The sequence below is a fragment of the Somniosus microcephalus genome, chromosome 23, assembly GCF_052327205.1.
Source record: "Somniosus microcephalus isolate GS21.2 chromosome 23, FLI_Smic_1.0, whole genome shotgun sequence".
Classification (NCBI taxonomy): domain Eukaryota; kingdom Metazoa; phylum Chordata; class Chondrichthyes; order Squaliformes; family Somniosidae; genus Somniosus; species Somniosus microcephalus.
In genome coordinates, this window is record NC_141009.1 from 46,113,090 (window position 1) to 46,257,268 (window position 144,179).

Genomic DNA, 144,179 nt, shown 5'->3' on the forward strand with positions numbered 1-144,179 from the left:
CCCCTGGCTGGGGAGTCTAGAACCAGGGGTCACAGTCTCAGAATAAGGGGTCGGCCATTTAGGACTGAGATGAGGAGAAATTTCTTCACTCAGAGGGTGGTGAATCTTTGGAATTCTCTACCCAGAGGGCTGTGGAGGCTTAGTCATTGAGTATATTCAAGACAGAGATCGATAGATTTTTGAATATTAAGGGAATCATGGGATATGGGGATAGTGCAGGAAAGTGGAGTTGAGGTTAAAGCTCAGCCATGATCTTTTTGAATGGCAGAGCAGGCTCGAGGGGCCAAATGGCTGACTCCTGCTCCTATGTCTTATGTTCTTATTAGTCTGTGTGTTTTTTTATGAATTTGAGAAAGATTTTGGCTCACATTGGCTAGATGATTTGAGGTGCATTATTCTTTTTATATATCGACAGAATGAGATCAGAAATCTCATGGGTTTGTTTTATATACAGTCAGCCATTGTGGTTGGGTAAGTAATTTTTATAGATAGTGGCTATTGATTTGGAACACCAAATCAATTGTTATTTTCTGTAGCACAGCAGGAAGACATTTGTACAAGTTATATCTGGAGCTTTATTTTCAAGACGACAGCATCAATGATGGAGTTGGAAGTCACCTTGAGATGACATTTGCATGGCTGCTTCTTGCTTTGTACAATATCTTTATAAATTGTTCAGTCTCTCGTTCTCTCAGAAATAGATTAAAGGGGTCAGCAGCTTGCTAAGAGAGACCTTAAGGTGCATGCAGAAGATAGCGAAGAGAAAGAGAGATTACTTACTGCGGTATCTTTATTCTTTGAACTTCAATCTCTGCACAAAATACTGTCTGCCACAACACTTAGACCGAGAGGATGTGGATTTGGAAGATTTCATTCAGTATAAGGTATTAATCAAAGGTGAGCTTAAGAGACACAGACACTTATACGTGACACAACAAGCAGAAGACATATGAAGTTATATCTATGGATATAAGAATGAAACAAGTGAACTATTGGACATGTGTGCATGTTCCTCTCCGTTGTTCTTCATTTCTATTAGAGTGCAGTTACATTGCCTTTTGCCCATGAATGGGAGGCAGTTTCTGACATGCACCTGACTCCCAAGCACATTATAGGAAAGTGTTGTTTGACCCTTGCTAGGAGGCCATCTCATACCTATTTGATATGATGATATCGGCTGCAGTATTATGCCATCTTGGTGAAAAGCCACATTTCAAAACTATGCTGAAAGCTCTGGGAACTTTTCAAGCTTTGCATGGAATCTGTATAATGTTAGCAGAAAGAAGAAACACCAGCCGCCACTCTGCCCACGAACCACCCCCCCTCCCCGTACTGCCCCCCTCCCACTACCCCGCCTCCCCCCCCACCCCATAAGGCACCTGGTAAGTGAAGCTCTGCACGCGTTCTCAAATGCATTTGCACAGAGCTCCTTATCATTGACCTCAGATGAACCTGTATATATGGATAGTGGACAGTATAATTCCAGTCTCTCAGCTGTGTATCTCTGCACAGATACTGCTTCAATAGTTACAAACAGTTTCACCTAACAAATGTGTTCTCATATTTCTATATTGCTGTATCCTATTTGGCATTCCTGTGATGTGTGTGTTTGTATTTTCTATTGACTGAGCCATTGTATGCAGTTGAAACAGTGGAAGGACATGAAGGCTTTGGAGAGGGTACAGAAGAGATTTACCAGAATGGTTCCAGGTATGAGGGCCGTGGATAGACTGGAGAAGCTGGGGTTGCTCTCCTTAGAGCAGAGAAGGCTAAGAGGAGATTTGATAGAGGCGTTTAAAATCAGGAGCGGTTTAGATGGAGTAAATAAAGAGAAACTGTTTCCAATGGCTGAAGGGTCGATAACCAAAGGGCACAGATTAACGGTGATTGGCAAATGAACCAGAAGCAACATGAGGAAAATCTTGTTACATGACGAGTGGCTAGGACTTGGAATGCACTGTCTGACAGGGAGGTGTATACAGATTCAATAAAAGTCTTCAAAAGGGAACTGGATAAATACTTGAAGGAGAAAAAATTGCAGGGATATGGGGAAAGAGCGGGGGAGTGGGACTAACTGGATTGTTCTTCGAAAGAGGCAGCACAGACTCGATGGGCAGAATGGTCTCCTTCTGTGCTGCACTATTCTATGATTCTAAGGTTAAAGAGGTAGGTTTGCAAAAGACTTTCGAAGATGGATAGAGCGGCAGAAAACTGAAACGTGTTCTCATATTTCTATATTGCTATAACCTATTTGGCATTCCTGTGATGTGTGTGTTTATATTTTCTATTGACTGAGCCATTGTATGCAGTTGAAACAGTTAACACTCCCTACCGAAATATTGTTTGGAACATTTTATTCCAATATCCCACTCGACCTTATATACATAGGATCCTGTAAAATAATTCTAATTGGATATTTGTTTTGTGATTAGTGTAGTCAGAGGAATGTCCTGGGAATGTAATACCTTTCCACAGTGCACTCAGTGACGGTGTTGAACAATCTTAGACCAAGTGTATCTCTGGCCAAATAAATTTCATCAAAGACATTGCAATCAGACAATCCTTTCTGCCTGCAGTGGGTTTGAACCCAGGTCCCAGAGGAAGCAACAGTATTTTCAAACACTACAGTATAGAATCCTTTCCTGGTGGAGTTTTGCAGTGTTTGATGTGATCCTGCAGGACAATTTAATTTTCTTTTTGGTAAAAGGCCTGTGATTCCATAGGAAATATCTTATTGAAAAAGTATTCCTGGTGAAAACACCTATTATAACAATGACTGTATAACCCCTATAATGTAGCAAATTTCCCAAGGCAGGTAACAGAAGAGAAAACAGATGTCAAACAGCAGTAAGATAAGAATGGGGAACGTGACTTAAAGGAATGAAAGAACAGAGAGAGCTGGGGGGGTTTGTGCACAAATCTTTGAAGGTGGCAGGACAGGTTAATAAAGCGGCTAATAAAGCATATGGGAGCCTGGGCTTCATAAATAGAGACATAGGCTGGATTTTCTCAGTCCCGAGGAGGCAGGTATGGAGGCAGTACTGCCGGTAAAGTTGCAGAAAGTGGGGGCAGGTGGCCCAGGTAGTTAACAGGCAGAAAATAGGATTATCCCCATTTTTCGTTCTGATGTGCGGGCTTCCTGACCTGGGGGAACCCCGTCAGGGTGTAGGAGCCGAGTAGGAAGTCTGCGGGGGTTGGAGGAGTCTGAAAGTGCGCTGTAGAGGTGAGTGATGGGTGCAAGTGTGGAGTGGTATGTATGTGAGGTGAGTGTAAAGTGTTAGAAAATGTTAACTTACCTTTGTTTCTGCCTACAGCCAAATCAAATCAAATCAAATCAACTTTTATTGTCATTGTTAGTGCACAAGTGCAGTACAACGAAATGTAGGCTTGTGGCTCCCGAGAGTGTACATTTAGATTAAGACATTTAAACATTCAACATACATTTGGCTTGTAATACACTAACATAAACATAACCATAATAAAGTGCATTGGCAGATGTACAGGCTTTAGAGTTTATTTGTGAAGTTCAGTAGGATGACAGCCCTGGGAAAGAAGCTGTTCCTAAATCTGGTCGTACGGGTGCGAATGCATCTGTAGCTTCTCCCAGATGGCAGGAGGGTGAACAGACTGTGGCTGGGGTGGGTAGGGTCTTTGATGATGGACCGTGACCTCCGTAAACAGCTGCTGTGGAGATGGAGGCCCCGACATCTCCATTGTAGCGATCACAGACTGGCTGTTGGATCCTCTGATCCAACAGTCATCTGATTTCTACAAAGTAGAAAGGTTTGATGAGTCCTGAACAGAAGCACTCATCAAACTACACAGAATGTCAGTGTTTGACAGCTTCACAGAGCTCTCAAAATGATGACATTTCTTCTTTCAAAAATTCGTTGACGTGCTCTGTCACTGACTTCCCCCTAATTGGCCTGCTAAGCCCGCCAAGGTCAATCAGGGGAAGATCCCGCTGGTTGGCCAGAGGCTGATGGAGGTGGGACTGAAACCAGGCAAGCAACAGTCCCGCCTCCAACACATCTCCATTCATAAAATCCAGCCCATAGAGTACAAAAGCCAGGAAGCTAAACCTATATAAAACATTAGTTCGGCCCCAGCCAGAGTATTGTGTCCAATTCTGGGCACCACACTTTAGGAAGGACTTGAAGGCTTTGGAGAGGGTACAGACGAGATTTACCAGGATGGTTGCAGTGATGAGGAATGTGGACAGTCCGGAGAAGCTGGGCTTGTTCTCCTTAGAGCAGAGAAGACTAAGAAGAGATTTGATAGAGATGTTTAAAATCATGCAGGATTCAGATAGAGTAAAAAAAGGGAAACTGTTTCCAATGGCTGAAGGGTCCTTAACCAGAGGGCACAGATTAAAAGTGATTGGCAAAAGAACCTGAGGCAACATAAGGAAACATTTGTTTATGCAACATGTCGTTAGGATTTGGAATGCACTGTTCGATAGGGTGGGGGATATAGATTTAATAGTAGCCTTCAAAAGGGAACTGGCTAAATGCTTGAAGGAGAAAAACATTGCAAGGATATGTGGAAAGAGCGGCAGAGTGGGACTAAGTGGATTGCTCTTTGAAAGAACCGGCGCAGACTCGATGGGCTGAATGGCCTCCTTCTGTGCTGTACTATACTATGGGGGCGGTTTTGTTAATGGGGCGCGTTGGAGGCGGGACTGCTGCTTGTCAGGTTTTAGTCCCACCTCCATCGACTTGTGGCCAACCCACGCTATTTTCCCCTGATTGACCTTGTTAACCCTGCCCACCAGGCTTAGCAGGCCAATTAAAGGAAAGCGGCTTGCGGAGAACGTCAATGTATGACGTTTCACCTGTCAAAATACTTTGGCAGATGAATTGTCATCGTTTGACAGCTCTGTGAAGCTGTCAAACACTGACATTCTTTGCAGTTTGATGAGGTCTTGCATACAAGACCTCATCAACCTTCTTTCTTTTACAGAAATGAGATGGTTGTTGCATCTGAGAAGGCAACGGCCATCTCGCATCTGCAACACGGAGGTCCGAGACTCTCTGCATACAAACCGACTGAAGCCTGCAGGAAGAAACAAAGGGAAGTACACCTTTAACAATACTTTGCACTTACCTCAGATACTCACCTCTACACTCTTGCACCCATCACTTCCCTTCACACCACATTTTTGCACCCCCACAGACCCAGTACTCGCCTCACCTTGCTGGTGTGTTTTGCAGCCTTTGGGAAGCCCGCACTTGTGAGGGCAAAAACGGGATAATCCTATTTTTCTGCCTGTTAACTACCTGTTAATTGGCAGTTAATAGGCTTTAATCACTTCCTGCCTCCAAGGAGACGGGAGCCGGCACGGGACGGCTACCCGCCTCCTAGGAAGATGGCATGGAGGCTGGTTGGGTCCCCACCCCCAAATTCTGCCATTTTCCCAGCAGTCCCACCTCCATACCCACCTCCCCAGGGCTGGCAAAATCGCCCCCTATGATTCTATGGTTAAAGAGGTAAGTTTAGCAAAGGTTGCTGAAGGTGGACAGAGAGGTAGAAAGCTGAACAGATTTCAGGAGAGAGTAGCAGAGAGTGTGCCGAGATTGCTGAAGGCTCCAGCACTGAAATTGGAGCGAAGGGAGGGAGGGTTGCAAAGCTGGCCAGCAGCCATGGAGGGTCAGCACACAGGACGAGAGGCGTTTGCAGTAGTAGGGTGGAGAAAAACCATGGAAGGCTTTTCAAATGAAAATAGAATGGTACAGCACAGACGGAAGCCATTCAGCCCATCGTGCCTGTGCTGCCACATGATTTTGAATGCAATTTATTGGGCAACAGGGAGCTGGTAGTGGTCAATGAGATGGGGGTGATAGTGGAATAGGATTTGGATGGTAAAGGATTTGATTTAATTAGAGTTCATATCACATGGAGCTCATGAGTGAAAAGGTTGCTGAAGAAGCTGAGTTTGGAGGTGATAAAGTTCATGGATGAGAGTTTCAGCTGGAGTGAAGTGGCCCAAGGGTGAAAGTGGGCACTGTTGCGGAGGATTGGATATGAGCTTGAAGTTCTGCTGAAGGTTAAACAGGAAGAGAGTAAAACTGAAAGTTCTCTCTTTTTTCCATAGTTTTATTTTGTTGAATAAAAATCTGTTGAGCTAAAGTGAAAGCTGTCCTCCCTCATCAAGATTCAAAAGGAAGGACAAGAGACAGGCTCTCTGTGGAAACCTGGCAAGGTTGATTGATTTGGAAATTTATCAGCATTGTTCGAGGTGCAAACTGAATTGTTCACTGTCGGAGCAAGTACTCAGAACCCAGGTGACATGTGAGTCACGGCTCATTTGCTGAATACTTGCTGTGCCTTTAATCAGTGGTTGACAGCACTAACTTCAGCAGTCCTTAGACTGCATTAGAACTGGGATTCTCCTGCATTTTTTAGTTCCGGCAAAAGCATCCAAACCCCATGGGTGAACTGGAACTCACATCATCTCGTGAAGTGGTGCGCCGATAACAACCTGGCCCTCAACATCAAGAAAACCAAAGAAATCATTGTGGACTTCAGGAAGTCTAAAGGCGGAAGTCACACCCCCATCCACATCCATGGGGCTGTGGTGTAAAGGGTGGGCAGCTTTAAGTTCCTCGGAGTCCACATCACGGAAGACCTCTCCTGGTCCCTCAATACCTCCTCTCTGGTGAAGAAGGCCCAGCAGCGCCTATATTTCCTAAGGACGCCGAAGGGATATAACCTGTCACCCCTGATCCTCTCTAACTTTTACCGCTGCACAATAGAGAGCATCCTGACGAACTGTATCACAGTATGGTATGGCAGCTGTAGCTACTATGACCGGAAAGCCCTGCAGCGGGTAGTCAAAACTGCCCAACGCACTACCGGCACCAGGCTACCGACCATAGAGCACATATACCAGAAACGCTGTTTACGGAGGTCACGGACCATCATCAAAGACCCTACCCACCCCAGCCACAGTCTGTTCGCCCTCCTGCCATCTGGGAGACGCTACAGATGCATTCGCACCCGAACGACCAGATTTAGGAACAGCTTCTTTCCCAGGGCTGTCATCCTACAGAACTCCACAAATAAACTCTAAAGCCTGCACATCTGCCAATGCCCTTTATTATGTTTATGTTAATGTATTACAAGCCAAATGAATGTTGAATGTTTAAATGTCTTAACCTAAATGTACACTCTCGGGAGCCGCAAGCCTACATTTCGTTGTACTGCACTTGTACACTAACAATGACAATAAAGTTGATTATTATTATTATTATTATTATTATTATCCAGCGTTGCAACTTGAAAGTTTCTGAAATAGACAAATCCCCCACATGTTTCCTTCAAAGGATGGTTGTCTCTGTAAGAAAGACCATTCTGAAATAGGTGTCTTGTCCCCTTGCGAACTGATTCCAGTTCCAGTTTTTTCTAGTATTTTGCTTGTGTGTAATGCTTTAACTCTGAACATGGGAAAAAGGTGGACAGCAGAAGCCCAGCTGGTCCATCAAGTCAGTCCCATTTAGGAAACTGTACCCCCTACGCTCCCCATCCACCTGTAGTCAGGGAGAGGGCAAACAACAGATAAAGATACAACAGATAAAGATACACCCTAGGCCAATTCAGAATAAAAGAATTCTGGAAAATTCCTCTTTTTCCCTTTCCCTTTCCTTTTTAAAAGCGCCGACGCTTCCCATGGTACATTGCCACGGACACTGTGAATGGATAATTTCCACTTTCAACTAAAGTTTGAGGTAGCCGAATCCTAAAGACGCTTAATTGGGTCTAAAGGTTCAGACTATCTTTTTGATTAAGACACCTTGTTCTGTTAGTTCTTTGAGAACGGGACTGTTTTGAAATCTCTGGGACAATCTGGTCCAGCAGTACTGATAACCATCGGGTCAAGTCATCGCTGTTTTTGGCCAATCAGCTTTATTGATTGAATGTGACCAGAAGCCATTTGTTAGATCAATACAAGATTTATATTTTCCCTCATGATTCCAGAGAGAAGGGCTGTGGAATTTTGCTGTTGTGCAGTATGTGGGGCCGTTACCCTATTTAAGGCTGTATTATCGACCACTAATCTCCACCTCCCATCTGGTTTAGCAACACCTGAATTAGTTCTAGATGCCATTTTGATTAAGACACCTTGTTCTGTTAGTTCTTTGAGCATTGTTAGGAGATCTATTTTTCCTTTGTGGTCTTGAATAGGCCACTGTTTTTTAGATTTGTGCCAGCCAGCATCAAGTGGGTGGGGTTTGATGTCTATCTTCCCACATTGATTTGGATGGCATTGTAGATAAGGGCAGTACAGGAAACTTTCTGGTATCCGGCACGGACGGGACCGACCTGGTGCCGGTCCATCAACAATGCCGGATAACCGAATGCTATAGTTAAAACATACGGAGCTCAGAGCTCCGTCTAAAGCAACAAACCCTGTTGCTTAGCTTCAAAACAATTGGCACAACTTGCAAGCTTCTCTGTAGCTTAGCAACAGCTTCAGCTACACGCTTGCACAGCCACAAATGAGAAAAAAAGTTACTAAAAGTAAAAAAAGTTATCTGAACCGACTCCTGAATTTTGCCAGTGGATAGAGCGTTCCGGTTATTTAGTGGCCGGTTAATCGAAAGTTTCCTGTATCTATTAATGAGTTGCTCGAGGAGGTCTTTGACTCCCCCCTCTAGGCAAGTTCGATCAAGCTGTGTCCGAACATGTTTTTCCCTGTCATCCTGGTCTGTGGCTGCTTCTACGGGCCTGGTTGAGATTTTAAGGTAATGTTTCATGTCTGGTTGTCCTATAATGAGGGAACAGGCCAATTGTGGTATCAGTCCTACATCTAGGGTCACTGTGATTCCATATATGTTAATAGATATTTTGTAAAAATTAATTCTTTTGGTTTTGTCTTGTGTGAATCCCCCTAATGGTCTTTTACAAATTGAGCTCCCCAAATCTGTCCACTTAGTTTTTATAATTGCAGGATCTATTACAGTGTAATCAGCTCCCATATCCAACAGGCCTTCACTTGTGTGTTTGTGGGCAAGGTTGCCAAGGCATAGAGGAATTCAAGAGGCCCTGGCTGGGTGCCAGGCCTTCAATCCTGGGATTGTTCATCCTCAGGATCCTGAGTTTCATTTGCTGCTTTGTCTTTAATTATTTTAACTCATTTTTGTTCCTCCCTCTTGGGGGTATCATGTTTTCCAGATACCTTAGGGGGTTTGTCGGATCGTTTATTATCTTGATGATCCTCCTGTTGGGTGGGCGTTGGTTCTGCCGGGAATCTTTTTGATCCCAATTTTGGTTTGCTCGGTACCCTCCCATGGCTCTCTGATAGTTTTGGCCAGTGTAAAAGCTGTCCCCATAGGGAGTCCACTGTCCTTCGCTTTCCTTTCGAGGTCTAGCCCCTCGTCTATCCCATCTTTCCGGGGAGAAATTTTTCTCGTATTGTGGGCGAGTTGGGGGTGTAAACCTTTTGGAATACCCTCTTGGGGGTCCCGAGCCACAAGCTTGTGTCTGGGTGGGGTGGACTTGAGACTTGCATCTATACAGTCCTTGTTTCTGAGGACCAAAGGTACCTTCTCCGGTTTTTTTAACCCTAGTTTCTGACCTCATTATAGGTTTAGTTTGGGGTAGACCTAAGAGGTCATGATTTAATTAGATAATGTGATTGACATTAACCCATCTTTGTTGGTTATCTCGATAATTGTTTAGAACACCCTCACAGGCAAGTTTGAGGACTGTATTTTGGTATTGATTGGCCAGGCAATCATGAACAATATCCCAATTATCCTGTGTAAGTACTTTGCCTAACCTGTAGGCAGCTACCAGCCCTTTAGTTGTGGCTGTATTAGTGAGTATTTCCTTGATGGAACCCATTACATGCCCTCCCTGAGTTGCCGTGAGAACATAGGCATATATTTGAACACAGTTGTTACACTGGTTTAATGGGGGAATTAAGTCTGAACTTAGTATCATTTGTAGTAGTTGCCTCAGGTGTTGGGCATTCCAATCTTGGCAACAGGTTTCCATTTTATCAAGATTAGTTAGAATCCAGCAGGTTTTTTCCTGGCTGGTGTTTCCCGGTCTACCACACATTGTGTAGATAGAGCTCAGGTTTACTTCACCTAGGGGCACAATTTGTGGTTGCTGGGATTGGCTTACTGGACCATTAATCATTGCACCTCCAGCATTTAGATAAGATTGAGCAAGTGCCTGTCGGCATTGATTATAATGGATTCTGAGCTGTCTATAGTTTTCTTGAAGATTCTGGTCATTTATTTCATCATGAGCTTGCCACCTTAACCGGAATCCATTTTTAGCCCCATTAGAAAATAATTTTTTTGTTTTCAAAAATTTAAATAATTGTTTAAAATAGTTATTTCATGTAATTTATAGTTTATTTAAAAAATGTGATTAAAAAAAAAATTATTTGAAGATTTAGTGATGTTTTGGGGCTTATAGTATTTATAGGTTTGACAGCCCTTCCTATCAAACTTATGAATGAAGCATTCCTTGCTCTGATTGGCTCCCCATGGCCCACGTGATCCCAGGGGATGCATCGAACTAACTGCGCCCCTGGGATACGCTAGCACTGCGCGCCGGCAGTTGGAGCAGGCCCAGGATCGGAATTCCACGGGGGCCCACAGCTCAATGGCCGGTACGTAAGGTAAGTGCAGGTCGGGGGCTTGCACCTGCGGGAAGCCCTCGACCCGAATTTCTGGGCCAATATGTGAGACAATTCTAAAAATATATAGATTTATTAAAGAACCGACATTAGGTGTTTCAATCGCAACATTAACAGTTCCAAAAAGAGAAAGCTTACAATTCTTATTATCAGATCTTAACTTCGCTACATTTTTACAGTTCTCAGTCTTATTCAGAATATCCACCAAAATCAAATACAGTACCATTGATCCCCGAGACACAAAGAGTTGCAAACTTACAGAGCCTGCCTCTGAAGCCTAAGAATCGCTTTGCCCTTTTACAGCAAATCTATCATCCCATTTGAAAGTTCAATATTTACATCCTTTCTCAGTGGTATTTCCTTTGAAGTTTTCTGCTGATGTAAGCTAATTATCTCTAGTCATTTTTCTGCTGACTTCTGCAATTCTTACAGTCAGATCAGCTGGTTGCATTAAGAATTGTGTCTCAACCCTAGGTGGCTGAAGCTTATCATAAAAAATGGTGTAACAGCAGGTGCATCTAATTGATGTCATTTTTACCAAGGTCTTCTGTTTGTGTCTTTTTACGATGTTTAAATTAAAACACCTCAACCAGGGTGATCTATGCAATTCTTAGTTACCTCAACTGGTTGCAACACAGAATCATGCTTCCTGTGTTTCATTTGATGTCATTTTTACGAAGGCATATGTTAATTTTATGTGTTTCTTTCTGAAGTGTAATTTAGAACACCTTAACAGGGCGTACCATTGTGTTCTTTCCAAAGCTTCAGACTTCAGTCGCCTCCAACCTCCTGTTTCAATAAGGTTATTGATTCAGTGTCAACAACTTATCTTATCTCAATAGCCTGTATGTTGTTTACAGCTTTAGATTGTTGAGGCTCCCAGATTCCCGAACCCCGTTTGTCATGTTTTAATAAGGCTAGAATGATTTCATAGAATGGTGTATTTTTCTGAATATGACTTATTCCTTCAAAACTGTGCAGGGGGTGGTGGTATAATGCATTCCTGTCCTCAACTGATGCCCGCTTTCCATCTTTCCAGAAGGAGTCACTGGGAAGCAATCAAGAGCAGTTGAGAAGATTAATATCTTTTTCTACCATCCCTATCACAGGAGCGATAAAGCCAATCACAGTGCCTCGACTTCTGCCCTGCTTGAGATCAACTAACTCAGTACATCCTAGAGAACAAACCTGTCACGATCTGGTCCGTTCAGCTCAGTATCATGCCACAGGGTTTATTTACCCAGGGTAGCCACTGGAAGATAGGAAAGTGACCGTCATTTCATTCCCAAAAATGTATCGACCTCTGTCTTGAATATACTCAACGACTGAACAGCCACAGCTCTCTGGGGTAGAGAATTCCAAGAGGTACCCAAAAAGGTAGTTTGCTATGATACTATATTGAATAATCGCAATTCTTGAATTACTCTTTGCAGTTCTTCCTGCAGTGCACAATAATGGAAATATGTCAAGGCATCGCAATTCAAAATGTTTCTCGTGGAATTGCAAAACTAATTTGACAGGAAGGAGGACAGTCACTTTCAGTCCTTGCCTTTGTTTCTTTCAGCCGATTGCCACTCACAAAATGTTTTCTCGGGGTGTTTTCTATTCATCCTTGTCTGGTGTTACTGCTGTAACGTGATGGGTTCCTCATCATAAGAACATAAGAAGTAGGAGCAGGAGTAGGTTATTTGGCCCCTCAAGCCTGCTCCGCCATTCAATAAGATCATGGCTGATCTTCAACCTCAACTCCACCTTCCCGCACTATCCCCATATTCCTTAATTCCCTTATTTCCCAAAAATTTATCGACCTCTGTCTTGAATATACTCAACGACTGAGCATCCACAGCTCTCTGGGGTAGAGAATTCCAAAGATTCATATACTTTTGAGTGAAGAAATTGCCGTCCCCTTATTCTGTGACTGTGACCCCGTGTTCTAGGTTCCCCAGCCAGGGGAAACATTTTCCCAGCATTAACCCTGTCAAGCCCTTTAAGAATTTTATACATTTCAATTAGATCACCTCTCATTCTTCTAAACTCTAAGTAATATAGGCCTAGCCTACTCAATCTCTCCTCATAGGGCAATCCCCTCATCCCAGGAACCAGTCTAGTGAACCTTCGCTGCACTCCCTCGAAGGCAAGTATGTCTTTCCTTAGTACGATAGCAAAATACTGCAGATGCTGGAAACCCGAAATAACAACAGAAAATGCTGGAAAACATCCGTGGAGAGAAAGGGTTCACCTGAAACATTGACTCTATTTTCTCTCCATGGATGTTGCCTGGCCTGCTGAGTTTTTCCAGCATTTTCTGTTGTTATGTCTTTCCTTAGGTTGTGGCGACACGCCACCACTGGACACAATCCGCTCACGGCGGTACGGACAGTTTAAGCAGACGCCCCCAACCGGGGGCCCTTTCCTCCAGCAACTTGTTTCCCACAGGGACAGGCTGCCGGGAGCACTTCCTGTCTGGGGAGTATTTAAGTCAGGCGCGGGCTCTTCCAGTTCCTGTTTTGCCATGAGGCTGAAATAAAAAGCTGTTCTGTTTTACTAGCTCTGGTCTCGACTCCCACGTTTGTCGCGGTATCTCAACACTGGTGACCCCGACGCTCAGGACGAATCCTAAGCTAGCATGGCGGATACAAACGCAGTCACGGTTAAATTACCAGACTTTTGGAAAAACTTGGCCGAAGCCTGGTTCGTTCAAGCCGAGTCCAGATTCCAGCTGAAAGGCATCACAGGCGACACCACGAAGTATGACTACCTCGTCTCCTCGCTCACGTACGCTACCGTCCCCAAAGTTTGGGCAGTGCTGCAGGACCCACCACAGACTGGCAAGTATGAACATCTGAAGGCTGCGCTCCTTAAAAAATTTCAAACGTCCTCTTACCAGCGCCACTGCCAACTCCTTGACCTCCCCGGTCTTGGTGACGCTTCACCATCAGACCTGCTTTCCCACATGCTGTCCCTCGCGGACGACAAGCCCCCCGGCGCCCTCTTTCGCACGCTTTTCATTCGGCAGCTTCCCGCCAGCATCCGCCCGCTCATTGTGGAGTCCAGCTCCACGGACCTGAATGACATAGCAGGAAAGGCCGACCAGCTGCTCTCTGCACAGTCCGCGCGCGACGTCACGCCCAACCTCGTGGCAACGACCACGCGGTCTCCCCGGCCCACCAGGCCCGCCCGCCCTACCACTCCGGGCCACTGTTACTACCACACCCGTTTTGGCACTAAGGCCCAACGCTGCACGCCACCGTGTACCTTCAATTCCCCCCCTGCACCGGCCCCTGCGATGGCCGTGGGGCAAAAGGGGCCTCTACTGTACGTCACTGACGACAGAACCAACCGCCGATTTCTGTGCGACACAGGGGCCCAGCACAGCATCACCCCCGCCTCCGCCCTCGAAATCCAACACAGCACACGAGGTATCATGCTGGCCGCCGCCAATGGCTCGGACATCCGCACATATGGCACCCGCATGGTCACGCTCGACCTCGCGGGCCGCCGCTACCGCTGGGAGTTCCTCACCGCCGAGGTCCTCTGCCCACTCATCGGCGCCGACTTCCTACGCGCCCACGGCCTCCTTGTCAACATTCCGAGGCACCGCCTCATCGACGCCAACACTATGGCCGCCATCCCCGGAGCCTTTACCCCGGACCGTTCGGCCGGCCTGACGACCTACTGCCTCGCCAGGGCCGTGGACGACTACTCGGCACTCCTAGCCGAGTTTCCCGCCTTCACCAACCCGACCTTTTCGGCCAAAGCCGCCAAACACGGGGTGGAGCACTATATCTCCACCACCGGCCCTCCAGTTTCTGCCCACGCCCGCAGGCTCAACCCGGCCAAGCTGGAAATCGCGCGGGCCGAGTTCACCACCATGGAACAACTCGGTATCATCCGCCGCTCCAGCAGCCCCTGGGCCTCGCCCCTCCACATCGCCCCTAAGCCCGGCAGAGGCTGGCGCCCTTGTGGGGACTACCGCCGCCTTAACGACGCCACCACCCCCGACCGATACCCGGTGCCTCACATCCAGGACTTCTCGGCCCGACTGGCCGGACGAACCATCTTTTCCAAAGTCGACCTGGTGCGCGGTTACCACCAAGTCCCCGTACACCCCGCGGACATCCCCAAAACGGCCGTCATCACCCCATTCGGCCTGTTCGAGTTCCTGAGGATGCCCTTCGGCCTCAAGAATGCAGCCCAGGCTTTCCAGCGCCTTATGGACTCGGTCCTGCGGGACCTGAACTTCCTATTCGTCTATCTAGATGACATTCTCGTGGCCAGCTCCTCCAAACAGGAACACCTCGAACACCTTCGCGTCCTGTTCGGGCGCCTAGCCCAACACGGGCTCATCCTCAGCCCGGCGAAGTGCCAATTCGGCCTAACCGAGATCGATTTTCTCGGTCACCACATCACCCCTGCTGGGGCCGTCCCCCTGCCCAACAAGGTGCAGGCCGTCCAGCAGTTCCCCCGCCCCACAACCATCAAGGGCCTCCAGGAGTTCCTCGGGATGGTGAACTTCTGCAACAGGTTCATCCCCAGAGCTGCAGCCCTCATGAAGCTCCGATACGACTCCCTCCGAGGTAAATCCGGCAAGATGGCCGTAGCCTGGACCACTGACACGTCAGCCGCCTTCGATGCCACCAAAAACGCGCTCGCCGACGCCACTCTGCTCGCACACCCGAGGGCCGACGCCCGGGTCGCGCTCACCACCAACGCCTCCGACCACGCGGTCGGGGCCGTGTTCGAGCAGTGGGTTAATGGCGCGTGGCAGCCACTTGCCTTCTACAGCCACCAACTGCGCCCCCCGGAGGTCAAGTACTCCACTTTCGACCGCGAGCTTCTCGCGCTCCACCTGTCGGTCCACCATTTCAGGTTCCTCCTGGAAGGCCGCCTCTTCACCGCGTACGTGGACCACAAGCCACTCACATACGCGATGGCCAAGCACACCGAACCCTGGTCCGCTCGGCAGCAACGCCAGCTCGCGGCCGTGTCCGAGTTTACCACGGACATCCAGCACGTCTCCGGTAGAGACAACGTTGTCGCCGACTGCCTTTCCCGTCCCGCCATCTGCGCGAATCACCTCGCGGTCAACTACGCGCAACTAGCAGCGGCCCAGCTCACGGACCCAGACCTCCTCTCGGCGGCTACCAGCCTGCCAGGGCTACGCCTAGCCAAGGTCGCGCATGGGCCCGAAGCCACGGCAGTTACTTGCGACATCACACTCAGCCAACCCAGGCCGGTCGTCCCTGAAACCTGGCGCCACCGCGTCTTCGACGCGCTCCACGGGCTCTCCCACCCGGGTTCCCGCGCGTCCGTCAAACTCCTCTCCCAGCGTTTCGTCTGGCGCGGCCTCAGCAGAGATGTTCGGACTTGGGCCACCTCCTGCCTCGCCTGCCAACGGACTAAGGTACAACGGCATACAAAAGCACCCCTGGGAGACTTCGAGGTACCCAGCCGCTGCTTCGACCACGTACACGTCGACATCGTCGGGCCCCTGCCGCCATCGCAAGGCCAGACTTATCTCCTCACGATGGTCGACCACTACACACGCTGGCCTGAGGCAGTGCCGCTGACCTCCACCACCACAGCCGACATCGCCAGGGCGTTCGTTAACACCTGGGTAGTGAGGTTCGGCGTACCGGCCGACATAACCTCCGACAGAGGCGCCCAGTTCACCTCCGAACTCTGGACGGCCACAGCACGCAACCTCGGTGTGACGCTCCACCGAACCACGGCGTACCACCCGCAGGTCAACGGGCTTTGTGAACACTTCCACCGGTCACTCAAGGCCTCACTCCGCGCCGGCCTGCAGGACAGTACCTGGACTGACCGCCTACCGTGGGTACTACTAGGCCTACGCACCGCAGTCAAAGAAGACCTCCAGTCCTCGGCAGCGGAATTAGTCTACGGACAACCGCTGCGCGTCCCAGGCGAATTCCTTCCGGAGGCTACCACGCCTTGGTCGGCCGACCAGCAGCGGCTCAACTTTTTCTCTTCCGCTCAGCAGTTCGCCCCACTTCCGGTCAACCGACACGGTGAACTCGCACCTCACGTTCCGCCAAATTTACAGCAGGCGCGCTTCGTCTTCGTGCGACACAACGCACACTGCGGACCCCTGCGACCCCCGTACGACGGACCGTACGAAGTACTACAAACCGGGGACAAGGTCTTCAAGCTGCGACTCGGCGACAGGGTCAAGACAGTCTCCATCGACCGGCTCAAACCAGCACACACAGAACCAGGGGAACAGGTCCCCGTGGCCCGGCCTCCAACTAGAGGCCGTCCCACCAGCAAGCCAGCACAGCCGGCGGCGAACCGCCAGGCCCCGCCAACTAGACCAGCGATCACACAGAGCAGCTGCGGCAGAACCATCAGACCACCGTCACGACTCGTCCACTCCTCCTAAGCGGATTCTGGGGGGAGCTCTGTGGCGACACGCCACCACTGGACACAATCCGCTCACGGCGGTACGGACAGTTTAAGCAGACGCCTCCAACCGGGGGCCCTTTCCTCCAGCAACTTGTTTCCCACAGGGACAGGCTGCCGGGAGCACTTCCTGTCTGGGGAGTATTTAAGTCAGGCGCGGGCTCTTCCAGTTCCTGTTTTGCCATGAGGCTGAAATAAAAAGCTGTTCTGTTTTACTAGCTCTGGTCTCGACTCCCACGTTTGCCGCGGTATCTCAACAAGGTAAGATTACTAACGTTGGAAAGCTGGGTACTTCTGGCCACTGAAATGGCAGAAGAGGATTTGCCACACATGACACAGGCCAAACAGGCTGCTGAATTGTAGGATTCTCTCGTCTCAAGGTCGCCGCTTAAATGTGCGTGTCTGCAAAGTGTATGTGTGCAGAAAATATGCAGGCATTTCTTACTTTCTTTTCCACTGTTGCTGCCAACATTGTGGGGTGAATCTGCAACAGTCGCCCTTGTGTTGTCAGCCTGAAAAGCATGTGCTTTAGCCATGAAGGAAAGATGGAGAGCTTTTTGGAATCTGAGGTGCCAATTAAGAGCTGCAATACTTGTCATAAAAATGTTTGTGCCATTTGCATTCACAAAAATTTTTTTTTTTAATCTTGTGCAGTTTATGAAGTAAGGTTAGTTCGGCCAGCCTATTAGATCAGCAAATACCGACGCTCCAATATCCTGTCCTAATGAGTTGCTCATTGTTTTCAAGTACATTTTCCACACTTGGAATTGACAGCTTGAGCTGTTTCCAATCATCAAGGTTCCCATTCAACTGTTTATTGTGTTTGTTTCTTTTTCAAAGCAACAGGAAAAAGTTAGGGAGGGGTTGAAAGGGTGCTCTGTGCATAAGTGCAGAAGTGGGGGCGGGGCTCTGTGCGTCTGTAGAACTTAACAAAAAAGTTTGCAAGTTGTATGCTTGAAACCGAGCTTTTGGGCAAAGCGAGTTCTGGTGACGTTTCTGCAAACTGCAATGGCAGCCTCCAACCAGTCGTTCAAATTCACAGCAGTACCAAAAGACTTCAATTCTGATTCTAACTCACTGTGACACAACCCGTCAGTGCTGCATCAAAAATTAAGAAAGGAGCTTGCACCAAACCAACCAGCATTAAATCATTAAAATGAAGGCTTGCCTTTCCATGTAACTGCAGGGTAACAGCCTCAGGCACTCTTCCCTGTCACCTTGCCCGACTGCATTTTTGGCTCTTCTGAAAACTCAAAATAAAAGTTTAATTACAAATATGAATTATGGGCATGAAGTAGGACTGTGCATCAAATAAACATATGGCACAGCTACTGATATGGTGTCATATTCATACAACAATTGGGCTGGATGGAGTAAGGCACGAGGGACAAGCCATTTTTGCATAGTGTTGAGTGCATGAGTTGTATAAATAGATTGGAGGCCATGGGCAATGTCTTTTAAACAGTGTTGACAAGATATTTTTTGTTATGAAGCCTCATTTCCTCCCCCCCCCCCCCGCCCCCCCCACCTGTTTTTATTCTAATTGAAGTTTAGTCACGAGTACTTTTCTGTACAGAGGCCGTCCAGTACATGGCACAGGCCTGTGATCTTATACATGTCATTGCGGTTCATAGATGCAATAATCAGATCTTGATGCAGAATTTGAAGGTTTTGTGCATCATGATTCCTATTTTATTGTGTGTGTGTGTGTGTGTGTGAAATATAAGCTCTATGGAGGAGGAGCATTGTCAATTATTTTCTTAAAGCTGCGACCAGAGGCCTAACATGCCGGTAACAATTTCTAAGCCTGCAGAAGTGTGAATTGGAACTTTTCAGTTTCTTTTACACACCAGAAGATCCTCTATAGCAGGGGTTTTATTATCAGGACTAATATTGAATAGTGAATCGAACCTTGAACAGGGCGAAAGGGTCATCCATATCCTTGGCCTTGCCTGCACTGTTGAGCGTTTCGCCCGTTTTTGGTGCGCCAATATGAAGCATCCTGTGCTTCATCTTTGCATTGCTTTGGAGCAATTGTAAAACTGGCAGAAAATGTCCTCCTGTCAATTGACAGTAAAGCAGCTTTGACAATAGTCTTAGGAGAATTCCACAGCCTCTGATTAGCAATGAGTGGAAAAATATTTAAAATGTTAAGAGTAACTCGGTAGGGCACCGGATTCGTGCCCTTAATGCCTGGCTTTGAATGCAGCCCAGACCAATTGGACATGCACCTGTTATCTGTAAGGGTCCTACACAAAATAGGTTTGGGCAGGTTCAGAAGGACATATGTTTACAGCATAATTTTGCCCAAAATACTCTGCCACGGGTCACTTAATTGACAAACTCACTGAGAGAACAGAGGGACTGTTGCTCTGCAATATGCATTGTCTCGCTGCTGATACTGGGCACACAAAGTGACAGTGTTCCAACCCCCACCACTGGCATCCCTCACCTTGATGGGCACAAGCAAATTCACTGCAAAATCCATAAGTAGACGATAGAGAAACAGTACCAACTGAACTACCCGAGATCCACATTGCTAAGAGTCTAATTTGTTATTGAGTGACCTTCGCTGATTTATGATGCAGGAGTCTGCAGACTTTCATTTGTGCTTGGAGATCAGAAACAAATTCATTAATCTTTATCAACTGGGTGTCTTTAAAAGAAAAATTTAAGTGAGAGAATCTCCGCACAGTTTTGCTGTGTGCTTCAAATGTCAGGCTTGTTTACTGCTGTTTGCAAGTTTGAGGCTATCAGCAGGAGGTTAATGCAAGTTAAATAGGACTGTGCCGAGGTTGATGGATGTACATGGACTGTGCAGCCCTCGCATTCTTCAAGGTCCATAGTTTCTATTTTTAGACTTGTTTATTTTTTTTCCCCCAATTTCCTCCGGTCAGTGGTTTGGAGAGGTCAGATTTACAAACACATATATGTGATGTAACGAGAGAATGAAAGGAAAAAAGCTCCTTTTGTGCCAAAGACCTCAAATCACACAACTTGTGGCTGATGAGTTGTAACTGACTGTGCAGGTCTGTGGAAAGCTGATAGCACAAGGACTGCAAAAATGTACCATCCATCTCTCTCTCTCTCTCTCTCTCTCTCTGTCTCTCGTGCCGAGCTCAATTATGATCGACAATGCGAACAGAAAATGCTGGAAATAAACAGCAGGTCAGTCAGCATCTGAAAGAGAAAGATTGGGCTCACCCAAAGCGTTAACCTTTCGTTCGAAGCCATATGACAGTGGTTCCAGTTCCCTGTTAAAGAAGGATCAAGTGTGGACACATTTGGGGATCATTCGCCCATTTTGCGAGCTAATAAACCTCCACCAATGTTTGCTCATAAGAACCAAGGTGGCTAAATTTTAGGTGGTGACATCACAAACATGGGAATTTGTGACTTCACATTCCCGATGCAAATTTTAATGGCCCAGAAATTCGGCTCTCCACAGGTGAGGACGCACGGGGTACTCACCCGTAGGCCGAATGGAAGTGCGGGTTTCCTGCATGCACTGCGCATGCGCGGGAAACCGGCACTTCCGATCCTCTGAACGAAGGGGTTCAGAGGTCGAACGCACACGCAGGGGAGGCTGTGCGTGCACTTTGAACTTAGTTTTTTTTTGCAGGTTTTACGCGAGGTTAATCCTGTAGGATTTACACATTTAAAAAGCAGGCGTAAGGCCTGCTTTTTACAAGGTAAGTGGTCAATTAATTAAAATTAAAACATTTTTTCCACAGGTTTATTATTTTTAAATACTTTAAAGCAAGGTAAGTTTATTTTTAGCCCCGTTTTTTTATAAAATTATTTTTTTCAAAAATTTATATTATTGTTTAAAATAGTTATTTAACGTAATTTGTAGTTTATTGAAAAAGTGTGATTTAAAAAAAAAAAAAAAATATTTGAAGGTTTAATGCTATTTTGAGGCCAGTAGTATTCATAAGTTTAGACAGGTCTTCCTGTCAATCTTATGAATGGGCTTTTCCCTCCTCCGATTGGCTGCCCATGGCTCACGTGATCCCAGGGGACGCATCGCACTAACTACGCCCCTGGGACACGCAAGCACAGCGCGCCGGCAGCTGGGCCAGGCCCCGGAGCGGAATTCCATGGGGCCCTACAGCTCAACTGCCGGCGTGCAAGGCAAGTGCAGGTCGGGGGCTTACACCCGCGAGAAGCCCCCGACCCAAATTTTTGGGCCATTATGTATTTTTTATGCACGTTTTAAAAGTCCTAGGGGGAAAAATTGGGTATCGCCCATTTTGGGGCACTAATATCGACCGGGCACAAAGTTTAGCGCCCGGCACTAATTATCGCCTCCAACTGCAAAATTCGCCCCTGGAGGTGATTTGAGCACTAAATCAAGCGCTACACACCTCCCTTAAGGTGCAAACGTCGGGAAGTGAGGTGCTACCTCAGAATGCTACCGAAGCTCGGGTGATCCATTTACCATGGAAGCCAGACAGACTGGCGCCGTCCAGTTCTTAAAGGTGAGGGGCCATCTTGCTGGCCAGCCACTCCCTGCTCATTGCAGCCTTGAATCTCAGCTTGGAGAGACGCCTAAAGCAATTGTGTTGGAAGCACTAATGGATAGGCCCAGGGAACGAGCTCGGTGCTAAGGAACCTCAAAAGTGGTGCTGAGGGCCAAAACGCCTTAGGACAGACAGCGTTAAATCTCTCCAGACGTCTCCCTCTCAACCTGTGCGTTCCAAAAATTTTGCCGACAAGAAAAGACAGGAAGTGCCCGCCTTTAAATAGCGCTCCCCCAGCCCCTTCCCAACTTGAAAATATTCCCCTCTGCCTGTCATTCCTAGTGGCAGGCACTAGGGTAGGGGGCGCGACTCAATATCTGGTCCGGGGCGCTACCGGAGCATTGCATGCTTGACTGACGTCATGATCTGCGGGCGCAGGAGATCGTGGCGGTAGTGTTTAGCACCGCCGCAAAACGACTGGTCAATTTCGCGAGCGGCGCTAAAATTGCAGCGCTCGGGCGCTAAGTTCCTAGAGCCCCAATAGCGCCCCCCCAGAGGTGCTAATGGGAGGCACTAACCAACCAAATTTTTCCCCTTCTAACCTTTTAATAATGTTTAAGATTCCAATTTTATTTTAACTGTACCCACAGTGCAATGTGACCTGACCTTTAATTAAGAACTAGCATTACTATTATCAAAAGAAAAGAAAGACTTGCATTTATATAGCGCCTTTTATGACCTCAGGATGTGCCAAAGCACTTTACAGCCAATGAGGTACTTTTGAAGTGTCGTCACTGTTGTAATGCAGGACTCGGATGAGGACCTCAATGGGGAGGCCTATAGAAGAAGGGTGATCCGCATGCACACCGAGATGATAGGTGCAATGGCAAGGGTGCCTGAGAGCCTCTCAGCAATGGTAAGGAGCGTGGAGGAGTCCAACTCCAACATTGCACAGAGTTCTGCGCACACCATGGAGCCCATCATTTGCAGTCTGCAAAGGATGGTGAACTCCCAGAGAGACCGTGGTGACCCAGCCCTCATGCAGCGAGTGATGCACGATGTCGCAGCTTCCATTGCAGCACAGGTGGAAGCCACGCAATGTCTTAGTGCTGTAATGCAGTCTATGCTTGGTGCCATCGATTCTCAGACTGCTCTCATGCAGTCTCAGCTTGATGCCACGCAAGCTCTGACTGCTACCATCATGGCTGCGTCGACCACCGTCCGCCATCCACCGAGGCTTTCACGGTGTCGCAACAGGCCAGCAATCTGTGCTCCCGCAGATTGGTAGTGATGCTGAAGTGCTGCCCCGGGGGAGTGGCAGTGGCAGTGGGTCAGTGGAGCAGGAACTTGCTGTCTCTCTCAGGATGACAGCATTCCTGCTCCCACCACTGCCACTCTGCCATTGCCCTTGTCGCTGCCTGTCATCCAGCCAGCCCAGACTGCTGCTGCCCACGCTGAGGTGGTGCAGTCTACAACTGGGCCTTCCAGGCCCAGAGCTGGTTGAGGGCGTCCTGCAAGGCCATCTGAAGTCTCCCGCATGGACACTCAGCAACCTTCCACCAGCTGTGCTTCAGCCATTGGGCCAACATTTCGTAGGAGCACCAGAGTAAGCAAAGGCACAGTAACGAGAGGTACTAAGGGATTGCACAAAGGTGAATAGTTAATATTGTTGTTGTAACTATGTTTCACTGATTAGTGATAAATTTAATAATTGGCTTTGGATGATTTTGTGGTGTCTCTCATTTCAGCTTTGCGCTGTGATATGGCCTGCAACAGGAATGGAATGATGGGGATGTGGTGAGCGCTGGGGATCTGGGGTTTAATTTATTGGAACCGCAGTCTGATGAGGTGGTCACGGACGGACCTTCCAGAAAGCCAATTGAGTGGCTGTCTTAACCCTCGCTCCTGTTCCTCCTCCTCCTCCTCCTCATCTTCCTCTTCCTCCTCATCCTCATCTTCCTCCTCCTCTCCCTCTTCCTCCTCCTGAGGTGGTCCTGCAATCCCTTGTGGCAAGGACTGGGCCCTCATGATGACCAGATTGTGGAGCGTGCAGCAGACCACCACGAAATAGGACAGCCACTCAGCTGAGTACTGGAGGGCTCCTCACCTGCGGGCAAGGCAGCGGAACTGTTTCTTGAGCACCCCGATGGTCTGCTCGATGATGTTCCTGTTGGCAGCATGGCTCTCATTATATGAGTGCTGAGCAGGAGTGCTGGGTTGCGGAGTGGAGTGATGAGCCAGGTAGAGAGTGGCTAGCCCTTGTCTCCGATGAGCCAGCCACGAGCTTGATGTGGCAGCTGGAAGAGTGCTGGCACAGGATGAAGGCATCGTGGCTGCTGCCAGGATAGCGGGCATTCAGATTGAGGATTCACTGTCTGTGGTCGCACACCAACTGCACATTAAGTGAGTGGTAGCCTTTGCGTTAATGGAAGATCTCAGGATTGTTATGTGGTGCCTGCAAAGCCACGTGGGTGCAGTCAATGGCGCACCGCACCACGGGGAAGCCCGCTATCCTGGCAAAGACACATGCACATTCGTCCTGCTTCTCTCTGGTGATGGAGAAGGAAATGTAGTCCCTTCTCCTACTGCAGAGAGCCTGTGTGACCTCCCGGGTGCAGCGATCGATGGCGAACTGCGAGATGTTCACTATATCTCCTGTTGCAGACTGGAAGGGACTGCTGGCAAAGAAATTGAGGGTGATGGTGACCTTGACTGCCACTGAGAGAGCCATGGCCGACCTGATCTGAGTCTCAACATCTGGTTGCAGGAGGGGGCAGAGGAGTTTGGTGACCACATCCTTGCTGAAGCGGAGCCTTCTAATTCACTGCTGCTCACTTAATTGGAGGTAGAAGTGCTCTCGGAATACCCTCGGAGGGTAAGGCCTCCTTTTGAGAACCCTGATGGCCCACCTCCTCCCTTTGCCACATCTTGCAATCTTTCTCGCTGCCTCCACTCCCTCCGCCTTAGATCCTGGAGGGTGAGGTCGGCTGCCAGTACAGCCCCCATTAATGTAATGATGTGTAGCACTATGAAATTTAATCAGAATAAATGTAACAAATTTTTAGTAGCCACAACACTCCTGATGCTAAAGAACCTTTAGGTGACTCTATTAAACTCTTGCACAATCGCAAACTGACAAGGAAGCAGTGAAACAGCACTAACCTGACAGCTGCGACTGATTTCTTTAAATAGCGCCCCTGGAGCCACCATCCGCCTGCTTCATGCCTCCTCTTCCTATCATTGTCGGGGCAAGGCACTAAGGCAGGGGGCGATAATCAATTTGGCAGATCGGGTGCTGAGTGAACGTTGCACGCACTGACGTCATGATGTGCCTGGCGCTAAAGTCGCAGGTGTTAACTGTTAGCTGCGGCACTAAGGGGCGACTGGATTTGACATGTGGCACTGGATTCGCCTCACCCCGGCGCTACTTCATTAGTGCCCCGTTAGCGTCCCCGCCAGGAGCTAACATGAGGCGCTAACCAACCGAATTTCTCCCCCTGTGTATCTTCTTGCAATCAGATTGAAGAAACAATTACTGAGACACGCTAGTCTGATATTTACTGGGGCGGGTTTTCCAAGTGGAGGGGGAGCAGTTCTAGTTGGGTTGCATGCCATGGAGTTTTAACTCCATGGTGCATGTTTTTTTTAACAGTTTCCACACCCAGAAGCTAGCCTGATTGATAGTCGCGGCTCCCTGTCAGGCAGGGTACGCTCCAGAAGAGATCCTGCTGCTCGGGGTAAAGATCGCGCCGGGGGTGGTGGGGGTTGGGTACAGCATGGTTTAGGTCGGGGTGATCCGGGGTGTTGGAGTGAGATCGGGGGCAGTGATGGGGTGTCAGAGAGAGATCGGAGGAGGGACAGCGAGAGATCGGAGGGAGAGATGAGTGTCAGGGGAGAGTCAGTGATTTCGGTGAGTGGGTCTGATCACGGGGGAGGTTAACAGGTTTGCTTGGTGGGTCTGGGCAAAGCACTCCTGCTCCTCATGGCCCACAAGCAGAGCTGTAAAAGCACTTCCCTCTTCCATGCAGCAGTCCTCGCCTTCCTTTAGCTGCCGGGTTTCCCGAAGCCCGGGAAACCCGACCAGCCAGCATTAATCCTGCAACAGAGAATAAATCTTTGGCACATAGCCTTATTAAAATATTTAAATGAGCGACCCACCTTCTGGGAGCAGGTTGGTTACCCATCCACCCCTCTCAGCCCCACCCCGGTCCCCCGTCCCGCCTCCGTTAAAACCGGAAGTGGGCAGGTTCGAGGTGGGTTGAGTTAGGGTTTGAGATTTTTTTTAAATTTTCAACTACGCATCCAAATGAAACCCGACTTAACTGCTCTTGGGAGTTAAAATTACCCCCGCAGGGTCTGAACCAGGAAGTGTAAGGTGGAATAGTTAATTCAGTGCCAAATTAACAACAACAACAACTTGTATTTATATAGCGCCTTCAATGTAGTAAAACATCCCAAGGCGCTTCACAGGAATATTACAAGGCAAAAAATTTGACATCGATCCACATAAGGATAAATTAGGGCAGGTGACCAAAAACTTGGTCAAAGAGGTAGATTTTAAGGAGCGTCTTAAAGGAGGAAAGAGAGGTAGAGAGGTGGAGAGGTTTGGGCAGGGAATTCCAGAGCTTAGGGCCTAGGCAGCAGAAGGCACGGCCACCAATGGTTGAGCGATTATAATCAGGGATCCTCAAGAAGGCAGAATTAGAGGAGCACAGATATCTCGGGGGGTTGTGGGGCTGGAGGAGATTACAGAGATAGGACGGGGCGAGGCCATGGAGGGATTTGAAAAGAAGGATGAGAATTTTGAAATTGAGGCACTGCTTAACCGGGAGCCAATGTAGGTCAGCGAGCACAGGGGTGATGGGCGAACGGAACTTGGTGCGAGTTAGGACACAGGCAGCCGAGTTTTGGATGTAGAGTATCATGTAGAGGAAGTGAAATAAAGAGAGGAAAAGAAAAATGGGATTAAGAGAGAGCTAAAATAGATTGAAAGAAAAAGTTAAAAAAGATTATTTAAATTTTTACATTTTAAAAAATTTCCAACAATAATTTAATCCTGAAGGAATGAGACTCCACACTTGTTAAAGTTAATTTTCAGTGCCGGAGAGGTTGACTTGCAGTAATTAAGACTTAGCACACCGTTAGAAATTCACTTACACTTGATTAGACAAGCCCTAACTTTTTCTGGCATGTTTAGTGGGTACCTATCACGTAACTTCATGCTATTCTATGCATTTCATTGATACTGTTATAGCGAAGCTTTTGGAGGAGCATGGCAACTCGGACAGCAACTCCCTGATTTCCGCGTTTAACTACACATGTGTGGTTGCCGGAAGTTGCTGTCTGATTTACTCTTAAATAATGGCGAATGCCGATAGCCTCACCGTTATTTTTACCAGCTAATGCAGGCCAATCTCTGTTATTGATGTTAGTTGAGGGATAATTATTGGCCAAGGCACTGGGGATAACTCGCCTGCTCTTCTTCAAAAAGTGCCATGGGATCTTTTATGCCCACCTGAGAGGGCAGACGGGGCCTCAGTTTAATGTCTCATCTGAAAAGCGACACCTCTGATGGTGTCCGCCGAGATTAAGTAGTCAAATCTCTGGATTGGAACTTGAACCCAGTAAATTTCTGACTCAGTGGCAAGAATGGTACCAACTGAGCCATGGTGGACACCATGGTCTATCTTTCCGTGTAACTTCCAGAGCTGCTGCCTAGAGTCAGAGCATGTCTGCATACAGCTAGGTGGCAATACTTCACTTGCTGAAGAGTTGGAATATAGTAACTAGGAGGCAGATGAGCAGAGAGAAACAATGGCAATGCCGGTGACACTTTACTCTTGGGTTTAAATCCACAGAGGAGGAGAATCTGTGATTTCCCATGAAATATCATTATTTCCAAAAGTGAGGCTGACTGGATATCTCCCCAAGTGCTGAGGTTGGGGAATATGTTTCAGTCAATGTGGAATTGAAAGTCACAATTTTTGAGAGGCATGAAATATTCGCGGGGAGCGGGGGTGGGGTGTATTCACAGTGTTTATCAGTTTTCTCACAATTAATTTGTGTCACTTTCTTTTTGCAGTAGCTAAAAGAGGAAACCAGTGTAAACTGCCAGGTGTTATCACAAAGCTGACCTGATGCAGCAACTATTGAAATGTGAAGAATATAATGGTGAGGGGAGCCACCATAAGCACAAGCACTCCCAGGTTAGTTATACATGGGCCGTATAAAAAGCAGAGCTCTTCTACATTTCTATAACCGTTCATTTGAACTCGAAGCTCAGGAGAGGGGCTCTGCTTGTTGCTCAGAAGGCACAATATTGGAGCATTATAGTGAGTTGTATTTGGTTTATTACTTGTTGGTGAACATTTCTATTCACGTTTGAGTCATCTGTGAGAAGGGAAGGAAGCTGGTTGGGTATGGCTCTCTTTACAGAAGACTCGGTTCTTTTTAAAAAAAATCATTCTCGGGATATGGGCCGCATTTATTGCCCGTCCCTAGTTGCCCTTGTGAAGGTGGTGGTGACCCTTCTTCTTGAACTGCTGCAGTCCGTATGGTGAAAGTGCTCCCACAGTCTTGATCGGTAAAGAGTTCCAGGATTTTGACCCAGTGACGCTGAAGGAACAGCGATTTCTGTCCTAGTCGGTGTGCAACTTGGAGGGGATCTTGGAGGTGATGGTGTTCTCATGCACCTGCTGTCCTTATCCTTCTCAGTGATGGAGGCCAAAGGTTTGGACAGCTTCATTAACTAAGGAATTGCCAATGGAGCTGAACACAGTGCAATCATCAACAAGATCACTCTACTTCAGACCTTATGATGGAGGGACGCTCATTGATGAAGCAATATACAACTGACATTGATAGTGAATACAATTGTCTGTGGATCCTGGCTTATCTATGGAATTAGCAGGGATTACAGGGAAATGACTTGGATGCAGTTGAGGAAAAAAGAGGCAGGAAAACTAAAGCTGAAATGAGCTCCTTACTGACTACTCTTTTGTCTGAGATGTTTCTAATGAGCAGTTCTTAGTGCGCTGGCATCAATCACCACTAAAGAGGCTGTCTAACATTAATCCTGGGAAAGGGAAAGAAAGGGGGATATGGGCAAGCACAAATTACGTCGCTGCTTTCTTCCACCTCCACACTAGCACCATCAAATGACACCTTGAGCAATCATAAGCTCATGTTTGAGGAAGCACTAATTGACCAATTACGGAAGGGACACGATGAAACAGCAGCCAGAAGTTCGATACTCCCTCCACCGTTCTGCCATGTTGTAAAATCTTAGTTTCAGATGGGAGTTCTCAGCAGCACCAGTTGACAATTCCCATCTCCTAGCCAATGTGCATGCGTGAGAGCTCAGACTGTCAAATCATGGAGAGGTGCCGCGGACTCGCGTCCATTGGGAACTAGATGGAGATTGTCAGAACTCATTTCGCCAGTGACACACAACAGCCATCACTGATAGCAGCCCCAATTACTTACCTTGAGTCTGCACGTCACTGCGAGTGTTGGAAATAACATTGTTTCAGGCAAGTGCCTGGCCGACTGTGCCATTAAGTTAATGGACATCCATTAAAAATTAACTGTGACACATGAAAGAGAGATATTCGCACAAGAACAAAAAGATTGTGCTGACACTTGGGAGATTTTTCTGAACAAAATCACAAGATGTAACCTTCTAAAATTCAAAGACTTATCTACAAACCATTAATGCCCCACACTTTAATGCTTAACTGAAAAAGGTTCAATGATGCAAAATCTAATTAGCAATTCACATTGCAACTCTTGTTTAAAGGGAGATGTAGTGAGTTAATCGTATGTACCATTATTTTATGCAAAGAAATGGCTTGTGCTTCTAACTGCGAGGTTGTAATCATTAGGAATGTGGAGAGCATGATTTTCACAGATGACGTTGAACAGCCCAAATGTATGCTTCTTACCCAGTCTTATGACAGTGCTTTTGAGGGTGATTGTGCAGTATGAAGTGCTTCAGTAGCACCAAGACACAGACCACATTCTCTCAAAGTGGTTTCTCTTCCTGTCTGTGGGGGCTCTGTTTCCTGTGCCAATAGGGCATGAGCCCAATTCCACCAGAACTAATATCACTGCAAGTGCCCTCGCCCCCCAGGAGGAGGACACCACTAAAATGAAGGAAGTCACCCAGTCAACTGAGAACCAGAGCAAATGCTAAATAGTAATTCCATTCTCATTGTTGATGAGACAGACAGTGTCATGCAAGGCCCACCAGGCAGGGAAAGCTTCGAATTCCAACATGAGTGTGACACCTTGTCCAGAACAGCAGAACCAGAGGACACGGCCTGCACTTGAAGGGCGGCAAATTCAACATTCATTTGCAGACACATTGGCGACAATTTTAACTGAAACGGACAAAATCAGGTGCAACGCTGGTTTTACACCCAGCCTGATTTTATTCTCAGTTGAAATCAACGGAGAGTAATACTGGGTGGGGGTGTAAGACCAGCGTTCCACCTGATCCCATGGGTTTCCCGCCCGGTGGGCTAGGTTACCCCAGTTATTTCAATGAGTAAGCCTTCTTCTTCTTAGGCAGTCCCTCGGAACCGAGGATGACTTGCTTCCACATTAAAAATGAGTTCTCAGGTGACTGATGAGGCCAATGCGGGACCTACAGTCTCTGTCACAGGTGGGGCAGACGGTGGTTGAAGGGGCGGGTGGGTGGGGTGCTTGGGTTGACGTGCACTCCTTGTGCTTGGCTTCCGCTTGCTCCCGGCAAAGAGACTCGGTGTTCAGTGCCTTCCCCGGATGCATCTCCTCCACTTTGTGCAGTCTTGGGCCAGGGATTCCCAGGTGTCGGTGGGGGGTGTTGCACTTTTTCAATGAGACTTTGAGGGTGTCCTTGAAGCGTTTCCTCTGCCCACCTGGGGCTCTCTTGCCGTGTCGGAGCTCTGAGTAGAGCGCTTGTTTTGGGAGTCTCGTATCGGAGCGCATCAATGAGTAAGTAGTAAATCTATGGAACAGGGTCCCTAGGGAGATGATGGAAGCCGAGAGCATTGATTCATTCACATGGAAATGGGATCGATTTCTTTCAGAAAATAATATTTTGGGATACAGTTTATGAGCAATTTGAGACATGACATGTGGTGAGTGTAGCACACTTGGGAGGAACAGGTGACTTTGGACCTATGGTTTCCAAAGCTCTCCACCACTGGGGATTTTCCTCGTCTCATGTTAGGGTCTGTTGTAGACTGACTGATAGAGACTGATTGCCATGATTAGTCAACTACTCCATTATTGTTGCATCATACACAGGATGGTGTCAGGTGTACCAGACAGACCTTGGCCTGTTCTTATTTAGCAATTCCTGTGTTGCTATCACTAAGGCGTAAACTAGGGCTGACGCTGAGTCAATGACGCTGCCATTAGACAATAACTTTGTTTTCTGCACAGGTAAGTGATGACCTCTCACCCCATACCTACAAGGCAGAATTTGTTAATCCCCCCTCTCAGCATCAGGGAAGGTCTGCCTGCCAGAATGCTGAAGAACTGCATTCACCTTTGCTTCAGCCTTGCTGCTGTGGCTCTGTCCTTCCCTGTAATAGAAACGAGACAGGTCCCACAGCACCGCAAGCTAAAACTTTACAGAACTGCTTCAAGTTCAGTGGTGTAAATGAGGAGTTAAATAGCACGCAATATCCGTAGATCACAAAGAGGCCATTTCACAGAAAATACCCTTCAAAGAAAGATACGGAAAAATATTAGGATTAACAACTCTTTTTCTTCCCATGTCTATTGAGTTTTCTTTGAAGTAACACTATTTGGGGAAAGGAGATGAGAATGATTCCTGAGCCTCCAAGTCACACACCATCCCGACTTAGAAATATATCGCCGATCCTTCATCGTCGCTGGGTCAAAATCCTGGAACTCCCTACCTAACAGCACTGTGGGAGTACCTTCACCACACGGACTGCAGTGGTTCAAGAAGGTGGTTCACCACCACCTTCTCAAGGGCAACTAGGGCTGGGCAATAAAGGCTGGCCTTGCCAGCGACGCCCAGATCCCATAAGCGAATAAAAAAAAAAATTAACATCGGCAGAAATTATTTCAATAAAGATGGTAAAATTAATCACAAATTTTTTTGTAACTGACTTATCAAAGATACTGGTGACGCTACTCCCTCTTGACATTCGAGGCATTCGACTATCCTGTTGTAGTTTGTTTTAAACGTGTCGTGCATTCCGCAACTGAGTTGCTTTGTGTGCACTTGAAAAAAAAATGTTTTATTACTTCACCTCAATCACTGCTCTTCCTCATGTACTGCAGTGGTAAATGTTACAGGAAATGGATCTGCAGCAATAAATAAATAAAACGTGACTAATTCCAATTGGTGCTGGTGAATGGGGTGACAATTCACATGCAATATTGATTCTTCACAAACAAACCTGCAATCCTGTCTCTGTGTGTCCAACCCCCCTCGTGTATAAAGCTTAGGATGTTGGAGCAGGATCAGCGATTAACTAGATTTTCCTCAGTTTTTGCTTGAACTGCAGTCCCTTCAGATATTTGATCAGGCGCCTGTGAAGAAAATATAGAGCGAGAACCTCCCCACCCAACGGCTTAGTGGGTATCTGTACCACTATGTGTGGTACAGAAGGCCTGAGCTTTGATAGTCATTGAGTCATAGAGTTATACAGCACAGAAAGAGGCCCTTCGGCCCATTGTGTCCACACCGGCCATCAAGCCCTGTCTATTCAAATCCCATTTTCCAGCACTTGGTCCGTAGCCTTGTATGCTATGGCGTTTCAAGTGCTCATCTAAATGCTTCTTGAATGTTGTGAGGGTTCCTGCCTCTACCACCCTTTCAGGCAGTGAGTTCCAGATTCCAACCACCCTCTGGGTGAAAAAGTTTTCCTCAAATCCCCTCTAAATCTCCTGCCCCTTACCTTGAAACTATGCCCCCTGGTTATTGACTCCTCTACTAAGGGGAAAAGTTCCTTTCTATCTACCCTATCAATGCCCCTCATAATTTGTACACCTCAATCAGGTCCCCCCTCAGCCTTCTCTGCTCTAAGGAAAACAACCCCAGCCTGTCCAGTCTCTCTTCAGAGCTGAAGTGCTGCAGCCCAGGTAACATCCTGGTGAATCTCCTCTGCACCCTCTCCAATGCAATGATATATGGCCTATGGTGAATTAACTGATCTGGGTGGAGGCAGCAGCAGAGGTATGGCCATTCGCATCAGTACCTCTTGGGGTAGGAAGTAGAGAAAAGAAAAATGAGTCAAGTTTCCACTCCTGATGCCAATTTGATGACCTCTGCAGGGAAGCGCACATGTACGCCCCACTGATCAATAAATGTCTGAGCTGGAGGGCTGCTGGTGCTTGTGGATTCTTCCTCACGCAGAGGTTAGCGCCTGAAGGAAAGGAGGGGTGAAAGCAAGCCAAAACTGGCAAAAAAGTTACAAATAGTCGCACCAACCAGGAAGATCCTGGCTCAAAAAAATATTGCTGGTCTTAATATGGTGCTTTATCACTTGGAAATACCTTAAAACACTTTACTTAATGAGCAACATACACACTCCCTTTCCAATAGCTTTAGTAGATTAATGAATGTACGGTTAAAAAAACAGGACTTGTATTTATATAGTACCTTTCAGGACCTCAAGAAGTATCAAAGCACTTTACAGCCAACTGTTGAAGTGTAGTCGCTGTTGTAATGTAGAAAACATGGCAGCCAAATGTGTGCACAGCAAGCTTCCATAAGTGGCAATATATTAATGACCAGATTATCTGTTGCGGGATAAATATTGGCCAGGACACTGGCGAGAACTCCCCTGCTCTTCTTTGAAAAGCGCCATGGGATCTTTCCCATCCAACTGAAAGGGCAAGCAGGTCCTCGGTTTAACATCTCATCCAAAAGGCGGCCTCTCGAACATTGCAGCACTCCCTCAGTACTGCACTGGAGTGTCGGTAGGAGTGGGACCTGAACCCAAAATCTTCTAACTCAGAGGCAAGGGTGCTACCAACTGAGCCACAGCCGACACTGTTCAGTACCACGCGCGGTGTGGTGAGTGTTGAAGGGGCTCTGTTTGTATTTTGTCCATGGCAGCTTGATGAAGGACCTGAACTAACTCTCTAATTCTTGCAAACACTGAGGGAAATCTTGCTGTGACCACCATTATGTTGACAAGTGTAATATCCATCTTGCACTGGCAATACCCCAGAAGCAGCAGTTTGATGAAGGACGAGCTAATCTGTATGTTTTTGTTGGTATTGGTTTAATGAGGAATTTTGGCCTAGGGGAGAGAAATACTTCCTTCTTCTTCATATGTTGGTTTGGTGATGTGGCAGAAGAGAGAGGAACTTATTTTGCTTGTGAATAGCACATTTATAAACATGTTGCTTTATACGCATGTGTAAGATGAGTGCATCCCCAATTTCCTTTGCCCACCATCGGTGGCCATGCCTTCAGCTGGCTAGGCACTAAGCTCTGGAAATCCCTCCCTAAACTTCTCCACTTCTCCATTTCACTCTCCTCCCTGAAGACGCTCCTTAAAATCTAACTCTCACCTGTCTTAAAAGCTCCTTACGTGGCTCGGTGTCAATTTTTATTTGATTACGCTCCTGTGACGCGCCTTGGGATGTATTGCTGTGTTAAAGGAACTATATAAATGCAAGTTGTTGTTGCCATGGTAGAAATAGTAAACTGCAGAATATTCCCTTCTTGTGACCTTTAATCAGCAGAGTCTTGAGTGTGACAGCCTGAGACTTGACTGGCGTGCAGTGCTGGACTAAAAGACAGTGTAGCAGGATTAACCACATCAGTTTCCTAACTTGACCCAGTGTGATAGACAAGAGAATTTGAAACATCCCTAGAATTTGATGCAGAGCATTACCTGGCTATACGAAATTGCTCAGATTCTAAATGATTGTGTTACTGTTCATAAATACCAACAAGGTTTACTTTCAACTCTCACCGTTTCTCCGAACTCATCAACAAGAAGAAACGTCCTTTTAGGTTTATCACCAGCTTTCACTGTGTTCTGTGGGCTGAGCGAGAGTTATAATTCAGCTCTTTTCCCACTGAAACACAAACACTGGTCAGGAAAAGGCTTAACGACCCCTCTGACCAACAAACTTAACAGTCCTGTCTTGTGCAGAGACTTCAATTCAAATGTAACATTGGCTTGAAAAATGCGTGGGAATGCAGTGAAAATCTTGTTGGATGCAATTGGTCAGAGTGGGCAAGGAGACCTTACTAAGTAAGCCTGAATTAACAGGGATGCTGGACTGTTACTGTCAAAATAAAGAACAAAACTCAGGCTTGGTGAACACTTTGAGAATTTCAGAATATTGCTGGGAATCCTCTTCTGTCGGGGCCCTATAGCTGCAGGATTTGACTTTGGCTTATTTTTAGTCCGCATTAAATGTGAGGCAGGTAGTCCACATGATTCATTCAACACATCACACAGCACACCAAAACATCTGCCGCCCCCTGGAACACTGGAAGAAATGGTTTTACATTTGAAGTATTAAAGAAAAGTGGAGGAATATGATTTTACTCATGGGACAGATTTGGATGAAGAAGGGCTTTTAGCCTTATCCTTCGAGAACACCAACCTCCCCATGGGGGAAATTTTGACTTTAGATGATAGTGTAAAATGCCCGATATCGGGTAGGCCATCCATTAAACACCTCTCGTTCCCAACGCTCGTTTCCATTCTCCATGAAAATCCGGAGAGGTGTTTAGCGGGTGGCCCCGCCGATTTTCCACATGTTGCACTATTGCCTAAAGCCAAAATTAACCCCCAACTTCCTATTTTAGCAATAAAAACAGAAAACGCTGGAAATACTCAGCAGATCAGGCAGCATCTGTGGAGAGAGAAACAGAGTTAACGTTTCAGAATTGACGAAGGGTCATTGACCTGAACCGTTAACTCTGTTTCTCTCTCCACAGATGCTGCCTGACCTGCTGAGTGTTTCCAGCCTTTCCTGTTTTGATTTCAGATTTCCAGCATCCGCAGTATTTTACTTTCCTATTTTAGCATTTAGCTGAGTTTCAGATGCATCCAGACTCCTGACCTCATCCACCCTTCCTGACCATCTGTTCCAACTCTTGATCGCCTTCTGTGTAAAGCGATGCTTCCTGGTGTCTATCCTACAATTACCTTTCACATCCTTCAGTCTGTCCCCTCAGAAATCTGGGAATTGAGCACCTGCTTAGATCGATTGTCCACCTTAGTGCCTTTAATTTAAACAAAAATTGATTAATTTTATAGTGGTGATACTGATTATGGAGAAGCGGGTTGAAGCTTTCTTGAACCATATTTAAGTTGCGCTGACAGGTCAGCTTCCCCTTTAAGTCCATCTTCCACAACCAAAGTTTTGCAATGCCTATTGGAATGATTAATATTTTATCAGGATTTGCTAAATAAATTACTTGTGCCAGCTTCTTCACAAACAACATATCGAACATCTCAATGTGTAAATTGTAAGGGAATTGGTTAGGAAGCAGTAGACAGAGAGTAGGGTTAAAGTGAATCATTTTAAACCCCAAAAGAGCGGGGGTTAAAATTATCCGCTTTGGTTTGGGTGGGAGGTTAAAAAGCTAAAAATCTGAAACAGGAACCTAACCCACCCACTTGCAGTTTTAACGGAGGTGGGACGATGGGTGGGCGACCAATCCGCTCGCAGGAGGTGGGTCAGTCATTCAAACCTTTTAAGGAGGCTGCGTGCCTCCATTTTAACAGTGATTCTATTTTTAGCCACAGTCGGCCGAGTTTCCCTGGCCCCAGGAAATCCAGCAGGTAAACTGAGGTAAAAAGGGCTGAATCCATAAGGTGAGTGCCTTTCTTGCACTGCTAGTGGTCCAGGAGGAGCAGGAGTGTTTCCTCCAGGCCCAACAAGCTAACCTCTGTCTCGCCTCCCACGATCTGTCTGCTCGCCCCCACCCCCCGCCCCGTGATCGGACCCCACCACCACTATCTGCTCACCCCTCTTGTGATTGAACACCACAACCACCAACAACTCTCTGCCCCTGCCCAACTGTGATTGGACCCCCCCACCACCATCTGCTCCCACTCTTGTGATTGAACCCCCCCAACCAACATCCCCCCCACCCCTCACAATCGGAACCTCCCCCAACTACCATTCTGCCCCGTCATCTCTGCCACCCACCTCCCCACTCCCCCCAGTAGAGCTAGCTGCTCTCAGGTCGGCTGTGCTACAGGCTTTCCCGCCCAACAGGCAGCTAGCCTGTCAATCAGGCTGACTGTCGGACGGGAAATCTACAGACAAAAGTTAGAAGACGTGGCAGGATGTTCGGGAAAGCCGTACTTCCGGCATCCCGTCCATAACTCCAACTCCCCCCCGCCCAACATCACACACCCACCCCCCCGCACCGAAGATAAGATCAGGCCCAATGGGTATGTACTCCTATTGGCAGGATGTACCTAGTAGTATCCCCAAGGTTCTGCACCAGGGCCCTCAGCTTTTCACCATATTTATTAATGAGTTAGATGAGGAATAGAGAATCTTATATCCAAGATTGCCGATGACACCAAGTTAGGTGGCAAAGTAAACAGTGTGGATGGGAGCAGAAAGTTGCAAAGGGACATTGATAGATTAAGTGAGTGGGCAAAACTCTGACAGATGGAGTTCAGCGTTGGGAAAGTGTGAGGTCATCCACTTTGAACCTAAGCAAGATCAATCAGAGTATTTTCTAAATAACGAGAAGCTCGGAACTGTGGATGAGGGGGTTCATGTACAGAAATCACTAAAAGCTAGTGGGCAGGTACAAAAAATAATTCGAAGTCTAATGGAACGTTGGCCTTTGTCTCAACAGGGCTAGAATACAAAGGGGTGGAAGTAATGTTGCAGTTATATAAAGCTCTGGTTAGACCCCATTTAGAGAACTACATTTAGTTCTGGGCACCGCCCCTCAGGAAGGGTATCTTGGCCTTGGAGAGGGTGCAGTGCAAATTTTAAAAGGGTTAAATTATAGACTAGGCTTGTATTCCCTTGAATTTATAGGAGATAAAGGGATGATCTAATTGAGGATTTAAAATAATTAAAAGAGTAGATAGAGAGAAACTATTTCCACTGGTGGGGTGGACCAGAACAAGGGGGCCAAATCTTAAAATTGGAGCTCGGCCATTCAGGGGTGATGTCAGGACATACTTCTTCACACAAAGAGTGGTGGAAATCTGGAACTCTCTCCCCCCAAAACTGTTGAGGCTAGATCAATAGAAAATTTAAAAACTGAGATTGTTTGTTTTTGTTAGACAAGGGTATTAAGGATTATGGAACCCAGGCAGGTAGATGGAGTTAAGATACAGATCAACCACGATCTACTTGAATGGCGGAACAGGCTCGAGGGGCTGAATGGCCAAATATGGTTCCCATGTTCCTATGTAAAGAAATACATTTCCCATTGAAAGGACAATTGTCAGTTTTCCAGGGATGGTTTGGTGATGAGCAATGACTTGGAACAGGGGCAGCTGCTCTCGGTACCAACAATGCAATCCAACAATGGCTGAGGTTGACTTTGTACAAACAGACGAAAAGGACAGACAGAGAAAGACCAGCTGGTCCATCGAGTCTCTCCCATTCAGACTTGTTGCAACTCAGCAACACGACACTCAACGAGCTATCTAGCAGATTGGGCAATTTGTTGACGTACAAGAACCTGTGGCACACAAGCCCAGATCCCATGATGACAGTACGGCCTAGAAATTGAGTTTGCGCTGCACCAGGGCTTTAGCGCCGGAAGTTAGCGCCGGCGCTAAGTCCCTTTGCACGCGCCAAAAATTCAGTAGCGCCGCGCCCAAACGGCTGCCGGCGCTACTGAAGGGTTTTAGCGCCTGAAAACTGGTGCAACGCGCCGCATTGCGGCGCTATTCCGGCGCTGCGGCGCCCGCTGCGGTGCGGCAGGCTCGGGAAGTGCAGGCCTCCTCCTTCCGTTAAGGAGGAGCTGCCTGCACCCGGCCGCGGCCCGCGCAAATCTCTTCAAAAATGAGCCCGGCACCTCGGACAAGTGCCGGGCTTGCATCTGTTCCGGTGGGGGGGGGGGAGAAGTCCGGGGAGGGAGCTGCGGGCAGGCGGCCGGCGGGAAAGCGGCCGGCCGCCGCGCCTCCTTAAAGCGCCGGCGCAGACTCCGGCAACACTCGTTTGCCGGAGTCTTAGTTGCGGCTGCCACTGGCGAGGCGGCCGCAACTGAATTTCGGCTTGGGGCCGGGTTACCACGGCAACCGGGACGCTGCGCACACCGATGACGTCATCGGTGCCGGCGCAGCGCTACCGGTCTACCGCCGCGGAAGGGCCTCAGGCAATTTAGGAACCGGCGCCAATTGCAGCGCTAGGCCCTCTAGCGCCGCAAAATCGGTGCTAAGGGCACTGAATTTCTAGGCCTACATCTTTAAACGTCTGTTGTTGTTTAAGGTGAGATATTATCAGTTATCCTAAATGTGGTAATCTGCAGAGAGATTTGTTTTCAACTGTGCATTTATACTAAAGCTTGAGTAAGTCCACCAAGTTTAAGTGTTACTTCTGTGTGCGGGAGGAGGAAAAGAGTTTTATAATCAGCACACACTTTGGAATGATGAATTGGTCCGGCAATTTTGCAGCTGTTAATTGTGAAATGATACTGGCGTCAAACTCTCTACAGGCGCAGATGTTTGTGTATCCTCTTATGCACAATTAATAATATCCAGTGGATGACAGATGGAATTCTGTAATGATTTGTGAAAGAAACAAGATGGCAAAAGTTGTTTATGTGAAGTGCAATTAAGTTGGGGAAGTGTCAGTTCTGCTTTGATTGGAGAGATTGGCAGCTGCAATGTGCTGTTTAGTCCAAAGCACAACTAATGCAGCAGCTGTGTTGATGCATTTTTATATAAATGCTTAAACATATGGAACTCCAGGTCAGTGATTCCTGAACACTCTTGCAATATAATGTGGATTTTTATCACAATTGAAGTTTTACCCTTTTAGTTACTTGTATATGGCTTATTGAATGATTTGTTTTTGCTGATTCTGAAGGCCAACAGAAGCACCAAGAGATTGGACCGATATATAGCTGTTAAAATACACAAACTGTGGCAATAAGGCAGGTATGTTCAGGAGATGTGTCTCATTTTAATGAGAGCTACATCGCAATGAGCTCCTTATTTCCCACTCGATAAAAGAACACTTGCAAAAGATGACTTACTTTTTAATTATAAATATGTCGTTTAGCAAAATGATCAATGCCACTGCTAAGAACAGAACGCTCTTTATTAACTTTTTGCATATAATGTGTTTTCAAATCCAGTGCATTCTCAAATCCACCGCATTCTCAAATCCAGTTATAGGCCACAATTTCACCTACTGAGGTGGTCTCAGTGCAGCTGAGGTAGGTGACAGGTTGCAATCCCGTTCCCGGCTCCATCCCGCTCTTTGAAAAGAATTTTCCGTTGATCAGGCTTGTTAAGCCCGTCCTGCGATGTTCCCGGCCAATTAAAAGGAAGCGGGTCTGATGACCTCATTTGATGACAGGTCATCAGCTGGTTTCCTTGAAGGGACCACGGTCACATTCATTTTGACAGTTGTGCTGCAGGTGTTCTGCAGCATTGAGGTGCTGCAGACACTGACAAGCACTACACAAAGGTGATGGCTGCACCCATGACTCCCATGAGTCACAGCACGCAGTGAGGTCCTCTTCCCTTCCCATGGGCGGAAGAGACCTCACCAGGACACCAATGCAGCCTGGTTGCACATTGCACAGGAGGGCACAAGCAGGGATGTTGTCAGGAGGACCTGGCTGCAGTGACGCAATGATCTCAGTAGATCACGAAATGTTACTGCAAAGCCACACTCAATCTCATCCTGCTGTGCGACTCATCACATCCCCATCATTCTGCTTTCCCTATCCTACTCCTGCACATCCTTACTCAAACCAACTTACCTCGCACCTCCACCCATCCCACTCTCTCTATCTACATCATCACGTCCCCATCTCACTAGCCACCCCACACACTCACCCTCATCCTTGTCCAATCATACCAACGAACAGCACACAAGGGTAGGCACTTGGGTGTTTTCGCCAATGTTCATGTGAAGTTTCTGGTGATGTGTTGCCAAACATTGAAATCTTTATTTTCCACACTTTCTGTTCTTGGACAGATTTGTGTGCACCTTTGGAAGTGGCTTAGTGAGTTGCAGTGAATGGTGAGACATAACGGTACCCCCCGCAATGGTCATGAGTGTGAAAGGAATGGCTTACATAGAAACATAAAAACATAGAAGATAGGAGCAGGAGTAGGCCATTCGGCCCCTCGAGCCTGCTCCGCCATTCAATGCGATCATGGCTGATCATCCAAGTTCAGTACCCAGTCCCTGCTTTCTCCCCATATCCCTTGATCCCTTTAGCCTTAAGAAATATATCCAACTCCTTCTTGAATATATTTAATGAATTGGCCTCTACTGCCTTCTGTGGTAGAGAATTCCATCTGGCCATGGTGAGGCCATCCCTGGCCTCCCAGTCAGCAATGTGGTCGGGTGCTGATGCCCTGTGTCCTGTGCAGCATCAGGCGATTGCAGAGCAGGCTGGTGTGGTTGTTGGTGATGCTGGTGTGCCTGGTGATGTTGGTGATGATCGTGGTAGGATTCTGAGGACTAATGTGAGATTTTTTCAAGGGCACCGATGCTGCTGGAATAGATGGCAGCTGAAGATGAGATGACAGAAGTGATCTGTCAATGGTGAGAGAGCTTGCTCCAAGGAGGTGACAGTGGATAGAGAGTTTACTCCAAACACTTCCAAACTGCATAAAGCTGAAAAGTGTATTCCGAATCCTGAAGGCTCCAGCTTCTCAGATTAGAAAGTGAACAGCTGTGAGATGGGAGCTTTTATACCACTTTTGCAGCTGTCAACTATTCAGAGGAATGGCGAGTCATTGACAGCCCGACCTACTTACCTGACGTGATCCCCGAGCGCCGGGAACCTCGTGAAAAAGTTGGTAAAATGGTAAATACGTGGTAAAATGGTGTTTAAGTACCTTTTAACAAGCTCTTAAGTATCTGAACTGGCTCACCCGCCGCTTGGTGTCGGGTCTGTAAAGCGCAGACAGACCCGACACTTGCGAAACTGACATGGAGGCAGGTTGACAGCGGGATCTCGACCCGCTGCCAATCTTTTTGATTTAGACAGCGAACCCGACTCCGAACCCGCCCTCCGAGCACCGGCAAAATTCTGGCCATAGTGTAGGTAACATTGGATTGAGGTGCTTCTGCTCTGCCCTAGCAATCTGCTTATGTCCCAGTTGGACAGTACCTCCTAATCAGAGGGACTTTCTTGTGTAACTTTCTGGGGCGTTGAAAATGAGCACCACTCCCAGTTTTGTCACTGGTTACCTCGCTCACCGTGTCAAAGAAGGAGATGTTAAAAGGGGTGATCAAAACCTGGTCAAAGAGTTGGGCTTTAAGGAGGAACTTAAAGGAGGAGAGGGAGGTGGAGAGGTGGAGAGGTTTAGGGAGGAAATACCAGAGTGTACGGGCCTAGACAGGTGACCAATGGTGGGATGATGGGAGGCGGGGAATGCATAGAAGGCCAGAGCCAGAGGATCCGAGAGTTCTGGGAGAACTATAGGGCTGGCGGAGGTTGCAAAGATAGGAAGGAGGAACCCCATGAAGGGATTTAAACATAAAGATAAGAATTTTATATTAGTGGTGGTGTGGAACTAGGAGCCTAAGTAGGTCAGTGAGGCCTGGGCTGATGGGTGAGTGGGACTTGGTACAAGATAGGATATGTGCAGAAGAGCTTTGGGCGAGCTGAAGTTTAAGGAGGCTGGCCACGGAACGTGACGAGTTGGGGTATTTTCTAAAATCACAATGCTGAGTGCTTACAAAGTACACCAATGCAGTATAATAGTATATAACGTTTCTCAAGTCAGTCTGTGAATGGCTGAAGGTTTTTGCCTCCACTTATACAAAACAATACCGACTTTCTCCTCACAGAATGACTGCTCACCAATCACTTCTCTCGATACAACTCATAGTCCTCGGAGATTCTGGACCAAGCACACAGGCCTGATTTTCCATGGTACAACCTGTTTGTAGATTGTGGTACATGATGGGAATAATATTCACCACAACCTATCTAATGTAATGTTCTTTATACATTACGGTCCTATACTGCCATTGAGATATGCTGCTATCTTTGCTTTTAATGTAACCAAAACATTCATTCTGAAGTTGAATTATAAATTCAAGCCACCAAATGTTTTGGTAAGATTATTAAAAATTTTGAGTCACAGAGCAGCAGAAGCAGTCCTGTCATTATTGGCTCAGTCAGGCCAACAAATGTCAATGTTTATGAAAAATGTTTCAGCAAGTTGACAAGAAAAAGACTACCTGTAGTGTGCATCATTGGATTTTAAAAGGAATGTGAGAATAGATTTGAAAAATACTGCAGTTTGAAAATACGTTTCTGTATGCAAATGATTTAAGAGAAATGTGAACGGTACCGGTCATTGTGTATTGAAGCTTAAAATGGGTCAGGAAGGATTATCTTGGATTATTTAATTTGGGCAGTTTGGACTCCAGTCCCATTCAGATAAACTTGGCGTTGAAATAAAATGGCAGCTACACGCAGAAGCAGAAGGCTCCTATGAACATTGTGCAATGTCACTCTCTGAATCGAATGGAAAGCTTTCAACCTTGTGATGAAGAATTTTGCATGTATGGGAATGGTGTTCCTCTCCACCTTGGCCAATGTTTGTAGCTTTGATTCACAGCTCCAAAGGCCAGCAATTAGATATATTTATCTGATCTCTGCTGATTGGCGATAGATAGTTTTATAGTAAGTTGTTTACTTGGGGTAGCAACAGATAATTATCTCAGATGGCTGCCTGTTTATTGCACGCATTGCTCCCTGGCCATTGGGTAAAGGGCAGTCCTGTTTCCTGCCAACCTTTTTGAAGTTGAAACTCTGTATCAGATTTATCAATTGTGGTTTCGCCAGAATGAATGCTTCTTGCCACGAGTTCATTACAATGTTTGTCAGTATCCACAACATCCAAATCTCTACCAATTATAATTAAACCTTGGCTTAATACAGCAGTTTTTGCAATTTGAATATCAAGCTTCATTCCAATTTATTCCACACATTTCTGAAAATAACAGTCTCAGGGATATCTCAAATAGCTTTTTTTTCAATTTTAGCATGTTTAAAACATTAGGCATTTATACCTAGCTCCAAACAGTATTCTTGGAAGGAAATGACTGTCAAATGGTTAAGAAACAAACATTTCCGTTGCACTAGAATTACAAGTTTGAACATTTTTGTAAAAATATAAGGTGGAAAAATAGCACTTGTCCAAATCAGTATTCAGAAATATACAAATGAACATATTTAAAGGGAAGAATCCTATGGTACTGAAGTTAAAATATGTGTCCCTGAAGTAATTGTGAACACAGTGAGAGATGTAGTTATGGTAAATTTTTTTACTTTATTGTTTATTAATGAATATTCCACTTAAAATCTTAATGGGTTAAGGAAGGGTTGGATCCTGTGAAGATTGAGCATAAGTCAAGCCTACCCACTACTTTTGATTTATGGCCATTTCTTTCAATATTTTATAGCATTGCATAGGTGTCTGATGTACTTTCACAGTCTTCACCAAAGTATTATTTAGAGCAGTGAATTTTCAACTTCTTCAAAACCAGCTTTTAAAAATCAATCATCATAAACACAGCTGTCATTATGCAGTGCAAAAGAGCAGAATCTGGCAGACAAACTGGGAAGCCAATCCCTTAGTAACGCTGATAGTGTGCTACCTGTGTGTGCTCCATCATTAGGCTGTTGGTAGAGAGGGGGCAATATTGAAAAAAAGAAGTCGTTTTAAATTAAATGAAGTGTATCCATTGAAAGATATGGAGCATTACAGAGCCAAAGGCCTCTGGCTAATAAAAACTGTGGCAAAATATGTTTGTAGGTTTTATTTGATCACACAGTGCATTATTCCACTGCTGGCTTGAGTTTTTTCAGTGAGCACAGAAAAGGAAGGCCATAGGTTCGATCCCCAGTCTCTGCTGAATTACTTGATCTGAAGCTGTGTGGTGGTAGTGTCCCACCAATGGGTCTCAGTACCCCTGGGTTAGGGAGGGGAAATGAAATTGGCCTGACTCTTGATGCATATCCTGCTGGCAGTCCATGAGTATGTATGTTGACGGAGGGCAGGATCAGGCTACGCTGCGATGCTCCCCATGTTAGAATTGCCTCCCGCTACTCAAGGCTCATAACCAATGATCGGCACTTGGTCAAGGTATTGGAGGGTGTTCTGATGTCTTTGGAACTGTGCAAAAAAGCCCTTCAGGAAAGGGCAGGAGGGGGAAGAAAATAAGTGAAGAAGACAAACACGGATGCTTACGTAGTCTTTCATCTGCCACATAGTGGCCATTTAAATCAAGTAGAATTTTGAAGAAAAAAAAGCAGAAACAGTATCAACAAAATAATCTTGAAAAGGACCAGGATTTGTTAAATATTGGTTCATTTTAAACAAGTTGCTTTATTTTTTAAATAGTATGCTGCTTTCAAAACTTTTCTTTTGGAGAGGGGGCAAACGCAGGAATAGTTATTGATGAGCGTTTGTGATCGATTGGATTTCAGGGGCCCCAACAATGCTAAAACCAAACCCCCAATAATAGCAGGCCCAACCCCAGGCTAGAAAGGAGTATAGATTTATATTCTCACTACACTCACGAGGGATTGCTGGCAGACTCCAGATCAGGGGGGTGGTGAAGAGGTGCCCACTCACAACATGGTTGCCAAGGTATCACACAAGCCGTAAGGCAGCCACATACAGCAGCTACAACTGCTGTGATGTTTTGCAGTGTTGTTTTTGTTAAAAATGCTAACAGATCTGATAGATTTTTGAATATTAAGGGATTCAAGGGATATAGGGATAGCTCAGGAAAGTGGAGATGAGGTAGAAGATCAGCCATGATCTTATTGAATGGCGGAGCAGGCTCGAGGGGCCAAGTGGCCTACTCCTGCTCCTATTTCTTAAGTTTTTATGATCCAACCCCAAAATGGAGTTTCAGTTTGGTTCCGTGTTCACCCCGTCACACAACGAAGCAAAATTAACTTGAGTAGAATGGTACAAGTTTCCGTTTCAAAACAAGGAGACTGTTCTGCATGATCCCCTATGTTTTCAGATTCTAATGTAAAAAAATTGGCCCATAATTTGTGGCCAGCGGCGAAGCAAAGGCGTTCGCCTTTGGCCCTGAAGTAAGCTTCCCACAAAGATCTCGTGATCTCTGTGGCGAGAAGTTTGGCTTTTCCAACGTGCAGTTGAAATCAACGTAGCATAGTGGGAATCCCCTAGTGCGAGCTGCTGTGACATCAACAAACTCTCTAAGCAGCCAATCACACTGCAGATTTTTCACAGACAGGGAACCCAGGAAGTAGAAAGCTCTAATAATCAATCACTTTTTAAAAAATTTACAGGGAGCGAAATAAAGATTGGGACAGGCACATTGGGTTAAGGTAGAAGCAGAAATATCATGAACAAACTTAAAAAAAATACAAAAATAAAATACCGCAGATGCTGGAAATCTGAAATAAAAACAGAAAATGCTGGAGATACTCAGCAGGTCAGGCAGCATCTGTGAAGAGAGAAACAGAGTTAACGTTTCAGGTCGATGACCTTTCATCAGAACTGGAAAAAAGCAGGAAATGGAACAGATTTTCAACCTCATAGTTCCCCAACCCCGCACAGCCCGCTTCTACCTCCTTCCCAAGATCCACAAACAGGACTGCCCTGGTAGACCCATCATTTCAGCCTGTTCTTGCCCCATGGAATTTATCTCTTCCTATCTCGACTCTATTATTTCTCCCCTTGTCCACTCTCTTCCCACCTACATCTGCGACTCTTCCGATGCCCTCTGCCAATTTAGCAGTTTCCAGTTTCCTGGCCCCAACCGCCTCCTTTTCTCTATGGACATACAATCTCTCTACACCTCCATCCCCCACCAGGATGGCCTGAGGGTGCTCCGCTTCTTCCTTGAACAGAGGCCCGACCAGGCCCCATCCACCACCACTCTCCTCCTCCTGGCTGAACTTGTTCTCACATTGAAAAACTTCTCCTTTGACTCCACTCACTTCCTCCAAATCCAAACCTGCATGGGTCCTAGCTATGCCTGCCTTTTCATGGGATATGTGGAACACTCTTTGTTCCAGTCCTACTCAGGTCCCCTCCCTCACCTCTTTTTCCGGTACATTGATGACTGTATCGGTGCCGTTTCCTGCTCTTGCCCTGAACCAGAAAATTTCATTCACTTTGCTTCCAATTTCCACCCTTCCCTCTCCTTCACATGGTCCATCTTCGACTCTTCCCTTCCCTTCCTCGACTTCTCCATCTCCATCTCTGGGGATAGGTTATTAACCAACATTCACTACAAGCCCACTGACTCCCACAGCTACCTGGACTACACTTCCTCCCACCCCACTTCCTGTAAGGACTCTATTCCATTCTCCCAGTTTCTCCATCTCCGCCGCGTCTGTTCTGACGATGCCACCTTCCATACCAGTGCTTCCTATATGTCTTCTTTTTTCCTCAACCGAGGATTCCCCTCCACAGTGGTTGACACGGCCCTTGACCGTGTCCGTTCTATCTCCCGCACTTCTGCCCTCACCCCTGCCCCTCCCTCCTGGAACCACGATAGAGTTCCCCTTGTCCTCAGCTTTCACCCCACCAGCCTCCACATTCAACGGATCATCCTCCGCCATTTCTACCACCTCCAGCATGATCCCACCACCTCCCCTTTGAGCATTCTGAAGGGACCGCTCCCTCCGCGACACCCTGGTCCACTCCTCTATCACCCCCAGCACCCCTTCCCCTTCTCCCGGCACCTTCCCGTGCAAGCGCAGGAAGTGCAACACATGCCCTTATACCTCCCCCCTTCCCACTGTCTAGGGCACCAAACACCCCTTCCAGGTGAAACCGCGATTTACTTGTACTTCTTGCAATTTAGTATATTGTATTCGCTGCTCACGATGTAGTCTCCTCTACATTGGGGAGACCAAACGCAGATTGGGTGACCGCTTTGCAGAACACTGCTGTTCAGTCTGTAAAGGGACCCTGAGCTTCCGGTCGTCTGTCACTTTAATTCACCGCTCCATTCCCACTCAGACCTCACCGTCCTTGGCCTCTTGCATTGTTCCATGGAAGCTCAGCGTAACCTCGAGGAACAGCACCTCATCTTTCGATGAGGCACTTTACAGCCTTCTGGACTCAACATAGAGTTCAACAATTTCAGATCATAACCTCGGCCCCTATCATATATATATTTTTCATCCACACTTTTTGTCTGTCTTTTTTTCTTCTCCCACATGGCAGCTGTCTTTCATTCTGCCAGCACAATTTACACTTCATCTAGAGCCATCCTTTGTTTCTTAACCTGTTCCATTACTATCTTCTTTTGCCTTGAATATCTCTTAATGTCTCTTAACCTCTCCTACCTTCTATCCTATCACAGACCTTCCCTTTTGTTCTTTCATCCCCTCCCCCATTTCCCAGCCCCTACACTTGTTTAAAAATCTGTTCCATTTCCTGCTTTTTTCCAGTTCTGACAAAAGGTCAGCGACCTGAAACATTAACTCTGTTTCTCTCTTCACAGATGCTGCCTGACCTGCTGAGTATCTCCAGCAGTTTCTGTTTTTATTTTATTTTTTAATATTTTGTTATTAATTTTAAAATCTAATCGTTTTTAACTTAATGGAGAAATTTGACATTCCACCAATATAAAATTAGTTTTTCAGGCCCAGGACGGTTGTTTATCTGTAGTTATTACTCAGGTTGGTGTTAAAAACCCAGTTACACCTCATTTGAATGGGTCTAACCTTCTATGGGGTTTCTAACAGCGATATTTGTTCGGAAAAGAGGAAGTTTTCGTCAGATCAGTGATTTCACTGATTGCCTGCTCTGGGGTGGGGGGGTGTCCATAGTACAGCCTGTGGAGGAGCAGTGAATGACAGATCGCAACTTCAGGATTTCCGTGTTAGGCTGTGCATGCGCTAAATCCTGAAGTTGCCGTCAGTTTCAAAGGCGAAATGATGGCAAACGCTGCCAGTTCACCATCATCAGGACCGCAAGTTCCGGGCCAATAAGTCGCAGGAATAGAAGAAAGCTTGGAACAAAGTAAGCCCATTTGGCCATCAAGTCTTCTAATCCACATTCCATGCACGGCCATCTTAATTATGAGAAACTCTCCACTTCACCCACTCAAGAACTCTAACTTCTCTTCCTATCTTCCTCCTCTTGTGAATTCAACAGATGTATTAGCATCTCTATAGCCTCCACTTCCACCCCCTTTCTCAACGGGTATCGATCCAGTTCCTCTTTAAGGATGTCAATTGGATCAAATTAAGTACTTTCTTCTGATCATGTTCCACAGATCCATGTCATTGTGAACTGAGCGGGTACAGAATTCCAGCCACGTTTTTCCTCACACCTGACTTGCAAAAACCTTTGCAAACAAATTACATTCATTGGAGAGGTCAGGATACTCTAAGTAGTGTTACTAATTTAACTATATACTCACAACATACCGAGAAGGATCCAATTTGAATGAATTTCCTTGTACTGTACCTGTTCTACTATGCACCTATGGGCAAGCTCCTACCTTGCAGGTGGAGTACGCTTTTGGTGGGCCCTGTCTGTCTAGCACCTGGGCACAAGTATCATCTCTCTCTCTTCCCCCTTGTTATCAATTTCTCTCTTTCTCTTTTTGTCTCTCCCTCTCTCCCTGTCAATATATAATTCAGATTTATTCCCAGGGGCTTTTTTTATCTACCGTTTCTCTTTTAATAATGTTTTTGCCAAATAATTTTGAATTCAATATTTCAATCTAGGATAATAACAACAGAAAATGCTGGAAAAACTCAGCAGGCCAGGCAACATCCATGGAGAGAGAAATAGAGTCAACGTTTTGGGTCGAAACCCTTCTACAGAACTGAGAGAAAAGGCAGGAAATGAAACAAAAGGCAGTTTGGGGGCTGGGAAATGGGGGAGGGGGTGAAAGAAGAGACATTAAGAGATATTCAAGGTGAGACGAGATGGTAATAGGACAGGTAAAGAAACAGACAATGGCTCTGAATGAAGTGTGAAATGTGCTGGCAGAGTGAAAGACAGCTGCCATGTGGGAGAGAGAAAAAAAAAGGAAATGTCACAAACCAACAGTGTGGATAAAAAATATAAAAATATAATAGGGGCCGAGGTTATGATCTGAAGTTGTTGAACTCGATATTGAGTCCGGAAGGCTGAAAAGTACCTAATCGTAAGATGGGGTGCTGTTCCTCGAGTTTACGGTGAGCTTCCGTGGAACAATGCAAGAGGTCGCAGACGGTGAGGTCCGAGTGGGAATGGAGCAGTGAATTGAAATGACAGGCGACCGGAAGCTCGGGATCACCCTTACGGACTGAACGGAGGTGTTCCGCAAAGCGGTCACCCAATCTGCGTTTGGTCTCCCCAATGTAGAGGAGACCACATCGTGAGCAGCAAATACAGTATACTAGATTGCGAGAAGTACAAGTAAATCCCTGTTTCACCTGGAAGGGGTGTTTGGAGCCCTGGACAGTGGGAAGGGGGGAGGTATATGGGCAGGTGTTGCATCTCCTGCGCTTCCACGGGAAGGTGCCGGGTGAAGGGGAAGGGGTGCTGGGGGTGATAGAGGAGTGGACTAGGGTGTCTCAGAGGGAGCAGTCCTTACGGAATGCTGAAAGGGGAGGGGAGGGGAAGATGCGTTTGGTGGTGGGATCACGTTGGAGGTGGCTGAAATGGCGGAGGATGATCCGTTGAGCGTGGAGGCTGGTGGGGTGAATGGTGAGGACAAGGGGAACCCAATCGTGGTTCCAGGAGGGAGGGGCAGGGGTGAGGGCTGAAGTGCGGGAGATAGAACAGACACGGTCGAGGGCTGTGCCAACCACGGTAGAGGAGAATCCTCGGTTGAGGAAAAAGGAAGACATGTCGGAAGCACTGGTGTGGAAGGTGGCATCGTCAATCCAGGTTTGTACTTGGTGATTTTTAAGAAATCAATAATTTATTTCCGATGCACAGAGGGAGTAGCTGAGTGCTCCATGTGCGTGTGTAGCTGAGATTGTCAAAGATCCTGGTGAATCAGTCACATCTGTCAATATTTGTGGCGCTAGTATCAGATTTCTTCAGGATTCTGTTTCGGCATCAATGTTGGCAAATTTTCATATTCACAGCAACAACTTACCTTCATATCATGCCCTTAATGTGGAAACGCACCCCAAGGTGCTTCACAGAGGCGTAATCAGATGTTAAAAAATGGATGCTGAGCCTATGAAGGAGACATAGCAGATCAAATGCTTGGTCAAAGAGATGGCTTTCAAGGAGGACCTTCAAGGAGGAGAGTGAGGTGGCACCAGAGAGGGTTTGGGGAAAAATTTCAGAGAATGGGGCCTAGAGGGCTGCAGACACAGCTGCCAATGGTTAAGGCAATGAGGTTACTGCACACAAGGCCTGATACAGAGTAAAGGAGAGTTGTGGGGCTGGAGGAGGTTCCAGAGGTAGGAAGGAGTGAGGGATTTAAACATGAGGATGAGAATTTTAAATTGGAGGCATTTGGTGACCGGGAGCCAATGTAGGTCAGCAAAGGCAGGGCTGATAGGTGAGCGGGATCTGGTACAGGATAGGATACAAGAAAGAGTTGCGGATTCAGGGCTGGGACAGGGGAGGTTTTGCTTGGTGGTCAAGGTTGGGGAGAAGCAGTCGAGACAGCTGAATAGATGGCATCAATCCTAGTGACAAAGAAGTCCTTGAGCTCCTTGTACTTGTTCTTGGAGGTGAGGGTGGAGGTAGCAGAGCGAATGGTTTAAGGAGACAGTTGGTAGTGGAGAAAGGAAGCTGGGGGTTATCTTTGCTCTCCAGGAGGATCCGAGAACAGTGGATAGTTTTACCAAAGGAAAGTGAGACCTGGTAGCGATTGATGTGGTCCAGCCAGACACATTCAAACTGGTGGGCAGGATCAATGAGAATTCAAATAACTGTATAGTAAGAACTGCCAATCAGACACATATTTGAACATGCCATTCACAATGTTTGTACTTGAATTGAGTCACTTGTGTTCATCCCCCCCCCCCACCCAACCACACACGCACTACCCCACCCCCCGACAAAATATAGCAAGATTAGTTGGAACATTCTCTTGGGAGTGAAGCTGGTTTTTAACTACTTATGCACTGTGACAGAATTGCAGATGCCAATATTATGCCTAACCTTAGACAAAAATGGTTCAATTTGTCACAAGCACTTGCAAGCAAATGTTATAAAAGACTGAAGTGCAAAGTTCCTATTTGACTCTTGATAATAATCCAATGTTTGGTCTAATCTGTTTCTAAATTGTAAAGAACATTTGGCAACTGCAGTTTACCACCATTTAACATGGAAAGACGCCTCAAACAGTCGAACCAAACTTTGTGTTAACAACACTGTGACCAATTATTAAGCACGTTAAAAATCTTTTGAATTAACCATTTCATATTTCGAAACCTTCCTTCTACTTTTTTGTTTTTTTGTACAGCCTTACTTATATTTTATATTCAGCTCTGTTTCTTTTTAGATCTTTATTTGTTTGCTAACTCTATTTAATGTCAGCTGTGGCTCAGTTGAGGGACTTGAGCACAGAAATCTAGGCTGACACTCCAGTGCAGTGCTGAGGGAGTGCTGCACTGTCAGCGGTGCCGTCTTTCGGATGAAACGTTAAACCGAGACCCCGTCTGCCCTCTCTGGTGGACGTAAAAGATCCCATGGCACTATTTCGAAGAAGAGCAGGGGAGGTATTCCCGGTGTCCTGGCCAATATTTATCCCGCAATCAACATCACAAAAGCAGATTATCCAGTTATTATCACATTGCTGTTTGTGGGATCCTGCCGAGTGCAAATTGGCTGCCGCGTTTCCCGCATTACAACAGTGACTACACTCCAAAACGTACAGTACCTCATTGGCTGTAAAGCGCTTTGAGACGTCCTGTGGTCATGAAAGGCGCTATATAAATCCAAGTCTTTCTTTCTATTTAAATCTGGCCTACACCAGATCATAAACCTGACTGCAAAATGGATGTGATGATTAAATCCATTGCAGAACTTTCAGTGCAATATTAGGGAGATAAACATTAATCCTGTTTATGGCTGTGATTTAAAAAAATGTCATGCAGAATAAAATTCTATAAATACTGATGAAATAATGTCATTTCTAATTTGATTGTAGCACCAACCAGAACGCTTCTGATCAAATAAAGTGACCACATTTGCCAGAACTTTTACTGATGGCTTTGATAGGTTGGGCACATTCTAAGGAAATTAGAGAAGGAGCCAGTGAACATTTCCACATTATAGTCAATCAACCCACCAGAATTTACAGAAAGGAAAGTCCAAGCTCTCCTTCCGTGAAGGTTACAAAAGGTCATTTGACCCACAGGTCCTTGCCGGTGTTTATGCACCACACGACCCTCCTCCCACCCTTTTTCATCTAACCCCATCAACATATCCTTCTATTCTGTGCTGCACTGTCAGAGATGCCGTTTTTCAGATGAGATATTAAACCGAGGCCCCATTTGCTCTCTCAGGTGGACGTATGAGATCCTATGGCACTATTTTGAAGAAGAGCAGGAGAGTTATCCCTGGCGTCCTGGCCAATATTTCTCCCTCAACCAACATAACAAATACAGATTATCTGGTCATTATCACATTGCTGTTTGTGGTACCTTGCTCTGCGCAAATTGGTTGCCGTGTTTCCTACATTAGTACTTCATTGGCTGTGAAGCGCTTTGAGATGTCCGGTGGACGTGAAAGTTGTTATATAATTGCAAGTCTTTCTTTCTTTCTTTCTCCCTTATGTGCTAGCTTCCCCTTGAATGAATCTATGCCATTCGCATCAACTACTCATTGTGGTGGCGAGTTCCACATTCTAAACACACTCTGGGTAAAGAAGATTTTCCTGAGTTCCCTATATGATTTATTAGTGACTATCTTATATTTATGACCCCCTAGTTCTGGTCTCACCCGCGAGTAGAAACATCTTCTCCACGTCTACCCTATCAAAGCCTTTCATAATCTTAAAGATCTCTAGCCTTTCTCCACTGCCAACTGGCTCCTTAAACCATTCGCCCCTGCTGCCCTCAGTCTTCCCTTTTCTAGAGAAAAGAGGCTCAGCCTGTTCATCCTTCCTGATAGGTATAACCTCTCAGTTCTGGTATTATTCTAGTAAATCATTTTTGCACCTTCTCTAGTGCCACTACATCCTTTTTATAATATGGAGACCAGAACACAACAGATCACGATATCTAATGGGATCATCATGGAATTGGACAGCTGAGGTGTTGCCCAAAACCAACCGTGATGGAAACAGTTTGTGGCCTTCTGTAGCTGACAGATGGTGAATGTTAAATGAATGGCAAGGAGAGAGTTACAGACAGATTTGTAGTCTGAGGGCTCCTACATACCTGTTGTTCATCTGATAATGTTAGTGTTAAGTCTGTGTGTCCCAGTTATGCTCATTATAAATCACTGGACACAGACCACAAGAATAACTTTTAACAGGTCTTTACTATTCGGAGGTCAGGGCTGAACTGCGATGCTGCAGTAGTGACAGCTTTATCAAGCGTAAGATCATTCTCCTCAAGCAGTCGCTTTTGTGTTCCTTCTTTTAACAATCCACACACAAATTTATCTCTCAGCGCATCTGCTAGTCCTGTTCCAAACTGACAGTACTTAGATAGCTTACGCAGTTCAATTAAAAATTCAGCGTTGCTTTCGTCTTTCAGCTGCGTTCTTCTGTAAAATTTAAATCGTTCCGCTATCATCAGCAGCGTGGGGTTTAAATGATTTTTCAGGACAGTAACAATATTCGCGAAAGTCTGATCCGCCGGTTTATCTGGTGATAGAAGGTGCTTCAATAGCCCGTATGTCTTCGCACCCATTGAGCTTAATAAGGTTAGTGCTTTCTCATCATCTGGTACCTTATTTGCTTTACAATAAACTTCCATGCGTTCTACATACGTGGTCCAATCTTCGATATCGCTATCAAAGGTATTAATGTTCCCATGTTTAGGCATCCTTGCAAGTTTTTTAAATTTTTCTTTTTCTCAAAATGGCGGCTTCCCGCGCTTGTCTTCGCCCCCTGCCTACTAAAATGGCGGCTTCCCGCGCTTGGCGGTCTTTCCCGTGCTCGTCTTCTTCCCCCGCCGACTACAATGGCGGATTCCCGCGTTTGCCTTCTTCCCCCTGTGGCTGCAATGGCGATTGCCGTGCTGCTGCCATTCTCACCTCCCCAGCGGTTCTCAATTCCCCGACGCTGCTTTTACTCCCCCGTGGTTCCCGTGGGCATTCACGCTTCCCCTGCTGTTGCGCCTCTCAGCCCCGCATGCAGGCCGGTCCTTTACACCGGCTGCGTTTGAGTTCTCCGCGGCTCTCGTGCCTTAAACTGCCCCAGTCGCTGCGCCTCTCGGCCTCGATTGCAGCCCGGCCCTTTTCACCGGCCGTGGTCGAGTTCTCCGCCCTTTTCCCTCCGTTTTCCCTCCCCCACTCCACAGTCAACGCGGCCGACTTTCTGCTCGTGTCGCTGATCGGCTTACCCATCACCATGGTAGAAGGGATGATCACTGCCTGTCGCTGATGGAGGGCTTCGTGGTCAGAATTTTTCTTTTTAACCCGGGTTCTCGATGCCTCCCGTGCGATGGTGCTCAGCAGGATGATGAGGGCGGATGCCTCTTCTCGACGCCCGTTCTGAGGACGAAGCTGCCTTGGATGTAAAACTGCCGCAGGGTAAGATCGGACTCGTCGCCACTGTTAAGTCTGTGTGTCCCAGTTATGCTCATTATAAATCACTGGACACAGACCACAAGAATAACTTTTAACAGGTCTTTACTATTCGGAGGTCAGGGCTGAACTGCCCAGCAAATCCCTGCACAACGTTTATATACCGGTGTGGTCACCACCGGTATTACAGTATACAGCAGCCAAGAGAAAGCAGTACATCTCTTAAGGTAGTTCTCTTAAGGTGGAACAGGTTACATACACCACAGTTAGTTTACAATTTTTTAAATTTAATCTCTGGATTTAGGTGTCTCTGGCAAGGCCAGCACTTATTGCCCATCCTTCGTTGCCCTGAGAAGGTGGTGGTGGTCGGCCTTCTTCTTGAACTGCCGATGGCCATTCGATACAACTGAGTTGCTTGCTCGCCTACACAGAGGGCAATTAAGAGTCAACCACACTGCTGTGGAACTGGAGTCACATTTCAAATAAGCCAGGTAAGAACAGCAGGTTTCTTTCCCTAAAAAACATGAGTGAACCGGTTGGGATTTTGTGACAATCTGACAAGCTTCATGGTCACTTTTACTGATACTGGTTCTTTTTTTAAAACTGAATTCAAATTCTGAAACAGGTACAGTGGGATTTGATCTTATGTTCAGGCCTACTGGATTAGCTAGTCCCAGTAACATAACCACTACACACATGATACATGGAAGGTCAAATTCATTCAACTTACCATCACTGAATATACCCGGTACAGGAAACTCTTTGGTAGCCGGCACCGACGAGACCGGGATGGTGCCGGTTGATTAAAAATTCTGGATGACAGAGAGGTTTATCTACTGAGGCTATTTTTAACAAACAAAAATAAAAAAATCAAGAAATGTGCAGTATACAGTAATTGGACTTCCGACAGTGCCAAGAAGCCGAGTCGTGGCAGTTTGGAGAACTACCCCCACTGACTAACTCGGCCACTGCGGGAGTTTAAACGAGAGTTTCCTGTAATTTGTTTGGACTAATGAGGCTACTGGAAATGATGAAGAATGAGTATGTGATGACATGGCTGAAAAGAAATAATAAATGTCTGCCACGAGATGCCTAAGATGTATGAAAACTTATAGCAACCCCTCTGATATCTCCATGAATAATTACCCTGCATGGCGAGGCACTAAGCTATAAATAACACCAGCAGGATCCCAAGTTTGACCTCTAATCGGCTTTGAATCAGTCAAACTTAGCTGGGCCAAGAATGAAGATATTACAGTGGGCCTCTGTGTCACTGGACTGGAAAAGATAAGCCAACCAAGCTGTCCCACTTGTCTTCTTCAAGCCCGACTGGAATTGCATGTCGGTGGGGATGGGGGTCAGCCTCCACGTTCAAAATGCACGCCAACTGACCCATGAAGAACAGACACCTGATCAAAACTCCTGAGTGTTTCCACTGGCCGTGAAAGCATATCCCAGCACGAGTCTCTAGCTTCAGCGGAAAAGAGGTTGGGGAGTAATTCTTAGATAAAATTGGAGGAGGGAGGCAAAGGCAGTCAAAAATATATCTCTTCATTTTGACACAGATGCATGTGGCGATGTCCACATCCCAGGAACGATTAAAAAGAATGTGGTTTACAGGATTGGGATTTTTAGTTAACACAGCACCTTGTGCAGATTCCAGGTTATTTCTAATATGCAGATTTTAAATGCTAGTCCAATTTCACTTGGAAACTGGGCTAGTTTATGAACCAATAAAACAGATCAAATACCTAATGCAACATGAGCACCAGTTGGAATGGGTTTTATTTTGAGGTTTCTCCAATCTGTCATTGGCCCAGGCAGTAGTCCCTACATGCTTCAAGACCGCTACCATTATTCCTGTGCCAAAACAAACGGCTGTGATGTGCCTGAACGACTATCGACCTGTCGCACTCACACCCATCATAATGAAGTGTTTCGAGAGACTGGTCCTGGCTCACATCAAAGCCAGTGTCCCCGCCTTTCTTGACCAACACCAGTTTGCCTATCGTGCAAACAGATCAACGGAGGATGCAATCACAACTGCTCTACACTCTGCACTGAATCACTTAGATGGTAAAGAGACCTACATCAGAATGCTGTTCATAGACTACAGCTCAGCATTCAACACTATCGTCCCCAACAAGCTGGCCACCAAACTCCACACTCTTGGCCTGAACACTTCCCTCTGCAACTGGACCCTGGACTTCCTAACAAACAGACCCCAGTCTGTCAAATTAGGTAACCACACCTGCCCCGCCCTGACCCTGAACACGGGGCCCCACAAGGATGTGTGCTGAGCCCCCTCTTCTACTCCCTCTTCACCCACGACTGTGTGGCTGTTCATGGTTCCAACACCATCATCAAGTTTGCGGATGATACCACGGTAGTAGGCCAGATCACCAACAACGATGAGTCAGCCTACAGGGAGGAGGTCCACCATCTCGTGAAGTGGTGCGCCGATAACAACCTGGCCCTTAACATCAAGAAAACCAAAGAAATCATTGTAGACTTCAGGAAGTCTAATCAAATCAAATCAAATCAAATCAACTTTTATTGTCATTAGTGCACAAGTGCAGTACAACGAAATGTAGGCTTGCGGCTCCCGAGAGTGTACATTTAGATTAAGACATTTAAACATTCAACATACATTTGGCTTGTAATACATTAACATAAACATAACCATAATAAAGTGCATTGGCAGATGTGCAGGCTTTAGAGTTTATTTGTGGAGTTCAGTAGGATGACAGCCCTGGGAAAGAAGCTGTTCCTAAATCTGGTTGTACGGGTGCGAATGCATCTGTAGCGTCTCCCAGATGGCAGGAGGGCGAACAGACTGTGGCTGGGGTGGGTAGGGTCTTTGATGATGGACCGTGACCTCTGTAAACAGCGTTTCTGGTATAAGTGCTCTATGGTGGGTAGCCGGGTGCCGGTAATGTGTTGGGCAGTTTTGACTACCCGCTGCAGGGCTTTCCGGTCATAGTAGCTACAGCTGCCATACCATACTGTGATACAGTTCGTCAGGATGCTCTCTATTGTGCAGCAGTAAAAGTTAGAGAGGATCAGGGGTGACAGGTTACATCCCTTCAGCCTCCTTAGGAAATATAGGCGCTGCTGGGCCTTCTTCACCAGAGAGGAGGTATTGAGGGACCAGGAGAGGTCTTCCGTGATGTGGACTCCGAGGAACTTAAAGCTGTCCACCCTTTCCACCACAGCCCCATTGATGTGGATGGGGGTGTGACTTCCGCCTTTAGACTTCCTGAAGTCCACAATGATTTATTTGGTTTTCTTGATGTTAAGGGCCAGGTTGTTATCGGCGCACCACTTCACGAGATGCTGGACCTCCTCCCTGTAGGCTGACTCATCGTTGTTGGTGATCTGGCCTACTACCGTGGTGTCATCCGCAAACTTGATGATGGTGTTGGAACCATGAACAGCCACACAGTCGTGGGTGAAGAGGGAGTAGAGGAGGGGGCTCAGCACACATCCTTGTGGGGCCCCCGTGTTCAGGGTCAGGGGGCGGGGTGGTGTGGTTACCTAATTTGACAGACTGGGGTCTGTTTGTTAGGAAGTCCAGGGTCCAGTTGCAGAGGGAAGTGTTCAGGCCAAGAGTTTGGAGGCCAGCTTGTTGGGGACGATAGTGTTGAATGCTGAGCTGTAGTCTATGAACAGCATTCTGATGTAGGTCTCCTTACCATCTAAGTGATTCAGTGCCGAGTGTAGAGCAGTTGTGATTGCATCCTCTGTTGATCTGTTTGCACGATAGGCAAATTGGTGTTGGTCAAGGGAGGCAGGAACACTGGCTTTGATGTGAGCCAGGACCAGTCTCTCGAAACACTTCATTATGATGGGTGTGAGTGCGACAGGTCGATAGTCGTTCAGGCACGTCACAGCCGTTTGTTTTGGCACAGGAATAATGGTAGCGGTCTTGAAGCATGTAGGGACTACTGCCTGGGCCAATGACAGATTGAAGATGGCGGTGAAGACATCAGCCAGCTGATCAGCACATTCCTTGAGTACCCATCCAGGGATGCTATCCGGTCCAGCAGCCTTTCGTGTGTTCACTCCGCGTAGAACACCAAGGCGGAAGTCACCCCCCCATCCACATCAATGGGGCTGTGGTGGAAAGGGTGGACAGCTTTAAGTTCCTCGGAGTCCACATCACGGAAGACCTCTCCTGGTCCCTCAATACCTCCTCTCTGGTGAAGAAGGCCCAGCAGCGCCTATATTTCCTAAGGAGGCTGAAGGGATGTAACCTGTCACCCCTGATCCTCTCTAACTTTTACCGCTGCACAATAGAGAGCATCCTGACGAACTGTATCACAGTATGGTATGGCAGCTGTAGCTACTATGACCGGAAAGCCCTGCAGTGGGTAGTCAAAACTGCCCAACGCATTACCGGCACCCGGCTACCGACCATAGAGCACATATACCAGAAACGCTGTTTACGGAGGTCACGGTCGATCATCAAAGACCCTACCCACCCCAGCCACAGTCTGTTCACCCTCCTGCCATCTGGGAGATGCTACAGATGCATTCGCACCCGTACGACCAGATTTAGGAACAGCTTCTTTCCCAGGGCTGTCATCCTACTGAATTCCACAAATAAACTCTAAAGCCTGCACATCTGCCAATGCACTTTATTATGGTTATGTTTATGTTAATGTATTACAAGCCAAATGTATGTTGAATGTTTAAATGTCTTAATCTAAATGTACACTCTCGGGAGCCGCAAGCCTACATTTCGTTGTACTGCACTTGTGCACTAACAATGACAATAAAGTTGATTATGATTATTATTATAACAGAGTCTTTAAAGACTCTAAATCATTACTTTGAGAACTGGCCTAAACCTCCAGCAAGCCAGTTTGGCTTCCCTTTGAAAGTTTAATCTTTAGCTCTGCTTTGATATTTTATTGGTCCATTTTATTTTATAGACATGTAATGGTGCACATTCTGATTCATGTGATATCTTAATACGACCAGGGATAAGCCAAATGGAATCTAACCTATTAAGTTTTAAAGAAAAAGTCACTGAGGCTGTGAAGCTCTACACCATCCCAGTGGATTCGACATTTATTGCCACACAGATTTAAACTGTATTGCTTCTGAGTTGAGGCCTCCCAAAGTTATCGTACTCTTTGTTTAGCAAGGAAACCCATATATGTTTAAATGGGCCAAGGATGGAAGGCCTTCAGAATCTTCTGAAAGAATGTTCTTTGGACCCAACATGAAGATTCATTTGGACTGAAACTCACTGCAACTAAGCTCTGGGCATAGTACTAAGACCCAGTCGGTGCAAAATTCAGATCTGTAGCATCCAAACCCTTAGAGCTCCAAAATGGCAACCGCGGAGTGTGTGCACACTCATAGGGCGAATCACGCCGGACGCCACGATGGTGAGGATGCTAGCGCGTGCCACAAAGGTGCGCTGTGTTATATCTCAAGAATTTAATAACTTTACTTGTATAACAATTAAAAGACAATTAAAAGAGTACACAGGGGAGAGAGTTCAGTTAACAGCCACCTTTCAAGAGAAGCTTCTCAAATTAATGCACTCTATTTCCCATAGTGCATTGCACATTCCAACTACAGTAAGCTATGTGGGACAATTCAAATACAACATTCAAAATACACAACACGCTGCAAATGTGCAGAGTAGGCAGATCATGAAGTCAATCAGCGTTTGACGGCAGCGCTGCCATTTTGGAGCTCAATGCTCCAGCCAACACCTTCTCTTAACCTCGCACAGCTGAACAGGCGTTGAGCAGCAGGAAGGACCCCCCCACCCAGCGCTATTTAAAGGGAACATCAACTACTTACAGCTTAGTTGCTGGTTGATTTCTTCTGGCTGTTGCTACGATTCTGGTGTTTTCTATAGTTGTTTCAAGTTGCAAAAGTCTACAGGGAGTGATGAGGCAGGTGCTGAAGAACTTTTTCCTGACTTTAAGGCTTCTGCACAACCCAGTTGCTCCCAGACATGGGTGCACAAGTAGCAATTCCCCTTGGAATACAGCATGATTGGGCGAATGAGCAGAAATCACACAGAGCAGGACAAGCTGCTGGAAGAAGGAGGAGAAGGAAGGGGAGGTGGACTCTCAGCAAGAGGTCTTAGGCACCCAGGGTGTTCCGGGAGCAATTCTGCTACCTGAACCTTAGTGAGGAACAATGTGTGAGACGTCTGTGCTTCAGTAAGGGTGTCCTCACTGAAATCTACCACCTGCTGCAGCTACAACTGCAACCTCAGGGCAAGGGAATGATCGCATTGACAGTGGCTGTGAAGGTGACCATGGAGATGAACTTTTAAGCATCTGGCTCCTTCCAGGCTGGAGCTGAAGATATTTGCAAAATCTCACAGGTTGCTGTCCACTGCTGCGCAAGGGAAGTCACTGAAGCTCTGTATTCAAAGAGACCTGACTACATTTCATTCTCTCTTGCCAGAGACCAGCAGGCGGAGCGAGCACAAGGCTTCACTAGGATTACAGGCTTCCACATGGTGCAGGGGGCTATTGACTGCACGCATGTCAACTCTGCCATGTACCGGAACCAAAAGGGGTTCCACTCCCTCGACGTCCAGCTGGTGTGAGACCACAGGGAGCGAATCACGCAGATCAATGCCCGGTATCCTGACAGCAGTCATGATGCCTTCACTCTGCATCAGTCCGCTGTGCCATCTGCATTTGAGCCACCACAGCAAACCAAAGGGTGGGTTACTGGGAAACAAGGGCTATCCGCTGACGACATGGCTGATGACTCAGGTGTGCAACCCACGCACATGTGTGGAGCATGCATTCAATGAAAGCCATGCTGCCACACAAAATGTGATAGAGCAGACCACTGGCATGCTGAAACAACTGCCTGGACTACTCTGGATACCAGTGAACGCAACCCCAATTTTCCATTCACCAACAGTCTCACACCTTGCCTTCTCTCTCTTACTGGCCATCACAGCTTCCTCTTGGCCACAATGCTACAATAAAAGCCACCACAAAACAAGCATTCCAAACCAAATTTATTAATCAAAACATTCCAATATTTCATACAAAAGTCAATTAATCACCCTTGTGCATTCCCTCAATGCCTGTTTTCCATGTGCCTTTGCCTGTTCTCATGCTCCTATGCGGTGCTACCCCAGTGGCTGCAGCATGGCTGATGGAAGACTGCTGACTTTCAGTGGCGAAGACTGCAGGTGGCCTTGGAGGACAACCTAGAGCAGCTCAGGGCCTAGAAGGCCTGGCTGCGGACTGCACCATCTCGGCATGGGTGAGAGCAGTCTGGACTGGCTGGCTGACAGGCAACAAAGAGGGCATTGGTGGAGTGGCAGGGCTGGGAGGACGAAAGCTGCCATCCTGAGAGAGGACAGCAGGTTCATGCATCACGGAGCCGCTGCCACTCTCCCAGGGCGGCGCCTCAGCAATCCTATTAATTTGTTGGAGGACGGATTGCCAGACTGCTGTGACACGCTGCAAGTCCCTTTGAACATTGGTATCTGCAGCCATGATGGCAGCAGTCTGAGCTTGGGGGGCTGCAAGATGACTTTGTGTGACAACAGCCTGAGCTTCCATTGCAGCACTCAGACATTGGGTGGCTGCTGCTTGTGCTGCAATGTAAGCTGAGACATTTGGCCATCAGACGCTGCATCATGGTTGGGTCCACAAGTGTGCTAATGGAGTTGGCCACCACTTATATTCTGGAAGGGATGGGCTCCAAGCTCTGTGCAAAGCCCTGTGCCAATTTGGTGCCAGACTCCTCCATGCTCCTTGACATTGCACGCAGGTTTTCTGACAGGCTTCCCAATGCACCAAGCATGTCATTGTGCATACCCATCAGTCTTCTTCTGTAGCCTGGCCCAATCGAAGTCCTCATCTGAGTCCTCTGCAGCAGAACCCGTCTGCAACCTTGCCCTCTGGCGAGTTGGCACCTGTGCTTCCCTTGCCTCCTACTCTGGCTGCAAGCCACTCATGCCCGGTGTCTCACCACATGCAGATCCCACCTCTATGCCATCCTTTAAATTTCATGCAATGTCAGTATTTGAGCTGGTGGCTGCGAGTGTTAAATCGAGTGACGGCGTGTCTGCATCATCACTTTCTTCTTGCTCTTCCACCATTGCCTGACCAGGTTGTAGTTCTTGGGTATAAGAAAGGAGAAAGACACAAGGGTAAGGTTGTGTTGAGGGTGGTGGGGGGAAGTGGTGGTAAAGTTAGAGGTGCATGCTTACACCATCTGCAGCTTGTAAATCAGAAGAGATTGTGGGATGATGGGGAAGTGGGATGTGAGAAGGAGGATTACAATGAGGATACCGTCATCTTCGATCTTTTCAGCCCTGCCGCTGGCCACGGCCTCAACAATGGCCATTCCAATAATGACCAGCACTGTCACATCCATGGGGGTTAGGACATACAGGCACACCTGTCCCCCTCCGATTAGTTCCTGCTACCTCCGGTAGTGTGCCACCTTGTCCTGTAAGAGAGAGGGAAGTGTGTCAGTGAGTGTCGTGCAATCTGTTTGGTTGATGTGGCTGTCATGGTTGAATAGCTGGCAGTGTGTGCAAGCTGTGAGGTGCGGGTGTGAAGCTTGCAGCAGTGCTAAATGTGTGAGGGTGAGGTGAAGCTATGAATGTTATGTATGAGTCCTGATTGATAAAGATTGTTGGTGGGTGAGTGATGGGGTGTGGTGAATTGAGCAGTGGCTGAGGCTAGTGGTGCAGTTTGGTAGGATATGGCATTTGAAGATGCACTCACTGACCTCGACCACTCGTGTGAGGTCATTGAACTTCTTGCGGCACTGCATTCAGGTCCTTGGGGCTTGTCCCCTGACATTGACCTCCATGGCTACCTGCTCCCACTGCCTTCTGAGAGTGTGTCTGGAAGGCCTCCTGGTCCCCTGCGGATACAGGACATATCTCCTCCTTTCCACCTCTTCCACCAAGGACTCCAGTGCTGCGTTCGAAAACCTTGGTTGACCCCTCTCTCCCATGTTGTGCTATTCTTCATTGTTTCCCAGGTCAGATTCAGTTCCTGAACCACCTCCAGCACCTGCTCCATCCACAATGCACCTCCCCTTTAAGAGGTGCAGGCTAGCTTTAAGGATTGCAGGCTAGCTTTTACTGGTACTTGCCGCTCATGATTTTGGGCCCCCTGCTGATGTGTGCAGCCAATCAACAGTGCGGTTAGCGCTGGCTGCATGCTGAAATCATTAAAATGAGCAGGCAGCACGAAGTTGGCCTTCTGCCTGCATTACATTGAACGGACGTGGGTTAATCGCACATCGCAATCCCCGCACCCATTTTCAGGGGGCTATCGAATTTAGCCCCGAGTGGGTCTATTTAACTGATCTCTTTATCAAAAACTTTCAGATGTAGAATCTGTGAGTCTTCCAGTTCCAACCCATCCTCAGTTCAGTTACTGAGTGCACATGAGAAGTATTATTACCACTGAATCGTGCCTTGAGGATTTTTTATGTTTGAAGAAAATGCCTTTAGTTTTATTTCTTATGCAAACAGACCTTGTTTACTTGCTTTTTCCCCTCCTAGGTTAAATTCAAAGACAAGCACCTGGGATGAAATTATGGGCCTGTTCATCTCAGTTCTGTGGAAATGCTCCAGGCACATTTTGAAATGCCTGAGTACATTGATGATGCAGCTAAACTTGAGCTCAATATAAGATATCTATTTAGAACATTTCACTTGAGAGGATGAATAATGGAAGAGATTGAGTGGTGCAGGTATGTTCTGGGACGAACTTGACCTTTTCTTGTGAATGAGATTCTGTGCGTAATTGATCGCGATTCAATGGTTGCAGAGTACTATGTTGTGTGTGTGCTGTTCTCGGTCAATAATTCTCAGAATGGGTCCACATATAGAACTTGCAACTCCCACTGGTTTATGCCAGGAGGTGCGATGTCAAGTCCTCTTCAGCTGATCGTGAATGTGCTGAAATGGTCTGCCTAGCAGGGATAAGTGTGTGGTCTTGAATCTTTCTCCCTAGCTTCCCTATTGCAACTATCTGGAGGGCACTTCTGTTAGAAGTACTCACAATATTTCTGGATCATTCTCCTTCTTGATATTTGGAATCTGTACCCTTCTGCACTTTTATTATGTCCCTGTTCAATTGTACAAAGAGGATTTGGACTGGGAATGATTCAGAAAAGTGAATCAGTGCTGGCAAAATGATCTATAATGATGGTATTAATGCACCTGAATTGATAGCATTGAGGCAAATAATTGTTTTTTTTTAATGCTCGTCAAAAGTTATTTCCTGTGGGGGCTTCTGAATAGAACATTTCATTCACTTTGATAGTGTCAGCATTGAAGCTAATCCAGATCATGTAACAGCCTGAGTAAAATGAAGAGTTGAGCTCCTTTTGTATTCTGCAACAATGCAACCTTAAACCAAATTCAGTGTGGTACTACACATTGCGTCTGTGGCATTTCCCACTGCAGCCAATCAGTGGCCTCTCCGAGCAAGAGTGTTGATTTTGTGCCTTTATAGCTGGCCAGAAAGAGGAGACTTTCTTTTTCTTTTTCCAATCATCTCCTGTCTGCGGCCCCGATTACTGCTTGAGGTATTGTTCCGTAGGTGCTGGCAGCTCGCCAGTACCTCGGTTGAGTGGCCCTGCCGAGGGCAAACACACAACAGCTTCCCCCTTGATAAGATGATGAAAACTGGCTCCCTTATCCTAATCGCAGAATCATGGATCCGTCTGTATGACACTGTTGGAATAAGAGAGCCAGATCTCTTTACACAGTGGAATGCAGCAGTCTCCCATCAACTAGACTTTTATATCATATAAAAATGCCTTTAGAATGTGGGATGGATATTAGTATTCATGAGAAATTTATCTTCTTTAACTGCTGGTGAAACCTATTTCCTACGAAAGCTCCCGCTGAAAATTGGTATCTCTGTGTTCACACATATTGCGGCTGGGAGCAGATAGCTTCTGGACCTGATTGTCTGGTGATGAAAGTTTTCTTTTTAATTATCTCTCCAAAGCAATTAATGGCTGTCTCTATTTTAACATTTATAGCCACTGCATGAATGAAGAGTTTCAGAAGAATTGGTGTGAGCTGAGTCTGGTCATTGCGAGGGAACTTCGCTCATAGTATTCAGAGCGGCGGTCCACTCATAAACAAACACAGTTCACACCTGAAACCAGTTGTGGAGGGAGAGCTGGGCCGTGAGACGCCAGCAGAGGATTGGAAGCAGGCCACCTGCCCACCCCCTCAACCAAGGGTGGGATGACACAAGCACACTGAAGGAATGGAAAGCTTATTAAAAAAAAAATAGAAGATGCATGGAAAAATGTGATGGGAAGAGGACGATAACCTGAAAGCTCTGTTGTGTTAATCACAAGTGGTTTCGGACCTGCCGAATTTCCATTTGTGGCAATGTCACAAAGTGGTCAAATTTTGCAATGGGCTGAAGTGGAAACAAAACCCTTGGAATCACTTTGGAACTATTGTTGAATGCTGTGATGGAAGGACAGTAGTTTTTTTAAATCCTAGTGCATAAGATGGATTCAATGACCTTAGTGATCCAGATAGTGATCCAGATGATCAAATTTTTTGTCTTAAAACACTCCCTTGAAGCGCCTTGGGACGTTTTACTACGTTCAAGCTGCTATACAAATACAAGGTGTTGTTGTTGCTGATACATCTTGTATTATGATGAAATATGAAACACTGAAATTTTAATCAGGACCATAAATTAGGTCCTAGTTTTTATCAAGCTTGACTGAACTGTCCTCACCTCGATTTTGCACTGTATATTTTTATCTATTGACAATCCTCCCCACCTACATGTATCACTTTGTATGTGGCCCATTGAAACAGAGATATGGAGAAGCGTGAAATGAAAGAGAAGCACTACTCACCCCAGGTGGTGTCCCTTTTAGTCTCAATGATGGGCTTTGTGCATTTATCAGCTTTCCTCCTCCTCTCCGCTTGCTACTTTTGCTTATTATTCTTGCAATTATGGGACTATTCATTGCTGGTTGTGCCTTGCATTCATGCCTTCCTGCTTGGCGTTCTATAAATAGAGAGGCTTCTTTCAAACTTTCCATATTTTCTCCCGTTTCCAAAAATATAGCACAATTCATGTTTGGAGTGGTTTATCCATTGACAGACCTGGCTCTCAAGTGGAACAGAAAGTGAAATTCTGTTTGTGATGTTAATTGGATCATTTTCTACAAAGTCAGGGAACATCAACCATATTCTACAAACACAAAAGCTGCCGATTGTAGTGTTTCGAGCTTAGTTCGCTCAAATCGCCCAGGTGGCATCCCTCCAGCTGTCACATGGTAATGAAAGTACTGGCAGGTTGCATAACTGTATTGTGCTGCCTTCATATTGCAAACTTTCTTCTAGTTCAAAAGGGCATGACAACGTGCTGTAGTGTCTGCTCCACTTACACTGCCGGGAGAATCCTCATCAAATCATAGAATATTACCAAACTGAACCAAAACATGCAGCCATCATGTCTGAGAGCCACCTTGTCCAATCTGTAGCACACTCCCCATAGATTATAATATTCATCTTTTTAATGCAATATTTCCCTTTTCAATGATTGATGGAGTCTGCTTGAACAATAGTTTGTGGCAGAGAATTTCACATTCTGATTTCGATTCTGCCCCTGCCTCAGCTCATCTGCTGCTGCAACCCTCACCCATGCCTTTGTTACCTCTAGACTCAACCATTCCATAGAAACATAGAAACATAGAAGATAGGAGCAGGAGTAGGCCATTTGGCCCCTTGAGCCTGCTCCGCCATTTAATGAGATCATGGCTGATCATCCAAATTCAGTACCCTGTCCCTGCTTTCTCCCCATATCGCTTGATCCCTTTAGCCTTAAGATATATATCTAACTCTTTCTTGAATATATTTAATAAGGTGGCCTTAACTCTCTTCTGTGGTAGAGAATTCCACAGGTTCACCACTCTCTGGGTGAAGAAATTCCTCCTCATCTCAGTCCTAAATGGCATATCCCTTATCCTTAGACTGTGACCCTTGGTTCTGGACTCCCCCGCCATTGGGAACATCCTTCATGCATCTAGTCTGTCTAGTCCTGTTAGAATTTTATAAGTTTCAATGAGATCCCCTCTCATTCTTCTAAACTCTAGTGAATATAAGCCTAATCGACCCAATCTCTCTTCATACGTCATTCCTGCCATCCCAGGTATCAGTCTAGTGAATCTTCGCTGCTCTCCCTCCATGGCAAGAACATCCTTCCTCAGATAAGGCAACCAAAACTGCACACAATACTCAAGGCGTGGTCTTACCAAGGTCCTGTACTACTGCAGCAAGACATCCTTGCTCCTCTACTCAAATCCTCTCGCTATGAAGGCCAACATACCATTTGCCTTCTTAACTGCCTGCTGCACTTGCATGCTTACCTTCAGCGACTGGTGCACAAGGACACTCAGGTCTCGTTGCACTTCCCCTTTTCCCAATCTATTGCCATTCAGAAAATAATCTGCCTTCCTGTTTTTGCCATCGAAGTGGATAACCTCGCATTTATCCACATTATGCTGCATCCGCCATGCATCTGCCCAATCACCCAACCTGTCCATATCATACTGGAGTTTCTCTGCATCCTGCTCACAGCACACACGCCCACCCAGCTTTGTGTCGTCTGCAAACTTGGAGATATTACATCTAGTTCCCTCGTCTAGATCATTAATATATATTGTGAATAGCTGGGGTCCTAGCACCGATCTCTGCGGTACCACACTCATCACTGCCTGCCACTCGGAAAAAGACCCCTTTATTCCAACTCTTTGCTTCCTGTCTGCCAACCAGTTCTCTATCCAAGTCAGTACCTTACCCCCAATCCCATGTGCTTTAACTTTGCATGCCAATCTCTTATGCGGGACCTTATCGAATGCCTTCTGAAAGTCCAAATACACCACATCCACTGGTTCTCCCTTATCTATTCTACCAGTTACATCCTCAAAAAATTCCAGTAGATTAGTCAAGCATGATTTACCTTTTGTAAATCCATGTTGACTTTGTCCAATCTTGTCACTGTTTTCCAAGTGCTCTGCTATTACATCTTTTATAATAGACTCTAGCATTTTCCCCACTACCGATGTCAGGCTTACCGGTTTATAATTCCCCGTTTTCTCTCTACCACCTTTTTTAAATAGTGGGGTTACATTAGCTACCCTCCAATCCATGGGAACTGTTCCAGAGTCTATAGAATTTTGGAAGATGACCAGCACACTCCTGGACAGCCTCCCATCTTCCACCCTCCGTAAACTCTGCTGCCCGTGTCCTAACTCGCACCAAGTCCCGTTCATCCATCACCCCTGTGCTCGCTGACCTACATTGGCTCCTGGTTGAGCAACGTTTCGATTTTAAAATTCTCATCCTCGTTTTCAAATCCCTCCATGGCCTCACGCTTTGTAACCTTTTCCAGCCCCACAACCCCCCGAGATATCTGCGCTCCTCCAATTCTGGCCTCTTGTGCATCCCCGATTTTAATCGCTCCACCATTGGTGGCAGTGCCTTCAGCTGCTTAGGCCCTAAGCTCTGGAATTTCCTCCCTAAATCTCTCCACCTCTCTACCTCTCTTTCTTCCTTTAAGACATTCCTTAAAAGCTATCCCTTTAATCAAAGTCGGCCCGAATATCTCCTTATGTGGCTCAATGTCAAATTTTGTTTGATAATGCTCCTGTGAAGTGCCTTGGGACATTTTGGGAGCATAGAAACAGGAGTCGGCCTTTTAGCTCCTCGAGCCTGCTCCGCCATTCAAGGAGGTCATGGGTGATCTGCGACCTAATTCCATATACCAGCCTTTGTCCCATATCCCTTAATCCCTTTGGTTAACAAAAATCTATCAATCTCCGATTTAAAATTAACAATTGATCTATGATCAATTGCCATTTGCGGAAGAGTGTTCCAAACTTCTACCACCCTTTGCATGTAGAACTGTTTCCTAATTTCACTCCTGGAATCTCTAATTTTTAGACTATGCCCCCTTGTCCTGGACTCCCGTACCAGCGGAAATAGTTTCTCTCTATCTACCTATCTGTTCCCCATAATATCTTGAAAAGTTTGATCAAATCAACCCTTAACCTTCTAAATTCCAGGGAATACAATTTTAGTTTGTGTAATAACAACAGAAAATGCTGGAAATACTCAGCAGGCCAGGCAGCATCCGTGGAGAGAGAAACAGAGTTAACGTTTCAGGTCTGGGACCCTTCATCAGAACTGGAAAAAGCTGGAGATGTAACAAATATTAAGCAGGTGCAGAGACGGGGGCGGGGGGGTTTGGGGGGGCGGAGGTGGGGGGGAGGGGGAGGAAGGAATTGAAGGAATATACTGTGCTTTTGTAAGAGGCAGGGAAGATAAAATGTTGCAAATGGGAATGGCAAAATCATACAGCATGAAAAATGGGGACAGGGGTTATAGTTTGAAATTGTTGAACTCAATGTTGAGTCCGGCAGGCTGTAAAGTGCCCAATCGAAAGATGAGGTGCTGTTCCTCGAGCTTACGTTGAACTTCATTGGAACAATGTAACAGGCCGAGGACAGAGAGATCAGAGTGGGAGTGAAGCAATGAATTAAAGTGACAGGCGACAGGAAACTCAGGGTCACCCTTACGGACGTAATTTGTGAAATCTCTCCTCGTAATTTAACCCCTGGATTCCTACGTTAAAGGCACTATATAAATACAAGGTTTTTTGTATTATTCTTTCTGGGATGTGGGCGTCGCTGGCAAAGCCAGCATTTATTGCCCATCCCTAATTGCCCTTGAGAAGGTGGTGGTGAGCCACCTTCTTGAACTGCTGCAGTCCGTGTGGTGATGGTACTCCCACAGTGCTGTTTGGGATGGAGTTCCAGGATTTTGACCCAGCGACGATGAAGGAACGGCGATATACTTCTAAGTCAGGATGGTGTGTGACTTGGAGGGGAACTTGAAGATGGTGGTGTTCCCATGCGCCTGCTGCCCTTGTCCTTTTAGGTGGTAGAGCTCACAGGGTTTGGGAGGTGCTGCCAAAGAAGACTTGGCGAGTGGCTGCAGTGCATCTCGTAGATGGTACACACTGCAGCTATGATGCGCCGGTGGTGGAGGGAGTGAATGTTTAAGGTGGTGGATGGGGTGCCAATCAAGCGGGCTGCTTTGTAAAGCTTCTTGAGTGTTGTTGGAGCTGCACTCAACCAAGCAAGTGGAGTCTATTCCATCACACTCCTGACTTGTGCTTTGTAGATGGTGGAAAGGCTGTTGTTGTTCTACATATAAAGAATTATTTTTCCAACCTCCCCATTAATCCTTTCTGTGATTATCTTAACTTTGTGCCCTCTCATTACAGCTCCACCAACCTGTTGCAACATCCTATCACTATTTACCTTGCTATAATGCTTCATGATCTTGAATAGTTCTATCAAGTCACTCTTCAGCTCTAATTAAAAAACCCTGATTTGATTGCTGTACCGCCTCCTCTCCCCATCTGGAGGTGCTCTGGAAGAGAAAACACTTCCTCAGGTAGCTTTTGGGTCCAGCTGTGGCTCAGTGGTAGCACACTCGCTCTCTGAATCAGAAGGTTGTGGGTTCAAGTCCCACTCTAGAGGCTTGAGCACAAAAATCTAGGCTGACACTCCAGTGCAGTATTGAGGGAGCGCTGCACTGTCGGAGGTGCCGTCTTTTGGATGAGACATTAAACTGAGGTCCCGTCTGCTCTCTCACGTGGACATAAAAGATCCCACGGCACTATTTTGAAGAAGAGCAGGGGAGTTAGTCCCGGTGTCCTGGCCAATATCTTTCCCTCAACCATCATCACAAAAACAGATTATCTGGTCATTATCACATTGCTGTTTTTTGGGAGCTTGCTGTGCACAAATTGGCTGCCGCGTGTCCTACATTACAACAGTGACTACACTTCTAAAGTACTTCATTGGCTGTAAAGCGCTTTGGGACGTCCCGAGGTTGTGAAAGGTGTGAAAGAAATGCAAGTCTTTCTTTTCTTCTTTCTTTGGTATCAGTCATTCCACCTCCCTCTAGACCCGCTGCCACACTTATAATACAGGGAGTGTTACATTCTGAAATACAATGCAGCTCTTTTGGAATCTGCAAAAAAGCATTGCGGGAGTCCAAAAACCCATAGCCTTCATAGGTGCTGTCATTTTCCGCAAATCGTCAGCTTGGTACATTAAGAAGCATTTGCATAATCAAACACAACATTAAAACTACATGAGGCATCGTTCATATAATATGTTGGCAAGTGTGAATATATGGCAGCACTGGATACAGTAAAAGATTTCATTGAACTGTTAAAGCATGACGTGGTTGTTAATTAAGTAACATTACAGAGTGTCTGAAATGGAGAATACACAGAGTGGTACGGATGTGCTTGAGAGACAACTAAAATTGCATTCCTTGCATACACTGGTCATATCTTCGAACTTGTTAGCTATTGTTCAGAGAGTGAAGACTGCAGGAATTCTGGATTATAATCTGACATTATTACGATGGAAATCAAGAAAAAAAGAAAACATTCAAGGCAGTGTTTAATGTGTTCATCTTCTTGGTGCAGTGTGTGCTCATAACATTTCACTGCTGCTGAAATCTGCTGCTACATTTAAAACCCCGATGCTTCCAGCTCTATCCTTTAAGGTGGTGCTGCATGCCCACCATGAGAACCTGCTCTGCCAGATTCCCCTTCCTCCCTAACAGTGAGCTACCTATAAGCACCGCGACTTGTTCTGGCAGCTCGCCTGTTCCATTTAAATGAGGCCTGACCACCAAATCGATCGGGCCTTCGGTGAACATCATTGGGCAGGTGGGGCAGGCAGCCTGCCCATCATCCACCTACGCTGTGCTCCTCATCAAACCCGAGCGCTCTGTCTCTAGACAGTGTGCATATTAAATCAAAGGCTACAAAATCAATAGATGATTAATGAAACTGTGAGTGATGATAACACTTAACATTGAAATGTGATCATTCAACGAGCCCCTCTCTTGTCTCTGCCCTGGTGGCACTGACTCCAGCTGGGCTACTTTTCCTTGGTGTACTTCACTCAAATGTTAGCCTGGGCAGTGATTCATGGTAGGTTGTTTGACTGTGGTGGGCAGCATATCCAAGCCTAATCCTGTCTTCACAGGGGTGGGCACATCCTGTTTTGTTGAAGCAAAATGCTGAAGCCCCGAAGCAAATTGATTGTATTTATCTATTTTGTAAGCCTGAAGCGCATGACTGAAGCCGCCAATGCAAACACTCCATATCAATTCCAAAGAAAAACATTCCTTGAAATGAGATGTCTTAATGATTGTCCTGTTCTCGCATCTCCTATTCTCTCTGTACTTTCAGACATCTACATTCATTGATTTGCAGATTGAATCTCCTTCAATGTCACATTGCTGACTGACCTCCTTATTTGCCTTGGCCTTGGTTGCCAGTTCTGTATTCAAAACTAGATTGAAAGAATGCAAGAAAGTAAGAATTTGTTTCACTTACAGTCGATGACTCGTGAGGGTGATGGAATTGCATAGAATTTACAGCACAGAAACAGGCCAATCTGTGCAGGTGTTTATGCTCCACACGAGTCTCCTCCCACCTTACTTCATCTAACTCTATCTGCATATGCTTCTATTTATTTCTCCCTAGTGTGCTTATCTAGCTTCCCCTAACGGCATATATACTATTCACCACACCTAATCTTTGTGATAGCAAGTTCCACATTCTAACCACTGTCTGAGTAAAGAAGTTTTTCCTGAATTCTTTATTGACTTTATTAGTGACTATCTTATATTTATGGCCCCTAGTTTTGGCCTCCCCCACAAATGGATGCATCTTCTCTAAGTCTAGTCTATCAAATTCCATAATTTTAAAGACCTCTATTCGGTCACCCTGCAGCCTTCTCTTTTCAAGAGAAAAGATCTGTCATAAATCTCATCATCGAGAAACTACCTATGAAATAACGCTGGATGGCCAGCTGGTGGCGCCGTCCAAGGAGTATAAATACTCAGGCGTTGGCCCCAGCTTGCCAGGGACATTTTATAAGACAGGAACTAGTGAAGTACAACTAGACCTCCATGTTCAGAAACAAGTTGATTAAAGCCTTGCTTTATGCTCAAACCAAGTGCGTAGTGAGTTTTATTACGTCAACATCCCCAACCTGTTCAAACAGAACATCGTGGCAAGTTTTAAAGAAAGGACTGGATTAATTCTCATTGTTAATTGGCTAATAGTTCTACAATCATAATCAGGATCCTGATGAGAAGTTTGATTAGATGGACCAGCGGTTTTCTCCAACCCAAAATAACAAGGTATACCAGCAATGAAATGTGGTTGACTCTTAATTGCCCTCTGAAGTGGCCTAGCCACAACACCTCAGAGGCTGTGGGGGCTGCACTCTGAGCTCTTTCCCTGGGCCTCTCCATTGTTCTTTCAAGCAGATTTGATGTACAGGTCTCTCCAGGCTGAGATTCAAGGCTGCAACGAGCAGGGTGTGGATGGAGAGGAAGGTCGACCCTCCCCTTTAAGAACTGGCTGGCGCCAGTGTGTCTGTGTTCCATTGCTGACTGACATCACATGAGCTTTGCCAGCGCTCTGAGGTAGCGCCTCGCTCCTTGGTGTTCACGCCTTAAGATAGGTGTGTAGCGCCTGATTTAGTGCTCCAATCACCTCCAGGGGCAATAGAAGCCAAGTTTGCAGTCGGAGGCGATAATTAGCGCCAGGCGCTAAACTTTGCGCCCCAAACGGGGTGATACCGAATTTCTCCCGCTGGCGAAATTCATGTGATGTCAGTCAGCAATGGAACACAGACACACGGGCGCCGGCCAGTTCTTAAAGGGGAGGGTCGATCTTGCTCTCCATCCACACCCTGCTTGTTGCAGCCTTGACGCTCGGCCTGGAGAGACCTGTACATCAATTCTGCTTTTTGTGTCTTTACAATAAGCACATGGTAAATGAGTACAGAGCATGGTGCTGGAACCAAATTGAGACCGGAAGCTGATTGGAGCAATGCAGAGCTGGCAGCAGAACGTTAGTGCCTTCCATGGCCTCAGGACATCCCAAAGTGCCCCACAGCCAATGTTTGTGGTTAGTTACCAGTTAGACATTTAGGGGGGAATTTTAACCCCAGAAAACAGGTGGGTTGGGGTCGGGTGGGAGGTTAAAGAGTATAAAAACTGACTCTCGATCCCAACCTGCCTCCAACTTGCCCACTACTGGTTTTAACAGAGGTGGGACAGCAATTGGGCAGCCAACCCGCTCCAAGGAGGCGGGTCAACTATTTAAATATTATAATGAGGCTGATGTGCCTCATGGTGATCCACCATTACAAATTTAACTCTGGCTGGTCGGGTTTCCCGAGCCTCGGTGAACCTGCCAGCTAAAGGAAGGTGAGGAGGACTGCTGGATCCAGGAGGTAAGTGCCTTTCCAGTTACCGGCTGTATCCAGCATCCCTGTCTCACCCAATCCCCGCGATTGGACACCCCCGTACACCCAGGGTCTCCGATCTCACCCACCACCCCCCCCAGGCCTCTGATTTCCCCCCCGAGGCCTTTGATTCCCCCCCCATGAGGCCTCTGATCACCCCCTGACCTCCCCCGACCCAATCTACCCCCCCCAACCTACCCCCACCCTGAGGCCTCTGATTCCAACCCCTCCCATGAAACCTCCACTCTCCCTAAAACCTTCTCACCCCCCCACACCCCTCCACCCCCTCTCCTCCATGAGGCTTCCGAACGTTTTCCTGGCCTCCCCCTCCAGCCCCAATGCTCCTCTGGCCTCCACCCTCCAGCCCTGATGCTCCACTGGCCGTCCGATCGTCCTCCAAGTCCCGACCCCACCTCCAATGCTCCTCCAGCCCCCCATGGTCCTCCAGCTCCCAAATGCATCCCCCCCGATGCACCTCCGGTTCGCCCTGGTTTTCTAGCACCACCCACCCCCTCTCCCCCCCACTGCCCCCAACTCACCTCCCGATTAAAAATCCAGCCATAATGTCAGCTAAAAGGTTCTTTGCCAACATTAAAAAGTTGAAGAGGAAATTGTAGAAGTTCGCATTGCACTGGTTGCAGCTGTACTGCAGGAAGATTTCCTCTATGTGTTGTAAATTTTGGCCCAGTTGACACACATGAAATCCTCGGCACTGAGTTGCCTTGTTGAGATGGTTTTGCCACTCTTACAAAAATGAACTTCCAGCAGCAGCAACTTGCATTATGTTGTGCATTTGAGGCAATAGGCGTGTGTGAAAACACAGGCCAAGCAAGGAGAGGAGAGGTTAGGAAGGATGAGCAAAAACTTGGTTGAAGAGTGGGACTCAGTGACTGAAGTTTCCGTCAGAAATTGTGGGATTGGGGGGAGCGGCGGGAGGGAGAGGGGAACGCACAGGAGCTCAGCATCAGTGGAACAGAACGTTTAGAGGAGGGAATATAGAGCTGGAGCAGATTTCAGGGTTAGGGTGGGGCAAGGCCTTGGAGGACGAGGATATTAAACTCCAGGCACTGAGAGATGGAGAACCAATGCGGTCAGCAAGGACTGGAGTGATGAGCAAGCAGCACTCAGTGGGGAGGAGACACTTGCAGCAGAATTTTCCACTTGTCGGCCTTCCCTCCTGAACTAGAGAACAATTTTTACATCAATGTTCTATTGACACAGAAACTACAATATAAACGGGCCTTAAAAGTAAATGAGGGAATCATTTTAAACTATTCTCTTTTCTAGATTTTCTCCCATTTTGGTTCAGTGGGGGTAAATCTAGCCTTATATATATTTTTTTACAAATACAGGCCTTTTGAAAGAACAGAAAACACCGTGACAGGAGGCACAATAAAAATCGATATTTCACTGCAAGGAATAGCCATGATAACCAGTGAAGGATGATGACACTTGTGAGTTATTAGGTGAATCCTCCCTTGTGAATACATACAATTTGATATCACATTTTGTGATGTATCCTCTATCTAATCCACACTGCTTGGCCAACCAAAGTCATAAAGAGAGCTGCTGTGCACTGAATGTGATCTTTTTCATTCAGTTAAGTGTTCCACTGGCTTTTAGAAATAGGTAGAGACCTTCATGACCTCAGGGGTGTTGAAAAGGGAGAATTGTTACATTTAAACTACGCTATAGCAGTTCCGGAATATTCACATGGCTGGCGAATCTGAACTAAACTGTTATAACGAGGCTGCCGTGTCGTAACTCTTAGGCCGATGACAGGTATCACTGCTATTCTTATTTATTAGTAATTCTGAACTTTGATTGACGGCTTCAGTTTCCAAACAGCAATCACGTGGAAGCATAATTTGCCTCTGCACTGTGAAAGAAGACATTTCTTATATCTGTGATAGAGTGCAACAAAAAGCTGCCGTCAAGTGGCTACACTTTTATTGTCTTTGCATAACAAGATGTAGTGAGGTGACCCTTTGTGTTGGCAATCTATGCATAATTTATACATCTTATTTCCAGAGCTAGGTGCTGGTGAGTCTGGAGAGCGAGAAAAAAACAGCGAGGAGATCAGGAATACACATTTTAATGGCATAACATGCAAGGCAATCACTCAACGGCAAGAAGAGATGGGGTGATACGTTATTCGACTGACAGAATTCATTTTTGTTATTCGTGAGATTATGAGGTTGCTTTAATATAAACTGCTTCAGTGATTGTTGAGATTGGAAGTGATTTACCGCAACAGCCTTTCTCCACAACTTTAATTTTGAAGGAGTGCAACAGACTTGCGGGGATTGGGGTGGCGCTTGAATATTACTTTTCGACTTTAACCTCTACAATTCACCAGGCTTTCCCTTTCCATTGTGGGATCAAAGTTGCTCACAGCCAACCTTTAATCAAAGGGAAGGGCCCTTTTTTGTGTTGACCAAGGGCTGGGAGAGTGAGCTATTCCCCAATCATCTCCATTCTGGCCGGGAATAGTGGTGCCACTATCTGCAGCCAAAATGGGCAGCCGGCAGTTGAAAACTGATCCCGCAAACATGGACATAGAAACATAGAAGGTAGGAGCAGGAGTAGGCCATTCGGCCCCTCCAGCCTGCTCCGCCATTCAATGCGATCTTGGCTGATCATCTAAATTCAGTACCCTGTCCCTGCTTTCTCCCCATACCCCTTGATCCCTTTAGCCTTAAGAAATATATCCAACTCCTTCTTGAATATATTTAATGAATTGGCCTCTACTGCCTTCTGTGGAAGAGAATTCCACAGGTTCATCACTCTCTGGGTGAAGAAATTCCTCCTCATTTCTGACCTAAATGGCTTACCCCTTATCCTTGGACTGTGACCCCTGGTTCTGGACTCCCCGACCATCGGGAACATCCTTCCTGCATCTAGTCTGTCTAGTCCTGTTAGAATTTTATAAGTTTCAATGAGATCCCCTCTCATTCTTCTAAACTCCAGCGAGTACAAGCCCAATCGACCCAACCTCTCCTCATACATCATTCCTGCCATCCCAGGTATCAGCCTGGTGAATCTTCGCTGCACTCCTTCCATGGCAAGAACATCCTTCCTCAGATAAGGCGACCAAAACTGCACACAATACTCAAGATGTGGTCTCACCAAGGCCCTGTACAACTGCAGCAAGACATCCTTGTTCCTGTACTCAAACCCTCTCGCTACGAAGGCCAACATACCATTTGCCTTCTTAACCGCCTGCTGCACCTGCATGCTTACCTTCAGCGACTGATGCACAAGGACACCCAGGTCTCGTCGGACACAAATGGAGAAAGAGAAATTAGATTTATACACCCTCACATGCATTCAGTTGCTTAACTTTTGGCACAGGGGCTCTGAATCTGACCTGCAATGCATTCTGCAGGAGTTTAGAACACCGGGGGCTCCTCCATATTGTATGCCCCATCTTCTGGAAGAAGTTCTGCACAGCGAACATGATAGGAGTGTGCACCACTATCTGTACCAGGGGGAGTCTTCTGTTTTTAACTACTGCCATTTTCATAGCCTCTCTGAGTGAGTTTGTCAATTGAGGAAAGAAAGAGATGAACAACAATGACAACTTGTATTTATATAGTGCCTTTAACATAGTAAAAAGTCCCAAGGCGTTTCACAAGAGCGTTATCAAGCAAAGTTTGATACCGAGCCACATAAGGAGATATTCGGACAGATGACAGGTAGGTTTTAAGGAGCATCTTAAAGGAGAAAAGAGAGGTAGAGAGGCGGAGAGTTTTAGGGCAGGAATTTCAGAGCTTAGGGCCTAGGCAGCTGAAGGCATGGCCGCCAACGGTGGAGCGATTAAAATCGGAGATGCACAAGAGGCCAGAATTGGAGGAGCGCAGATATATCGGGGTGGGGGGGCGGGTTGTAGGGCTGGAGGAGATTACAGAGATAGGGAGGGGCAACGCCATGGAGGGATTTGAAAAGAAGGATGAAAGTGCCTACAGGGAAGAGGATAAATATTGTCCATCTACCATGCATAGAGTTGACAAAGAGAAGAAATTGTCAGTTCATCGACCGAGATTGGATTCTAATCCAGGTCACAGGGATGAAAGGACAATGTGCAACCCTACTCTATCCCTTCTGAATGACCTTTACAAGAGCCATTAGTGTAGTCCACAGGCCTGCCAAACTTCATCAGTATATCGTTATGCATGACTAGAAATTCGGGCCAGAAAGCCACAATTTAAATCTGAGGCAGAATTGAGATTATACAAGATGGGATTTTCTTTTTCCTTTTATCGCAGAGTTCATGATTATTGGTTGAAGTAGTTCTTTCACCTGGAAAATTTGTGTTAAAATAAGCTGGGGTTGGGGGTGGGGCTTGGTTCTGCTAGAAAGTATAATTTCTCATGTCCTTTGCATCCTTAATTAAAATCAGCGCTTGGAAATAATTTGCAACACTTGGCGACAGTTCAATTCTATTTCTATCTCTTGTGTGCAGTAGCCTGAGTGACGAGGAAAACAACAAAGGGAAAACAAGTTGCCAGGCCCTCTGTTTGAAATTGGGAAGAGCAGGGATCTGGAGTAGGTTAGAATTATCGTTTGAACTTCAGTCCGTGGATGTGTTTGCCTCATAGAGCACGCTCGTCCAACTCTCAAGTGTGTGCTTTGATTTCTTTTCTTTTGCAGCACCAGAGGTATGCGGGACTGTGAATAATTAAAAAGGATTCAGTACGGCGAAGGAATAACTTGATTCAGTAATTGATTGGAGGGCACACACAATAGCGTGATTGAATGAATCTGTTCTCCCATTCACTGACTGGGACCTGGGGAGTGGGACTGGTGAAAGACATACTTCAAGTATTGTAAGGTGGCGGGTGGCAAAGGACTTGCTTCATTATTGCGTGTGAATTGAAGTGGGATAATGGCATTTGATGCCAGTGCTGCATGAAGACTTTGGACACATGGATTCAACAAGTGGATTTGTAAGTCTTACTGTGAGGTGACCTTGCACCTGTTTCTCTTACTTATCATTATGATATTTTTTCTTAAAAAAAAAGTCAGGGGCTACCTGTGATTATGAACAAGGGCTTATAAGATGTAATGATGCAGTGTGATCGTTTGCACTTCACGGAGCAAACTGATAAATGGTGGCAATGGAAAAGACTAATGCCATCAGCAATACTCTATGGAAGACACCGTTGGTAAACAGACAGTTTCAATTGAAAAAAAGAATGACACAGATTTACATCTATCTCTATCAGCATAAACCTCCATTCTCTTCTCCCCTCATGTGCTTATCCAGCTTCCCCTTAAATGCATCCATGCTATTTGCCTCAACTACTCCATGTTGTAGCAAGTTCCACATCTCCCCACTCTCTGGGTAAAGAAGTTTCCCCTGAATTCCCTATTGGATTTATTAGTGACTATCTTATATTTATGACCCCTAGTTTTGGTCTCCACCACAAGTAGAAACATCTTCTCTATGTCGACTCTTTCAAACCGCTTCATAATTTTAAAGAACTTTAGGTCACTCTTAAGGCTTCTCTTTTCTAGAGAAAAGAGCCCCAGCCTGTTCAGCCTTTCCTGATAGTTACAAGGACTCACTCCTGGAATCTATTTTGCACCTTCTCCAGTGCCTCTATGTCTCTTTTTGTAATGTGATCAGAACTGTACAAGTGTAGTCTAACTAATGTTCTTTTCAAGTTTAACATAACCTCTCCGCTTTTCAATTCTCTTCTTCTAGGAATAAACCCTGGTGCTTTGTTTTGCATTTTTTATGACCTTGTTAACCAGCATTGCTACTTTTAATGATATGTGAATCTGTACCCCTACATCTCTTTGCTCGTCTACCCCATTTAGACTCTTATCTGCCAAGGAGTATGTGGCCTTTTTATTCCACCTACCAAAATGCACCACCTCACACTTACCTAATATTGAAATTCATTGCCATTTACATGCTCATTCTGCAAGTTTATTAACATCTTCTTGTATTTTGTCACAGTTTTCATCAGTATTAATTATACCCCCTAATTTGGTGTCATCTGCAAATTTTGATTCCTGAGGCCAAATTGTTTATGTGAATCGTGAACAACAGTGTTCCCAGCACCGTTCAATGTGGAATATCACTTCCCACCATCTGCCAGCCTGAGTAAATACCTTCAACACCTACTCTCTGTTTTCTGTTTTGTAGCCAGTTTGCTAGCCATTCTGCTACTTGTCCTGACTCCACATGTTCTCACTTTCATTATGAAGCTAATTATCAAAGGTCTTTTGAAAATCAGAATGGCCTAGAATTTCCTGGGAAGTAGCATTCTGTTTTGGCCAAAGGAGGAGAGCTGATTCTCCCATCAGCTCTTGATCAGAAAAGTCCTGCAGCCTGGTGAGCAGAAAGCATCGCTACCACCCTTCGCCCATCAGAGTGTCAGCCAGAGGCTCAGTGGGCAGCACCCTCGCCTCTGAGTCAGACGGTTGTGAGTTCAAGTCCCCACTCCAGGGACTCGAGCGCATAAATCTAGGCTGACACTCCAGTGCAGTACCGAGGGAGTGCTGCACTGTCGGAGGTGCCATCTTTCAAATGAGACGTTAAACCGAGGCCCCGTCTGCTCTCTAAGGTGGATGTAAAAGGTCCCATGGAACTATTTCAAAGAAGATTGGCCAGGCTGTGTCCCGGCCAATATTTATCCTTCAACCAACATCACTAAAGCAGATTACTTGGTCATTATCACATTGCTGTTTGTGGGAGCTTGCTGTGCGCAAAATTGGCTGCCGTGTTTCCTACATTACAACAGTGACTACACTTCAAAAAGTACCTCATTGGCTGTTAAAGTGCTTTGGGATGTCGAGTGGTTGTGAAAGGCGCTATATAAATGCAAGTCTGTCTATCTGTTTTCTTCAGTGCTGAAAGCGGGCGTGTAATTGTGGCTCCCAAATGCTATGACTACGGCTCTGGCCAAGTGTTGTTTAATGGAAGCATTATTCTATTCCTGGCTTAGGCAAAGGAGTGAGGCAAAATATTTATAAAAGTAGTTAAATATTTATTCCCAGCAAATAGAGCAGTAAAAAATGTTTACTTGTGTGTTGATGAAGGATGGAGGCAAAGGAATCATTTGATAAGTTGCTAGCTTTCAAGTCAGGTGCAAGAAAAAGTAGAACTGAATGTTAAGTTGCTGTGTGAGAGGATATTTTAAAAATATAATTTATTGGGGGTTTGACCCATGATTTATAAACTTAAGTTTGCTGAAAATCCATTTTAATACACAGTGGAAATCTGTTTTCAGTAGACAAAGCATTAATCATTCATCCACTCTTCAGAAAAGTTTCCTTGTGCAATAATTTAGAGTATGGGCAAAGTTACTGCCACTTAACTTCAGATGGAGAAGAATGAGAAATGTCCTGTGTAGATTTAGTGAAAGTGGGGAGGAAGGAAGATAACCTAGCCCCAGTTCTCGCATGATACTTGTAAGTTACCATCAAGTGCAGGGGCCAGGGACTATCACCAGATCGGGAGCCAGGGGCTATCACCAGACCAGGAGCCAGGGGCTGTCACCAGATCAGGAGCCAGGGGCTATCACCAGATCAGGAGCCAGGGACTATCACCAGATCAGGAGCCAGGGGCTATCACCAGATCAGGAGCCAGGAGCTATCACCAGATCAGGAGCCAGGGGCTATCACCAGATCAGGAGACAGGGGCTATCACCAGATCAGGAGCCAGGGGCTATCACCAGATCAGGAGCCAGGGGCTATCACCAGATCAGGAGACAGGGATTATCACCAGATCAGGAGCCAGGGGCTGTCACCAGATCAGGAGCCAGGGGCTATCACCAGATCAGGAGCCAGGGGCTATCACCAGATCAGGAGCCAGGAGCTATCACCAGATCAGGAGCCAGTGGCTATCACCAGATCAGGAGCCAGGGGCTGTCACCAGATCAGGAGCCAGGGGCTGTCACCAGATCAGGAGCCAGGGGCTATCACCAGATCAGGAGCCAGGGGCTGTCACCAGATCAGGAGTCAGGGACTATCACCAGATCAGGAGCCAGGGGCTTTCACCAGATCAGGAGCCAGAGGCTATCACCAGATCAGGAGCCAGGGACTGTCACCAGATCAGGAGCCAGGGGCTATCACCAGATCAGGAGCCAGGGGCTATCACCAGATCAGGAGCCAGGGGCTGTCACCATACAGCAATAAATGATAACCCCAGTTGAAGCCATATACTGTAACAACATGATGAATGGAAAATATTTCACAGTTGGGTGAATGGAGAGTAACAATCCAAGAGACAACAGGCTGGTTGATGCTAATCGTGTGTTCATATGTAATGTATTTTGTTAGGTTACATAACAACCCAGCATTGAATTACAAAGGATAACACCTGGGCATACTATCTATAGGATGCATGGAAGCAAGTCACCAAGGCTTCTTCAGCAGCACCTCCCAAACCCGTGACCTCAGCCATCTAGTAGGATAAGGGCATCAGGTGCATGGGAACACCACCACCTCCAAGTTCCCCTCCAAGTCGCACACCATTCTGACTTGGACATATATCGCTGATCCTTAATTGGCACTGGGTCAAAATCCAGGAACTCCCTACGTAACATGATTGTAGAAGCACTTTCACCACATTGACTGCAGGGGTTCAATAAGGTGACCCACCACCATCTTCTCAAGGGCAAATAGAAGTCAACAATAAATGCCGGCCTTGCCAGCGATGCCCACATCCCTTGTCCTGGGCTACTCCTGTCCTGGGCTTCTCCTCTGACTGCAATCAACTCTGGACCACCTCCCCACCCCCCAACCCCCACATTGCCGCCTATCTCAGCATTGCGGGCCTTCCCCTCAGCTCCCCCGCAGCAGCCTCTTGCCAGCTGAGTTCCTGCTGCCGTCCGCCGGCTAGGTACTCATTCCTGCTGGGTTCATGCGGGAGTCCGACCTTTTGTATTAAACTGAGACCCAGAAGCTAAAACCGCTCCAAGCCTCCCACAGCACCGGCATGTGAGCTTACCACTCACCCCCAGGCACCGTCCCACCTGTAATTAAAATAGGCCTCAATATTCCAATGCCTGGGACCTGGAGAGTTGGACCTGTCAGTGGCAGTTGGGATTCTTCCTGCTTATTTTCAGTCAATCCTGGTAAGCAACAGGTAGCTTGCCATGCACAGTTGTAGCTGGATAAACTCCAGAATGTTCCTTGGTGTCGCTAATATTTCGCTCTTGCCGTCCTATGCCTAAGTTTTTAGCCTTGGGTAAGTCCCTTTTGAGGAGAGAAACTGGGTAGTGTACATCAGGAAAACAGAACATCTACCTGTGGACATTCCTGGTTTGGACATTTTTAGGTCTGTTAATGGGTACCCACAAGTGACACTCATCCAACTTAGAAAAAGAAAACTCCCTTCGATGTTGCTGCTGCCTTTTCTGTTGATTTCTTCTGCTTTTTAGTGAGAAATACAGGTGAAGGGCATCACCAGGTTTGAAAAGGACACACGAGAAATCAAGAAATATTTTGGATCCTTCACTGACTGTGACTGAGAAAAAACTAATCCAGAGATTCTGTTTACCACAAGCCCTGTCTCCATTTCTGATCATTCCCATCTCCCTTTAAAAATCCCCAAATAAAGCAGGGAGATCAGTGCATAATCCTTGGTTTAATCATGGCGGTGTTACCTTACCTCATCTCATTGCGCTCAATTGTGTGATACTGGGTCAATGAAGGTTTAAAATATCAACCAAAATCATTTTAACTGGCGATGAGAGCAGACATGAACATCCACTGGATGACATCAGGTTTTCATTTTTTTTCTAATTACGTAGGTTTAAACTGGGGATGCTCTCCGATCTCTAATTTACATCATTTTTGACATATTAAATCATTGCAATTTTAGTTCAGTGGCTCATGCAGCATTGCTGGGTACATGGCCTTGTGTTAAGCTTTTAGCACTGTGATTTAGTATCAGTTAACATAGAAACATAGAGATAGGAACAGGAGTAGGCCATTCGGCCCTTCGAGCCTGCTCCGCCATTCAATGAGATCATGGCTGATCTTCGTCTGAGATCATAGCTGATCTTACCAGTTCAGTACCCCGTCCCCGCCTTTTCTCCGTAACCCTTAATCCCCTTAGCCTTCAGAAATATATCCAATTCTCTCTTGAAAATATTTATTGAATTAGCCTTCACAGCCCTCTGTGGCAGGGAATTCCACAGGCTCACCACTCTTTGAGTGAAGAAATTCTTCCTCATCTCTGTTTTAAATGATTTGCCTGCTATTTTTAGACTGTGGCCCCTGGTTCTGTGCTCCCCGGCCATTGGAAACATTCTCTCTGAATTCAGCCTGTCCAGGCCTGCCATAATTTTATATGTTTCGATGAGATCCCCTCTCAATCTTCTAAACTCCAGTGAGTACAAGCCCAAACTATTTAATCTCTCTTCGTAGGTCATTCCCGCCATTCCAGGTATCAGCCTGGTGAATCGCCGTTGCACTCTTTCCATGGCAAGAACATCCTTCCGCAGATGGGGCGACCAAAACTGTACACAATACTCCAGATGCGGTCTCACCAGCACCTTGTACAGCTGTAGTAAGGTATCCCTATTCCTATACTCGAACCCCCTTGATATGAAGGCCAACATACCATTTGCCTTCTTAATCGCCTGTTGCACCTGCATGCTCTCCTTCAGTGACTGGTGCACAAGAACACCCAGGTCCCTCTGCACTTCCCCATCTCCCAATCTATTGCCATTTAGATAATAATCTACCCTCCTGTTTTTACCCCCAAAGTGGATAACCTCGGTGGGCAGTTAGGTGGGCAGTTGCTTCTAGCTTTCTTATGGGATCTCAATGAGCCCAAAAGTGAAAATCATAAGAACATAAGAAAGGAATAGGAGCAGGAGAAGACCATTTGGCCCTTCGAGCCTGCTCCAATATTCAATAAGATCATATCTGATCTTCTACCTCATCTCCACTTTCCTGCACTATCCCCATATCCCTGGATTCCCTTAATATTCAAAAATCTATCGATCTCTGTCTTGAATATGCTCAATGACTGAGCGTCCACAGCACTCTGGGGTAAAGAATTCCCAAGATTCACCACCCTCTGAGTGAAGAAATTTCTCCTTATCTCAGTCCTAAATGGCCGACCCCTTATTCTGAGAATGTGACCCCTGGTTCACGACTTCCCAGCCAGGGAAATCATCCTCCCTGCATCTGCACAAGAATTTTGTATGTTTCAATGAGATTACCTCTCATTCATCTAAACACCAGAGAATATAAGGCTAGTCTACTCAATCTCTCCTCAGAGGACAATCCCCCCAACCCAGGAACCAGTCTGGTGAACTGAACCATTGGGCTGGATTTTCATTGAAGAGTCGGGTTGGAGGCGGGACTACAAATTTCAGCGTTGTAGTCCCACCTCCATCGAGTTCTAGCCAACCCACGTGATTTAGACTTGATTGACCTTGTTGAGCCCGCTGGGCGGGCTCAGCAGGCCAATTAATGGCCACCCGGCAACAGGTGATGTCACAGATTGAAATTTCATCTGTCAAGACCTTTGACAGATGAAAAATCAGCGTTTCACAGCTGTTTCAAGCTGTCAAACACTGACAATCTGTACTCCAAGTTAACTCCTTCCTGTCAGGATGATTTAGAGATCTCCCCGGAACAGAAAGCTGAATGCTGCAATTTTTGACAGCTCGCAGCCATTCTGCTTTCTGTGCCGGTGAGATGAGGGATTCCTGAGACCTGAAGGAAGGAAGGCTGTAAAGGTAAGTAAAGGTATGTAAAAGTTCTTTAAACACTTTACACACACCAAACACACTTACCTTTGCACTCATGCACCCATCACTCACCTGAACACCGGACATCTCGACCCCTCCAAGCCCTCATCCCGACGGTCCGCCTCCTCTAACTTGGCGTGGTTTGGAGCCGTCGGGAATCCCACACTTCAACATTAAAATTAGGGATTAGGCTAAAAGTTAATTGGCACTAATCCCCTTCCCGCCTCGGCGAGGCGGGTCCCAGTGCGGGGCGGGTACCCGCCTCCTTTGAAACTGGCATGGAGGCGGGTTGGGGGCGGGATTGGTGTCGGGACCCCTGATTTCGGGATGTTAAACCCTCACACGCCTCCAATCCCGCCTCCACGGCCCAATGAAAATCCTGCCCATTGTTTCTACAGTGAATGTAAGCCTTGTTGTAATTTTATTATCCAGAAATATTTTTTGGTTTCATAATTTCATAATTATTAACTCCTGTGCGTTCTTGTCACATAAGGTGAGCATTTGTGGTGGTAAACAGAAGACTGCTTCAGAACCGACATGTTGTTGCAAAACCAATGGCATTTTGATCATCTGGGCCATGCTAGACGGGTTGTAATAATAACAATGGATTTGAATTAGCACCAGTAAAGTCGTCATTGAAGCCATGTTGATGTTTCGCAAGCCCAAGTGGTAAACAAAGGGCTAGAAATTCATTATAGCCAAGGAATGGACGGTGTCAATAGAAAAGTTGGAGAATTAGCGGCAGGCACAAATGTTTTAGACTGCACGCAAAATTTATGCTCACTGCTCAATAAAATGATTGGAGTCCTCAATCAAGTCTTAAAGCCGAAAATCATTGACGTTACACAATACTGGGTGCAGTCCAATCGCAATTCATTATTGCCACAGGCTTTTTTGACTTCTTAAAGGGGAGGTTCATTGATGCTCATTCTCAGCATTGCTGGCTGTGCAGCTACCTCAGCAAGCAGAAGCAGAACAAGGAGAAGGAACCAGAGGACTGAACCAGGTGTACTCATTGCAGGTGCACACCCCAGGGAGAGAACCCGCAGATTCTCCGATGAATTATTGGAGGCATTGGTTTTCTCTATGGAGAGATGGAGGGTGGTGCTCTACCCAGAAAGTGGCAAGAGGCCCTCGTCACAAGTCTTCCGCACCATGTGGAAGGAGGTAGTGCAGCATGTCTCGGGCAGCACTGTGGTCCCCAGGACCCACACACAGTGCAGGAAGAAATTTAACAACCTCACTTAGGTGGTCAGGGTGAGTGATTGCTTCAACAAATGCTACATACCACCATCTGTACCACAATCTTCAAACACTGCTCAAAGCACCACACCCCCAGCGCCCACCCTCCACCTAGCAACACTCACACCCATATCTCACAACTTGCACACAATGACAGCTGTTCAACTATGGTAGGCACATCACCCAAACACATTGCTTCACACTCACTCACACACTTTCCTTTCTCTTGCAGGACAAGGTGGCGCACTACAGGAGGGAGCGGGAGCACACAGACGGGGGAACAAGATGACACCCAACCACTGTCTGTGCTGGAGAATCGAGTGCTGCAAATCATTGGCCAATAGGTGGTGGGCGCCGTGGCCACCGGTGACATTGACCCCCTTGGGGACAACAGCGGTATGTTTATCCCTACTCCTTCATCTCACATCTCACTTCCCTCTCACCCCACAAGCGTTTCACACTTTCCAGCTAATCATGCTGTATGCATGCATTTCTCTCTTCCTGCCCCCCCCCCCTCACCTTAACCCAACTCTTGTGCCTTTGTGCTTTCAAATAATCAGCAAGCACCTGAGTAGCCTGTCTCTGAGGGAACCATAGAGAGCGAGGCGGGAGAAGAGGAGGAGGAAGAACACACCGCGTCACTGCATGTCTCACCCGCAGACACCAGCTCAGATACTGGCATTACGCGTTCTTTAGAGGCTAGCATAGTAGCGGGATCTGCACAGGGCGAGGCACCGGGGATGAGTGGGCTACAGCAAGGGAAGGGGGAAAGGGTAGCTCGGGGGCCTGCTGCACAGGACTCAGATGAGGACCTCAGTGGGGAGGCATTTAGAAGAAGTGTGATGGGCATGCACACAGAGATGACAGGTGCTATGGCAAGGGTGCCCGAGAGCCTCTCGGCAATGGTAAGGAACGTGAGGAGTCTGCCTCCAACATTGCACAGAGCTCTGTGCACACCATGGAGCCCATCATTTCCAGTCTGCAAAGGATGGTAGACTCCCAGAGAGACCGTGGCGACCCAGACCTGATGCTGCGTGTGATGAGCGATCTGCAGCTTCCATTGCAGCACAGGTGGAAGCGACACAATGTCTTAGTGCTGTAATGCAGTCTATGTTTGGTGGCATCCAATCTCAGACTGCTCTCATACAGTCTCAGCTTGATGCCACTCAAGCTCTGACTGCTGCCATCTTGGCTGGGTCTACCACTGTCGACCCGGGCTTTCACGGTATCACAGCAGGCCAGCAATCTGTGCTTCAACATATTGCTAAGGATGCTAAGGTGCTGCCCTGGGGGAGTGGCAGTAGGTCAGTGGAGCAGGAACCTGCTGTCCTCTCTCAGGATGAAAGCATTCTTGCTCCCACTACTGCCACTCCACCATTGCTCTTGTTACTGCCTGTCATTCAGCCAGCCCAGACAGCTGCCATCCATGCTGAGATGGTGCAGTCTACAGCCAGGCCTTCCAGGTCAAGAGCTGGTCGAGGGTGTCCTACAAGGCCACCTGACGTCTCCCGCACGGACACTCAGCAGCCTTCCCCCAGCCCTGCTGCAGCCACTGGACCAACACTTCATAGGAGCACTAGATTAGGCAATGGCACAGTAACGAGAGACATTAAGGGATTGCACAAGGGTGAATAGTTAATATTTTTGGTGTAAATATGTGTTCTCTGATTTTTGATAAATGTATTAATTCAGATTGGATTCTTTTGTGGTGTCTCTCATTTCAGCTTTGCGCTGTGATATGGCCTGCAACAGGAATGTAATGATGAGGATGTGGTCAGCAACGGGGATCTGGGGTTTAATTCATTTGAACTGCTGTCTGATGAGGCATTCACGGACCGTCCTTCTGGAAGGCCAATTGAGTGGCTGCCTCCTCCCTCACTCCTGTTCCTCCTCTTCCTCATTGTCCTCCTCGTCTTCCGCTTCCTCCTCATCCTCCTGCTCCTCCTCTCCCTCTTCCTCCTCCTGAGGTGCTCCTGCAACCCCTGGCGGCAAAGACTGGGCCCTCATGATGGCCAAGTTGTGGAGCATGCAGCAGACCACCACGAAATGGATCGAGTACTGGAGGGCACTTCCCGAGCGGTCAAGGCAGCGGAACCATTGCTTCGATAGGCCGATGGTCTGCTCGATGATGTTCCTGGTGACAGCATGGCTCTCATTATATGAGTGCTGGGCAGGAATGTTGGGTTGCGCAGGGGAGTCATGAGTTGGTGGCAAGCAGATAGCCCTTGTCTCTGACCAGCCAGCCGCGAGCTTGACGTGGTGACTGGTAGAGAGCTGACACACTGGCCTGGCACAGGATGAAGTCATGGTGGTTGCTGCCAGGATAGCGGGCATTGACGGTGAGGATTCTCTGTGTGTGGTCGCACACCAACTGCACATTAATTGAGTGGTAGCCTTTGCGGTTATGGAAGACCTCAAGACTGCTATGCGGTGCCCGCAAAGCCATGTGGGTGCAGTCAATGGCGCCCTGCACCATGGGGAATCCCGCTATCCTGGCAAAATCACATGCATGCTCGTCCTGCTTCTCTCTGGTGATGGGCAGGAAATGTAATCCCTTCTCCTACTGTACAGAGCCTCTGTGACCACCCGGAGGCAGCGATGGATGGCGAACTGCGAGATGTTAGCTGTGTCTCCTGTTGCAGACAGGAAGTATCCGCTGGTGAAGAAATTGAGGGTGATAGTGACCTTGACTGCCACTGAGAGAGCCATGGTTGCCCTGGTCTGAGGCTCAAAGTCTGGTTGCAGAAGGTGGCAGATTTCTGGAATACCCTCGGAGGGTAAAGCCTCATGTTGAGAGCCCTGATGGCCCTCCTCCTCCCTCTGGGCAGATGTTCCAGTCTTTTTTGCTGCCTCTGCTCCCTCCACCATAGATCCTCATGCAGGAAGCCTCCTATCGGAAATTACACAGGCCATAATGTCCCAAAACTTTACAATCAATTAAGATTTTTGAAGTGTAGTCACTGTAGTAATGTAGAAAATTTGAGCACAGCAAGCTCCCACAAACAGCAATGAAATTTCTTCCCTTCTAGTTTAGGTTGAGGGATAAATGTTGGCATGGGGATGTTCGAATAATGCCCTGGGATTTTTTTTACCTCCACCTGAGAAGGCAGACTTGGCGTCAGTTTAACAGCTCATCTGAAAGGAAGAGTGTGAAGATACGGAAACAACAACCTCCAACTATTAGATACTAGCTGAAGTGCCCAGCGGTGCCGAGGGTCTTTTGAGGGCATGTTGTTGTTGGAAGAGAGAGAGCGAGCGACTGGGGGGAAGAGAGAGAGCGAGCGACTGGGGGGAAGAGAGAGAGCGAGAGACTGGGGGGAAGAGAGAGAGCAAGAGACTGGGGGGAAGAGAGAGAGCGAGAGACTGGGGGGAAGAGAGAGTGAGAGACTGGAGGGAAGAGAGAGAGCGAGAGACTGGGGGGAAGAGAGAGTGCGAGAGACTGGGGGGAAGAGAGAGTGCGAGAGACTGGGGGGAAGAGAGAGCGCGAGAGACTGGGGGAGAGAGAGAGAGAAAGAGACTGGGGGGAGAGAGAGAGAGCGAGAGACTGGGGGGAAGAGAGAGCGAGAGACTGGGGGGAAGAGAGAGAGCGAGAGACTGGGGGAAGAGAGAGTGCGAGAGACTGGGGGGAAGAGGCAGAGCAAGAGACTGGGGGAGAGAGAGAGAGAAAGAGACTGGGGGAGAGAGAGAGAAACTGGGGAGAGAGAGAGACGGGGAGGGAGAGAGAGACTGGGGGAAGAAGAGAGAGAGAGAGACTGGGGGAGAAGAGAGAGAGAGCGAGAGACTGGGTGGAGAGAGACTGGGGGGAGAGAGACTGGGGGAGAGAGACTGGGGAGAGAGAGACTGGGGAGAGAGAGACTGGGGGGAGAGAGAGACTGGGGGGAGAGAGAGACTGGGGGGAGAGAGAGAGACTGGGGGGAGAGAGAGAGACTGGGGGGAGAGAGAGACCGGGGGGAGAGAGACTGGGGGGAGAGACAGAGAGAGAGAGGGGGGAGAGAGAGACCAGGGGGAGAGAGACAGAGGGGGGAGAGAGAGACTGGGGGAGAGAGAGAGAGAGGGGGGAGAGAGAGAGAGAGGGGGGAGAGAGGGAGGGGGAGGGGGGAGAGGGAGGAGAGGGAGGGGGAGGGGGGAGGGGGGAAGGGAGGGGAGGGAAGAGAGGGAGGGGGAGGGGAGGAGAGGGAAGAGAGGGAGGGGGAGGGGGGAGAGAGAGGGGGGAGAGAGGGGGGGAGGGGGAGAGGAGAGAGGGAGGGGGGAGGGGGAGAGTAGAGAGGGAGGGGAGGGGGGAGAGGGAGAGGGAGGGAGTGGGTGAGGAAAACATCCCAAATTTTTTTTTTTAAACTGCTGTGAAAAAGACGGGACACCATCTTGAAATTTTTTTTTTTACTTTTTAAAAAAACTGGGACGGACAGACAGCGCGCATTGTTGCTGAAAACACCAAAAAAAAATTTTTTTTTTTTAAACTGCTGTGAAGAACAGGGGGCACTATCTTCAAATTTTAACTTTTTAAAAAACTGCCACGGTAAAAAACTGCCACGGAGAGTCAGCGCGCATTCTTGGTGAAAACACCAAAAGTTAGAACACATTTTTTTTTTAAAGAATCGATCCTAACAAAACACCAGAAATTGCACTCACTTCTCAATCCTCCAAGTGGCTCACATGTACTCAGGCCAGTGTCCGTATCTTTGTGGAGAAAAGAAGGCTAAACTAATTTATTTATAGTCTCTGAAGGATGAGGCCCCACCCAGACAATAAACACACAGAAAGTGGGGAAAAAAAATAAAGTGACGAATCAAGATGGCTGCCACTCACCTCGGTTCAGAATGATAAGGCCCGCCCACACACTGTCAGGTCACTGAACTGTAGGATTGGTCAATCATCACATCACATCACATCACATCACATCACTCAACTGTAGGATGGGCCGCCCGCACACACAATGAACCCGCCCCCACTCGATGCAAATGAGCGGATAATGAGCGGAATTTTGAAAGTTTTTTGGATGCTGTCGGCAGAATCTTTGTCTGAGCAAAAAGTAAATATGCCTACAAGAGTCCCCTAATGATGAGCTTTCTTTTGATATAACATATGTGTAGGTACGCTTTATAACTTTTGATTGTATAGCCGGACAGAGAGACAGACAGACAGAGAGACAGACAGAGAGAGAGACAGACAGACAGACATACCGTTTTATATATATAGATATCCATCAGATATCCAGAGTTTTCACTTTTTTTATATCCAGTTTGTCCCTGGTTTTAGAAAGTGAAATTAGTTCACTGGGAAGAGGCAGGAGGATGTGTTTTGACATAGAATACTTGTGGTTTGAGTAAATATTCGCCATTAGGTCATCGTTCAGTCATGACTAGTGTGTTACTGGAGTGATAAATCTTATATATATAAAGCGGTTGGTTTGCCTGTCTGTTTGTCTGTCTGTCTGTCTGTCCGCTATACACTCAAAAGTTATAACGCGTACCTACACGCATGTTATATCAAAAGAAAGCTTAGCATTAGGGGAGTCTAATAGGCATATTTACTTTTTGGTCAGACAAAAATTGTTCGGACACTATACAAAAAACGTTCAAAAATCCTCAAAAATCCGCTCATTACTGGTTGACCAATCCTACCGTTCATTAGCGTTGAGTGACGTGATGGTTGACCAATCCTACAGTTCAGTGACCTGATGGTTTACCAATCCGCCATCTGTGGCCGGCCTAATCCTGCAGCCTCCCGAAACTTCGCCGCCATTTTTTTCATCCCCACAGCAACAGCACCAGCCAAACAAACCCCCACATTGCGGCTCCGGGAGCGGGAGGTGAGTTGGAGTCACTCGGGCCGGGCCTCACAACCGCTCGGCCCAAGACACAAAGCAGGCGGGGGAGCATCAGCGGCCGTCCATAAACCGCGCTAACCGTGGCGTGGCAGCCGGGCGCACCGGGTAATCAGCTGGGGTCCGTCTTGGCCCTAGAGCCCGGCTGGGCCTCAACCGCTAGGCCCCGCACGGCCACCGCGGCCTGGCTCAATTTTCAAAGCCCTTCCCCGGGTGCCAAAAGAGGGGGAGGGAGGGAGATGAGAGGGGGAGAGGTAGAGAGAGGGAGAGAGGGGACATACATGGGCAGGGAGAAAGAGGGGGGGAGACAGAGAGGGGGCAGGTAGACAGAGAGGGGCAGGGAGAGAGAGGGGGACGGACAGAGAGAGGGTCAGGGAGGCAAAGAGTGACACAGAGCGCAGGAGCGGCAGCGCCCAGCCGTAAACCACGCGGCCCAAAAAAGCCCTGGCAACGCCGGGCACCTTCAGCTAGTAACCAATATAAGAGCACACATTTTGAATGACTTCTATCTCATGGAACCTGCTCTGTGTGAGGGAGAAGTGGTTAAGAATATTAAACTGCTTAAAGCCCAGGTACCTGCCCGGAGCTCTGATAAATGGACTCCTCAGATGATGTTACTGTGGGAATAATCCAAGGTGACAGGTTTCTGGACACTACTGTGACTTCTCTTGAGAATCTATATGCAACACCTTGCCTACAAAGCTAACTTGATGTTATAGGCTTGCTGACCATTCATAGAAGGAAAACATTTCTGCTTTGCTGTGAGAAACTTAAGAAATGCTGACAATGAAAGGGTTCGGCCGGATTTTCCGATCGGAGGCTTCCTGCGTGTGGATGCCTCCGATCTGGAAAAATCTACGAACTTACCTGCTTGCTCCGTAGGTCCTGAGACTTCCGATCCTGGGCCTCTCCTGGGCCGCGCGTGCAGAGGCCCAGGTATCCCAAAGGCGGTTCGCAAGTGTCCCTGGGATCATGTGGGCCATGGGGAACCAATCAAAGAAGGGAAACCCCTACACGCTTTTGAGTATGAATGGGGATCACTCAAAAAACACACTAAATCATTAAATAATTTTTTTTTAAATCACGTATTTAAAATCAGTTAAAATTACATTAAATTAAATATTTTAAACAAAATAAAAATTTTAGAAAAAAAGAATTAAAATCTTTTTACGGGGCTAAAAATAAACTTACCTTTTTAAAAAGTATTTTAAAATTATAAATGAATGAAAACAAAATATTTTTTTACTTTTTTTAACTCTTATGCTGGGATTTCAGCGGGCGGAGGTTGTGCAGAAAGCGGAACTCTCCACCCGCAGAGGCCCTTCTCCAGGGCAGGCGGAGGATCTGTCAAGAGGATTCTTGATAGATCGGAAGTGCTGGGTTTTAGTGCATGCGCTTCGCCTGCCTGAAACCGGCACTTGCGAGGCCCCCACTGGTGTGTACACAGCTCGTACACACCCGTGGGGGTCGGAAAATATGGGCCATTACATTTCATATAAAAGATAGGCAATGATAACAATCTTGGAAATCTTTTTTAGATATTTGCTCAAGTTTACGCAGTGTCTTTAAGGTGTCAGCATTGGCTCAGTGGTAGCACTCTTGCCTCTGAGTCAAAAGGTCGTCGATTCGAGTCCACTCCAGAGTCTTGCGTACATAATGCAGGCTGAGGGAGTGCTCCACCTTTGGAGGTGACATCGCTCAGAAAAAAACATTAAACCAAAACTATGTCTGTTCTCTCAACTGGATGTAGAGGATGCCGTGGCACTCTACAGGAAAGCCAGTGAGTTCTTCCCATTGTCCTGTCCAATATTTATCCCTCAACCAACGTCAGTGAAACAGATCATTTATCTTATTACTGTTTGTGGGACCTTGCTGTGCACAAATTGACTGCCATGTTTGACTACATTACAACAGTGACTACACTTCCAAAGTACTTAATTGGCTGTAAGCACTTTGGGACATCGTATTGTTGTAATAGGCACTATATAAATGTAAATTGTTTCTTAATTCAATGCTTTGTACTTGTTTGTGGATTTTACATTTCTCTCGTGCCCATCTTTATTTCCTGTAATTTGTTTTTGTGTCATTGTGAACAGCTTGCCTCGATCTTGTTCTAGGCACCATAAATTTGCGTTGGTTTAAGTTGAAATGAGCGTCTTTTCTGCTCTGATAGATTTGCGTGCTAGCTGATACCAGCACTTAAATTATACACGGCCTGATGGCGACAGTTCTCCTTTAGCATTCAATAAAATGGTTTGCCTTAAGGAGGAACAAAAAATAAGAAGTTTGCCTGCTGCTGCCAAATTAAAGAGGGGAATCAAAATCAGCAGAAGTGAAAATCAAAAGACTATTTGCCCATTTTGCTGCCATGATTAGTATCATGCTGTTCTTACCTGTAGGTTCTGTCAGGTATGGGAATAAAACTAAATAATCAGAAAACTGGCATAAACTTTGAAAATGCCTGATTCCTGATGATGCAATTGTATTTCGCAGAAGTTCTGTTTTTGCTAATGATCAGGTTTCCTTTAGCAACCTAAAAGTGAAGCATCAGCATTCAGCCTCAGCAAACAATTAACTCCAAGTGAGTCATTTATTTTACAGCTGCAGTTTAGGTTTGAAAAGCTCCCAAAACCAATGTTCATTTTCATATCCAATAATAATGAGCCTTTAGTTAATAAATGGATTGCTTTTTTTTTTTCTGTCGTGGGTGGTTGCACTGTTAATGTGTGCAATTAGATAAAAAGGAATCAAAATAAAGAATAATTTCTAATTTTTATCTGATTGCTTCTGCTGTTAAGTCCCCAATTGGAAGAAAAATAAGTTGAGTGTTTGCAAACTTTCAATCAATTTTGATGGATATTTTTTAATTTTGGAGACTCGACAGACAAAGTAAGTGCCTGAGGACATTAGTGGGGCTTTAATGAAATTCCTCTCACAACAGTGCATGATTGGGTAACTAGATCCAATTGGAAAAGGATTAAGCTGCAAAATAGCTCACAGGTCCAAGCCATATGTATGCATTCAGAATTAATCTCTATTCTACTGAAACCTAAAATGTAATTTAATGATGCTTGCTCAAGGTTTGTTTATGCCAACCCTTAGATAAAATACTTAGTTGAGGCAGATGTACTTAGTCTGGGCAAACTGCCCGTTTAGATACCAAACTCCTGGAATATAAATAACAGCTCCTGCATAATTTATAGCAGGCAGCTAAGTTTCCCCAACTGCTAAAGAAATGTTAAGTAAATTAACTCTTGATTGATGGCTCACTTCGCCTCAATGAAAATTGTTTAAGAAATACAGTGAAGACAGCGAAGGACTGACGTCTTTTAGTTGCTGAGGCATTTTCCATCCCCATGTGAACAAATGAAACATGTTAATACCACTTTGGGGAAGTGCCATAATGTTTACAATGCTCATTTAAATGTTGCCGTATGTTAATCAGCTGACGACGTGTTCATGTTTTCAGAACAAAATTGAATTTATTGTGGTAGAAAATGATAAGTACAGTGCCAACAACATGAATTTATAGAGCATCCCTCATGTACAAAGTCACTGAGGAACCCTTGACAAGGAGAACAGCAAGCAGGAGATGAGCCAAAAGTGGAAGAGAGATGTTTGTAAAGAGGCTTTGAAACAAAAAGAATGATGCAGCAAGATGAAGTTACTTAGATAGGGAGATCCAAAGAGAACGAACTGGAAGATAGGCCATGGATTTTTAAATTTATTCATGGGATGTGGCGTCACTGGCAAGACCAGCATTTATTGCCCATCCCTAATTACCCTTGAGAACATAGGAATACAGGAAGAGGAGGAGGCCATTTAGTCCCTCGAGCCTGTTCCACCATTCAATGCGATCACGGATGGGGGATTCGGTGATGGTAATGCCGTTGAATGTCAAGGGGTAGTGGTTAGACACTCGCTTGTTGGAGATAGTCATTGCCTGGCACTTGTGTGGCGCGAATGTTATCTGCCACTTGTCAGCCCAAGCCTGAATGTCATCCAGGTCTTGCTGCACGCGGGCATGGGCTGCTTCATTATCTGATGAGTTGCGAATGGAACTGAACACAGTGAAATCATCAGCATACATCCCTATTTCTGACCTTATGATGGAGGGAAGGTCATTGATGAAGCAGCTGAAGATGGTTGGGCCTAGGACACTGCCCTGAGGAACTCCTGCAGTGATATGCTGGGGCTGAGATGATAGGCCTCCAACAAATATAACCACCATCCTTCGTGCTAAGTATGACTCCAGCCAGTGGAGCGTTTTCCCCCTGATTCCCATTGACTTCAATTTTACTAGGGCTCCTTGATGCCACACTCGGTCAAATGCTGCCTTGATGTCAAGGGCAGTCACTCTCACCTCAGCTCTGGAATTCAACTCTTTTGTCCATGTTTAGACCAAGGCTGTAATGAGATCTAGAGCCGAGTGGCCCTGGCAGAACCCAAACTGAGCATCGGTGAGCAGGTTATTGGTGAGTAAGTGCCACTTGATAGCACTGTCAATGACACCTTCCATCACTTTGCTGATGATTGAGAGTAGGCTGAGAGTAGAAATGGCTAGATTGGATTTGTCCTGCTTTTTGTGGACAGGACATACCTGGGCAATTTTCCAAAAGAATAAAGACGTGCATTTATATAGTGCCTTTCCTAACCTCAGGACATCTCAAAGCGCTTTACAGCCAATTAAGTATTTTTGAAGTGTAATCACTGTTGTAATGTAGGAATCATGGTAGAACAAGGTCCCACAAACAGAACTATGAAAATGAACAGATTATCTGTTTTACAGAACTGCCCTGCTCTTCTTCAAATAGCCCCATTGGGATCTTTTGTGTCCATCTGAGTAGGTAGACGGGGCCTCTCTTTCTCGTATCATTCTGAGGGGGGAGGGTGAACAGCCAGAGGGCGTGTTTCTTATCGGTACCAATGACATAGGTAGAAAGAGGGATGAGGTCCTGCAGGCAGAATTTAGGGAGCTAGGGAAAAGGTTAAAAAGCAGGACCTCAAAGGCAGTAATTTCTGGATTACTACCAGTGCCACATGCTAGTGAGTACAGAAATAGGAAGATAGAGCAGATGAATGTGTGGCTGGAGAGATGGTGTAGGAGGGAGGGCTTTAGGTTCCTGAGGAATTGGAACCATTCCTGGGGGAGGTGGGACCGCTACAAGCCAGACAGGTTGCACCTCAATGGGAATGGGACCAATATCCCCATGGGAGGGTTTGCTAGTGCTGTTGGGGAGGGTTTAAACTAGCTTGGCAGGGGGATGGGAACCTAAGAATAGAGTCAGTAGGGATGGAAGAAAAACTGGAATTGGAAAACAAAAATGTAGAAATTAAATTGGAAGGACAGAGGAATCAAGGGCTAGATAGTAGTCAACAAGAAGGTTTGCCTGTACTAAATGGTGTATACTTCAATGCAAGGAGTATAGCAAAAAAGGCAGATGAGCTGAGGGAACAGGTAGATACTTGGGATTATAGAGAGGGAGGTAAAAAGGGAGGGGGGGTCGCGGTATTGATTAAAGAAACTATTACAGCTGTGAGGAGGGATGATATGTTGGAGGGATGATCAAACGAAGCCATATGGGTCAAAATGAAAAACAAAAAGGGGCGATCACAATGCTGGGAGTGCACTACAGACCCCCAAACAGTGAGAGGGAGATAGAAGAGCAAATATGTAGACAAATTTCTGAGAAGTGCAAAAACTATAGGGCAGTAATAGTAGGGGATTTCTACTACCCCAATATTAACTGGGATAAAATTAGTGTGAAGGGTATAGAGGGTGCAGAATTCCTAAAATGCATCCAGGAGAACTTTTTTAGCCAGTATGTAACAAGCCCAACAAGGGAGGGTCCGGTTCTGGACTTAGTTTTAAGGAATGGAACTAGGCAGGTAGAAGGCATATCAGTGGGGGAGCATTTTGGTGCTAGTGATCATAATTCAGTTAGATTTAAGGTAGTTATGGACAAGGACAAGGATAGACCAGGAATAAAAATTCTAAATTGGGGAAAAGCAAATTTTGCTAAGCTCAGAGGGGATTTAGCCATAAGTGGACTGGAAACAGCCACTTGAAGGTAAATCAGTGTCAGAGCAGTGGGAGGCATTCAAGGAGGAGATGCGAAGGGTTCAGACCAAATATGTGCCCTTAAAGAAAAAAGGTGGGACTAACAAATCTAGAGCCCCCTGGATGTCTAGGGACATACAGGGTAGGATAAAGAAAAAAAGGGAGGCGGATGACAGATACCGAGGGCTAAATACTGCAGAATCTTTAGAGGAGTACAGAAAGTGCAGGGGTGCAATTAAAAAGGATATTAGGAAAGCAAAGAGAGAGCATGAAAAATTCTTGTCAAGTAAAATCAAGGAAAATCCAAAGATGTTTTATAAATATTTTAAGAGTAAGAGGATAACTAAAGAAAGGGTAGGGCCTATTAGAGATCATGAGGGTAATCTGTGTGTGGAGGCGGGAGACGTCAGTAAGGTTCGTAATGAATACTTTGCAACTGTTTTCACAAAGGAGGGGGCGAAGCAGACATTGCTATCAGGGAGGAGGAGTGTGAAATATTAGATGAAATAAACATAGTGAGAGTGGAAGTATTAAGGGGTTTAGTAGCTTTAAAATTTGATAAATCCCCAGGCTGGGATGAAATTTATCCCAGGCTGCTAACTGAAGCAAAAGAGGAAATAGCAGAGTCCCTGACCATCATTTTTCAATCCTCTCTGGCTTCAGGTGTGGTGCCGGAGGACTGGAGGACTGCTAATGTGGTACCCTTGTTTAAAAAGGGAGAAAAGGATAGACCGAGTAATTACAGGCCAGTCAGCCTAACTTCGGTGGTGGGAAAATTATTGGAAAGAATTCTGAAGGACAGGATAAATCTTCATTTAGAAAGACACGGATTAATCAAGGATAGTCAGCACGGATTTGTTAAGGGAAGGTCATGTATGACAAATTTGATTGAATTTTTTGAGGAGCTAACCAGGAGTGTAGATATGGGTAGTGCACTTGATGTAGTGTATATGGACTTTAGCAAGGCTTTTGATAAGGTTCCACATGGCAGACTGGTCACGAAGTTAAAAGCCCATGGGATCCAGGGCAAAGTGTCAAGTTGGATTCAAAACTGGCTCAAAGGCAGGAAGCAAAGGGTAATGGTTGGTGGGTGTTTTTGTGACTGGAAGGCTGGTTCCAGTGGGGTTCTGCAGGGTTCAGTACTAGGTCCCTTGCTTTTTGTGGTATATATCAATGATCTAGACTTCAATATAGGGGGTATGATTAAGAAGTTTGCAGATGATACTAAAATTGGCTGTGTGGTTGATACTGAAGAAGGAAGCTGTAGACTGCAGGAAGATATCAATAAATTGGTCAGGTGGGCAGAACAGTGGCAAATGGAATTCAATCCGGAGAACTGTGAGGTAATGCATTTGGGGAGGGCTAACAAGGAAAGGGAATACACATTAAATGGTAATGTAGGAATGGTCGAATTCCTAACTAATAACTGAGGTCGACTCAGGAGATCAAACAAACAGGTCTTTAATGTAAGACTAAACGAGTTCGAACCGTTTGTTGAGATCAATACAGGAGAACCACAAAAACTGGTCTTAACAAGATGGAGATTCCACGAGGACTGCCTGGGCAGTCACGTGGTTTGCGACGTGACATCATCGTGTTTGCCCGCGTTTTCCTGCGCTCTTAAAGGGGCCACGCCCCGTACATACAGACACTATATACAAAACACAGTAATGTCTAACACAATGGTACCGGCTTAGGCTGGTGTTAGAACATCGTTAAAGGGAATTATATACAGTTGCCCAGAGTCATTCAGTGGCTCCGCCACACGCGCCCCCCCAGAATTCGCTTTAACGGACAAAGTCAAATGGTGAGGGGGTCTGATGAGCCTGTCAGAACGACTCCTGTACTCCTGAGGCGGAGGCTGTTGGGCGGCTGGCGGTCTGGTGGGTGGTTGCACTTGGTCTGCTGTAACGGCGATGGGTGGCCGACCTCGTCTCGGCGGTTGTGCTGTCTCGACGGGGCGGTCGAGGTCCAGATGTGCTGGCTTTAAGCGATCGACCGAAATGTGGTCCAGTTTACCACCGACATCCACCGTGAAGGTTTTGTCCCCTGCCTCCAACACGCAGAAGGGACCAATATATGGGGCCTTGAGTGGATCACTATGAGCATCGCGGCGAATAAAGACGTACTCAGCCTTGTGAAGCTCTGGGGGAATGTGCGAACCCTGCAGCCGATGAGGCGAAGTGGGCACCAGTGCGAAGCATCTGGCCGCCTCCTGGTGACTAGTAAGCTGGTCAGACGTGGACCATGGCTTCGTCGATGCTGGCAGGAAATCCCCTGGGACTCGCAGCGGCTGACCGTACACCAGCTCCGCTGATGAAGAGTGAAGGTCTTCCTTGGGGGCCGTGCGAAGGCCCAACAGGACCCACGGTAGCTTGTCTGCCCATCCAGCGTCCTGGAGGCTGGCCCTCAGGGTGGCTTTCAGTGATCGGTGGAAGCTTTCACAGAGGCCATTCGCCTGTGGGTGGTAGGCCGTGGTGCGGTGCAATTTGACACCGAGTCCTTGGGCCACTGCATTCCAGAGTTCGGAGGAAAATTGCGGCCCTTTGTCGGAAGAAATATCTGCGGGCACTCCGAAACGGGTGACCCAGGTGGAAACGAATGCCCTGGCCACGTCTGCCAAAATAGTGGATGACAGGGGAACCGCCTCCGGCCATCTGGTGGTGCGGTCAACCATGGTCAGGATGTGAAAAACCATGGGAGGGTGGGAGTGGTCCTACCAGGTCCACATTGACATGGTCAAACCGTCGCTCCAGAACTGTGAAGGTGGCCAACGGAGCTTTTGACGTGGCGCTGTACTTTGGCCTTTTGGCAGACCACGCAGGTGTTGGCCCAGTCACGGACATCCTTGTGCATGCCGTGCCATACAAATTTCGCTGACATCAGCTTCTGAGAGGCCTTCATTCCTGGGTGTGACAACCCATGCATGGCGTCGAACACTTTACGGCGCCAGACGACCGGCACGACCGGGCGAGGGTCCCGTACAGAGACGTCACACAACAGCGTGGTACCTGCCAAATGGAACTTGACATCAGCCAACCGGAGGCCAGTGACGGCCGTTCTGCAGGCTTGGACTTCTAGGTCTGAGGCTTGGTCCGCTGCCATGAGGGCGTAATCGATGCACAAATGAACCGTATTGATGGTCGTGCGGGAGAGGCAGTCTGCCACCAGGTTGTCCTTACCGGCCACGTGCTGTATATCTGTGGTGAATTCGGATATGTAGGTCAGCTGACGTTGCTGTCGGGATGACCACGGTTCGGTGGTCTTGGCCATGGCCAAAGTTAGTGGCTTATGGTCCACAAAGGCGGTGAAAGGACGTCCTTCCAGGAGGAAGCGAAAATGGCGGATGGCCACAAAAAGGGCGAGCAACTCCTGGTCGAACGTGTTATATGCTCTCTCGTTCCGTGGTCGTTGACGGCTGAAGAATGCCAATGGCTGCCACGTCCCGTTCACCCACTGCTCTTGCACGGCGCCGATTGCATAGTCTGACGCGTCGGTGGTGAGGGCGATGGTGGCTCCTGGCAGCGGGTGCGCCAGCATGGCTGTGTTGGCTAAGGCGCTTTTGGAGTCAGCGAACGCTCGGGCCATGTCATCCGTCCAGTCTACCGGGTTCTTGCCAGTCTTGCCCTTGAGGGCCTCGTACAGGGGCTGCATGAGTAGTGCTGCCTTAGGCACGAAACGGTGGTAAAAGTTTACCATGCCTAGGAATTCCTGCAGGGCCTTAATGTTTTGCAGGCGTGCAAAGGATATCACTGCCTCTACCTTCGCTTGTAAAGGAACCGCTCCCTCTGCGGTGATGCGATGCCCCAGGAAATCAATTTGGTGCAGGCCAAACTGACACTTGGCCGGGTTGATAATCAGGCCGTGTTGGCTGAGGCGTCAAAAAAGGGTGCGTAGGTGACAGATATGTTCCTCTTTAGTAGGACTGGCAATGAGAATATTGTCCAGGTAGACGAAGAGGAACTTGAGGTCCCACAGCACGGAGTCCATCAGGCGTTGGAAAGTTCTTTAATCCAAACAGCATTCACAAAAATTCAAAGAGGCCGAATGGGGGGATGACTGCGGTCTTCTGGACGTCCTGTGGGTGCACTGGGACCTGGTGGTAGCCCCGTACAAGGTCGACTTTCGAGAAGACGGCGCTCCCTGCCAAATGGGCAGAGAAATCCTGGATGTGGGGGATCGGGTACCGATCAGGAGTGGTGGCGTCGTTTAGGCTTCGATAGTCGCCGCATGGTCACCATCCGCCACCAGGCTTCGGGATGATATGGAGGGGTGAAGACCAGGGACTATTCGACCGGCGAATAATCCCTAACCGTTCAATGGTCGCGAACTCCGCCTTTGCGACTGCCAGCTTGCCAGGTTCCAGGCGTAGACTGGGGGGGCCGTTGGTGGTGATGTGGTGCTCATGTTTCGTGACTGTGGAGGAGAATGTGGGTCTTGTCAGGTCGGGAACTTTGGCGAGCAGACGAGCGAACTCGTCAGGAGTCGGGAAAGCACAGGCAACGGTGCGCGACGTAGTGTTACTGCGGTAACAAGGGATAGAATCGAAAGTTGCCGCGTTGATCAACCGCCGATTCTTCACGTCGACCAGGAGGCTGTTGGTGCACAGGAAATCCACGCCGAGAATGGGTTGAGAAAACTTGGCCATAACAAACTCCCAGTGAAAACGTTGCCCCCCGAAGCACACCTCCACTCGCCGTCTGCCGAAGGTCCGAATTGCTCCGCCATTGGCCGCTTCAAGGGCGAGGCCGTGATTCCCTGCCTGCACGTCGAGAGCAGACGCGGGTAAAATGCTGCACTGCGCTCCGGTGTCGCACAGAAAACGACGACCAGAGAGCGTATCGGTGATGAAAAGCAACTTGCCCGCGTTGCCGATTGCCATGGCAGCCGCGGGGCACCCGTTAGACCCGTTCCTCAGTAGTCACAGTTGTTTTTCTTTTTGGGGAAAGCTGCAGGGAGGGCGGCAACGTCTCGCCTTCGCGCCGAACTGCGCGTGGTAGAAACACAGCCCAGCAGGCTGACGAGCTGGGGTGGCATCTGTGGGGGATGGGCGCCTCGTGGCGGTGCAGTACTGCTGCATTACCGCTGCATTACCGCAAAAATTTTGTCCGCGAGTGCCGCGCAGTCTTCCACCTTGGATCTGGCCAGGGCAGCTTGCACCTGCTCAGGCAGCTGGCTGAGGAATAGTTCACGGAAAAGGAAGCATTCCGGTTCAGAACCCAGGAGTGTGAGCATTTGGCTCATCAACTCCGAAGGCTTGGAGTCCCCGAGCCCGGGCATAGCGAGCAATCGATGGGCGCGCTCCGATTTAGTGAGCCCGAAAACTTGCAGCAACCGCGCCTTGAGGGTTTCATACTTGCGCTCCGTTGGAGGGTTCTCGAGGAGGCTGATGATCGGCGAGGCGGCAGAGCCGTCGAGTGCGGAGACCACATAGAGATATTTGGTCTGATCCGCCATGATGTCCCTCAGGGCGAACTGGGCCTCGACCTGAATGAACCACGAGGTCGCTTGCTGCTCCCAGAACTGCGGTAGCTTCAGCGAAACGGCGTTGGCCTCCATGTTGTGTTCTTTTTGCGAAAAACATTCACAAAAAATGGGGTCACCAATGTAGGAATCGTCGAATTCCTAACTAATAACTGAGGTCGACTCAGGAGATCAAACAAACAGGTCTTTAATGTAAGACTAAACGAGTTTGAACCGTTTGTTGAGATCGATACAGGAGAACCACGAAAACCGGTCTTAACAAGATAGAGATTCCATGAGGACTGCCTGGGCAGTCACGTGGTTTGCGACGTGACATCATCGCGTTTGCCTGCGTTTTCCCGCGCTCTTAAAGGGGCCACGCCCCATACATACAAACACTATATACAAAACACAGTAATGTCTAACACAATGGTACCGGCTTAGGCTGGTGTTAGAACATCGTTAAAGGGAATTATATACAGTTGCCCAGAGTCATTCAGTGGCTCCGCCACAGTAGGACACTGAGTAGTGTAGAGGAACAAAGGGACCTTGGAGTGCATGTCGACAGATCCCTGAAGGTAGCAGGCCAGGTAGATAAGTTGGTTAAGAAGGCATACGGAATGCTTGCCTTTATTAGCCGTGGCATAGAATACAAGAGCAGGGGGGTTATGCTTCAACTGTATAAAACTCTAGTTAGGCCTCAGCTAGAGTACTGCGTGCTATTCTGATCACCACATTGCCGGAAAGATGTGATTGCACTAGAGAGGGTACAGAGAATATTTACAAGGATGTTGCCAGGAGTAGATAATCTTAGCTATGAGGAAAGAGGAGGCTGAGGGGAGACCTTAATGAGGTGTATAAAATTATGAGGGGCCTAGATAAAGTGGATAGAAAGGACCTATTTCTTTTAGCAGAGGGGTCAAAAACCAGGGGGCACAGATTTAAAGTAATTGGTGGTAGGTTTAGAGGGGATTTGAGGGGAAATTTCTTCACCCAGAGGGTTGTGGGGTTCTGGAACTCACTGTCTGAATGGGTGGTAGAGGCAGGAACCCTAACCACATTTAAAAAGTACTTGGATGTGCACTTGGGATGCTGTAACCTGCAGGGCTACAGACCAAGAGCTGGGAAGTGGGATTAGGCTGGATAGCTCTTTGTTGGCGGGCGCGGGCATGGTGGGTCGAAATAGCCTCCTTCTGTGCTGTAACTTTCTATGATTCTATGATTCTATGATCATCTGAAAGACGGCACCTTTGACAGTGCAGCACTCCTGTAATGCACTGAAGTGCTAGCCTAGCATCAGTAATCAAGTCTCTGTGGAACTTGAACCCATAACCTTCGAACTTAGAGGTGGAAAGTGCTAACACTGAGCCGAGAAGGCAGTGAGAAATAAGCAGTAACCCAGAACAGCAGAGATTCAACGCAGAGATTCAGCAATAAGGCTGCAGGTGAGGACATATAGCTGGGGATGATCACTCGGGTAACGTGGAGGGATTTCAAAGTGAGGATGAAGATCTAGAGCTCGGTGTGCTGGGAAGACAAGAGACCAATGTAGTTCACTGAGGATGGAAGTCATGGAGACGCTTTAAAAAAAATAACTTGCAGTTCAAGAGAAAATGTCCTTTCAGAAAGTACCAGGTTTGAGATCTCAAAAGTACTGACAATACTATGATTGGCCTCAGCACCGCCAAGGCTTTGGGGAGGGACAAGATGGAATCAGCCAGGGTTCCTGCTCCTCGTAACGATCAAGTGACTCCTTCAGGTAAATGTGCATATGGGATCAGCTGAGGACACAATCAGTTGGACTGTGATACAACCCCCTCCCAATCCCCTTCATGGTTAAATAACCTGAGGGCACACACTGCCTGAGATTACAGATAAAGAAAGGCCACTCGAATGAGTTGCAGGAGGATAACCAGAGCCCATAGAACCCCATAGCTCAGTAAGTGTGAGGCCATTAGGAGATGAGGGGAAAAATGGACTTAGGAAAATCAATTTTGTTTTCAAAGGTGCCCATGTCTATTGGTCTCACTAAACGTTTGAATCACTGATGTAACTTCTTTTTTGTTCCTGCAGGAGTTCAGAATGTTAGTTTAAGGGCAGGTGATGGGGTGGAAATCTGTATTACCGTGCTGAAATAAAAATAATGTTTTGGGTTATTAAGGCAATATGGCATTGAGCTGCTTTCTGTTGATTACAAGGAGGAAGCAAATGGTTAACAAAAATCCCTCTTGTACAGTTCCTATGGGTTTGTGAGTAGCCACTACTGAGTGGACCACAAGGACCTCTTTATTTGTACTCAATGGATTACTAACAAATTAGTAGGAGTTATTATTCCAACGTGGGCACTCAATATACTTGAAGAAGTGTGAACTTAATAGGTTTGTGTAAAAACAAAGTTCTTTGGCAGTAGGTTCCCAATGTGTTCATTTAAGACAACTGGATTTGGCATAATGTGCAGTCTTGAGCGATAGTGGGACGATACACAGACAGACTGGTGAAATGTGTAGACAGATGGCAGATGCAATTTAACATAGAGAAGTGTGAAGTGATGCATTTTGTTCGGAAGAATGAGGAGAGGCAATATAAACGAAATGGTACAATTTTAAAGGGGGTGCAGGAACAGACTTCTTTGAAGACAGCAAAACAATTTGAGAAGGCTATTAAAAAGCATATGGGATCATGGGTTTTATAAACAGAAGCATAGAGAACAAAAGCAAGGAGGTTATGTTAAACCGTTATAAACTGCCAGCTGGAGTATTGTGTCCAGTTCTGGGCATACATTTTAGAAAGGGTGTCAAGGCTTCAGAGAGGGGACAGAGGAGATTTAATAGGAAGGTTCCAGGGATATGATGCGGGACTTCAGTTATATGGAGGGATTAGAGAAGCTGGATTTGTTCTCCTTGCAGCAGAGAAGGTTAAGGGCAGATATAATAGAGGTGTTCAAAATTATGAGGGCTTTTGATAGCGTAACTAAGGAGAAATTGTTTCCACTGGCAGAAGGGTCGTTAACCAGAGAGCACAGATTTAAGGTAATTAGCAAAAGAACCAGAGGGAAGATGAGATTTTTTTTTTTACACAGCGATTTGGTATGATCTGGAATGCACTGCCTGAAAGGGTGATGTAAAGCAGATTCAATAGTAACTTTCAAAAGCGTATTAGATAAATACATGAAGGAGAAATATTTTCAGGGCTATGGGGAAAGGGCAGGCGAGTGGAAAGCTCTTTCCAAGAGCCAGCACCGGTACGATGGACTGAATAGCCTCCTTCTCTGATGTATCATTCTATGATTGTATGATTCCATGGCTTGTATTTTGCAGTCAGCTGTGAAGTGATGGCGCTCACTTCTGACCTCGAAGAAAGCTGCCCACAAAGATTTAGCGGGCTCTGTGGCATCGATTTTCCTTTTCCCAACATGACTTTCCATCTGGCGCCATCTATAGGGGATCTGTGGCAACCAGCAACAGTGCTGTCATCAAGCATGCTGAGCAGCCAATCACATTGAACCATTCTCAAAGACAGCAAACCAGGAAGTAAAAAGCAGGTTTTATCATTCACTTTTTAATAATTTTACATGAAGTCAAATAAAGATTAGGGTGTGTACATAGGAATAAGGTCAAAGCTGAAATATCATAAACAAACTTTAAAAAAATATTTATTTTATTATTTTAAAAATCTGTGGAATTTTTATCATGGAATGGAGAAAATGACACTCCATGATATAACATTAATTTTTCAGGGCCAGAGAGGTTGTTCAGTGGTGATTATGGATTAGTAAGCCATTAAAAACTCAGTTACACCTCATTCAACAAGGCTTAACTTTTTCAAAGGTTTTTACAGCAAGAATAGTGCGTAAAAAGTTGAAGTTCATGTCAAATCACTGCTTTCTAATTGATTCGATCTGCGAGGACTGCAACAGCGCACCCTGTGGAGGAGCAGGGTATCACTGACCCCAACTACCGGATTTCCGTGTTTAACTTCACATGTGTGGATGCCAAAAGTTGCTGTCAGTTTTATAGGGCAATGGTGGTGAATGCTGACCATTTCACCATCAGTAAAACCTCAAATTCTGGGCCAATATGTTTTATATGGTAAAATTATATGTGTTCAGCATTTGAACCATATTTCTGATGTACACTCAATGTCAGATTTATTTCACCTTTTCTGTATTGGTTCATGTATATTTTACGAGATTTGGTTATTTTAACTTGAATTATATTCCACATATATGTGCTCGCTGACCTACATTGGCTCCCGGTTAAAGCAACACCTTGATTTCAAAATCCTCATCCTTGTTTTCAAATCTCTCCATGGCCTCGCCCCTCCCTATCTCTGTAATGTCCTACAGCCCCACAACCCCCGAGATATCTGCACTCCTCTAATTCTGTCCTCTTGAGCATCCCTGATTATAATCGCTCAACCATTGGTGGCCGTGCCTTCTGTTGCCTGGGCCCTAAGCACTGGAATTCCCTGCCTAAACCTCTCCGCCTCTCTACCTCTCTTTCTTCCTTTAAGACGCTCCTTAAAACCTACCTCTTTGACCAAGCTTTTTGGCCATCTGCCCTAATTTCTCCTTATGTGGCTCGGTGTCAAATTTGTTGTCTTATAAGATAGCAAAATACTGCAGATGTTGGAAATCCGAAATAACAACAGAAAATGCTGGAAAAACTCAGCAGGTCAGGCAACATCCGTGGAGAGAAATTTGAGTTGATGTTTCGGGTCGAACCTTTCTTCAAAACTGGAAAGAAAAGAAAATAGATCGAAGGCAGGGCTGCGATCGGACAAAAGAAGTGAAAGAAACAAAAGAAGTAAAAGAGACAATAAAAGGTATTCGAAGCTAGGCGAGATGATAATAGGCTGAGATTAGGTGTGAAGTGTACTGGCAGGGCAAGAGATTAGGCACTCTGCAGCCTTCCGAACTCAATATCGAGTTCAACAATTTCAGATCATAAACTCAGCCCCTATTACATTTTTCTTGTATTTTTCCACTCCTTTCCCCCCCCCCTTTCCTTTTGTTTCTCTCTCACACCTGGCAGCTATCTCTTGCCCTGCCAGTACACTTCACACCTAATCTCAGCCTATTACCATCTCGTCTAGCTTCGAATACCTTTTATTGTCTCTTTTACTACTTTTCTTTCTTTCACTTCTTTTGTCCGATCGCAGCCCTGCCTTCGATCTATTTTCTTTTCTTTCCAGTTTTGAAGAAAGGTTCGACCCAAAACATCAACTCAAATTTCTCTCCATGGATGTTGCCTGAGCTGCTGAGTTTTTCCAGCATTTTCTGTTGTTATTTTTGTTGTCTTATAACACTCCTGTGAAGTGCCTTGGGACATCTTACTACATTAAAGGCACTATATAAATAAAAGTTATTGTTGTTATATGGTAAACTAATATTTTAATGGTTTATTTGAACTCTTTAAATACAATTGTTCAGACATGACCAAATTCCATAAGAATGTTGCCAAATAGCTGCAAAATTGCTTCAACCAAAAGTAAGGACCAGCACAGCTTAAGTCCTCTCCAGTTGCTCACAAGTTCCATCAGTTCTCCTTGATCTCCCACAAGTCTGCATTGAAACAATTGCTCCAAGTTTGTCAACAGTGGCTATGTAGATGCAACCAACTAATATTAATCTACTGTTAATTCACAGGAGTTTCCATTAGCCTCTCCAAGCTGTGTAATTAATGATTATCTGCTTACATGAATCTTGGACCTCTCCTTAAAAAATTATTGGTGACACAGTTTGGGACTTTAAATCTCTCAATGCAAAGAGAGTCACATCAGATACAGCATGAAAAGCAATGCTATAATCATCTTCATACGGCATATAATTTCTCATGCAAGACAGCGTCCACCTTGTTCATTAACATTAATTTGTCTCTATAGAAGATACAACTACAACTTGAAGTCATGTCATTTGTTTCTCTCAAGGCCTGCCTTAAAAAATGCAACATTATTATTAGTTCATTCCTTTGGGTGCCTGTGGGTGTGAGTTAAATGGGATCTACCCATCAACTAAGGGACTACTTTGGGGCTGGAGATGCAAGTGTGTGTTATCCACCTGGATTAGCAGCAATTCAGTTACACTTGGTCCAAAATTCGTTGTTCGGACTGATTATGTCTTTTCCATTTGGTCTTCCTGAATTGCTCTTTATTTGGGTGCTTTCATTAAATTGGTGAGATGGTGGTTTGGGAGGAATAAAGTAACTGTCACTGAAAATGCTCATTAATAATGCCAACTAGTAACAGCTGAATTGGATTTTATGAAAGAAAGAAAGACTTGCATTTATATAGCGCCTTTCATGACCACCGGACATTCCAAAGCACTTTACAGCCAATGAAGTACTTTTTGAAGTGTAGTCACTGTTGTAATGTAGGGAACGCAGCAGCCAATTTGCACACAGCAAGCCCCCACAAACAGCAATGTGATAATGACCAGATAATCTTTTCTTTTTTGTTATGTTGATTGAGGGATAAATATTGGCCAGGACACCAGGGATAACTTCCCTGCTCTTTTTGAAATAGTGCCATGGGATCTTTTATGTCCACCCGAGAGAGCAGTTAGAGCCTCAGTTTAAAATGTCATCTGAAAGACAGCACCTCCAACACTGCAGCACTCCCTCAGTACTGCACTGGAGTGTCAGCCTAGATTTTTGTACTTATGTCGCTGGAGTGGGACTTGAACCCACAAGGGTGCTACCAACTGAGCCACTGGCTGACACATCTAATGAATATGAAACAATGCATAGCTTAGGGGAGGAGTTCAGAGTCGTGTACAGCCTGTGCATCAGCACTGTGGTGCATTGGGATGCACAAATCTAACATTGCATAACATTGGCCCCCAGTTTTGTTAGCTGTAGAGGGGACCCTCAGTAATAGAAGATAACCTTTCAGTGGACAAAAATCATGGGCTATGATTCATTAAGAGATTAGTCAAAATTGCACTCATTTTTAAAAATTAAGTCAAAATCAGATCTTGTATAAATCTGAATTGAATAACAAACACAATCATAAGGTATATATCCCTTTTGTACACACCTGCTCCGAGGCAATACTCTGCATCCCAGTTGGACTGTTTCTGCTCAGTTCTGAGAGACCAAGGTCAACATTTGAAGATTAATGTTTAATCCGGTGCAATGAAGGATACTCATTGTGTTTTGGGACTGAATACACATTGTATTAATGCCAAATTTTAATGATCCATGAAATCAAGTGCATAAGAGATGCCATTATTAGCTAAATTTATCAGTTCTTGCAAACCGTGAAAACAAGCAAAATTATTATAAAAGAAGAAAATTAGAAAACATATTGGTCTTGTTGATGATACGCGATAAACAATAGAAAAAGAAAGATAATGTAGAAAATCTAAAAATAAAGATGAGCATAATGCTAACATTTGTTCTCAATTTCAGACAACTTACTAAAAGAATTGTCATTCTTAATTGATTCTCTTGGCCTGAGAATGCACATATTGAGATACAGGTACATTAACCAGTGTTGCTACCCTGCTCGTGATCAGAGTTAGAGAGCTGCTGTGGTACAAAAATCAATTTTGCAAATTGTTCTTCAAGTAGACTGTAATAGGAATAACCAATCACCAAAGGAAGCAAAGGTTATTGGATGAGGTCAGCTTTTCACAGCAAGATCACTTTATGCAGAAGGACAAATCACGTAAGGTCAGTTCTCACCAAATTGAAACTCTTAAATACAACATTTTACCATGGCGTTTTAAAATCATTCCACTGTTGCTGTATTTCATTGTTGCTTTATCTGAAGGAGAAATACTTTTCAATCGATCTCCATTTGCGTTTTGTCTGATGTTACATTCGTTCTGTTATTCCTTGCCCATTGTGCTTTTTTAACACACAATCATGGCCACCTACACTTTATTATTAATTTGAGGTAATAGACGTAAATGCTTCAGCTTCGCCCGAGTGGACGATTTGATCAAACTTTCAGCAGGATTGCAGGAGGAACCAGTGCAAAAAATAAATGAAACGCAGCAATGGCCTAATATGGGTGAAATGCTCTTCTTGTCATTTACATTACCTGTAGACATAACTCATCTCAAGAGTGTTTACTTTCTTTAAAACTCTTGGAAAGCCAGTGGCAAGTACACTAACGTTGCATTGCTTCCAAAAATCTAATCATACTTTGGACATGATTTTATGAGTGAGCTGGAGAAAGTGCCACCCCCAGCATTCATTTTTTTATTTGTTCATGGGATGTGGATGTCGCTGGCAAGACTGGCATTTATTGCCCATCCCTAATTACCCTTGAGAAGGGGAGCCGCCTTCTTGAACCGCAGAGGGCAGTTAAGAGTCAACCACATTGCAGTGGGTCTGGAGTCACATATAGGCCAGATCGGGTAAGGGTAGCAGGTTTCCTTCCCTGAAGGACATTAGTGAACCAGATGGGTTTTTACAACAATCTGGTAGTTCCATGGTCACCATTTCTGATACTAGCTTTTTATTCCAGATTTATTCAGTTAGCTGAATTTAAATACACCAGCTGCTGTGTTGGGATCCGGATCATTAGTGCAGGCCTCTGGATTACTAGTCCAGTAACATAACCACTATGCTACCGTATCCGTGAAAATGTATTGGTGCCAGCCCTGACCCTGTTGCAGTGACATTTTTGTGAGTCTTTTCATACGACCAGAAATGTCTGAAAGCTTGTTGCTCACCAATTGGGACAACATCCCTACAGGTATTCAAACCTTTTTTCTGACAGAGAGAAAGTTTGTTGGGATTGGTACCTTGGGTACAATAGGTCTTCACAGATCTTTGTGGGCAGCTAAAACCATGCAAGTGTTGTGCCAGATATGGCAGTCAATCAGGAATGCTTTATGTGTCCTGTAAGGGTGATGGATATTCCAGGGTTTTGCTCTATTTTCTGTCCGTTTTCTGTTATATTTTGTCCTTGCCAATATCTATCTCTCAACCAGTATTACTATAAAAAAACAGATTGGTCTAGATTTTGCAGTCAGCAGCGAAGTGACAGCGCTCGCCGCTGACCCCGAAGAAAGCTGCCCAATAAAGATCTGGTGATCTCTGTGGCATCGATTTCACCTTTCCCAACATTAGTTTGATTCTGGCGCCAACTCTAGGGGATCTCCAGCATCCCGCAACAATGATGTCATCAAGCAGCCTAAGTAGCCAATCATATTGAAGAATTCTCACTGACAGCAAACCAGGAAGTAAAATGCACTGATTATCTTTCGCTTTTTATAAATTTTACAGAGTGCAAAATAAAGATTGGGGCATACACATGGGATTAATGTAGAAGCTGAAATATCATAAATAAACTTAAAAAAAAGTAATTTGTATTATATTAAAAACCTATGGAATTTTTATCATAATCAAAAATTTGATAGTCCACAAATATAAAATAATTTTTCCAGGACCAGAGAAATTAATCAGCAGCAGTTATGACTTAGAATGCTGTTAAAAACTAGTTACACCTCATTCAACATGGCTTAACTTTTTCGGTTTTTTTTAACAGCGATATTACAGCACAAAAGGGGAAGTTCTCGTCAGTTCAGTGGTTTCTAAAGATTGCTGTCTGTGGGGACTTCAACAGCGCTCCCTGTGGAGCAGTTGGGAATCCCTGACACCAACTTCTGGATTTCCGTGTTTAACTGCGCATGTGTGGACGGCAGAAGTTGCTGTCAGTTTCACACAGTAATGACAGTGAAGGCTGAAGCTTTCGCCATCATTACAACCACAAATTCTGGGCCATTATCTGGCCATTATCACATTGCTGTTTGTGGGAGCTTGCTGTGCGCAAATTGGCTGCCGCATTTCCTACAATACAACAGTGACTACACTTCAAAAGTACTTCATTGGCTGTAAAGCACTTTGGGACATCTTGAGGTCGTAAAAAGCGCTATATAAATACAAGTCTTTCTTTTTTCCATTTTCTTTGGGATGGGGAGGAACTTTCTCGTAGATCCTTTCCTCATACGATAAAACATGTCGGGTAGAGCGCGACAGTCTGTGCAAAGATTGTCTGTTTATTCGCATGGCCATTCTTTAGTACATGTCATAAAATGTCAGTAGCTGCTTCTACATTTTCCTTAGAAGGCTGCTTACACTGCTGGCTCCTGACACGTGAGTCTCGCACACTTGGCAGCAACCTCAATGTAAACATACCAGATAGGCTAAGATCAGGTTTTTTTTAACTCAGGGCTCCTTGGCAGTCAATGTTATCCATCAAGTTTACATTGTGATTGCCAGTGGTGCAGGAGACCAGTGATAAAAGCACTCTCTGAAGTCAATGTTAAATGAATATCAATACCTTATGAATACAGTCTCCACCACTTAAAACATCCACGTTTAAAACAGGCACTCGCTTATATTGGCCAAAATGCGATAACCATCAGCCATTTGCATTAACGACAATTTCAAAGTTGCCTGTTGTAGCGTTTTATGTGCTCCATTTACTTCGGGCAGAAACAACTGTGCTTACTCACTAGTTCGCACCTCATTACACTGGGCTAGTCTTTGTTACATCTCTCTCTTGTTTTTATTGACGTCTCAGCTTCAGGTATCTTTAGCACATGCTGCAGCGTGAATTTTAACTGTCTGTCTCTCTGCTGGTACACATTTCATTCACTGTGCACTTGTATGTGGAGCAAGCCAGTGTGCGTGCTCTGGGTGACAGTCCCTTGACAAAGAGATCTACTGTGCCACTGGGAAGTTTCCAAAAAATGTACGGCATGGCAACTGAAGTGGTTTGTAATTTTATTAAACCGGCATCGCGTATAGTGGGCAAATCGCATTTGCACGAACCTGCCCGCTATAAGCGGTGGGGGCTGTGTCTATTTTGCATTGTATTCTGCATGAAGGTAGTTGGTATTGTTAGATCCGTGATTTTGAGAGTGTGATGTTTTTCAATAACTACACGGATGCAGTAACTTAACAATCAACAGGTGTTTACTGGAGTAGGGTAGTCTCAAGACTGGGGGTACAGAGGCATGCTCAAGGCTTATATACAGGTGTGGCCACTGCCGGTACTATAGTATACAGGAGCTGTAAAAGTAGTTCTCTCTTAAAGGTACATATACTACAATTCCTCCCCTTTTAGATTAGCAGTACCCATAATATTCAAATAACAATTAACACTTTAACATGCACATTAAACAACAATAGTCCATGATGTAAGAAAAAGGAGACTTACCATCAAGTAACTTTAAAGTAAGCTTTAAGTAACTTATAAACACACTATATACACAAGAGAGGTCTTTACCATGCCTCTGGTAGAAGCCTCTTACAATACTGAACAGACCAGTATTTATACCAGTCCAACAGGAAGTGACACATGACAGGAAGTGAGGTATGTACACAGTTCATAGTTCATAGTTCACAGGAAGTGATGACATAACTTCCCGGAAGTTATCATTTTTATCACATTCTTCCCTCCTGCAGGATTAGGAGGCTGTGGTCTACCTTTTGGTCCGCAGCCGCCGAACAAGGAAGAGTCGCACCCGTTTGGATTCCCGTCGTAGAGGGTCGCTGGTCCGCTTACATGCGGTTGGCCATTGGTCAGAGTCTGTGTGGCCTGGATTGCCCTGTGAAGGGTCGGGGAGATCATGGCTTCGAGTACGAGCCCCAATAGGTTCAAAGTCGGACTGCCTCTGTTCAGAGGGAGGTGCAGAGCTGGTCTGTGGCGGATCAGTACTTTCATGCGCGGTACTGGGAGGGTCGCAACCTTGAGCATGGGGTTCTACCGGCACCAAGCTAGTTGGTGTCCGATCAGGATCCTGGAGAGGGGTACCCGATAGGTCCCAAGAGTTTCCTGGTGAAATGCCATCACCCGATGTCCCACTAGGTCCTGGTGGGCAGGGAGCCAGATCCCGTAATGATACGGTAGATTCTCGGCCGTCGGAATATCGTATGTTTGCATAGGTGGGGTTGGCATCAGTTAGTTCGACCTCGTCTACAAGAGGGTCATTTTTAGACGTCCGAACGTATCTTCGGAGTAATACAGGTCCAGGAGTAGTTAGCCATGACGGGAGTGATGTCCCATGAGATGAGCGACGCTGGAATCCAAAGAACCGCTCATGAGGTGTAGTATTTGTGGCTGTAGAAAGCAGGGACCGTATAGAGTGCAATGCATCCGGAAGCACAGTTTCCCATTGCTGGTCTGGTAGGCCCCGAGATCTTAAAGCGAGACGTACGGAATTCCAGATGATACCGTTATACCTCTCTACCTGCCCATTTCCGATGGGATGGTATGGTGTTGTTTTGCTTGTAGCAATTCCCCGTTCTGAGAGGTAGTCCTTGAGTTCCCTTGACATAAAGGATGGACCCCGATCTGAGTGAATATAAGCCGGCATGCCACAGAGAGAAAATACCTGCTCAAGGCAGCAGATTACTGTGGACGCCAGCATATTGGAGCAGGGGAAGGCAAACGGAAAACGTGAATATTCGTCGATCATGGTGAGCAAATATGTGTTCCGAGTTGAAGAGGGCACTGGGCCCTTAAAATCGATGCTAAGTCGTTGCATCGGTTGGGTTGCATGTATGAGTATACCATCTGAGGGGCGGAAGAACTGAGGTTTTAATTCCGCACAAAGCCGGCATTCTGAGCATATTTTCTTTACATCTCCAGTGGAAAAAGGGAGATTCCGTGATCGTACGAAATGTAGCATGCGCGTAACGCCAGGATGACACAAACCATTGTGGACATCCATGAGAGTGGAGGATGACATAGTGGAGCAGAATGCCCGTGTGAGGGTGTCCGGGGCCACATTCTCCTTGCCAGGCCGATAGAGAATGGTATAACCAAAAGAGGCCAGTTCCATCCTCCAAAGTTGTATTTTATTATTCTTAATTTTGGTTCGTTTTCGATTATCGAGCATGAAGGCGACTGATCGTTGGTCCGTGATCAATGTAAAGTGCTGGCGAGCTAGAAAATGGTTCCACTTCCGTACTGCCTCTATGATGGCTGTGGCTTCTTTCTCAACCGGAGGATAATGTAGCTCGGCACCTTGTAAGGTCCTGGACATAAATGCTACAGGACGACCTTCCTGATTCAGAGTAGCCGAGATCGCCACCTCCGAGGCATCACATTCAACCACGAAAGGGAGATTCTCATCATTGGAGTGAAGAGCCGCTTTCTCCAACTGTTTTTTGAGAAGGTTAAAGGCTGCAACAGCCGCTGTTCCCAGTGGAAATGATCTAGCATGCAGCAAGGGTTGGATTTTGTCCGAAAAATGAGGAATCCATTTAGCGTAGTATGCAAACAGACCGAGAGCCCGACATAAAGAAGCCGGATTCTTAGGTGACGGGAGCTCTTGGAGCGGGCGAAGTCTTTCTGGGTCTGGCTTAATGATACCATTGCCTACGCAGTAGCCAAGGATGTTGATGGTCGGTTGCGACTCAACAGATTTGGATTCATTCAGGGTCAAATTATGGCGATGGAGGGCATCCCGAAATTTTTGGAGGTTGGAGTCGTGTTCCTGTTGATCGTGACCTGCAATGGTAATGTTATCAAGATAGGGAAAAGTGTCCCTTAGGTTTTCCTGCTTAACCAGGCCATCCATTGCCCATTGAAAGACAGCCACTCCATTAGTAACCCCGAATGGGAGGCGACGAAATTGGTACAGCCGTCCATTAGCCTCAAAGGCTGTGTACTGCTTATCTGAGACCTTCAAGGGTAACTGATGATAGGCACTTTTTAAATCGTAAGTTGAGAACACTTTGTATTCGGCCAGTTTATTAACCATATCATCAATGCGTGGCAATGGGTAGGCGTCCAAGTCGGTATATTGATTGATGGTTTGCGAATAATCGATGCATAGTCGCTGTTTGTGAGGTTTTAGAGGGTTCTTGACAATGACGACTTGAGCCCGCCAGGGCGACGAACATGGTTCAATGATATCCTCTGCTAGAAGTCGAGAGATTTCAGCCGCAATAAAAGATTGGTCTTCCTGATTAAAGCGCCGCGATTTCGTTATTATCGGTTGGCATTGAGGCGGAATACTGGCAAATAATGAGGGTTCATCAAGTGAAGCTGCTGATAATGCACAAAATGGTAATTTAGACGGTATATTAGAAATAGTAAGTCCGGGTTTGGATCCACCAAACTCAATGGTGAGTTTCTTATGCTGTTTTTGGAAGTCCAGCCCTAAGAGGAGATCACTACATAAGTCCTTGAGCACCGAAAGTCGGGTGGAGGGATACATACGACCATGAAGTGTCATATCAACAACACAAAAGCTGGAGATTCTGGTATTAAGTGATGACTGGGCCATCGCAATTGCCTGGTCCGATGGGAAGACATGTAGTTTCAATTTCGCAACAATCTGTTCCTTAATGAAACTATCAGTACTTCCTGAGTCAATTAAGGCATCTAAGGTATGCCCTTTAATTGAAATTTTTGTGGCTGCATGAGACAGGTCCTGTGGGCAAGCAGCTGTAATTGGTGTCGTTGCACAGAGAGTGGCTAAAACTCTCGGTGTGCTTCTTCGGGAGAGAGCTCGAGAGGAAGCTTGATAGGTCCTAGCTGGAGCATCTTGATAGGCCCTAATTGGGGCAGTTCGGTAGGCCTTGGCTGGATTGGCCCTCGTAGAGGCCCTTGATAGGCAAACTTTAGCAAAGTGTCCTTTTTTCCCGCAATAACTGCAGATTGCATTGCGAGCAGGGCAGGTTTTCCTAGGGTGAAAAGCATCTCCACAAAAGAAGCATTCCTTCCTAGATTGCCAAGAGGCTGCTAAAGTGGGGTCGTCCTCCTCTTCTTCATCAGAATTATCAGAATTAGATTCCCCCATGATAGGGTTCACCTGAGACCGCTTGAATTGTCTGGTTGCAGCTACAGCAGCAGATCGAGATCTGGGCAGCTGATAGAGGTCTGCATTTCTCTTTGCCAAATCCAGTGAACAAGCTAGGTCAAAAGCTTTTTGTAGCTCAAGTGTTTTACTTTCTAGTAGACGCTGGCGTATAAATGGAGAGGCAATCCCGCAGATGAAAGCATCACGAATCATTTCTTGGCGATACAGCTCAGCTGAGGCTGCCTGAAAGTTACAATCTACGCTGAGCCTGCGAAGTTCTTGCAGGAATTCGTCAATTGATTCCCCTGGCCCTTGTCGGGCTGTGGCCAGTAGATGTCTAGCATAGACCTCATTTGGGGTCTTCGCATACAGTTTCTTAAGTGCCCGAATCACCTCTTCGTAATTATCCCAGTCATCAACATATTCGAACACTTTTGGGGTCACATAATTGACAAGTATCTTCAATTTAGCAGGAGCATCCGCTTTACATTCATCCAGAAAATTCTCAAAAGTACGATACCAATGCTTCCATACCCTGCCAGCTGCTGGTGTATTCGGGTCCAAGTCCAGACGAATAGGTCTAAGGATTTTCTCCATGATGGGTGGTTCCCTGGATCCTTAACTTCCGAGTTTGTCTGAAGGTCTAGTATTTGTCAGTGTAAATAGTAAGTTACTTAAATTGATGTAAGAAAAAGGAGACTTACCATCAAGTAACTTTAAAGTAAGCTTTAAGTAACTTATAAACACACTATATACACAAGAGAGGTCTTTACCATGCCTCTGGTAGAAGCCTCTTACAATACTGAACAGACCAGTATTTATACCAGTCCAACAGGAAGTGACATATGACAGGAAGTGAGGTATGTACACAGTTCATAGTTCATAGTTCACAGGAAGTGATGACATAACTTCCCGGAAGTTATCATTTTTATCACAGTCCATTTATAGATTCAGTCTTTGGGGCGGCTTCCTGATCCTTTCTGGATAGCGCCTTTCCTGAGGTTCTTGTTCTTGGTGCGGAGTCGATTCTGGCCCCTTTTCGTCGGTTAGTTCATCGGTTTCCACTGCTACTGGTTCTGAGGTAGACGCTACCGGTATGTTGGGTTCATCCCCAGGTACGCAAGACATGGGGTTGACTCGTTCCTGTGACGCTAAGATCTGATCGACATGGCATCTCACAATGTTCTCCCCGACATCCACTGTGTACATTAATGGCCCCTGCCTTGTGCATGTCATTCCGGGCTGCCATTTCTCTGTTCGGTAGTCACGGGCCAAGACTGGTTGTCCTACATTGAAGCTCCTTGTCGGCTTCTCATTGATGTGCTGGAATTGTTTATCCTCAACATTTCTTCGCACATTTGGTCTGAGCAAATCCAGACGAGATCTCAACCTTCGGTTAAAGAACATCATGGCCGGGGTCTGGTTGGTAACTGCATGTGTCGCATTTCTGTAGGCTAATAGGAAATTGTCCACCTTATGCTGTAGTGGAATTTCATCGTCGCACATGGCCTTTATCGCCTTTTTAAAGGTTTGTACGAACCTCTCAGCCAATCCATTTGTAGCTGGATGATACGGGGCGGATGTGTAATGCCTTACCCCATTCCTTCTCATAAATTTCCGAGACTCTTCGGACACAAACTGTGGTCCATTATCAGAGCAAATCTGCACTGGCAAGCCGTTCCTGGCAAATATGGTCCGTAGGACTGCAATCGTTTTCTCTGCAGTGGTTGAGGACATTTTTATCACCTCAGGCCATTTCGAGTGCGCATCCACTGCTATGAAGAACATTGAGTCCATGAATGGACCAGCAAAATCAATATGCACCCGTTGCCATGGAGAGGAGGGCCACTCCCATTGGTGTAGAGGGGCATGTGGTGGTGCATTTTGGACCTTCTGGCATCCTGAGCAGCTCTTGATTAGGTCCTCAAATTGTTGATCGATCCCCGGCCACCACACATAAGCCCTGGCAAGGCTTTTCATTTTCACCCCTCCCAGATGATCTTCATGAAGCTCATTTAGCACTCTCTCCCTTAACTTGGGTGGAATCACCACTCTGGATCCACACATCACTGTATCCTGGCATACTGACAGCTGTTCTCTTCTGGATGAGAATGCTGGCAACAGTGAGTCGCCATGTATTGGCCATCCCCTCACCGTCAAATCATATACCCGAGACAGCGTCGGATCATTGCGGGTCTCCTTCTCTATATCCACGCTATTTAGCATTTTTGACAGTCGTCCAGGTGTGACGTCGTCATCCTTTTTGGCCTCAACCTTCAGTGCCTGTATGGAATGCCAATCTAATTGTATCTTCCGGATCCATTCACGTCCTAGTAGTGGTGGTCCTCCATCTGGCAATACATATAGGTCCATTTTAGGTATTTCCTGGCCTTTGTATATCACTTTCACCCTTATTTTTCCTTTGGGGTAGACTTTTTGCTCTGTGTACGTCTTCAAGATAATCTCTGTAGCTTTCAAGGGTATATGTGAAAATAGCCGCTTGTAGTCCCTTTGGTTTATGACTGTTAGGGCTGATCCTGTGTCCAATTCCATTTTCACTTGGACTCCGTCTATCTTGAGTGTGACCCAGATAGTCTGGTGATCCTCCATTTTGGTTACCTTATATAGTTTCAGACAACCCAGCTCCTTGCTTCCGGAGTCTGTATCACTTTTCTGTTCATCTGAACTACTGTCCATCACCTTATGTACCTTTTTGTACTTCTCCTGTGGAGATTTCTTGCTGTTGGTTTTCTTCCCAGACCTGCAGACTCTTGCTATGTGTCCTGCTTTTCCACACTGTCTGCACACTTGGTCCTTGAACCAACAATCCTTCTGGTCGTGTGTTGTTCTGCCGTAGCGATAACACTTCCCTGTTCCATAGGACATTTCATTGGTGCCATATTCTTGCGATCTCCGTTGTATCTCTGCAGCGCCCCTTGCGGCTGCTTCATGTGATACTGCCATGCTGAAAGCCTTGTCCAGCGTAAGATCCTTTTCTGATAGAAGCCGTTTCTGGGTTCCTTCACTTTGAAGCCCACACACAAACTTGTCCCTTAACGTATCTGCTAGTCCCACTCCAAACTGGCAGTGTTTCGATAGCTTGCGCAGTTCCATTAAGTGCTCAGCATTGCTTTCGTCTTTATATTGGTTCCTTTTATGGAACTTAAATCTTTCTGCTATCAGCAGCGGTGTGGGGTTTAAGTGGTCCTGTAGGATTTCTACTATGCTTTCGAAATTCTTATTCACGGGCTTCTCTGGGGTATTAGGTTTTGCAGTAAGCCATAAATTTTTGCACCCATGAAATTTAACAAAACCAGTGCTTTCCTAGCATCTGGCACTTCATTCGCCCTGCAGTACACCTCAATACGTTCCACATATGTCGCCCAATCTTCAACTTCATTGTCGAACGTATAGATACTGCCACTCTTCGGCATCCCTGGGTGTGATTTAACTGTCAAAAATGGCATCTCCCGTGCTTTCCCTTCTTCTCCGCTGGCACAAAATGGCGTCTCCTGCGCTTTCCTTTCTTCCCGTGCTCGCCCTTCTTCTCCGCTGCGGCTTCTAAAAATGGCGTCTCCCACGCTCTTCCTTCTTCTCCGCGGCTCAATGGCATCTCCAGCGCTCTCCCTTCTTCTCCCCGTGGACAGTGTTCAGCCCTTGAGCCCTGGCTGTGCTCTGCGCGTTTTTTTTTTTTCTGTGCGCCTTTCCCGTTTCCGCCGCTCGGTCCTGAACCCGGCTGCTGCTTTACCCTCTCTCTCTCCATTTTGTTTTTCCTCGACGCCGCTCGGTTTTCAACCCCCGGCTGCGCCCTGTGCGCTTCACCCTCTCTCTTACCCCGTCGATGCTGCTCGGCTTTTTCTCTGCCGTCGGTCGGCTCCAGCCGCTGCTGTCCGGGAAGGGTCTGCGCTGTACCTGTTGTCAGTCTGTTGCTGGATCGTCGTGGCTGGGGAACCAAGCCCGGCTCTCAACAGCCTGCCCTGCGATGTTCACTCTCTGCCGGACGACTGGGCGGTTGCTCGTGGTCGACGCCCGTGTTTCTGGCCTCGACTTTCTTCCACCGCCCTCCCGGAGCGAATCCTCGAAGGGAAATGCAGAGTTGCAGGTAGATTCAAATCGACACTCGTCGCCACTGTTAGATCTGTGATTCTGAGAGTATGATGTTTTTCAATAACTACACGGATGCTGTATCTTAACAATAAACAGGTATTTACTGGAGTAGGGTAGTCTCAAGACTGGGGGTACAGAGGCATGCTCAAGGCTTATATACAGGTGTGGTCACTGCCGGTACTACAGTATACAGGAGCTGTAAAAGTAGTTCTCTCTTAAAGGTACATATACTACAGGTATCAGTAATAAAATAGAATTGAGAGGCAATAGTAGGTCAGGCAGTATCTGTGGAGAGAGAAACAGAGTTAACGTTTCAGGTCGATAACCTACATCTCTAACCTTTTCCCGTTCTGACGAAGGGTCATCGACCTGAAACATTAACTCTGTTTCTCTCTCCACAGATGCTGCCTGACCTGCTGAGTATTTCCAGCTTTATCTATATTTATTTCAGATTCCCAGCATCCGCAGTATTTTGCTTTTCTATGGCAATATATATCCTACTAGGATATATGAGATATATCCTACTTGGGCAAATCTATCCATGCTGAGAACAAACCTTGTTTCAAGGTATTGATTCCCTCTCTAATTTAATACTGTGTAAACCTATTCTGTTTCATGAATAAGAATGGTATTGTCATTTAAGCAAATAGTAATGCGGCATTTGTGAAATACATTAATTGATGCTCCCGCCCATTGTTACCTGTGTAAACGCTAATTGGGTAATTGTTCATCTCAATAGATTATTGTAACACCTCATTACTCACTAACTGTAGCAACTGCAGCTGGGACTTGATGTTTCTCATAATGAGGCCAAGATTGTTAGTGTTGGGGAATGGGAGACCTGGCTTTTTTTGCACCCATTATCAGCATCTAACACTTCTAGGTCAGGTACACTCCATTGTTGGCAACCAGGCTTGAAGATGTACATATGCACAGCAAATTAAGTCGCAACGAAAGGTGAAGTGGAGAGAAGGGTGTAGTTCTCCAAACTGCCACTACTCGGCTTCTTGGCGCTGTCGGAAGTCCAATTACTGTATACTGCACATTTCTTGATTTTTTAATTTTTGTTTGTTAAAAATAGCCTCGGTAGATAACCCTCTCCATCACCCGGAATTTTTAATCAACCGGCACCATCCTGGTCCCATCGGTGCCGGATACCAAAGAGTTTCCTGTATGAAGTGGAATAATACAACCAGAGAGCGAGGTACATAATGAGCTGAGAGAGGAAGAGGAAAGGCTTGGAGCCAAAACAAGGAAGCTCAGGGAAAGAAGGCATCCACTTTGAATCATGACCTTGCTGAACATGCTCACCAGCAACATTGAATTACAAACATACGACATTGATGGGCAGGAAAAGGCCAACAGGTGCATCAAGCCTGCCCCACACTATGACGACTGGAGCATCATGACTACACGTCTCCCCTCCCCCTCCCATCTCCCATCCACCCTCACAGCCATGTCATTTCCTGGGCAAGGCAAACAATTGAGAAGAGAGTCGGTAACCAGAGGTGGCAGATTTAAAATAATTGGCAAAAGAACCAAAGGGGAAATGAGGAGAATTTTTTTCACACAGAGGGTTGTTACGATCTGGAATGCACTACCTGAAAGTGTGGTGGGATCAGATTCCAGAGGAACTTTCAAAAGGCAATTGGACATGTACTTGAAGAGGACTAAGTTACAGGGTTATTGGCAAAAAGCCGGCATGTGGGACTAAATTGGACAGCTCTTTCAAAGAGCTGGCACAGGCACGACGGGCAGAATGGCCTCCTTCTGTGCTGTAAGCTTCTACGATTCTATGACTCTACAAGAGTCCACTTCATATTTTCAAACAACCTTTTGACATTTCAAACCTTTCACATGCTTAGATGGATCTCTCCAGCTATCTATCAGAAATGATGTAGCTGCACATTTAAAGCATCCTTTTATCCATTCACTACAATCACACACTGCATCACTTGCAGCCACTAGTCATTGCAGTGACATCAAAGACTGACGTTCATTCCACAGCGACCCTATTTGGTTGATTCTATCTATCATTTTTTGGATAAATCAGACCACTGTTTCGAAGTGAAATGCCTCAAAGATAAACTACTGTTCATTATAATGAAAAACCAGGAACAACTTCTTAATCAAATGAATGACTCCAGTTAACATGACAGATGCTGTGAATAATGAAATAAGGGATATTTCACACCCCGATATCTGTGCTCCAAATTGAACTGAACTAAATATTAGGGAAATTCACTTAGAACAGAATTAATACTAAAAAAGAGCCTCCATCTCTCACTGCTACAGAAATTAATTGCAGCCAATCTGCTATAAAAGCTGCTGTCTTGGCAGGAGGTGTTTTGCATATCTCTTTAGCAGTTCCCATGGCAGCAGTTGAATCCATGGATGAATGATCATCAAAAGTAGACAAATTAATAACACTGCTGTGTCGTCCTCTTTGAGACAGCGTTGCCACTCCTGATATCGATTCAAATTGAAACCAGTTGAGAAAGTCAGCTGGCCTGAAGTGGTCCTCAATAATCCAGAATTGAATTTTGCACCAGGCGTATTGTTTTTAGAGAACACACATAGACATTTTGGAGGAGATGAACAATTGTGTTCATTGTCCATCAATAGCCTGACTTTCAATGCAATAACTTGACTCAAGTCTTTTATTAGCAAACTTTACTGTGTTTAAGCCCACTTGTTGAATGAAGACCATCTAATCACTGGAAACTGGAATAATATTTTTTACAGAACGCAGGTGGAAAAAGAAAAAGGTGAAGCAACAGTGACATTGCAAAATATCAACTGATTTTCTGGGATTACAAAAATACTTCTGTTTTTAAACAGAGGTCTCATCACCAAGAAGCCTTTCAAAAACTCAAATTGTATCTGCCCCAGTTAAAGGCTACTTTAGAGATTGCTGTGTACGATAGTAGCATGTCAACAATGAACCTATTCATATGGCATTAGTTTGTCCTTTTCTTTAACACAGCCAACTCAATAAAAGAAAGAAAAGAAAGACTTGCATTTCTATAGCGTTTTCATGAACTCAGGATGTCTCAAAGCACTTTACAGCCAATTAAGTACTTTTTTTAAGTGTAGTCACATTTGTAATGTAGGAAACGAGGCAGCCAATTTGCGCACAGCAAGGTACCAACAACAGCAATGTGATAACGACTAGATAATCTGTTTTAGGTGTTGGTTGAGGGATAAATATTGGCCAGGACAAGGGCAGCAGGCGCATGGGAACATCACCACCTCCAAGTTCCCCTCCAAGTCACACACCATCCTGACTTAGAAGTATATCGCCGATCTTTCATCATCGCTGGGTCAAAATCCTGGAACTCCCTCCCTGACAGCACTGTGGGAGTACCTTCACCACACAGACTGCAGCGGTTCAAGAAGGCGGCTCACCACCACCTTCTCAAGGGCAATTAGGGATGGGCAATAAATGCTGGCCTTGCCAGCAACGCCCACATCCCATAAACGAATTTAAAAAAACACCGGGGTTAACTCCCCTGCTCTTCTTCGAATTGTGCCATGAGATCTTTTACGTCCACCTGAGGCGGCAAACGGGGCCTCAGTTTAACGTCTCAGCTGAAAGACGGCACCTCTGACAGTGCTGCACTCCCTCAGTACTGCACTGAAGTGTCAGACGCGATTCTGTGCTCATGTTCCTGGAGTGGGACTTGAACCTACAACCCCATTAGTTTTGAAATGGGTTCATACCGTCATTAAAGTAGGCAAAGAGGGGTTATATTAACTTTTATCACAGGGTGAAAACACAGTTAATAGCGAATCAGACGTCCAGTGTACATCCCCAAATTTTTTTCCCATTAACGTCACTAGAAACAAAAATCTGACGGGGTAGAAAACGGGTGGCTGATTCGCTATTGCCCATATTGCGCCCGCCAATAAAATTTAAAGTTACCCTCAAAGTAATCTGGTGCAAATGCATTCATTATTTGTACACAAATATCATCCACCATCATTTTAGGCTCGTGTATATTATTATGTGGCAGGTAGGTTGCCTGTTGGAAGCAGAAGGCGTCACTGGATATGAAATGATATCAAGTGATTTAATGGAAAAGACATTCAGGTGGAGTGTTCTACCGCCCAGGATAAGTTTCATCCCTAAAAGACTGCAAAGTTTCACATTTGTTAAGTACATTTAACTGTATTGTGTGTAAGGTTTTTTCTAATAATATTAGTGCATGTGGCTACAGCAGTGCCATAGCCTTGGTGAGGCCACACCTTGAGTATTGTGTGCAGTTTTGGTCGCCTTATCTGAAGAAGGATGTTCTTGCCATGGAGGGAGTGCAGCGAAGATTCACCAGGCTGATACCTGGGATGGCAGGAATGACGTATGAGGAGAGATTGGGTCGATTAATCTTATATTCGCTAGAGCTTAGAAGAATGAGAGGGGATCTCATTGAAACTTATAAAATTCTAACAGGACAAGACAGACTAGATGCAGGAAGGATGATCCCGATGGCGGGGGAGTCCAGAACCAGGGGTCACAGTCTAAGGATAAGGGGTAAGCCATTTAGGACTGAGATAAGGATGAATTTGTTCACCCAGAGAGTGGTGAACCTGTGGAATTCTCTACCACAGAAGGCAGTTGAGGCCAACTTATTAAATATATTCAAGAAGGAGCTAGATATATTTCTTAAAGCTAAAGGGATCAAGGGATATGGGGAGAAGGCAGGGACAGGGTACTGAATTTGGATGATCAGCCATGATCTCATTAAATGGCAGAGCAGGCTCGAGGGGCCGAATGGCCTACTCCTGCTCCTATCTTCTATGTTTCTATGTTTCTATCTGTGGCTAGCCAATGATTTGTATCGGACAAAGGTCCGTTTTCATTTTTTTGGGCACTTTTGACTGCTCTGTTTCAGAGCCTCTGCTGCCCCGCCCCCCCCTTTCATTTTTGCACGCGTGCATTTTTTAATGCTTGCCCTTTTGAGAAGCGCATCACACGTGGGGAACAATTTCACTCTCTCCAGTGTTAAACAGAGCACTTGTTCCAAATGATTTGTTTTATCCTTTATTGCCATTCGCTGTTTTATGCGGTAGACGATGTCGAACATTAAAGGAACAAAGCACCAAAAAAACTGAATTCAAAACAAATGGCAGCAGCTTGCACTCGTTGACATCAGAGAATGTCATGTTACTGGGGACATGAAACTGCTGAAGCGAGATCACAGCACTGAGCAGCTGGAGGAGAGCGAGGTGAGCGACGAAAGCAAACAGTGACCTTTCCAACAACGAAAATCAAAGTGTAATTCGTGAAATGTTAGATGCCAATCAGCAAATTTCAGGTGGTTACATAAATTGTAGGCCTCTGTGGACCCGGAAAATCACAGGACCTGCAGACTTCAACTCAAGATTTGTGTAACTGTCTGGTAATCCACTCATTATTATCCATTACTGTGTAACAACATATACAGAGCAGTTCATTTACCAGCAACAAGCTGTCAGAGAAATAATACCAGCTACATGTTGCATACCTTCAGGTCCCACTTTAAAAGCTTTTTTATGCTTTTACCTTTGTCGCTGTATTTCTATTCTTCAACTCAGCTTGGCATATTTTACTTTGTAACAGTAAGAAAAGTTGATGAAAAATACAGGCCTGGAGAGGAAATTCTGCTCGATTGCGCTGGTTTTTTGGGTGCGATTCCCCCAATATTGGCATAACCGGCGCAAAAGATTGCGGAATTGGAAGCGCAATCTACGTTCAGCGCATCTCCAGTTTCGGCGAACTTTTGCGCTAGTTTTAAAAAACATGGTGCCAGAAGCAGGCCCCGCCCACAAAGCTGGCCACGCCTTCGAGGAGGCTCCAAAAATTAAGCTGGATCTTTTGGGCGCAAGGACACTAATAGGTACATTTTGAAAGGTTTGAATTAAAACATTTTTTATACTTACTAAGGATTTGACCACTGTACCCCATTCTAAATTGAAAATAGATTTGATATTTTTTAAAAGTCATTTTCAGTCATTTTAAATTGGGTTGCCCAGAGGTGGTGGATTGACACTATGACTTAAAATGCTTATGTTTTGCGATAAACGCAATTTTAGCTGTATTGATCAAACTGCGTCAACTTACCACTCTTAAATATATCAAGGAATATTTTTTTAAAGCAAAGTTCTTTTCAAAAAATGTGTTTTAGAAACTGCCCGATTGCGCTGGTTAATGGTAGATTTTGCGTCTGGTGAGATGCAAATGAGTTTGAGCGGAAACTCGAAGGGGGGTGGGGAGGGAAACGCTTCTCAAAATGGGCCCAATTTTGGCCACAATTTGCATCGGAATCACCGATTGCACCCAAAGCAGAAACTGTACCTCACAATATTCAAATATATATATAATAGTATATATACTAGCTGGGGAGCCCCGCGTTGCGAGGGCAATTTTGGGGCGCTTGGTCTCCCTGCCCCTGTGTGTCCCCCCTCTCCCTGTCATGGCCTCTCCCTGTCCTATCCCTCCCTCCCCTCCCCTCTCTCCCTCCCCTCCTCTCCCTCCCCTCCCCTCCTCTCCCTCCCTCCCCTCCCCTGTCTCCCTCCCTCCCTCCCCCCACCCCCTCCCCTCCCCTCGCCCACCCCCACCCCTCCCCTCCCCTCCCCCACTCCCCCGCTCCCCCACTCCCCTCTGTCCCTCTCTCCGGCCCCTCCCCCTGCCTAGCGCCTGAGGTCTGGTGCCGTTGCGATAGCGGCCGTGCGGGGCCTAGCACTTAAGGCGCGGTCGGGTTCTGAGGCCGGGACGGACTGGAGCTGAGGTCCCCCGCGTATCGCGCGGCTGATGGACGGCCGCTGCGGGCGGGCGGCGCATGCGCGGTCAGTGCGGGCGGCGCATGCGCGGTCAGTGCGGGCGGCGCGAGGCAGCCCGCGGGGAGCAGGCAAGGGCGGCTTGGCAGCCGTTAGCGAGCGGGAAACTTCGGGCGGCCCGCCCGCGCTCCGTCCGCGACACCGTGAAACCTGAGAGGGGGAAGTAGAGAGAGACAGAGAGGGAAGAGGAGAAGGAGAGAGAGGGAAGAGGAGAGAGGGAAGAGGAGAAGGAGAGAGAGGGAAGAGGAGAAGGAGAGAGAGAGAGGGAAGAAAGAGAGAGAGAGAGAGAAATTTTTTGAGCTTCAGGCCCCGAGTCCCCCCTGCGCGAGGGTGAGGAGGAGGGGGGGGGTTGCTAAACACAATATAAAACTCAAATAAATTGTTAATTAATTCCCTAACACATAATTCAAATATTTACCTTACTTCCCTAACACACTGAAAGTGTGGGGAAAAAATCGTGAAAAATCAAGATGGCGGCCACTCACCTAGGTTCAGAAGGATAAGGCCCGCCCACACACGCGCCGATTGGTCGACCGGTCAGGTCACCGAAGCGTAGGATTGGTCAATCGTCGAGTCACTCGACACTCAACTGTAGGAAGGAACCCGCCGTCCGATTGGTCGACCTCGACGTCACACGGTCGCTAATGAGATGCTAATTAGCGGAACGCTGAACGTTTTTCGGATACCGCGGGCGCGGTTTTTGTCCGGCCGAAAGGTAAATACGCCTATGACCGGTCCGGAATCGCAAGCTTTCTTTTGAGGCGACGCGCGCGTCGGTACGCTCTGTAACTTACAAACGTATAGAACACGGACAGACAGACATCGGGACAGACAGACATCGGGACAGACAGACAGAAGAGCCGCTTTATATTTATAGATAGATACATATGTAGAATCTTAGAATCCTACAGCTCAGAAGGGGGCCATTTGGCCCATTATGCCTGTGCCGGTTCTTTGAAAGAGCCGTCCAATTAGTCCCACTCTCCTGCTCTTTCCCCCAGAGCCCTGCAAATGTTTCTGTTTTAATTATAGATCCAATTATCTTCTGAAAGTTACTATTGAAACTGCTTCCAACACCTTTTCAGGTAATGCATACCTTCAACGAAAACTAAATGCCAATGACTTCATGGGTTTAATTCAGTTTTAGGGTTCTCCTGGATCTTAGCTTGACTGACTCAGCCCTGTACCTCATTGGCAGACAGTTATTGCTATACATTCTTGATATTTGTTGTGTTTCAGTAAACAGCCCTGGTATCTCTCCGGTATGTAGCAAGTAATTTTGTGACACTTGCCAAAATTCAAATCACCCTCAAATGGGTGACTTCACATCATATCACTTTGTGCACTTTGCATCTAGGCCACACAAAAGCTGTGTCACAGCAATATAGAAAACTAGCCCATTACAGCTTTATGATAAAGGGATATATTTAACAGTTTTCCTGGCAAAAATGTATATGTCCCTTCACCATGAGATTGCCCGCTTCATATCGGCTACACCACAGTTGGGTCTCAGGTGACATTAAAAAATTCCCTGACATCCTGATGTGAGTTCGCAGAGCACTGTGCACAAGGGTTTAGATTCGCACACACAGAACTCCAGTTTGCCTGAGTGCAAAGTAGTACAAGACTGTCAGTATAACTTAGTGCTGTCTGCTTACACCACTCCAGGGTAGGTATTGGTATCAAGCCAGTACTTGCAGAATAATAGGGCCATTAACTTGACCACATCCAGTTAAAAGGCTAGGGTTCCAAGAATCCCTTTTCATATTAGATTTAATGTTACTTTGTGGGATATTCACCATAGCAGTTTACCTCATTATAACAGGAAAATGATTGGTTCTCATCCTAATTTTGTTTGAGTTGCAGCTTCTAATTCAGCGGCTTCGTGCCAAGTTCAGGACTCTGTTTGGAGTAAAACTTGCCCTTCCAGCTACATTAATGATGCTATATAACTGCAAGTTGTTGACGATAAAGATTCCATGGCTCTATTCGAAGAAGAACAGGGGAGTATTCCCTATTGTCCTGGACAAAAACTATCCTTTAACCAACACCTAAAACTGATGGTCTGGTAATTTATGTCATTGCTGTATGTGGACCGTGCTGTGTGAAAATTGTCTGCCATGTTTCCCTACATTACAACAGTGATTACACTTCAAAAGTACTTCATAGGCTGTGAAGTGCTTTGGGACGTCCTGAGGTTGTGAAAGGCTTTATATTAATGCAAGTTATTTGTTTCCTTGTTTATAGAACACGATTCCATATAATTGTATTTTTGTGTATATTTTGACTCATGAATTAGTTATAAAAGGATTAGTAACCATCTTTAACTGTCTGATGAATACAGTAGCAAATCTGTGATAAAATCAAAATGACAAGATGACATTTTTATCAGTTTCTTGTAAAGGTAAGTGTACTACAATTCCAAATGCCACTTTAATTCCAAGGCTATGATATTCAGCATTAGAAATAAGCATCAGATTAATTTTTGAAGATGAAATATGAAAGGTAAATGTCTGGAGAAATGTTAAGTCATCACTTGCTCAAAGAGTTCACTTAATGTTGAATGCAACATTGTCATTGTGAAGTGTATGGTAGGAAAGATGTTATTGAGGAGGGTTATATAATGGAAGTTAGAAAGAACAATAACTTGTATTTATATAGCGCCTTTAAAGTAGTAAAACATCCCAAAGGCGCTTCACAGGAGTGTCATAAAACAAAATTTGGCACCGATCCGCATAAGGAGAAATTAGGGCAGACTTGGTCAAAGACATAGGTCCCGATTTAATCATTGGAGGCGGGTTGGGTGTGGGTCAGGTGGTCGTTGGGTTTTGGTCCCGCCTCCGCTTTCAGCAGGTCAGAAATTGCGATTTTGAATTAAGTGACCCATTGGAATCTCTGCGTGCCTGCTACCCAGCCCAATTAGTGGTTTCGGGTCTGCTTCTCGCCTCTGCTGATGTCTGTCAACCAGTTGTATTTAAGGGGCCCATGCAACACTGTTTCATTTTCATCCTTTTCTGCTGGTTCTTGTTTTGGTAATTGTACCCATGACTGCTGCAAGAGCCAAGGCCTCGCCCCACTTTGATGATGACTCCCTCCATGCTCTTGTGGATGGAGTGAGAGGGCGCAAGGAGGTACTCTTCCCATCACCTGGACGGAGGAAGCCTCCTCAGCAAAGCAAAGCAGCCTGGCTGCAAATTGCCGAGGAGGTCAGCTCCAGATCGTTGTGTGCTCGCTCCTGGATCCAGTGCAGGAAAAGGTTTAATGACCTGGTACGCTCAGGAAAAGTGAGTATAACATCACACTTACCTTCAATCTGCTCCCCATCATCTCTCATCACCAGCAATCTGCATTGTCAACCTACTCCTGCACATCCCACTTTACCCTTACATCCCTTGCACCCTTAACCATCCCTCTCTCTCTATGTACAGAATCACTTAACTATTCAACTATGCAGCCCTCACATTCGCTATCACTGTTATGCAATGGCAACAACTAACAATGCACAGGGAGGGCCCTTGGTATTGGCACCTCACTCCATCTTTGTCTCCTTCTAAGCATCTATGCTATGGATTCTCTACACTCACTCCATCATTCTCACTCAAACTCCACTTGTGTCCCTCATTGCAGGAAAAGAGTGCCCACAATAAGAGGAAGAGGACTAAGACGAGGAGGGGCACCGTCCATTGCTCACATGACCAATGCTGAGGAGAGTGCGCTCGAAATCATCGGAGGTGCTGAGGATCTGGAAGTGGGGGATGGTCAGACGGGTGCAGCAGAGCAAGCTGGTGACAGAATAGATTTGCATCCCTCTCATTTACATTGCATGAGTGACTGATATGGCAATCATTGCTCATACAGATTGAGTTATGATCATCTGCACAATTCGATGTGCATGCTATGTTAATATCACATGTTTAACTCATGCCTTTTCTCCCCCACAGGAGCATCGAGAGCCTCCCTCCCCACTGTCCAGGAGGAAGAGCCGGAAGACTCCTCAGAGGAAGCTGCAACCTCTGAGGGCACAACATCAGCAGAATTAAGCGCACCCAGCACCAGTGCAGATACCCACACCTTCGCGAGATGGAGTGGTGTTGTCACCTGGTGTATCACAGCTCACAAGTGAGCATCAGCAGATGGTGGAGACAGGGACAGCAGTGGAGAGTCCTCTTCAGAGGCCGCAGGGCGCTCCCAGCTCTGCTCAGCTGCATGTGGACCCTGTGCCTGTGGGGCCATCCAGAAAGAGAGCGGTGCTGGAACTCCAGGAACAAGTGCAGGAGGCTCTGGCAGGATTTGCATCCAGGGTTACTGCGAGTGTGGAGAGGATGGAGGAGTCCATGTCTAACATGAGCAGTGCCTTTGTGGAGGCAATGGTGCATGAATGCACCACCACGGATAGGATGGCAGCCTCCATGGAAAGGATGGCTATGTCAGAAGAAAGGATGACTGTGGTCATGGAGGAAATAAGTCACCAGAGTCAGGAAAACATGGTGAATGTTCAGAATAGATTGACATCTCTGGAGGAGCGATGGACAACTATTGAGCAGAGAAACCAGAGCTTCATGGAAGTCCTTTTGAGGAGGATTGCCAGTGCAGATACGGGCTTTCATGGCCCCCCTGATGTGCAGCAAGGTGCTGTCCAGCCACTTGCTAGCACTGAAGTGGGACTGACCCATGAGAGGGATGTTGGTGGCAGGAAACAAGGAAGTGTGGTGTCCTCTTCAAGTGCTAACACTCCCATGCCACTACGGAGCCCTTGGTCAGAGCCCCACCAGAGTCTTCATCCAACTGAGATGGAGGATAGATGGCCATCTATTGAGGAGAGGAACCAGAGGTACATGGGTGTCCCTGTTATGAGGACTGTCAGTACAGAGATGGGTCCTCATGGCCCCACTGATGTGCAGCAAGGTGCTCTCCAGCTACTTGCTAGCAGTGAAGTGCGGGCGACCCATGAGAGGGATGTTGGTGGTCGACAACAAGGAAGTGTGGGCTCCTCTCCAAGCGCTCACACTCCCATGCCACTGAGGAGCCCGCAGTCAGAGCCCCAGATTCCTCACCCAACTGAGATGGCCGTCTCAGCCTCTGCACAGCAGCAGGAGGAGCAGACTGTGGCTGAGCCCTCCCAAGTTCGCAAACCCAGAGGACGCCCACCCAAAGTGTTGAAGCAGGAGCAGCATGAAAGTTAGCAAGGTGCCTTCACATCCGCTGAAGCCACAGGGGAAGCACCACGTAGAAGTAAGCGTAAGAGGATGCTAAAGTACAAATAGTCACAAGAGTAGTCACTTGGGTGTTCTGTTCTGTTATCTTTTGTTCTGTTTAATATTTGCCATTGTCATCCTTTTGTGTATGTATTAAACAAAAGTGATGGCAAACAGTTGAAGTTCTGGCCTATGTGCTCTGGGAAATGGAAGTTGCACATTGAGGGCTCAGGGCGACTTGCATTTGTAATGATGGTGATGCGAGTGATAGGAACCCACAGGTTCTTGTACATTGTCTATGGTGTGATAAGAAGGTGCCAGCCACATGTGTTTGATTCATCTACCTAAGCGAATCTGGTAAAGATTAATGAATCCCTTGCATCACGGGCAGCAATGTGCTTGCCTGCTGCTGGACCTGGCGCATCCACCTCCGCAAGGTTTTCCTCCTCCTCCTCATCCTCATCATCCTCCTCCTCCTCATCCTCATCCTCAAACTCCTCCTCCTCCTTCTCATCTGAGGAGGCTGTGCGCAGAGCCACTTGTTCCTCAACAGCTGGAAGCCACGCTGCTGTGCGATGTTGTGCAGTGATTCTGGAGACCCTGGCTGCTGAGTACTATAGAGCTCCACCTGATCTGTCGAGGCATCTGAATCGCATTTTGAGCAAGCTGATGGTTTGCTCGATAATGGATCTGGTGGAAATGTGGCTGGCCTTGTAGCACTCCTCAGCTTCGTTTGATGGCCTCCACAACGGCATCATCAGCCACGTCTTCAGGGGATAGCCCTTGTCTCCAAGTAGCCATCCGGAAAGTTGGGTTGGTGGATTGAAGAGCGGAGGCACACTAGACTGCCGCAGGATGAATGAGTCATGGCAACTGCCAGGGAACTTGGCGCAAACATGCATAATGTTCTTCCTATGGTTACACACCAGCTACATGTTAAAGGAGTGGAAGCCCTTGCGGTTGAAAAATACAGCTGGGCTGTGATGGGGGGCCCCAATGGCCACATGTGTGCAGTCTATGATGCTTTGCACCTTTGGCATGCCTGCCAGCTTTGCAAAGCCAACCACAGGCGCGGTTACACTTGCTTCATCCGTGGAGAAGTGGATGTAATTGTGCGCCTTTGCAAAGAGCACATCAGTAACGTGCGTGATGCAAGTGTATGCGGCCGACTGGGAGATGCCGCTGATGTCTGCTGATGAGCCATGGAAGGAGCCTGAAGCAAACATTTTGAGGGCGGTGGTGACTTTGACAGCTCTGGTAAGGAGTGTCCACACACTCCTCTGGGCTCCAGGGGTTGTTGCAGCATTGCGCAGATGCCAGTGACTACTTCTTGTGAAAGTCTCAGCCTCCTTTGGCACTGCTGCTCAGTCATGTTGAGGAAGCTCATCCTCGGCCTGTAAACCCTGTGTTGGGGGTATCTCCTGCGGCAATGTGCAGGCCTGCGCTGACGCCCTCTGCCCTGTGCAGCATCAGGTGGGTGAGGAGGGGGTTGGCGCTCCTGTTGTTGCTGCTGCTGCTGTGCCTGGTTCTGCTGCTGCCGTGGCTGCTCTTCCTCCGAATCTGAGGACCAGGATGACAGGGTATAAATGGTTCCCATTGTTAGAAACTAGATGTGCCTAAAAATGTTTATGGATACATGAATGATACTGTGTTTAAATGAAAGGTTTTGTTTTCTTGGAAAGCTTGCATTAGAATTTGAGACAGTCTTTTTAATCAGTTAGATTAGGTGAAACATAAACATTACACACGGGGGCCCATAGGATGGCCCTGCCAGCCTAGTTATCTGTTGTTTGTAAGTTAGGGTTTTGACTTTGTTAATGTACCTTTAATTTGGCCAGTGAAGGCCCAGCCTATGTTTCTTCCATTATTACTAATAGCCATATTCTAATCTCTGCCGATAGAATTTGGAGTTTGTTTAGCAGAACTGCTTGTGAAGATAATTAAAAGTTAATGAGGAAAAGACATAGATTGAAAGGAATTTGGGGAGGCAAAGGTATCCATCTTAGAATGGGCCATTTGTTAGATGGTGAGATAGCTCAAGCAGCTGCAAGTTGCTATGTATTTTTGAAAGGGAAAAAAAAGGATAAAGCAACAGCTATTGAACACTGAAAGCAGCACAAAACCATAATTCAAGGGAATGTAAAAGTTCTCAGAGAAAAGTTCACAGCAGAAAAAGGGAGGAAATCATAGACCATACTTGTGAAGGTCAGAATGGTGAGATAGCGACTGGTTAATGTGCGACAGCTCTGGCTGGGGCCATGATTAAGAAGGACAGGCCGGGCCTTGTACTTGCTGGGTTAAGGAGGATAGTGTAGTGTCCGTGTGTAGATAAAAACACTGACGACAGGAGTTGGTTCATAGGTATTTACTAAGCAAGTCTGGGGGGGGTTCTAAAGGATATACACAATACACAGGCTTATATAGCCCAAGTGGCAATTACCGGCATTGCGCACACCTGGGGCTCTTAAAGGCACATACACCACAATTGCTTTTAAAGGCACATACACCACAATTCCTCCCCTTCTAGCTAACTAGTACATCATATTTTAAGTAATTATTAATTACATGTTATATGCAAAATAAATATACATTGCTGTATTAATTAATTATAAGTTAGTCTCTCAGGAGGCTTCCTGACTCGGTCCGGATAACGCCTCGGGGGTGTAGTAGTTTCTGGTGGTGTAGTAGGTTCTTCTGGTAAGGCTGATTCGGCTTGAAGGCCAGTGTCGGGTTCATCGGGTTCCAGTATCACCGGATCGGAGGTAGATATGGGTATCTCTACTTCATCGTTAGATGTATAGCGTGGTGGTGTAGGTTGTCCCTTTTCGGATGACTTGATGATTTGGTCAGCATGGCGCCTTATTATGCTTTCTCCGATGTCCACGGTATACATCAGTGGTCCTCGTCGTGTGCAGATAGTTCCAGGCTGCCATTTCTCGGTACGGTAGTCCCGGGCCAAAACTGGTTGGCCTATCTGGAAGGCCCTAGTTGGCCTTTCATTCATGCCCTGAAACTGCCGGTTCTCCACGTCCCTTCGGATGTTGGGCTTGACCAAATCCAGCCGGCATCTTAGGTTTCTATTGTAGAACATCATGGCGGGAGTTTGGTTTGTAACCATATGTGTTGCATTCCTATATGCAAATAAGAAGTTATCCACCTTGTGCTGAAGTTTTATGTTTTCATTACCCATGGCCTTTATGGCCTTCTTAAAGGTCTGGACAAACCTTTCAGCCAATCCATTGGTGGCGGGATGGTATGGGGCGGACGTGTAGTGCTTTACCCCATTATTCTTTAAGAACTTTCTGAATTCTTCGGACACAAATTGCGGTCCATTATCAGAACATATCTGTTCCGGCAGCCCATTCCTGGCAAATATGGTCCTTAATACTGTGATGGTTTTTTCCGTGGTGGTGGAGGACATCTTTATTACCTCCGTCCACTTGGAGTGTGCATCAACTGCGATTAAGAACATTGAGTCCATAAATGGACCAGCAAAGTCGATGTGCACCCTTTGCCAGGGAGATGAGGGCCACTCCCATGGATGTAGAGGGGCCTGTGGCGGAGCATTTTGGACCTTCTGGCATCCTAGGCAGTTCTTGGTCATGTCTTCGATGTCTCCATCGATACCTGGCCACCATACAAACGCCCTAGCTAGGTTCTTCATTTTCACTCCACCCAGATGCCCCTCATGAAGCTCCTTTAGCACTTTATCCTGGAGTTTGGGTGGAATCACCACTCTGGATCCACACATCAAGGTTCCTCGGCACACTGACAGCTGTTCTCTTCTTTGCGAGAATGCTGGCAACAGTGGTTCGCCATGTGCTGGCCATCCCTTCATTGTTAAATCGTAGACCCGTGAGAGAGTCGGGTCATTTCTGGTCTCCCTTTCAATGGCAGAATTTGTCACCGGTAGACATTCCACTATGGTAGAGTGGAATATCTCTACTTGGTCTACTGTAGGTGCCTCTTCTATCGTTGGCAACGGCAGGCGCGATAAACCGTCAGCATTCCCATGCTGTTTTGACCCTTTGTATTCAATGTTGTATTGGTGTGCCCCTAGAAAAAGGGACCACCTCTGTAGCCTTTGTGCCGTCATAATGGGGACACCTTTCTTAGGGTTGAATATGGAGATGAGGGGTTGATGGTCAGTCAGCAAGGTAAATTTTTGTCTGTGTAGGTAATGGTTGAATTTCTTCACTCCCCATACCAGGCTGAGTGCTTCCCTGTCTATCTGGGAATAGTTACGCTCAGCTGAGTTCAATGAGCGTGACGCAAAAGCTATCGGCCGTTCCGAGCCATCAGGGAATCTATGGGACAATACCGCTCCTATGCCGTAAGGGGATGCATCGCACGCCAGTCTGATTGGTAGTGATGGGTTGTAATGAGCCAAAACTTTCTCGGATGTGATTAAGTCTTTACATTTATGGAAGGCACGTTTACAGTCTTCGTTCCATTTCCAAATCACTCCTGTGTGTAGAAGATCATTAAGAGGGTGTAGAATAGTTGATAAGTTCGGTAAAAATTTATGATAGTAATTTATTAATCCCAGGAATGACCTCAATTGTGAAACATTTTCAGGTGCTGGGGCTTTTATAACTGCTTCAATTTTCTCAGGTGACTTATGCAACCCTTCCTTATTAATTATGTGGCCACAATATGATATCTGATTTTGGAAAAATTCGCACTTGGGGCGATTTGCTCGTAGGCCCCGTTCTTTCAGCCTAGTGAGCACCTGCTCCAAATTGGCAAGGTGCTCGTTGTCGATTTCTCCTGTTATAAGGATGTCGTCTAGGTAACACTGAGTCCCTGGAATCCCTTGCAGGACTTGCTCCATAGCTCTTTGCCAGATAGCTGGAGCTGATGCTACTCCAAAAACCAGTCGATTGTACTGGTACAGGCCTTTGTGTGTGTTTATTGTGAGATACTTTTTAGAGGTCTCCTCAACCTCCATCTGTAGATATGCCTGTGCCAAGTCAATTTTTGTGAAACGTTTTCCTCCGGATAGTGAGGCGAAAATATCTTCTATCCTCGGAAGAGGATACTGTACCGTGTGAAGGACCGGGTTTACAGTCACCTTAAAGTCCCCACAGATGCGAATTTTTCTCTGTTCCTCAGTGTTATTTTTCAATGCTTTTTTCATGACTGGAACGATGGGTGTTGCCCATTCGCTCCAATCTATTTTGGATAATACGCCTGCCTTTTCCAAATTCTCCAGCTCTGCCTCGACTGCCGGACGTATTGCGTGTGGTACCGGTCTTGCCTTAAAATTTTTTGGAATTGCTGCATCTTCCACTTTTATTGAGGCGGTGATGCCTTTCAAGGTTCCTAGTTTCTCTTGAAACACTTCTTTGGCGTTGGCCAAGATGTCTTTTAATCGTTCAGGTATGATGTCATCATTGTTTTTTTCCTTACTGGTCACTGTCAGTGCCTGAATGGAGTGCCAGTCTAAACGTATCTTCCTTATCCATTCACGTCCCAACAACGGTGGACCACCATCTTGTAGAATGTATAAATACAACTTTTGCATTTCTTTGCCGTTGTATACCACAGGCACCTTTATTTTTCCTTTGGGGTATACTTTCTGCCCCGTATATGTTTTTAAGATAATGGATGTGTCTTTTAGAGGTATATGCGAAAATAGCCTCTCGTAATCTCGTCGATTTATTACGGTTAGAGCTGATCCTGCATCTAGCTCCATTTTAACTGGGGACCTTGCTATTATGAGGGTAACCCAAATGGTCTGGTAATCTTCATTGGCAATTACATTATGTAATTTGAGAGAGCTTAGTCTCTTGTTCCCGGAGTCGCTATCGCTCTTCTGGTCTTTGGAGCTACTGTCCGTCATCATTTGTACCTTTCTGTGCTTTTCCTTATTGATTCTTTTCCCATTAGTGGATTTTTTATTTTCAGATCGGCATACACGTGGAATGTGTCCCATCTTTCCGCATCGCCTGCATGCTTTTTTTTTGAACCAGCAATCCCTCTGGTCATGGTTGGATCTGCCGCAGCGATAACATCTTTCGAAACCCCATGTCATTTCATGGGTGCCGAAGTCCTGTGGCCTTTGCTGTATCTTTGCCGCTCCTATTGCACTGAAAGCCTTGTCCAGTGTTAAATCTTTTCCAGAAGATACCTTTTTTTGTGTTTCTACACTTAGGGGATCGCAGATGAATTTGTCTTGCAGAGAATCTGCCTCGAATTGGCAGTGTAGGGTATCAACAATCTCCTCAAAATTCTTGTCCATCGGTTCGGCTGGAGTGATTAAGTTGCGTAACAGCTTGTATGTTTCTGCGCCCATTAGATCCAGAAGCACTGAAGCTTTTTTTTCATCTTCTATTCCATTTGCGGTGCAAAACACCTCCACTCTTTCTACATATGTGGTCCAATCCTCTATCTTGTTATCAAAAACATCAATATTGCCAAAGTTAGGCTCTGTTTCATTATCAAAAGCATCAATATTGCCAGACTTAGGCATTTCAAAAAAAGATATGGCGCTTCCCGCGCTTTTTTTTTTTCTCTCTGTAGCAACGATATGGCGCTTCCTGCGCTTTCCCGCCGCTGCTACCGATAACAATGCTGTTTTACTGTGGTTTCCGTTTATTCACTGTTGGAGACTCGTTCCCAACGGAGGTCTAAACGCTGACCTGCTTGCCGCGCCGGCCGTCTCCCGAGTGCACCCTCCCAGTCCGTTATTGCTTGCCTCCGATTTCGCTGCCTGTCTCAGCTGTAGAGCCCGCCGCTGGAGCCCCAGCCTGACGCCTAGGAAGGATTAGCGCAGTACCTGCCACCAGCTTGGCCAGCTGGTGAAACCACAGTTTCTATTACTTCCTTGAGTCTTCTGGACGCTGGAGGAATCGATGTCCTTGAGGTGCTGCCGAATTGCAGGTAAGTCCGTTTCCACTTCGTCGCCACTGTAGTGTCCGTGTGTAGATAAAGACACTGAAGACAGGAGTTGGTTCATAGGTATTTACTAAGCAAGTCTGGGGGGGGGTTCTAAAGGATATACACAATACACAGGCTTATATAGCCCAAGTGGCAATTACCAGCATTGCGCACACCTGGGGCTCTTAAAGGCACATACACCACAATTGCTTTTAAAGGCACATACACCACAGATAGAGTCAAAAGAGATAAGATGGATTCCAATGGAGGAACCTTCAAAATGTAAAAACAAGAAAGATAAGTTGGATGAAGTAATAAGACCCTCTTTTGGGGAGGGCTTTCATCCAAACACCAAGACAAAGAACTTGAGCTGTCAT

The 144,179-nt window shown here is 46.4% G+C and overlaps 1 long non-coding RNA gene across 1 annotated transcript; it reads left to right on the forward strand.

Annotated features, from left to right (window-relative positions):
* Window positions 1–16,863: 16,863 nt before the first annotated feature.
* LOC147101845 (uncharacterized) lies at window positions 16,864–77,931 on the forward strand. The gene is made up of 3 exons (XR_015073406.1): window positions 16,864–17,338; window positions 27,623–27,746; window positions 77,745–77,931. It is a non-coding gene; the product is annotated as an uncharacterized LOC147101845 (long non-coding RNA).
* The last annotated feature ends 66,248 nt before the right edge of the window (window positions 77,932–144,179 follow it).